The 144,179-nt window shown below is 38.4% G+C and overlaps 1 protein-coding gene across 3 annotated transcripts; it reads left to right on the top strand.

Moving 5' to 3' along the window:
• The first annotated feature begins 51,140 nt into the window (after positions 1 to 51,140).
• On the top strand, positions 51,141 to 117,389 carry Ugt8 (UDP glycosyltransferase 8). Of its 3 annotated transcripts, none has more exons than XM_048333534.1 (7): positions 51,141 to 51,382; positions 74,563 to 75,380; positions 95,387 to 95,529; positions 97,967 to 98,043; positions 101,099 to 101,318; positions 106,039 to 106,689; positions 117,337 to 117,389. In XM_048333534.1, exons 2-6 carry the CDS (start codon positions 74,565 to 74,567, stop codon positions 106,400 to 106,402), a joined length of 1,620 nt encoding a protein of 539 aa, XP_048189491.1. In that variant the 5' UTR covers positions 51,141 to 51,382; positions 74,563 to 74,564; the 3' UTR covers positions 106,403 to 106,689; positions 117,337 to 117,389. The 3 variants fall into 3 exon arrangements, with proteins under 3 accessions (XP_048189491.1, XP_048189489.1, XP_048189490.1); XM_048333532.1 differs by lacking the exon at positions 51,141 to 51,382 and adding an exon at positions 52,305 to 52,369 and having other exon boundaries at positions 74,560 to 75,380; XM_048333533.1 differs by lacking the exons at positions 51,141 to 51,382; positions 117,337 to 117,389 and adding an exon at positions 52,305 to 52,369 and having other exon boundaries at positions 74,560 to 75,380; positions 106,039 to 106,691.
• The last annotated feature ends 26,790 nt before the right edge of the window (positions 117,390 to 144,179 follow it).

Raw genomic sequence — 144,179 nt, 5'->3', positions numbered from 1 at the left:
AGATAATATTTAAATGAGTGAAGAGCTTTTAATGTCCATTTCTTATACAGGGAGCTGAATATGTTTTCCTTTATTTCCCACCAGTTTCAACACTCGCTGTTGTGTGTGCATATGTGTATGCAAGTGTTTGTGTATGGGGGTGGATAATTTGAGAGGAGTTGGCTAATTGCCCATGATAAGTGAATTCAGACGTTGTGAGTGGCTTCATTTTATAACCCAACGTCCTTTCACTAAAGAAATTTCTTAATATTTGTCACATGTCATCTTATGGGAGATACACCTTCCTGGAACTCTGATCACTGAGAGGTCACAGATTCCTCACTCATCTATGGAGAAGATGGCTACATGCAATCACCACAACAGGCAGACATACTGGAAAGCCCAGAATTGGTTTTCTCAAGACACTTCTCCATGAAACCTGAAAGAGAATAAGTTCTTCAGAACTTTTCTGCCCTCACTGCAGGACACAGCTGTAATTACCACAGACATACAAATTCCTCTTGATTTTGCAGTATTTTTCCTCCCCCTCCCCCTCCTCCTTCCTCCTCTCTCCTCCTTCCCCTCCCCCTCTTCCCCCTCCCCTCCCCTTCCCCCTCCCCTTTCCCCTCTGTTTTGCTGGGCCTTTTAGCTGTTCTTGAGCTTCTTTTGCTCAAGGCTAGTCGTGCTCTACCACTTGAGTCACAACACACTTCTAGTTCTTTTACTGGATAGTTCATTGTAGATAAGAGTCTCGCAGCCTTTCCTGCTTGGGCTAGCTTTAAACCGCGATCTTCAGATCTCAGTTTTCTGAGTACAGGCGTGAGCCATCAGCACCTGGCTTACAAGTCAGTTCTATTCATGGACAAGTACCTTATTCCAAATACACAGATTGGTTTTCTTGAATTTAAAAGATTTGGAATGAAGTGGTTCCTTTTTTTATTTTCTACTTTTAATCCCTAAGGTAGTAATATTGAATAAATTTTTTTAGTTTCAGAAAATACAGAATTAAAATTATCTCTTGACATCTCCTAATCATTAAACATCTCTAAAATATGTCAGTAAAATATTATTTCCCTTCTTTATTGGTTTGTTTTTCTTTAGCAGTATGAAGACAGACCCTTGCGCTTGCTTAGTCTTGCTTGCTATGCTGGTGCTCTAGTACTTAAGCAATGCCTCCAATACTGCTTTGTGTTGGTTAATTGGTGATAAGAGTCTTGAAATTTTTATTTATTTTTTGCCTGAGCTGACTGCAAATTGTTATCTTCTAGTTTTCAGCCTCCTCAGTTGCTAGGATAATAAGTGTGAGCTGGGGCTGGGAATATGGCCTAGTGGCAAGAATGCTTGCCTTTTATACATGAAGCCCTGGGTTCGATTCCCCAGCACCACATACATAGAAAACAGGCAGAAGTGGCACTGTGGCTCAAGTGGCAGAGTGCTAGCCTTGAGCAAAAAGAAGCCAGGGGCAGTGCTCAGGCCCTGAGTCCAAGCCCAGGACTGGCAAAAAAAAAAAAAAAAAAGTGTGAGCTGCTAGCACCTGAATAATATTTTTAGTGCTCTTAAGAGCATCAATTGAGAGCCCAGAAAATACTGAGGGCACAGAACCTCTTCCCTTTTGTACATATTGTGTTGTACTTTGAGAGCTTTCTAGTCTCACAAACTCTAAGGTCATTTTTGTCTGGTTGTTAAGCTGTTCATTTTATTGCTCTGGCTAAATCAAGAGCTCAAATTTGATCTTGATCTTGCATTTGAATTCCTGGTTCCAATAATTCTTTCCTTCCAATAGCCATGCTGACTTTTACTAGGAAGGAGGGTTTCTAGTCTTCCTTGATTTAGCAGATTTGCCTGATAGTGAATAAATAATATTCATATCTACTATTATACCTTTAATAAGAATTCAATTTTGAGCCCTAGTGTTTCATTGGCTTCCAAGTCAATTCTATTTATTTTGGTATAAATATGTGTTTACACACACACACACACACACACACATATTTAGAACATCAAAATTGACCTTTTTAGACTGCATTCTGAGGGAGAAAAATCTATCCCCAAAGATGTAAAGAATTTGCCCTGTTTTGGATGTGGTTTTTTTTTCTTGATGAATTTGGGGTTTGACTGCCCATGTAGGAGTAGAGAGGTAGTAGAATATTTAAAAGGGACTTATGGATTCTCTTTTCTCATGAATGAGTTAGTCTTTCTCCTGAAAATATATGTGTTCACATGGGAATGAGATAGTTCTTGAGAGAGCAGATTATAACAAAATAAGACCAGCATGCCACTCTCACACATGTATGTGCCCACCTCCCACCCTCACCTTTCTGCAATATGTTAGAACAGCAGGACCCCCTAGCCAGGAGTAACTGACTAACCCTGAGCTTCTCAGTTTTCAGAACCATGACCTGCAATAAACTTCTCTTCTTTATAAGTTACCTGTTCATAGGTATGCTGTCATGTCAAATAGAAAACCAACTAACACAGAATGCTCACCAAACAGACATTAGGAGTCATAACAACAGTAGAAGAAAATCATCTTTGCAGTTCTCCAACAATTTATATTATGGAAACCAATAATGACATTTTCATCACAAATGTTTTTTCATAAATGTTGTTCATGTGTACTTATAGTTCTTTATGTAAATTAGAAATTGGTATTAAGCCACCGTTTATAGTACTTGTAAGAACGTTGTAAGAGTTTTTCCCTAATCCTGGTTACTCACTCTGTAATCCCAGCTGCTCAGGAGGCTGAGATGTGAGGATTAAGGTTGGAAGCCAGCCCAGCAGGAAAGTCCATGAGATTCTGAGCTCCAATGAACCACCAGAAAACTAGAAGTAGAGCTGTGACTCAAGTGGTAGAGAGACAGCCTTGAGCAAAAGAACTCAGGGACAGTATTTAGGCCCTAAATTCAAGCCCTAGGACTGACACACACACACACACACACACACACACAAATGTTCTGACAGTTGAGATGTAAATGGTGGTGAAAGTGACCTTACAAAGTCTATTAGTAAATATTTAATGAAACATAATTCACTGATAAGAGTAAACACATTTAATTGACTAAATCATAATGGTAAAACTAAATGACAACAATAAAACAAGGTTAGGGTCATATAAGACCATTTATTAGGGAAGCTGCACATTCACCTAGTGATAACCAAAGGAAAATATTAACAGAAAATGTGGGCAAGGATTATAGTTTCTGAATGTGGAGATTAGGGAAAAAAACCCTAAAATATCCCACTAAAATATTTCAATGGAAAATTCTGTTTATAAAAAGCTAGTTAGTTGGTGTTCTGCATAAATGAGTACTGATTGATCAACATGCTTTCAACAACAGGCCCCCTGGATGAATACATGAATTGTACATGAATTGCAAATATGGCTTCATCACCAAAACAATATTGGTGGCTCATGCACATAATTCTAGCTACTCAGGAAGCTGAGATCTGAGGACCACGGTTCAAAGCCAGCCCAAGCAGAAAAACACTTGAGATGCTTATCTACCATTAACCACTAAAAAGCTGGAAGTGGAGCTCAAGTAGTAAAGTGTTAGCCTAGAGTGAAAAGTGCTAGGACCTGAATTCAAGCCCCAGTATCAACACACACACACACACACACACACAATCTTCTCTTCTCACATCCTTTAAGATTGCAACTTCTCTTGTTACTAATGATTTCCTCCTGTTTGTATTAATAAAGGCAAAATAAAATGTATTCAATTCAATTGAATTTTGACTCAAACAAAACCAAAGTTGAAAACAATCAATAAAAATGAAAACCTACTTTAAGCAAACGTTAGAGAAATGAATACTTAACACTTGAATCTCTATCTATACATATTTTATCATTAATAAGAAAGTTAAAAGCATAAGAATAGGATAGTTATTATAGTCTATGCACACTATATAAAAACAAAACCTTGTAATTTGAGGGTAGGGGTGGTATGGAGAAAGATGGAAAAAGAGGATGGAATGGGTGACATTGATCAAGACACATTGTTCTCATAATATGGCTTCTGGTATTAAAAATCACTTTGTACAACTGCTTAATATAAAAGTGTAAGTAACAAATTACTTAAGTACATATGTACTTATGTACATGTAAGAAAAGTAAATGAGAAAAAATTTCAACCTTGTGATGTCAAAGGAAATGAAAAAAAAAAACAAAAATAAGATATTTGCTTTGCTTAGTAAAATAGAAAAGAAAGTACCTTAAATGTCCATTGTGATATTTCTCATTGTTGAACAGGAGAATCTATAAAACCATAAGCATTGCTGTCTGACAATTTGTATTTTAATCCTGGGTTTTTTGTTGCATAGTGTCTTTCATAATGTATTAGCCTGTCCGAGTCTCTTTTTCCTCCTCTGCAAAACTGTGGATTAAGAAAATATTTTCCTTTGAGACTATGGAAAAAAGTGAGTGAGATAAGAATTAATGATTTGTTTGTTTTTTTTTCCAGCAGTGAGTACTAGTGTCTGGCAAGTACACTGGCATTCGCACTCAGTGATTGTCAAATGAATTAAGGAAAGATACCACAGACTGAGTGTTCACCAAGCATCCATGTATATTATGTATGTGAAAACACAAGCACGTATGGGTTAAGGTTGAGTGATGCATGTTGGAGGATAAGTGGGTCATACTGACTGAGTGGGATTATATCTCAGACAAAACTGTCCCCAAAGAATTGCCTTGACGCCTTCCTATGAAGATTCAGCCAGAAGGAGACTCTTATGATCTGGGAAATGGGCCTCACCTGCCACAAATCTATTGGGCATCTCCAGACATGAATCCGCGAACACTTAGATCTTTAACTTCTGAGATACCAGTTTATAGTTGTTATAAATTTGTTTAATAGAGTTATTGCTCCTAAATCCATTATTTAGGACTGGCATAATTTTTTTTAAGTTTTTATTATAAAACTGATGTACAGAGAGGTTACACTTTACAGTTTCATACGTTAGGCATTGGATACATTTCTTGTACTGTTTGTTACCTTGTCCCTCATACCCCCCTCCCCCCTCCCCCTTTCCCCCCCTGAGGTGTTCAGTTCACTTACACCAAACAGTTTTGCAATTATTGCTTTTGTTGTTGTTTCTCTTTTTTTACCCTGTGTCTCTCAATTTAGTATTCCCTTTCAATTTCCTAGTTCTAATACTCGTATACACGGTTTCCAATATACTCAGATAAGATTACATCGATAGTGTAGATAGAATCACAAGAAGGTGATACAAGAACATCATCAATAGTAGTAGATACAGATACACATGGGATGTTGAAAGTAGTTACAACTGTGATATAACAATCATTTCCATAAAATGGAGTTCATTTCACTTAGCATCATCTTATGTGATCATTAGGGTATAGCTATTGGGCTCTTGTGTTCCTCTGCTGTGACTTGCCTAAACCTGTGCTAATTATTCCCAATAAGGGAGACCATAGAGTCCCTGTTTCTTTGGGTCTGGCTCACTTCACTTAGTATAATTTTTTCCAAGTCCTTCCATTTCCTTACAAATGGGGCAATGTCATTCTTTCTGATAGAGGCATAAAATTCCATTGTGTATATGTACCACATTTTCCTGATCCATTCGTCTACGGAGGGGCATCTGGGTTGGTTCCAGATTCTCGCTATGACAAATTGCGCTGCAATGAACATTGTTGTGCTGGTGGCTTTACTGTGATTTTGTTTGTGGTTTTTCGGATAGATACCCAAAAGTGGGGTTGCTGGGTCATAGGGGAGTTCTATATTTAGCCTTCTGAGGAGTCTCCATACTGCTTGCCAGAGTGGCTGAACCAGTTTACATTCCCACCAACAATGAAGTAGGGTTCCCTTTTGGCCACATCCCCTCCAACAACTGTTATTGTTAGTTTTCTTGAGATATGACATTCTTACTGGGGTGAGATTGAATCTCAATGTTGTTTTGATTTGCATTTCTTTTATGGCCAGTGATGTAGAGCACTTTTTCATATGTCTCTTGGCCATTCTCATTTCCTCATCAGAGAAGTCTCTTTGTAAGTCTTTAGCCCAATTGATGAGCGGGCTATTGGTTGTTTGCGGTTTTGTTTTGGAAGAAGGTAATATTTTTAGTTCTGCATATATTTTAGATATGAGGCCTTTGTCCGTTGAATGGCTGGTAAAGATCTTCTCCCAGTCTGTGGGCTTTCTGTTTATCTTGAGAGCTATGTCCTTTGCCGTGCAGAAGCTCTGCAGTTTGATGCAGTCCCATTTGTCCAACCTTTCTTTGATTTGTAGCCTTTCTGGGTCTTTGTTAAGGATGTTCCATCCTGCGTCAAGGAGCCCAAGTGTTTCTCCTACTTCTTCCTTTAGTGTTTTCAGGGTGTCTGTTTTGATTTCAAGGTCTTTAATCCATTTGGAATTGATTTTGGTGCAGGGTGATATATAAGGATCTAGTTTTAGTTTGTTGCATGTGTTGAGCCAGTTTTTCCAGCACAATTTGTTAAAGAGGCTATCTTTCTTCCAAACTATTGTTTTAGCCCCTTTATCAAAGATTAAGTAGGCATAGTTCTGTGGGTTCATTCCCAGGTCTTCAATTCTGTTCCATTGGTCTTCAGGCCTGTTCCGGTGCCAATACCAAGCTGTTTTTATTACTATAGCTTTATAATAGGACTGGCATAAATTTAACAGAGTTTAAACCAGTGAATTCTGTCGCCTGTGGTCTAGTTAAAATTTCCTCTTCTCAAAGACAGGCCCTGTTGGGGAGAATTATCATCTGAAAGGTCAGGTGAATGAAGAAGGTGAATGAGGAAGAAGGTGGTCTAAGAGCTTATAGGCATGTATGAAAATAGAACTATTAAACCAAGTAAAACTGTTTATAAGAAGTTGGAAGGGTAAATTGATTAAAGTAATAGAGGGAATGAGGTGGATGGGGGTATGTCGTATGCATATATGGCAACATCACAAGGAAATCCTTTGTATAACTAATAAGTGCTAATAAAATAATTTAAAAAAATCGTTTCCTGTTGAAGTAGATGCTCAGAAATAGCCTAATTGCTTATCTGACTGACCTAAAAAATAACACATTCCCAAGCTGCTGATCAGGATAAAACCTGCAGGTAAACACCATGATCACATCAACAAGATTCTCTGGTCTGTGTTCTTAACCTAGCCAACCTTCAAACTCCATAGAAAAGCCAAAAGGAAATGCCCAAGGACCTTTCTAATGGTGAAGCTCTGAGGCTCCTCCTCACTAAACACCCACTGATTGAGTTCCCTGATGCTTCCAGACTCCCTATGGGCCCAGTACCCTTGACTTTCTTGGCAAAGATCTGTAATAAATTCCTTGTTTTGGAAATTTTGGTTTCACTTCCTCTTTGTGACTCACCTGTGTGACACACCCAAATTTACCTTTCCCCTCCCAGTCATACTTCCAGCGAATGAACCACTATCTTGGTTTATGACTACTCTCATATCTTGGACATCAAAAATATAATTAGAAAGAAACTACACAATACAAATTGCAGTGGTATTTCACTATAGCAGCCAGAACAGATTAAGAACTACAAATAAATGAAGAACAAACATACAAAGAAAAGTGATTGAAAGCAATAGACAAAGAAACACATATTTATCCCCCCTCTCTTTTCTTTGGCTGATGACAGTGTAAATCTGCTCAACTCTTTCAGAAATTAATTTTGTTATACATTTTACAGTGTTATTAACAAAGTAGTTACTCAAACCAACAATCATACCTCTCAAGTAGGACTGAAATTTACCTTAAATAAAAAAATGCTTTAAGCAAAACTATTTACAATATAGTGCTGTGTAACAGTGAAAGATTAAGGCAACTTATATGTACAGCAACTGAGAATTTAATAAGATCTATATATATGTAGTATCTTTTTATAGACAATTTAGAAATAAATAAAAATATTTATATAAAACATTACATAATGCAAATATAATTGATAATTAATGTCTATCTAAAAATCATAAATGGGAGGATATATCTTATTTAAGTACTCACTTGTTTATACTGGTAGAAGCTTTCATATGTTATTGTGTATTAACATTTTTAATTACAAGAATAAAGTAAAAAATAAAGATGTAGGAGCTGAAAGCATTGCTCAGGTAGTAGAACACCAGCCTTTGGGAGAAAGCATCACATATTAAATTCAAATACCTTTCCTGGAAAAATGTTTGTTTTAAATATGTAAACCTAATCTGTAATCCACAAATCTACAAAATTCTCTGATGATATAGGCACTTAAACATTGGGATTTACTTTGGAAGGAAGATAATGGATTCTAGCTAGTGACACACAGTAGCTAGTGATTCACAGTAACATCCCATGGGGGAAAGATTTATTGTTTAGTATCTATGCACTTGTAACACAGCAAAGAAAGGTATTGGTGAAAATACACTATGCACTGACATAACTTATTGTCATCTGTTATTGCCAAGGAGTGGATATCATTCATGAAGTTCAAAGGTCTGTTCAGAAATGGCTTTCCTGCCTGATGCATCTCAAGGGGGTAATTAGGATTTCTTGACCTGCCTTTCAAGGGAGCCTTCCTTCTCCTTTTGTTCTGTATAGAGATCACCATTCCTGTATGCCCAGTTCTCTATCTAATAGCATGGTGGGGGCACCCTAAGTCCTCTGTTGATTAACAGAAACTTGGTTCACTGCTTTCCCCTTAGCGGAGTTCAGGTTCCAAGTATGTGTGTGTGTAAGAGGGGGATTTATTCTTTTTGCTCTTCAACTTTTGTGTGTATGTGTGTGTGTGTGTGTGAGAGAGAGAGAGAGACAGAGACAGAGTGAGACAGTGAGACAGAGAGAGAGTCTTGGAGCTTGAACTCAGAGCCTGGATATAGCCCCATGTGCTTGTTTTACTCAAAGGGTTAGGACTCTACCACTTGAGCCACAGCTACACTTCTGGTTTTACGGTGAAGAAGACAAAAGTCTCTTGGATTTTCCTGCCTAGGGTGGCTTCAAACAATGACCCTTAGATCTCAGTCTCCTGAGCAGAATTACTAGCATGAGTCACTGGCACAGGGCTCTCTCTCAACTTTTTAAAACTCCAACCTAGCACATCTTCCTATAACTCTATCCATATTTACTTAAACATTAGTTTGCAAATTATTCAATAACTCTGTGTATATGTGTGTGTATGTGTGTGTGTGTGTGTGTGTGTCCCAGGGCATGAAATCAGGGCCTGTGCACTTTCCCTGAGCTTTTGTGCTCAAGGCTAGTAGTGCTTTACCACTTGAGCCAGACATCCAATGCTGGTTTTTGGTAGTTAATTACAGATAAGAATAGCTCGCAAGATAAACAGAAAGCCCACAGATTGGGAAAAGATCTTTACTGGCCATACAACAGACAAAGGCCTCATATCCAAAATATATGCAGGATTAAAAAAATTACATTCTTCCAAAACAAAACCGCAAAGAACCAATAGCCCCCTCAAAAAGTGGGCTAGAATTTGGAACCAACCCAGATGCCCCTCAGTAGATGAATGGATCAGGAAAATGTGGTACATATACACAATGGAATTTTATGCCTCTATCAGAAAGAATGACATTGCCCCATTTGTAAGGAAATGGAAGGACTTGGAAAAAGTTATACTAAGTGAAGTGAGCCAGACCCAAAGAAACAGGGACTCTATGGTCTCCCTCATAGGGAATAATTAGCACAGGTTTAGGCTAGTCACAACAGAAGATCACAAGAGCCCAATAGCTATACCCTTATGAACACAAAAGATGATGCTAAGTGAAATGAACTCCATGTTATGGAAATGAGTGTTATATCACTGTTGTAATTACTTTCAACATGCGATGTGAAACCGTAGCTTCTATTGTTGATGATCCTCTTGTATCCCCTTTCTATGGTTGTATCTGCACTATCTCTGTATCTTATCTAAGTACATTGGAAACCGTGTATACAGGTATTAGAATAGGAAACTGAAAGGGAATACCAAAATTGAGAGACACAGGGTAAAAAAGACAAACGATGACAACAGCAATACTTGCAAAACTGTTTACTGTAAATCTACTGAACAACTCATGGGGGGAAAGGAAAAAGGAAAAGGGAAGGGGGGAGGGGGGAATGAGGGAGGAGGTAACAAACAGTACAAGAAATGTATCCAAAGCCTAGCGTATGAAACTGTAACTGCTCTATATAACAGTTGACAATAAAAAAATAAAAATTTTTTAAAAAGAATCTCTTTCCTGATTGTGCTGTCTTTCAACCACAATCCTCGAATCTCAGCCTCTTGAGTAGCTAGGATTACAGGTATGAGCTACTTGTGCCAGGAAACAAGCTGATATTTTAAATTGGTTTTGCCATGTCTTTGAAAATGACAAATCAATTTGAATTTTATAGGTGGGAGAGAAGAAATAATCAAATGAATTCAATATTGGATTACCAATGTTTGATTATTTCTTAATTGTAGTTGTATTCTTTGATGAATAAGTTCAGATGAAAAAAATTAATATTATTTTTCAAAAAATAATTCCAAAATTCCATTAAGCTTAAAAATATCATCCGGGTATTGATGGCTCACACCTTTAGTCCTAGTAACTCTGGATGCTGAGATTTGAGGATCTGGGTTCAAAGCCAGCCTAGGCAGGAAAATCCATGAGACTCTTATCTCCAATTTACTATCAGGAAACTGGAAGAGGAGCTGTGACTCAAAGTGGTAGAGAACTAGCCTTGAATAAAAAAAGCTCAGAGACAACACTCAGGCCTTGAATTCAAGCACCAAGATTGACAATAAAAAAAAAAAGTACACACCCAGATACCCACCATCACCCTCATTACGAGTGATGTGACCACTCAGTCAGGTGTGTTAATAGCTTCAAGGCAAATACTTAGGGTGCACAAGCCATTTCCATTTTCCTGTTTTTACCAACTTTTTGCTTTGTCCATCCCTAATCCTCAGAAATAATTTTACTTAAAACTTTAAGTTATTTCATGAGAAAACCAAATCTACTTTAAAGCCTACAATTTCTAAGTAGACTCAGAACAAATGATTTCATTACTAAAAATATATAATAAGAAAAAAGGATGAAATCGGAATAAAATAATCAGGAAAGTAGATTGAATGGAAATTTTTGAAGAAAAATTCCTTTGAATTTGACTGTGTGTGGAGGGTGGATGACTGGGAAAGTGACATAGTCACGTTTCTAAAACCATATTTCTAAACAATTGCAAGTTGGGATTCCAATGCCACTGTTGACTAATTCTTTTACATTTCTCAATAGGAAAGATGATGACGAGAACCATCCTAGCATGGAATTTTGAGCATGTTTGTAGATGTAGAGGTGATCTAATGTCATGACACAGCACCACAACTGTGCATTTGAATTTGACTTGCATAAGGAGAAAAACTATATATACAAACCCACACAAGGCTCCAAACTGGGCCCATGAGTTAAGTGTTCCTGCCTAGCAAGTGTGAGGTACTGAGTTCAAATTTCAGTACTACTACTACTAATGTTATGTATATGAACACAAAGACATACACATATACACACAGTTACATATTTTTCATAGTATTTTAGCACTATAATTTACTCATATAAAATCATGACAAAATAAATGGCTATCTTGTTATGGAATGGTAGGAAGTTGTTCTGTTTTGCAGTCCAAAAACTTGATGACAATTAAAAAATTTTAAATTAGAGCTGGGCACTGGTAGTTCCCATAGGTCATCCTAGCTATTCAGGGGGCTTGAGGTCTGAGGATTGAGGTTTGAAGGCAGCTGCATCTGAAAAACTGATGCAAGGAACAATTCAATGTCTGTAGTGTGGAGGTCACAGGCAACGCTGTGAGGTTAATGAAAATTCAGGTGATCCATGAGCCTCACTCAAGCTGAATGGCACAAGTGGTTTAATACTGTACCATAAGAGGTCTCTGTCCCCCTTTTGTTAATTTATTTAGTTAATTATTTATTTTGGTTTCCTTATAATCTGATTTAAAATACCCACATTGAAATTGATTAATTTTAGTTATGTACCCACCTGCCCTGATGGAGTTTAAAAACAATTGAAAGGAATTTTGTCTATAGTTTGACTCACTTAGAAATTTTATTTTTTTCATGTTAATATTATATGTCATATAATATTATATAACATAATATTATATATTATTTATGCAAAAGTTAATGTAATTGGTCACTGGTAGCTCATGCCTGTAATCCAAGCTACACAAGGGCCTGGGTACAAGGATGGCAGTTCAAAGCCAGTATGGTGGAGAATATTTGTGAGACTTTTATTTCCAATTGACTAGCAAAAAGCCAGAAGTAGAGGAGTGGCTCAAGTAGTAGAGAACCAGCTTTGAGAAAAACAAAAAAAGAAAGAAAACAACCAAAAACTCCCAGGACTTGAGTTCGAGCCCCAGTACAGGCGCACACACACACACACACACACACACACACACACACACACACACGTTAATAAGATACTTTCCCAAAAGAAAATTATTTTTTGATTGTTTGGTATTTATTCTCTTTTTTTTTTTGGCCAGTCCTGGGCCTTGGACTCAGGGCCTGAGCACTGTCCCTGGCTTCTTCCCGCTCAAGGCTAGCACTCTGCCACTTGAGCCACAGCGCCGCTTCTGGCCGTTTTCTGTATATGTGGTGCTGGGGAATCGAACCTAGGGCCTCGTGTATATGAGGCAGGCACTCTTGCCACTAGGCTATATCCCCAGCCCGGTATTTATTCTCTTAAATAAGAATGCAACATTTAAAAAAATAACTTAAAGCACAACACTTTGGTTTTACAGTAACGGCAAAAACAAAGTTATACAATTAAATAAAAAACTCACAAAGAAACACACCAAAAACTCACAACAGCACAGGTTAAAAACAAGGGCAAAAAATAAAAGCATTAGGGAAGGTTAGAGTGGACAGGTTAAGTGTCCCTTGGCACAGTGAATCCTCCCTCACTCTGGCTTCTTTGTACCGTAGCTACAGTTACACTTGCTATCTTCCCCTGCCTGCCCGTACCCAAGTGAATGGCTCAGAGGAAGAGGTGAACCCCTTAATTCACTGGCCAGATCTCCAAGGGCATGGTGCAGCCACAGCAAAGAGGGCCTAAGGATGTCCCATTGTCCTACAAAAGACAGCCCAAATACAGTAAATACCAATGAGCCTGGATAGCAAAAATAATGAACTCAGGAAAGCCAGTAGGAAGCATCAAAGCAAATTGGAGGGAAAGTGAGCTATTCCATTTTTCTGTGTGTGGACCATGGGCGCCCCCCTGCCCCAGGCAGACTCCTGCTTTCCTTGTCTGCTCTTTAAGCAGTTGCCTGAGGATGGGTATACTGATAATTTTCTGTGAGACTCAACCCCCAAAGTTTGCACCTCCACACTGTGCTCTCTTGAAATCTTGACAGGAACATGGAGGTAGGCCTCAGCAAGTTTCCAGGAAAAAAAGCCCCCATGGTTTTCAGACCAGCAAGAAGCTTTGCCTCTTGAAAAATACAATTAACCATACATGTGAAATGAAACCTATACACATATAGGTATGTGTATTATATAGGTATGTATGACTATATAAACATTCACACATTATCACCAACCCGACTATGACTTTTAGATAGGGTTGGGGATATAAACTAGACTGCAGAAATTTCTCTGCTTCACTTTCCATAAATGACAGTAAGAGGAGAAGCGTTGTAAAGCAGTAAAAAGATTTCCTCACTTCCCTTCATTGGAAAAGAGCCCCAAGTTACAAGACATTCCTTGTACCATGTGGCCATTCTAGCTGGTGTGGGCAATGCCTGTGTTTCCTAACAGCCAGTTCATGACCCAAACTATGGAAGGAATAGGAACCATGAACAAGGTGTCTAGAAACTGGGAGCCAGAAACTGCTATTTAAATTTGAAGCTTCTTCAAGGAAGACACTTTTTTCCACAGACAATAAACAACTAGTATGCTCCTCCCACCTGCTCTGCGTCTTTTTACTGCGAAAGTTCTCCAATGCTGAGCTTGGGAAAATAGCTCTTTGTTACCTTCCTGTAACACTCCAGAGCCTTGTTCTTTATTTTTGGTTGTCTGCTACAGGAGGTAAAAATGGACAAATAGAATACACAACACTTGCAACCAAGGGCTTCCTATCTAGGTAATCCCACAGGGGATTTTTCTTCCTCTGCCTGTTGTCTAAGCTTTTCCTGAACTCAGGGCAGGTACTATGAGGCCAGGGTAAGGAAATCTGTGCCAGGTTCACTAATCCACAGCAATGAGCCGAAGAGGCTTGGAAACAAAGCATTTACAGGTTTGAGAACAGAAAAGGTTTTCTATATTAAAAGCACATTACAAACAAATACTGTAAGCAGTGTTCCCCAAACACTAGATTAGACAGCACTTACAGGTTTCATCACTAGAAAAATACAACACTTTAAACCAGGCCTACACTGAGTTCTTTTAACTTGTGGATAATTCTGGTCTTTTTGTCTTGTTTTGTTTGATTTTTGGGTTTCTTTTGGCAACAACAGTTTACAATGGGGAAAGAACAGGAGGGAGAAGAGCAAAACAGCACAGAGTAAATCGAAGCACAGAGCCAAGGCCTGTAGGGTCAGTGGCTCTACAGTCCTGCCTCTTCCTCCTGCTCCTGTGATGTGGCTCTAGACAGCACTGTTTGTCACACACAACACAATCAGGTTCATTCACTCAGGCCCTTTACTGGCCTCAGGTGCAATTGTGGGAACTAGACAGGATCTGTCTAGTGGTGACCACTCTGAAACCTGAGTTTTCTGAAGCTTTTCTCGAAGAAATTCTAGTCAAGCAATCTAAGCTTTGGTTTGGAATTTTAAAAAGGAACTCTCTAGCAAATGAGAAAAAGAAACTGGTTTCATGATAGCTACAAAGTATCACTACAATTTTGTTCTTTTCTATAGCTACTACCAAAAGTTAGCTCACAGAGAGAAGTATTAGGGCTTTGGGGGTGTATTCAGGGGGTGTATTAGTCTCATCCTTTTAGGTTACATATCTGAAAATGGGTAGAAAGAGGTATAGTCAGCCTCTGCATCAGCAAAATATTTATTTTAGATTCTATCCATTTCCTATGCTTTCATTCTAATACTTTCTACTGTGTGAAGTACAACATAATATTAATGGTTGCTGGGTTGTTTCCATCTTTAGAATAAATAACTTACCTTCCATTTCACTTCTCTAAAGTCTGTTAAAGCCATGAAGTTTCTATTCAGCTTCCTCTTCAGCTAAACAACTTCTCCTCATGATGTTCTTCATATGCGACCTAATCATATATATATATTCATATATAGATAGATTATATATGTATATGTATATATTATCTGTATGGGGTATATAAAAATTTAAAATATCCTAAATGTCTCTCAAAGAACTTTTTCTTGAAGAGAAAATGAAGCACAGTTCCTTTGGACTAGAACACAGTAGAAGGCCAAGCTTTTCCTGGACTGGCAGAACTTCTGAATTTCTAATATCTCTCAACTAAAGATCTGTATTTGATGGCCAAGGACCTGTATAAAACTTTTGCAGTGAATTTGCATAACTTGGTTCTACTCTAAGATGTTCTAGAAACCCTGGGAAAACAGCTATTCCTAAGTGAAATTTCAAAGTGACAAGAGTCTAATACACTTTGTGACTTCCTCTTCTTCTTCATCCTCTCTCTCATCATATGGCCCTCATTTAATACTGAACCACCGCAGAGCTGTCAAAGTGTGAAAGCAATTACATGTGCTTTCTGAAAAGCCAGTGTAATGAGTGAAGATTACTTGCTTCACTCAAAACGATAAAACTTAGAAGCAAGCTTTTAGACAGGAAAAGCTGGAATTACAAGTATGTAAAGATACATTTCAAAGTAGGAATCTTTTCCCTCTTCAAAGTAGGAATCTTTTCCCTCATCCCTAAACCTAACCAGAAAGAAACTGACTTCAGCTCAGCATGCATTTGCCTCTACTGCTGGGAGAGCTCATGACTTGTTACAGGTGTGCTGGATGATTTATGTCTTGAGTTATCTAGATTAAGCAAGCTACTGGAGCATCAGGGGGCCATTTGCCTTGGAGATTTCTTCAAGGAAATCTTGTTGCTAGAGAGTAAGTCTGCTTAGGGTGACATTGAAATGGGAAGTTGCCAAGAGAGATAAAACAAAAGGACAAGCCATGAATCATTCTGTCTTGTAATTCAGCTAGTGGGTGGATATGAGATGTGTATTTCGACACTACTACTATTGGAAGAGAAATACTTTGCGGGAGAGAAGGATGGAGAGGAAATCAAGGGAAGGTTTTTGTCCTGGTTGTAATTATGGTAGAGAAGGTATTCATTAAGAACGTTAAGAAATTCAGAGATTCATGGGCTTAGCCAAGAAAATGGTCTGGAGTAAGCATTCTTTTACCAAACCAGACACCCTTATCACTAAGGGGACATTTTATATGAAATTGAAGACATTGTCATTATATAGTAAGTTCATTTTGCTTATCTTCATCTGGTGAGATAGAATAATCATACAAATTACACACAGCAACTCCGCTACCTCTAGAGAGGCAACGGGGACAATAGATACCTGAGATTTCCTAGGAGCCAGTTTTGCAAAGCTTTAGAAAGCTGTCAAGGCCAAATGGAGTTGTATCGATGTGTGCTCTGCCTGTGCTATAGCTGATTTACCCTGGAAAAGACACTACCACAGGTTTATACTCTGGGGTCCTAGGGAATATCGTACTGAAAAGCATTAAGGGTTTCTGTTCGTAAGGAAAGAGAGAATACAGCCTACTCTGTTCCAGTCTATTCCTATCTCAGGATGTTACATCAGTCACATGTTTTATCATTAATCCTGAGATTTTTATTTGTTTGATTGCTTCAACTCAGGAGTGCTGTCCCTTAGCTTTGTTAGGTAAAGCTGATGTAATTAACATTTAATCCACAGTTCTCTTGCTGACTTTTGTTGGTTAATTGGAAATTAGAGTCTCACAGACTTTCCATCCTGGGCTAGTCTTGAACCTTGGTCCTCAGATCTCATCCTCCTAAGTAGCTAGGATTACAAGTGTGGCTGACCAGTGCCACGAATGAGAAAGAGAGGAAACTTAGGCCAGTTCAAGGACACTCAGATCTTTCTTCTGTCATTTTACCTGAGATTAAAATATGTTGAGATATCGTACATATAATAATGTGATGCAAAGTCCTACGGAAGCTGGGAACTAGTGGCTTATACCTGTAATCCAAGCTACAATAGGAAGCTGAAACTGGCAGGCATGAATGCTAATACCATTATCACATTATCACATTATCATAGTACAAGTTATTGACTTGAAAGTCCTGTCTTCGTTCTTTAGTGAAGTATCCCAACTCAGGAACCTTCTAATAGTTTAGTATGTGTATTTCATTTAATTTTCTAAGTTACTAAAAATATTTGTCTGATAATATTTCTTAAAATTGTGCACTTGAAAGAAGCCATTGTTTTAGATGGTACTGATATTTGAATTCATATTAGCTAGGCAGGCACTTTATCATTATGTCCATAGATTTTTTTTGTGTGGGTTAATTTTTCAGACAGAGCCTCTTGCTTTTTAACTAGGCACATTATGAATCATGATCCTACATAGCAAGGATCTTATGTATGAATCAGTCATCTACTTTGTTGGTTGAGATGAAGGGCTCACTCAGCTTCAGCCTGGGATTTCCTGAAACCAATCTCTAGTTCTCTGGCAGCTGGGGTTATAGGAGTAAGCCACTGTGGCCAACTATAAAGCTTAAATTTAAACCCTTTTATTTATTGATGACCAATTGGAACCCCCAAAGAATTGAGACTACACATCATAGTCCCACAAATATTTTCTATCTAGTATTTTTACCAAATACACTAAAGATTTGGTGGTTTCATTAATTTCTTCTTTTCACATAATATTTCATCTGTTTCTTGTCTGCTTTAGATTTGTTTGTTGGTTTGTTTTGTGCCAGTTCTAGGGCTTGAACTCAGGTTCTGGGCACTGTCCATAATTTCTTTTTGCTTAAGGCTAGCACTCTACCACTTGATCCACAGCTCTATTTTGGCTTTTTAGTAGTTTACTTGAGATAAGAGTTTTGTGGATGTTCCTGCCCTGGCTGGCTTTGAACTGTGATCTTCAGATCTTAGCCTCCTGGAAAGCTAGGATTACGGAAGTGAACTCCCTGCACCCAGGTCTCTATTTTTATTTTCCTTTTAAATCTGCTACCTGTTTTGTTGTCCTTGACTAGTGTTCTATTACCTAAGTCTCCCCTCCAGCATTGTCTTCTTGTTTCTTATTCTGTGGTATGGGGGGAAGAAATAATAACATCTCTGGATTGTTTCTTCTAATAGATAAACTACTAGAGTTAAAGAAGGTAGAATGATTCCAACATCATGGTAAATTGAAGAAAGTTTGGAGCCTGGAAAGCTTCTAAATAGAACATAATTCATTTTATGCATAAATCATTTAGGTTATCAGTGAAAGAAAATTACCTCCTAGGCTAAAACATACTTTTTATTTAAGTCAATTCTGCCTGAAACCATGTTTTACACAAGCTGTACAAAAGATACTGCTGAGATAAGCCAGTTTCAACCTGCCATCATTTTTCACTGCAACCCTCTCTAATAGAGAAGGTTGCTAACCTATACCTTGCCAATAGTAAAACAACAACCTGAAAGAGACAAAACATTAAATGAGATAGCTAATCATTCATGTATGTTTCAATACATGTGTAGAGTGCCTAACATGCCCCTAGAATAGCCATAGGCACTAGAATAAAATATTCGATATAAGCAAATGTCATAAGTAAATAAAACATAAACAGCCATGGGCACATATAAATAAAATATTCTCCTTAAAACAGTAATGTATCATCCCTTTTGTGTGCGTATGCTGTTCTGGACTGGGCACTGTCCCTGAGCTTTTTTAGCTTAAGGATAGCATTCTATCACTTGAGCCACAACTCCATTTCCAGCTTTTTGATGGTTAACTGGATAGAAGAGTCTCAAGGACTTTCCTGCCCAGTCTGGCTTTGAACCTTGATCCTCAGATTTTAGCCTTCTGAGTATCTAAGGTGACAGGAGAAAGACACTAGTGCCTCAAAGTTTATCATCTTAAAAAAACAAACAAACAGAATCTATTCTCCATGAAAAAAGATAACCCTGGCAAGACCCAAGTTCAATTAAGAACCTTTACCACCACAGTAATGATAACAGTAGCAGCAGCAGTAGTAGTAGTATACAGAATATAGATGCTGGTGACTCATGCCTAGGGTCGTAGCTACCCTGAGAAAGAGATCTAGGAAACAAGGTTTCAAGTGAGCCTTGGCAGACAAATCCACGAGACTCTTACTAACTAGCAAAAAGTTTGAGGTAGAGGTGTGGTGCCAGTGATAGAGCACCAGCCAGGAGCAAAATAGCCAAGTAAGAGGGTGAGGTTCTGAGTTCAAGCCCTAGTATTGGCGATGCTGCTGCTGCTATTGATGACAGTGGTGATACAACAGAGGAGCCACTAGCAGCACAGTGGAAGAATATGGAGAAGAACCATGTAGAAAGGATCCCTCAGGAGATCTGCATACCTGAGACATCTGAGGATAACTAATCACAAAGATAGTTGATCCTGTCAGTATCAATTAGCCATGGAGTAGGGTCCACCACACACACACCTGCTCTGCAGAGGACAGTGGCAGCTTTTACCACTGTAGTAAATAATGCCCTTGCTGCCATGGACTGATGGAATGGAGAATGCAGCTTCACTGCCCCATTCACTAAAAGGCATGGCCGCTGTGCTCTGTGAGCTGGGGTTACCACGTTCTGCACACCATATATACCCCAGACCTGGACTGCGCATTCGGATTCCTGCTCAGTATATAAAGGCATCTTTCCTCCTCTTAGACCCCAGAGCCATCACTGCTATAGACTTGGCCTCTCCCCAGACTTGGACAAGCGGGTTTCTCTGTATGAGCTCAAGTAACTCTTATTGTATATGCCCTGTATAGGGTGTACTTATACAAGGACTCCACAAGCACTCATATTTCACATACTTTTACCAATGCAGCAGTATGGGTATTTTCACCCAGGCAACACAAATGTGTTACCGTGTTAAGTTACTAAAACATCTAGTATAGCTCACTAAGGTTTTTTTTGTTGTTTCTTGTTTTGCCAGTCTTGGACCTGGGTGCTGTCCCTGAGTCTTTTGGGCTCAAGGCTAGTGCTTTACCACTTGGGCCACAGTGCTGCTTTTGGCTTTTTTCTGAGTAGCTTTTTGGAGATAAGAATCTGGGCTGGCTTCAAACTGTGATACTCAGATCTCAGCCTCCTGAGTAGCTCGGATTACACGCATGAGCCATTGGTGCCTGGCTCTCACTAAGTCTTAAAGAAAGTACTTATTATAATAATACTGTAAGAATAGAAATGTGCACAATTATATAAATCAAAGGAAGATTAATTTCCCAACACAATCAATCTTCACAGAATTTTATTTCTGATAAGGTAAAGGATGGTCAGGAATCAGCCAGGAAGAAAAAGTGATAACAGTCTGAGAATAAGAAAACAGAGCATGGGCAGGCAATCATGCATTCTGTGGCTCCATCTATCCCAGTAGATGTTTTATAGTGTGCTACAGCTTAAGGAACATAGAATGAGGACTAAGGATTCTGAGTCCTTATTAGTGGTCCATAGATCCAGAGGTTGGTCACAAAATCTGGAAAAATAAATCAGTAAAGCCAAAACCCCATCTCCTACTCAGTATTGGGCATCTTCCCTCACCTGTCTGTGCCATCCTTCCTTCCCTCCAGCTCCTGGACCTCAAGCTACATGGCTCTTTCCATAGGCGAGTCCGTCCTTGTAGTCTATCTGCCTTTATAACTCTCAGTGACACATGGAATCAACTCTGACTATGCAAAGAACCCGAGCTAAAATCAGGGGTTACATAAATCCTCAAAGTTGCATCTTCTGCACTGTGCCATTCTTTATAAACACATGGTTCTTTCCCATTATGTTGGAAATGTGAGCCCATTCTAATGAAAGTCCTATTTAGTATTATTTAGCATTTGGTTTAATCTCTCTAAATACTAATTGTCCATGAAGGAAAATGAGGAGCTGTAAGAACAAGGAAGTAAAAGAGAACCAAATTGCTTGTGGCTGTGTTACAGAAATAAGGGAGAAAAAAAAAACCCGAATGCTTATCATTGAAATTAAAAACCAAAAAAATATTTCCATGGCTACTTAACATACTTGCAGAATTTTGAACCTAAATGAAAGCACACAACAACAACAAAGTAGCCTTCAGATGTCTTTTACTTTGTCACCAAAGATATAAAATATGTTTCACTTGCAAATTGGGTTCTTAACTATTTCTCTATGATTATGTTAAACCATGAAACTTTACTCCCATTCTTTGATAGGATTTTTTAGTCAGGTAATGAATGGAATGTGGTACTGAAAAAGTTATATATGTATATATACATATATGTACTTTTTGTGATTTTTGCTTTTCTGAAGCTTCATTGTTTATTTCCTCCTGCTTCACTGAAACTCCTTGCACTGAACGCCTCTGATTGCATTCCACTCCATACAAAGGCATAGTTTAGAGATGTACCTCTCACAAAGAGGTATTGATGGGCCAGGAATCAGATTTTAGACAAATGGACATTTCATTATAACACAGCGTAATTGTTAAAGCTCTTCTTCTTGAAAGAATAAAAATTTCATTAGTCATCACAGTAGCACAAACTCCTCCTTTTCCCCACAGTACAAAGAAAGAAGGGCAGTTTAAAACTACCATTTGAAACCTTTTGTTCTTGGTGCGTTCAGAAGTATTTTAGTAACAACTACAAAATAATGATCATTATAATTGTAAATAAAAATGTATGGCATTCTTTTTTTATGGTTCAGCTGTCACAGGCAAATATAGCACAAGTTAAGAACAGTCTGAAGAGCTGGCTCTGACTTATTGGAGACTTTGAATCATTCTGTGAAACGAATCAGGATTTATGAGGACAGCAGGTTTTATCAGGGACAAAAACAACAGTGCTTCACAAATTGTGAAGTTTCCACAGATTTAAAGTGATAAAATTTGTACTGATAAATCTGACTGTCACAACAACTTTTGATTTTAATATCCTCTATCCTATAAAAAGTGAAATGCAACAGTGGCTCACACTCATAATCCTAGCTACTCAGGAGGTTGAGAATAAAAAGCCAGTCTGAATAGACAAACCTGAAGAGATTCTTTGTCTCCAAATATCCAGCAAAAAGCTAAAAGTAGAGTGTGGCTCAAGTGGTAGAACACCAACTGTGAGTAAGCTAAATGAGAGCTAGAGGCCCAGAGTCAAAAGAAAACATATCCAATTCTAAAAGGTCAAGTGTCAAGATACAATTCAATCACCAAATCTTGAGATTAGTTAGATGATGATGGCAAATAAATCTGTCAAACATTTATTGTACTAGAATTGTGAAAAGGTCACGATAGGACAAGATGATCCTGCAACCTTTACACTTGTGCAGGCATTGTTAGCTTTCACAAAATTATTTCTGATGATAACAGTGCTCACTTTTAAAATATTTGCCAACATACCAGTCAATCAAATTTAGCTGAGTTTAGATATATTTAATAGATAGAGCCTATTCCTTATATATAGTGCCTTATTACTGTAGACCCCAATGACAGAAGAGATGAAAAAGCCAGGGAGTTTTGCCCTCATTCATTCACCTTTGCAGAGTAATTGTTACCCCATGGTTCTTAGTAGCATCACCTTGAATTTTAAAATGAATATGAATTATGGAAGAACACATACACTGAAACCAAAGTACCATTTCTTGGGAGAAAGAAGTTCTATATTTAGGGAAGTACCTGTACAAATTACTGTAGGAGAAAACAAACCCAACTTGTCCAATCATGATTCAGCAGTCCAATCAGAGAAAAGGGGGAAGAGAAGAATGATCTAAGTCTATTCTCAACTTGAATGTCAAGTTGCAAGGTCCTCAGTATAAGAGAAAATTACAGAGAATACTTTCATTTCTAAATGCAAAGTTTTAACTCAAGATTCTGGAAAACTTGAAGTGACCTATTCTACCTAACTATATGATCAACAAATGTTAAACAACACTAAGAACAAAACCTCATGAAATATAATCCATGGGAAAGTTCACAAGTTAGAGTTCTGATGAAAGCAGAGGGGAGAAAGGATGGGTAGGACGTTCCTTCTCAGCTTTCCTCATAGCCATGCTGGATTACCTGCTTAGGAATAATGTGTAGCTGAGAACGAGTAAGAACATCTACTATTGAAAGGAGAAAGAGTAAGAGAAAGAGTAAGGACATCTACTATTGAGTGGAGAAAGAGTAAGAACAAGAGTAAAAACATCTACCATTGAGCTCCCCAAAGATTCAGGGACTTCTGGGTTATGAGTCATAGCTCTGCTTGGTATCCACTTAGCTCTGGTAAAGCAAGAAGTGATGTAAAAGAAATAGGAGACATAAATTCTAGGACTTCCCTTATCAGGAATAATTAGTACACATCTAGGATAATCCTAGCAGAGGATCACAATAGCTCTATAGCTATGTACATATGAACACATAAGATGATGCTAAGCAAAATAATCTCTAAGTTATGGAAACAAGTGGTTTATCATTGTTGTTATTATTTTCAACATACTATATGAAATTATGCCTTTTTCTTTTGTCTTTCTTTCCCATAGTTTTATCCAAGGTATCACTGTAACTGATTTTGGTACCCAGAATATTGTATATATGTGTATTAGAAACTAGGGGAGGAAAGTGGAATATCAAGGTGGAGAGACAAAGGATAAAAGACAAACCAATGCATCAACAACACTTTCCAAACTATATGGTGTAAACCAAATATACAACTCATGGAGGGGAGGGGAATGGGGAGGGGGGAAGGGGGGAAATGAGGGAGGAGGTAACCAATTGGATAAGAAATGTACTCACTGCCTTACATATGAAATTATAACCCCTCTGCACATCACTTTGACAATAAAGAAATAAATTTTTAAAAGAAAAAAAAGAAATAAAAAGGACTTAATTTTATCACTCAAAAATTTCCTTTAGAAAAAAATGGCTTTACTTATAGGCTGTTTTATGAAAGAGCCCTCATAAATCTTACACCCAGTCTCCATTAAGCCTCTGTTCACAAATGTGGCTTCACAGAGTGACCTAGGTGTTTATTTTGTAATATAACAAGGTTTAGTTATGGTAGTTTCTGCTTATTAATGTGAGATCAGACAAGTTATAAGGACATAAATTGCTGATGCCTCATAGGCAGTGTAGGGTTGGAGATAAATTCTAGGTAATGGAATTGCTCAAGACAGCAAGATTATCTTTATAATACAGACACAATGTCTTATCTTTTAAAGTAAATCCTCCTACCTATTTAAACAACTTGTAATCTATCATTTTGCAAATGTCAAGCAGAAAGAATGTCTAGTCATATAATTAATCAAAGAACACGAATAGGAAGGATTGGGTGAACATGTTTGAAAGTTTTTAAGATTTAATCTCTAGGGGTCAGTATTAAGGTGACAGTGTTACCATGAAGATTAGTTGATTAAATTTTTCTTTGATTTTTGTCAATGGCAAGAGTATGAATCCAGTTATTGATCAAGTAATGTTTATTGATGTCCTTCTATGCTGTAAGTTAAGGATCTAATAGAATAAACAACATAGAATTCCTGCACCTCTGTATTGTCAGAAAGTAACCAATAATGAGGAAATCTCCAATGATAAACTAAATTTCAAGGGACTGAGGGGAATCGAACCAGCTTTGAACTTTGGGAGATGGCTGTCTATAAGAAATTCTCGAGACTCGGGGGAGAAGACGGCAGAGGAGCAGCAGAGCCCTAGGTGAGCTCCCTCCAACTTCACAGTTTTCCCACCCCAGAGAAACTTTTACCCCTAGATAGACTGCCCAAATAAGTTCTAACAGTACAGGGATTCCGGCCAGGAAGGAAAAATCAACTTTGCTGGTCTGAAAACACAGATTTGAGCTCTGGGCTGCATCCCGCCGCCACACAAGTGCTAGCACCAACACAGCACTGCGCACTCCATGCAGCTCAACAGAGACCAGGGAGAAATTCTCCAGACGGCAGCTTACAGACAGATCGCAGGCTGAGCACAGACAGGCTGAAATCGCAGCGACAGCATGAGTACTCCCACAAAAGACAGTCTCACTCACGCCCACAGAGCAACTCCTTCCCCAACACCGAGAGCAAAGCATCATCTTTGACACTGGCAAAGGGTCAGACCAGACTGGAGCTAATGCCCGCCTGGGGAAAGTGAGGACAAAGCCGCCATCTTTGAGAAGGGCAAGAGGGACCAATCAGTGAGAGCCAGCTCCACCCAGGAGAACGCCCCCTGCCGAGGTGGGAGGCTTGTCCCGGGCCTTGGCTCGGCTAGAGGTACCCGCCCTGCCCACTGGAATTCCTAAATTAAAAGCAAAAACGGCAAGCAGCTATCAGCGGCACAGAACAGCAACACTGGAAAACAAGCTTCCTGAGACAGGTAAATGGCCCCATTTGGAAGCCCAATTCCCAGCCCGAAACTTAGCTGAATTCCATACCCAGCTCTGCCCAGAAGGCCGCCCCGCCCAGGAGGGAGGAACCTCCCCCAGGCAAGCAACTCTCAGTCTGCTTTGGGTCTTAAACGGTGCTCACAGGTGCTTGTAGATTGGCATTCCCAATCCAAATGGGCAGAAGAAACACAAGAAAGATGGCAAACAATGAAGTATTATCTCCCACTCAAAACAAGAAGGAAGCAGAGCAGTCAATCAAAGACATAGAAGAGAACCCCCAAAATGCTCTACAAAGTCTATTGATAAACATGATAAATGAAAAGTCTGAATCTCTTCAGTCAATTATTCTAGAGCGTGAGGAGGCAAAACAAAAATTAATGGAGAATTTCATGCCCTCCACAAATAGAAAGATAAATGAACTTCAAGAGTCAAATGAAAAGTTAGCTACCCAGATAAAAGATTTGAGAGACAACACTCAAAACCAAATTAATGAAGTTAATGAAGTAAAGAAGTCCATACAGGACCTAAGAGATGACATGGAAATCATCAGGAAAGACCAGTCAGAAGGAAAAGAGATTCGAAATCAAGTAGCTAGCCTACAGTCCCGACTAACTGAAGCAGAGGATCGAATCTCAGGCGCTGAAGATTCCCTAGAATCTATGGAGAAAGATCAAAAATTAATATAGAACCAATCCAATCGACAAAACAGATCACTCCAGGAGATTCAAGATGCAATCAGAAAGCACAATTTAAGGATAATAGGTATTGAGGAAAACCTGGAGAAGGAAGGTAATGGAATAGGCAACCTATTTAACAGAATATTAGCCGAGAACTTCCCAAATATCCAGAAGGAAAGGCCTATACCGATACAAGAAGCATTTAGAACCACTAAATGACCAGACCAGAATAGCACATCCCACCGACACATTGTGATCAAAACAGGATCAGTAGAGTCCTAGGAAAGAAACCCTGAAGCTGTTAGGGAGAAGAAAAAATCACATATAAAGGAAAAGCAATCAGAATTACCCCAGACTTCTCAGCAGAGACCATGAAAGCAAGGAGAGCCTGGAATGAGGTATGCCAAACCCTAAATAAAAATAACTACCAAGCAAGAATAGTGTACCCAGCTAAACTCTCATTCATAGCCGAAGGTCAAATAAAAGTCTTCCACAGTAAGGAAAAACTGAAACAATATATCTCCATCAAACCAGCTTTACAAAAAATACTCAAAGATGTACTATACAGAGAAAATAATCAAGATCCCAATGCAGACAGAGAAATGAACCCTAAATAGTAAACCAGAATAACAGATCAACAAATGAGAACTCAGCCTTTAACAAGATAGGGATAATGAAAGGAACAAATGATGAGCTCTCAATCCTAACTCTCAACATTAATGGACTTAATTCGCCAATCAAACGACATAGGCTCTTAAGTTGGATCAAAAATCAAGATCCATCTTTCTGCTGCCTCCAAGAGACTCATCTATCCAGCAAAAGTAAACATCTTCTAAAAGTGAAAGGCTGTAATCAAATCTACCAAGCAAATGGCCCCCATAAGCAGGCCGGAGTTACAATCCTAGTATCAGACAAAATTGACTTCAAATTAAAAAAGGTAAGAAGAAACAAAGAAGGTTACTACATACTAAAAAAGGGATGTCTCCTACAGGAAGATATAACCATCCTAAATATCTACACCCCAAATAGAGGAGCACCCAAATTCATCAAACAAACACTACTGTCTCAAAAAACACTCATAGACCCAAACAAATTGAAAATTGGGGACTTTAACACTCCACTGTCACCTCTGGACAGATCAACATGCCAAAATCTGAACAAAGAAACCACAGAACTAAACAATTGCATAGACTAACTAGACTTAACAGACATCTACAAAATATTCCACCCAGCAACAACAGAATACACATTCTTCTCAGCAGCACATGGAACATTCTCCAAAATAGATCACATCTTAGGGCACAAAGAAAATCTGTACAAATTCAGAAGTATCAAAACCATTCCCTGCATCCTCTCAGACCACAATGGAATAAAATTAGAGGTCAGCTCAAACAGCCACCACAGAAAATCCTACAGTTCATGGAGACTAAACAACACACTGCTGAACCATCAGTGGGTCATTGAAGAAATTAAATCGGAAATTCAAATGTTTATGGAACTCAACCAAAATGAGGACACAAAGTACCAGCTCCTTTGGGACACAGCAAAGGCAGTACTCAGAGGAAAATTTATATCTCTGAGTACATACACCAACAAACTGGAGAATCAGCAACTCAATAATTTAAGGAAGCACCTTAATTTCCTTGAAAGAGGAAAACATAAAATACCTAGGAATAACCTTAACCAAAGAAGTGAAAGACCTCTACAATGAGAACTTTAAAAACATAAAAAATGAAATTAAGGCAGAACTAAGGAAATGGAAAATCCTCCCATGCTCCTGAATGGCAATATTGCCAAAGGTGATCTACAAATTCAATGCAATACCCATCAATATCCCAACACCATTTTTTAATGAAATAGAGGAAGCAATCCTATATTCATATGGAAAAATAAAAGACCTAGAATAGCAAAAACAATTCTAAGCAGAAAGAACGGTGCTGGAGGAATAACAATACCCAAATTGAATCTGTATTATACAGCTATAGTAATAAAAACAGCTTGGTATTCGCACCAGAACAGGCCTGAAGACCAATGGAACAGTATTGAAGACCCAGAAATGAACCCACAGAACTATGCCTACTTAATCTTTGATAAAGTAGCTAAAACTATAGTCTGGAAGAAAGATAGCCTCTTTAACAAGTGGTGCTGGCAAAACTGGTTCAACACATGCAACAAACTAAAACTAGATCCTTATATATCGCCCTGCACCAAAATCAATTCCAAATGGATCAAAGATCTTGATATCAAAACAGACACCCTGAAAACACTAAAGGAAGGAGAAGGAAAAACACTTGGGCTCCTTGGCACTGGACGGAACTTCCTCAACAAAGACCCAGAAAGGTTCCAAATCAAACAAAGGTTGGACAAAGGGGACCACATCAAACTACAGAGCTTCTGCAGGGCAAAGGACATAGCTCGCAAGATAAACAGAAAGCCCACAGATTGGGAGAAGATCTTTACCGGCCATTCAACAGACAAAGGCCTTATATATAAAATATATGCAGAACTAAAAAAATTACCTTCATCCAAAACAAAACCGCAAATAACCAATAGCCCCTCATCAAGTGAGCTAGAGACTTAAAAAGAGACTTCTCTGATGAGAAAATGAGAATAGCGAAGAGACATATGAAAAAGTGCTCTATATCACTGGCCATAAAAGAAATGCAAATCAAAACAACATTGAGATTCCACCTTACCCCAGTAAGAATGTCCTATATCAAGAAAACTAAAAATCATAATTGTTGGAGGGGATGTGGCCAAAAGGGAACCCTACTTCATTTGTTGGTGGGAATGTGTATCTATCCAAAAGACCACAAACAAAATCACAGTAATGACACCAGCACAACAATGTTCATCGCAGCACAATTTGTCATAGCGAGAATCTGGAACCAACCCAGATGCCCCTCAGTAGACAAATGGATCAGGAAAATGTGGTACATATACATAATGGAAATTTATGCCTCTATCAGAAAAAATGACATTGCCCCATTTATAAGGAAATGGAAGGACTTGGAAAAAATTATACTAAGTGAAGTGAGCCAGACCCAAAGAAACATAGACAATATGGTCTCCCTTATAGGGAATAATTAGCACAGGTTTAGGCTAGTCACAGCAGAGGATCATAGGAGCTCAATAGCTATACCCTTATGAACACATAAGATAATGCTAAGTGAAATGAACTCCATGTTATGAAAACGATTGTTATATCACAGTTGTAAATACTTTCAATGTGCCATAGGTAACTGTAGCCTCTATTATTGATGATATTCCTGTATCACCTTCCTGTGGTTGTACCTACACTATCTCTGTATCTTATCTGAGTATATTGGAAACCGTGTATACTGGTATTAGAACCAGGAAATTGGAAGGGAAAACCAAAATTGAGAGACACAGGGTAAAAAATGATAAACAACTACAAAAGCAACACTTAACAAACTGTTTGATGAAAATGAACTGAACAACTGACAACTCGTCGGGGGGGAGGGGGAAGGGAAAGAGGGAGGGGAGGGGGGGAATGAGGGACGAGGTAACAGTACAAGATATGTATCCAATGCCTAATGTATGAAACTGTAATCTCTCTGTAATTCAATTTGATAATAAAAATATATTAAAAAAAAGAAAGTAAGAGAGAGAGACAGAGAGATAGAAGGAGAGAGAGACAGAAGATGCCAGCAGTAAAATTCAGTAGAAATGAAAATTTAAAAAATTTAAGATTTATTAATTTAAATTCTGTTTGGTGGATAATATTTGGATTTATGTTACAATATTTATGCTACATACCCATGTTACAATGTGATGTACAATGTAATGTATTGATAACAGTCAATTCAGAGTAATTAGCATATTTTGCACTGGAAACTTTTATTGTTGATTTATAAAAAGTACATTTTTTTAAAAATCCTCTATTCCAGCTGCTTGCCATAGCTCATACCTATAATCCCATTATTTTGGAGGCTGAAATAAGAGAATTATTAGTTCAAGAACAGCCTAGATTACAAAGTAAGCGCTTGTCTTAATCTTTTCACCATCATCCCCCCCAAATCCTCTCTTTCTAAATTCTACTTGGATAGTTCTGCATGAAGAACATATAATGCTATACCCTTTCCTTCCTGAATTTCTGCCATATAATCACTCATTAAAATGCCAGTTCCCTTAAAAAAAAAAAGAAATTCTATATAGTTGAGCCATGGATGAATTGGTAATAGTGAACTTATGGAGAAGGGAGAATCTCTATGGTATAAGAATACAATTCTAGTTGTAGAGTGCTAGCCTTAAGCAAAAAAAAGAAGCCAGGGACAGTGCTCATATCCTGAGTTCAAACCTGAGGACTGGCAAAAAAAAACAGAAAAAGAATATAATTCTGAATTTGTACAGATTTTCTTTGTGCAAAATATATGGGGAACTAAAAAAATTAAATTCTTCCAAAACGAAGCTTCAAAGAACCAATAGCACCCTCAAAAAGTTGGCTAAAGACTTGAAAGAGACTTCTCTGATGAGGAAATGAGAATGGCCACGAGACATATGAAAAAGTGCTCGACATCACTGGCCATAAAAGAAATGCAAATCAAAACAACATTGAGATTCCATCTCACCCCAGTAAGAATGTCCTATATCAAGAAAACTAACGGGCTGGGGATATAGCCTAGTGGCAAGAGTGCCTGCCTCGGATACACGAGGCCCTAGGTTCGATTCCCCAGCACCACATATACAGAAAACAGCCAGAAGCGGCGCTGTGGCTCAAGTGGCAGAGTGCTAGCCTTGAGCGGGAAGAAGCCAGGGACAGTGCTCAGGCCCTGAGTCCAAGGCCCAGGACTGGCCAAAAAAAAAAAAAAAAAGAAAAGAAGACTAACAATAACAATTGTTGGAGGGGATGTGGCCAAAAGGGAACCCTAGTTTATTGTTGGTGGGAATGTAAACTGGTTCAGCCACTCTGGCAAGCGGTATGGAGATTCCTCAGAAGGCTAAATATAGAGCTCCCCTATGACCCAGCAGCCCCACTTTTGGGCATCTACCCAAAACACCACAAACAAGAACACACTAAAGCCACCAGCACAACAATGTTCATCGCAGCACAATTTGTCATAGCTAGAATTTGGAACCAACCCAGATGCCCTTCAGTAGACGAATGGATCAGGAAAATGTGGTACATATGCACAATGGAATTTTATACCTCTATCAGAAAGAATGACATCGCTCCATTTGTAAGGGAATAGAAGGACTTGGAAAAAATTATACTAAGTGAAGTGAGCCAGACCCAAAGAAACAGGGACTCTATGGTCTCCCTCATAGGGAATAATTAGCACAGGTTTAGGGTAGTCACAGCAGAGGATCACAAGAGCCTAATAGCTATGCCCTTATGAATGCATAAGATGATGCTAAGTGAAATGAACTCCATGTTATGGAAATGAGTGTTATATCACTGTTGTAATTACTTTCAACAGGCAATGTGAAACCGTAGCTTCTATTGTTGATGATCCTCTTGTATCCCTTTCCTGTGGTTGTACCTGCAATATCACTGTATCTTATCTGAGTACATTGGAAACTCTATATACTGGTATTAGAACTAGGAAAGTGAAGAGGAATATCAAAATTGAGAGACACAGTGTAAAAAAGACAAACGACTCCAAAAGCAATACTTGCAAAACCATTTGGTGTAAAGCAACTGAACAACTCATCCATGAGGAAAAGTGGGAGGCGGAGGGGGGAATGAGGGAGGAGGTAACAAACAGTACAAGAAATGTACCCAAGGCCTAACATATGAAACTGTAACCTCTCTGTACATCACTTTGACAATAAGGAAAAAAACAGAATACAATTCTATCTAAAAAATTAGCACAGGATTAGGCAAGCCACAGCAGAGGATCACAAGAGCCCAATAGCTCTACCCTTATGATCACATAAGATGATGCTAAGTGAAATGAACTCAATTTTATGGAAATGATTGTTATATCACAGTTGTAACTACTTTCAATATCCCATGTGTATCTGTAGTTTATACTGTTGATGATGTTCTTGTATCTCCCTCTTGGATTGTATTTACACTATCTCTGTAATCTTATCTGAGTATATTGGAAACCGTGTATACTGGTATTAGAATTAGGAAATTGAGAGGGAATACCAAAATTGAGAGACAAAGGGTAAATTAAGAGAAACAACAACAAAAGCAATACTTGCAAAACTGTGTGGTGTAAGCGAACTGAACACCTCAGGGGGGGAAAGGGGGAGGGGGGCGGGGGGTATGAGGGACAGGGTAACAAACAGTACAAGAAATGTATCCAATGCCTAAAGTATGAAACTGTAACCTCTCTGCACATCAGTTTTATAATAAAAACTTAAAAAAAAAAGAACTGCTTTGAAGGATCAAGACTGGGAACTCTGCAGAATCACCTGAAATCATACTATTCATACTCTTTCAACCCAGCCTCTACTTCCCTACAAAATACTGACATAACACAATATTTAGGAAAATTTACAAATTCTATTTATTTCCTGTTTTGTCCACTATCCTTTTGAGCACATACTAGGCACTCCATGTTTATTCCATTAATGGAAAACAAATGGCTTGCAGGTGAAGAAAGGAACAGCATGAAAGACTCCAGTAAGTCAGGGCACAAATAAAACAGAGAATTCTCAGCCCCTGGATGGAGCTCTAATTCTCTGGCATATTCAGGGGATCTTCATTCCATTCTATTATTAACAGGAAATTGAGAACATCCTAAAAGGTACAGCATTCATTGTGGGAGGATAGCTTTGGATACAATGTAAAGAATGGATTGGAAATGCCAGGAATCAACCTATCAGTTAACCCAGTGAACTAGGATTATACCATTTGAGAAAGGTGAGAGATACTTCAGAAGAGAAATCATTAAGTCTTACTGATTGGTCAAATAAACAGTGGGAGAATGAATTTCACAAAATGAAACAAATGAAATACTCTTCATCTGCTGTTGGTAAAGCCATTTCAATGGTTGGTAGTACTTGATGCAAATACTATCAATGTACAGATCAAAGGATGTGGTAGAAAGCAGGGAAAAGGCCAAAGTAACCACAGCCAATGCAACCCTGCACAGGAGTGGACAGAACTTGTTTAGCATGGATGGAACCATCAACATGAATGGCAGCAATTCCTTTCTTGGATACATCAGCGAACACTGTAGGTAGAGGGCAGAGGAGAGGAGGGGAAAGAATAATTCTGGGTAAAAATAAAGGGTGTAACCTTAAAAACTTGCAACAGTTTATCAGGAGAATAATGAGAAGTCCACCAGGGCCATGTGCCAAGGCTGTGAGGAATCATAAGGCCATTGTATCTGCAATGAGTATGAAGATGAGTAATGAGGTCAAGATTGTCTCCCACCAGTTGACTCAATCTCCATGGGCCCTTCACAATGAGCTTAAGTAAATAATGATAGGGTGAAAGGTAATAGGAGTTCCAGATGCAGGAAGAGACAACCACTCTATTGCCCTTTTTGGTTGTTAAAGAAGTTCAATGGGAGTATAATCTGTGGGTAAAACAATTGGATAAATAGCTATGATCAATGTGAGTTAAATGAGCACTGTGACCTTCTGGTGTCATCTCCCTGGGAGAAGCAGGATCAGAAGGTCCCTGGAGAATGTCAAACTATGGCTTAAGGTCACCAGTGGTTAATTTTAGACTGGGTCTAATCCAATTTCTGCCTCTCAACAATTTTTTGAAAATTACTTAAGGTTCTTAAATGATTCATTTTAAATACAGGTATCTGAGGGCAAATTGTCTTTTCAGTTATAATATGACCCAAATAACAAAAGGAAAATGAAACAAGTTTTTCTGTTAGCAATACATAGACACACAAAGCAAAGATGTTGCTTTAGACGGAAACAAACCCTGTGATCATTCTGGATTAGGATGAATCAGGAGAATATTATTCATGTAATGCAAAATATATGCATCAAGAGAGGCATCTGAAAAAGGCTAACTTAGCACAGCAGCTATTAATTTTTGACACAAAGTCGGGCTATTGGTCATGCCCCGAGGCAAGACTTTCCAGTGATATTACTGCATGGGTACTTGTAAATTCACGGAAGAAAACACTAAAAGCATATTGAGGGAAATCCTTAGGGTAAAGAGGAATAGTAAAGACAAACAAAAAACAAGAAAAACCCAATTCAAGGGAATAGCAGTTGGAGATGGCAAACCAGGCTGTAAGGGACCCACAACTTCCATTTGTAGCATTAATTGCTCTAAGATCCTTTAAAAGTCTCCGCTTACCAGATTTATTTTTTATTACAAAAATAGGAGTATTCTATGGGCTAGCAGTAGGTTCATTACGGTCTGCTTTTAGCTGATCTTGATCTAATTCATGGGCTGCTTGTAATTTTTCCCGAGTAAAGGGCCACTGACTCCTCCGGACACAGACACACACACACACACACACACACACACACACACACACACACACAGTGCTTAGAAATCCAAGTAAAAGGACTGGCAATCACAGGTTTGATGGCAGGAAACATCAGGGCTCCTCCTGAAATTTTTCAAAGCAGAATCCCAATCTATTGGTCTTTTGAGCCAGAATAATAGGACATTTTCTTCCTTGGGCTCCTTTCCCCAATCCTTGTTCTGCTTTGACATCATATTTTTGACAACATCATTGGGGCTTATAAATAGGACTTCCATTTCCTTCAGAATGTCCTTAGTCCAGAGATTAACAGGCAAGCCAGGAGAACATAATTTCTCTGTTTGGGTGCCATTTTCCAACTACCAGTCCAGAACCTGAAAGATACTGGTAAGAGATGAAAGAAAAGAAAGACAGACAAAAGATGGGGTTGAAAGGACCAAGTAGGCTGATGACCTAAATGATCATAATCTTTGTAGCATAGTATTCTACCCACACAAGCAGAATATTGGCTTAGCTTCCACAGAAAGCACCAAAGGCCAGTTACAGCTAAAGATAAATTGTAGCCAGTGGTTTTCCTGGGTACAAGCACATTTCACAACCATGCTTAGAACAAAAAGTTTGCTTTGTTGGTCCAAAGCACAGCAGCCAGCAACAGAGTATGCTGAATGAGGAAGATGAGAGAAGGTGAGCAACACCAAGAGTTGGCTTCTGACGATCCTCAGCAGCTGCCAGATTCTGTCTGCATCTTCAGCAGCTCCCAGTAAGGTTACTTCTCTATGCCTATTACACTCAGAAGGAATATACACTGTATTCCAGTGAGAAGACTTCTATAAGGCACGGTAATCCCTCTTTCTCTTAGGAACAAGTTGTTCCACATTGAATTTTAATAGACTTGGTGAAGACAAAGTTTAAACCAGGAAAAGCAATTTTAACCCCACACCCTAAATACCATCTGAAAGACAAGCAGTAGTTTACTACATTACTAAAGTGACAATAAATCTTACTATGATAAGTAGTCATTTGTGCATGTATTCCTTATTTCACAATGCAAGGGTGCTAATGCTCTATGTACTTACAGATGATTAATTTTATGTGTAGATTTAAATGGGCTTAGAGATGGCCAGATACCTAAAAAATACTCTTTTGTGATGTGTTTGTTGTGAGGGTGTATTGGTGTTTGAATGATGACTGAGTAAAGAAGATAGCCCTTCCTGTGTGGATGGGCGTTACTCAATCAGTTGAGGGCTCAAAAAGAACAAAAGGCAGAGGAAAAAAGGAGAGGAAAGGTGAATGTATTCTTTCTGCTTTAGCCAAGTCATCCACCTTCTCCATTTCAGACATCAGCATTATTGTTCCCCAGCCTATGAACATAGGCAGAACTTACACATTGACCCCTAATTCTCATCTTTGAACTCTGATTAAATATACTATCAGCTTTCTTGGTTCTTTAGTTTGCAATGATCAGTGCATGGTATTTCTTGACCTCCATAACCACATGAGTCAATTCCTGCAATATATCTCCAGTTAGGTATAATGTGCATATATCTTACGAATTTGATTTCTATGGAGAAACCTCAGAAACACATACACCTGTACACTCTTAGTATTCACAGGTCTATGGTTCCAAGGAGAACTTCATTGAGGAAAACCCACACATTTATGTGTATAGTTCATTGCTAAACTATGGATGCTTAATCATTTTGTTCACAACACTCCCCAACTTCCACTGAAGACATGTTGCCTTTCCACAAAACTCAAATATTCACTTTATTACTTCAATTAAACACATTCAATTTATCTTAACTTGGGGACAGCATTTCCTCTGGAAGGGGGTGGGACATATTTCCTGGGGAAGAGAAATAACTACAAGATCATCCAAGGTTTTAACAGAATCAATGACAATCCAAAACTGACTCAGATCTCTACATCAACCATGCTGCATAATGTACACCTGGGAATTTAAATGTTTGTTTTTGAAATATATTTTGTTATTACTTATATTTGTTATTTTTTATTGAACTCGGTCAAAATCATATGAAATAAAGCCTGACAATAAGGCAGGCTAACTGTACATGTATGACTTACTGTATAAATATACACATATACAAACGTATGTCCATATACATACATGTGTATATGTATATCTATATGTATATCTACTTATAGGTATGTATGTCAATATATATGTATGTGTATATATGTCTATCATCTATCTTTCTGTCTATATGTGTTTGGATAGATACTCAATATAGCTCATCTGAAATCACAGAAACCAACCTTATTAAAGTAATCAAACATGGATAGCTGCTTCTTGAAATAGTTTGAAATATTTATCCAACTGAATCACATCCAAACTTCCTGTTTGTAGAAGCTACCTGGACCTTTAACTGATGTTTTTAATTGCCACACCTAACTTTGGGCTTGGATCTCTTTTTTTACTTTTAGTTTTTTTTTCTTATTTATTGTCAAAGTACAGAGAGGTTACAGTTTCATACGTTAGGCCTTGGGTGCATTTGGATCTCTTAACACAGTGGTTCAAAAGCTTTGATACACTTTGAAACCCTGAGAACCTTTGAACATTACTTCTGCCTGGGCTAAGGCCCAGTAATATTGATTCACTCTGCTCTGTAGCTTGAATATCTATATTTTAAAAATATATCCCAGGCAGATAAAGGTAGGAACCTCCATTCTAGGCAACTAGATCAAATAAATGTGGAGAAAAATGTTGCATTAAATACCTGGGGATTTATATTGAATATCCTTCGACCATCTATCTGTCTATCTCCTGGTTCACACTCACTCTGATATATCTAGATAATCTTCAAAACAGTAATTCTGTTGCATCAGAACTGTAGTTCCTTTTACAAATTCAGATTCTTGAGCTAATCCCTCGATTTTATGTGTAATTATCCCTGAAGGTGGAGCTTGTGTTTTTAAGAAACTTCCTGAATAATTATTGGGTATACTCAAGTTCAAACTGCAACTTTATCAGCCACCTGGAATGTAGAACAAGAGGAAATAAATGGATTACTTAGACCAAGAAGTAGATCTTTACATCCTGCTATTATTTCCTCACAGTCATACCACCTTTCAAAACATGAAAGTAAGCCATTCAATAGGAACCCTAAAGAAAACTTTTCACAGGGATTGGTGTGCGATTGTGAAAACCCTATGTAGGAAATATGGGTATGATTCACAAGTCAATGTAATTGCATTCTGTTACAGAACAGATCCAATTTACTATGTTCCTGGGGGATAATTATAAACCCTGGCTAGGTAGCCCTGGAGAGGAGACTGGGACTAATTCCAACATGATGCCACAGCCCAGAATGCCCCTCTTGTTCCCATCAGGCCACATGGGCTCAGGGCCTTTGTTGCATGGGTCTTGCCTGAGCTGTGGTGATCTCCATCTTCCCTGATTGTGGAAGCATCCCTTCTACACTTGTGATCTAAGCTGGGGGTCCCAATCAAAAGGAAACTTCACTCATGCATGATGAGACACCCCTTCCCCCAACTGGTGGTTCAAATAAACAAAAACAAAAAAATAGGCTCCTCTGATGGAATAATGGTGGCATTATTGAAACATTTTTCCGTCTTTTTAGTTTTTTCCTTGGTGGAGAAAACTTACATGACCCTACACAAAATAATTCAGACACTCAAGATCTATGTGTGTAAGGGTGAGGAGTCCTAAAATTAGTGAAGTTATGGTTACCAACACATAGCCACTTTGTAATTCTGTGGTCTAAGAGTTTCCATGTAACTCAAGAATTGGAGATCATGAATTCATTTACTAGAACAACAAATCTAAGGGTTTTGATTGGTATATTTAATTGTAAATTAAAAGGAATATTTTTATTCCCACCAAAAATGAAACAAAAAAATCCCTTAAATAACCCAAAGCTGAATACACTATGTAAAATACCCACTTATTTACTGTTGTCTGCACTGCTAGAAAGGAACTGTTTCAATCCATTCAAGCAGCTTTGAATTTTCTTACCATCTCAAAGAATGATGATATAGATCTTCCCCTTATGTTTTCTATTCTCTCTTTTTTTTAGTTTACTTTTTAAAACTTTTTTTCTACTCTTGAGAAGGAGGTGGGACAAACAGAGCTTGCTGCTCTGTCCTCACTTCATTTTTGGTTTAGATTTCTGGGTCTGGACCTTTTATTATGTATAACATCTTACATAGTGTTACATTTTAAATATATAATGCATTACATTTGTGTTTAATATTTTATTTTTATTTTCTGTAACCTTATCTGTCTTGTCTCAAAATGAAGCCCATACCTACCAAACACTAACAATTCTGCAAATATGAAACTGTGAAAATTTTCTGCTAATATGTGTAGTCAAAATACATGGGGAATAATTATAGTCATGGCAGCATCTTCAACATCTAGTCAGTTTAAATGTGTAAATATAAAATAAACTCACATTTATTTATGTTTATTCTAGACAAGGAGTACACATGCACCAGTTATCCATTTTATTTTTAATTTCATTTATTTTGTGCCTGTACTACAGCTTGAACTAAGAGCCGAAGCCAGTGTGTTCTCTCCTACCATTTTTGCTCAAGACTGGTCACTTGGTCCACAGCTCCACTTTAGAGCTTTTTGCTGATTAATTGGAGATGAGATGACATGTCTGCTTGGGATGGCTTCAAAATTTGATCCTCAGGTCTCAGCCTCCCGTGTAGCTAGGATTACAGGAGTGAGACACTAAGTGCCTAGCAGATTTATTCATTATAAATTTGAGAAGTTATTTTCCTGATACCTCACCAATACCGCGAAGACCAAAGGGTAAATATCTACCTAGATGTGCTTCCGGTATATGGAGAGTCCCAGATATCTCTTCAGTACTTGCATATAACAAGTAAAATTAGGATACTGCTCTAGGTCCAGCAGAAGTGCTTGAATAGAGAGGAGTACTTCAAAGGAGTTAGGTAGGTGGTTGGATAAGGTCATTTATGGGAGTTACTGGGAACTAATTAGGATTTTGTCCTATGAGGTAAGTTTATGAATGGCCTGGAACTGAGGTGTTCTCCAGGTTGATTGGCAAATACACATGGGCTGCTTAGATTTGGGAAGTCATATCGTGTTTATTTGTGCTCTTTTGTCTTTCAGGTTTAACTTTGGCATGGGAAAAAGGTCATACATAGATAATATAGATATGATTTCTTAATCATCAGTACAAGTTGTGCTCATGCTCATTATTGGTTAGGATAATATTAGGGCAATTGTTATTCCATTAGTGCTTTATTGTTCTGTCTTTAGGAGAAGTGGTTGTGAGTATTTTCTCATATTCCTTTCTACAGGCTAACAGATATTACATCTCTTTCTCTGTCTATGGATATATATTAGCTACTTTATCTATCTGTCTGTCTATCCATCTACCAACTGAAAAGATTAAAGAAGGCCATATCATGACTGAACGCAAATGTAACATTCATAGTTTATAAGCTTTAAGCTTTTGTTTCTGTTAATTTTTTTCTGTTCTACTTCCCATCACAATCATTTATTTAGAAAAAATGTAAGCACAATGATGAGAGTATTTCACAGTACATAAGAGCCATGATCCAATTCCAATTTCTAACGTTAGATCTATTATATAACCTTATATGGGGGTCATAGTCCAGAAGACTTATAGAAGAGGGGCTGTTTCTATGTATGAAGTTGATATTAGGTCACTAAAAGTGAGACATACATCTCACAAAGGAAACAACTGAAGGAAACAACCTCCATCCCCAATATGGGAGGAAAAATAATATGGAATTATTGAGGACTTAGTGGGAGGCCAGTAACCTGTGAGTCCTAGCACTTTCAGTACATGCTCTTGATGAACCTGAATTTTTGATGGTCTGGCAGTTGCCAATTGAGTTCTCTTGCAACCAGAGGAAATGTTACTGCTCTTGGGAAGAGGCACTGGGTAGATCCATTGAATTGCTTATAGGAAGCAATGCCCATAGGACTCCTGCAGAAGCCCACAGAAAGAAGCCAAGAAAATTCACCTTCTCCGAAATTCTTGCAGCATCTCATGGAAATGGCTAGAGAAACCTGAATGTGGCTGTCTTGCTTCAGAATTCCAAAGCAGAAGCGAGAAAGACAGCTTGAATCTAAGAGATAAATGAGTAACTGGTGCAGAGGGCATATTGATGTGAATTACCCATGGTGTTTAGAGGTGAAGATTAGAATGACAGTAGTTGGAAGCTAGCCTGAACAAAAAAACTTGAGAAGGTCCTTTCCTTCTTAACCAATAAAAAGCCTGGCATCAAAATATGTCATCCTAGTTATCCTAGGCAAAATAAATGAGAGGATAATATTCTATGCTGGTCCAGGAATAAATGTTACTCTATTTTAAAAAAAAATAACAAAATTATAAAGCCTGTAGAGAGGAAAATAATACAACCACGTCTCCTAATGACAGAACAATAAAGCACTAATGGAGTAACTAACAATTGGACTAATATTACCGTAACAATGAACATGATCACAACTTGTGTAGCTTAAGCAGTAGATCACTAGCATAAAGCCCTAATTTCCAACACCAATACTGTTTTTTTAAAATAATTGTCTATGGTAGACAAAATCTATGGTTGGTAAATTACTTCTTGGCCATATCATTTCATAGCTGTGTACCATGAAATTACTTACACCTAATAAATACCAATTATCAGGGGTATCAAACAGGAAACTGGGTAATATAACACAGTACTGTAAAAAGGCTACTTGGTAAGATGTTATACTATTTAATATATGCCTCAATTTATGGAAGAAATATGTGATTAATGTTAACTTGCATATCTTTAACTAACATGATGCAGCAAGGTAGTTCCTTGGTTTTTTGTTTTTAAGAAAGAATTTCTATGTTATTCTCTACTGTTTATGAGCCTGCAATTCTTGAGATGACTGAGACATGTGGTAATATGAGTGAGTTTTAATATACATATTTCACACAATAAAATTAAGAAACTGAATCTATGATCAAGTGCTCATAGACCATTTGATTAATTAATTTTCATTAATTCATCATTTTTCCATCATATACAATGTCCCTATCATAGAACATAGAGTTTAGATGAACATACAGATCATTGAAAATCTGCAGTAAAGGGCTCCATACATTCTTTTCTATTAGCATCAGTTTTAGAGTGAGGGAAGTTCATTGTGAAATTTCCAGTAACTATTCATAAGGTCACAGTGTTCATTAATTTTCCGTGTATTTATGTCCTGTTTTAAATACCTTGCATCACTCTCATAATTCTCCATATCAGTTCTCTTTCATAGCATGAACACTGATATCAAGAGAAAGAGCTCCCCCTTTAAGATATGGGTATATGAAGGGAGATACGGTAACTGGAAATAGCTCTCAATGGAACAGAAATGTCTGAGATAGGACATATTGGTCAACCCATCAAGGTATGTGCATATGTGCTGTGGGGAATTTAAGTAGAAGGAATAAATGTACCCTCTTTTCCCTCACCTTTGGACTATTTCGTAAATTCTTGTGTTTTTAAAATTTTTCCAATTGAAAAATTTGGAGTAACGCTTATTAATTTATTTGAAATTTTAATAACACTAATGCACAGAAATAAAATTAGCTGATTGGAGGCTGAAGGCATGGTTCAATTGCCTGCCTTGGGAGACAAGTTCAAATATCCAGTACTGTCAAAATAAGAAGCAAAGAGAAGGAGGAAGTGGAGGAGGAGCAGCAGCAGAAGAAGGAGGAGGAGGAAGTGGAGGAAGAGGAAAGGGAGGAGGAAGATCTGAAGGAGAACAAAGAAGGAGGAGGAGGAGGAGGAGGAGGAGGAGGAGGAGGAGGAAGAAGAAGAAGAAGAAGAAGAAGAAGAAGAAGAAGAAGAAGAAGAAGAAGAAGAAGAAGAAGAAGAAGAGAGAAGAAGAAGAAGCAGTAGAGAATGGAGAAGATGAAGAAGAAGAGGAAGGAGAAGAGGAATGAAAGAGAAGAGGAAGAAAAGAAAAAAGAAGATAAAAAGAAAAGGAAGGAAATGAGGAAGAAGGAGAAGATAGAGGAGAGGATGGAGAAAAGAGTAGGTAGGATAAGAAAGAAGAGAAGGAGTAGGAAGAGGAGTGAAGGAGGAGGAAGAAGAGAAGAAAGAGGAGGAACAAATAAAAGGAGGAAGAGGAGGAGGAGAGGAACAGGAAGAAGAGGAAGTGGAGGAGGAGGGAAGGAAGGAAGGAAGGAAAAAGAAAGGAAGGAAAGAAAGAAGGGAGGAAAGGAAGAAGGGAGGGAGAGAGGAGAAGAAGAAGGAGGCAAATTAAACAAGTGTTGCAAGTAGCTACTCAGGAGGCTGATATCTTGGGGGATTGCAGTTTGTACCTAGCTTGAATAGAAAAGTAAAAAGTCTATCTCCAAAGTAACCAGCAAAAGCCAGGAATTAGTGTCTCATACATGCAATCCTAGCAGCTCAGGTGGGTGAGATCTGAGGACTGCATTTCAAAACCAGCCTGCAGACAAATCCTTTTGACTCTTATCGCCAGTAAAAAAAAAAATTCATAAGCCACAGTGACAATGAAAATACATCACAAAGAAACCTATGGGACACAGCTGAGGCAGTACTGAGGGGCAAGATCATCGCCCTCAGCATTCACATTAAAAGAATGGAAACAGAGCAGGTGAATAACCTCATGATGAAACTAAAACAACTGGAGAAACAAGAAATGATCAAATCTAAAATGACTAGGAGGAGAGTGATCACAAAAGAGATCAAATTAAAGAAGAGATAAATCTGATTGAAAATAGAAAGACCATTCAACAAATAAATAAGACTAAAAGCTGGTTCTTTGAGAAAATAAATAAAATTGAGGGGCTGGGGATATAGCCTAGTGGCAAGAGTGCCTGCCTCGGATACACGAGGCCCTAGGTTCGATTCCCCAGCACCACATATACAGAAAACGGCCAGAAGTGGCACTGTGGCTCAAGTGGCAGAGTGCTAGCCTTGAGCGGGAAGAAGCCAGGGACAGTGCTCAGGCCCTGAGTCCAAGGCCCAGGACTGGCCAAAAAAAATAAAATAAATAAATAAATAAATAAATAAAATTGACAGACCCCTCGCAAGACTTACAAAAAAAAAAGAGAAGAGACTCATATACGTAAAATCAGGGACTCCACCGGAAAAATAACAACAAGTACACACGATATTCAAACCATCATAAGAAACTATTTCCAGAACCTCTACTCACTAAAAAACAATAATTTTACAGAAATGAGCCAATTCTTAGAGAAGTATAAACTGCCCAAACTGAGCCAAGAAGAAATAAATCAACTAAATAAACCAATAACTTACAGTGAGATACAGGGGGTAATCAAGAACCTCCCAACAAAGAAAAGCCCAGGCCCAGATGGATTCACCAATGAATTCTATAAAACCTTTAGTGAGGAGCTAATACCAATACTCCTCAAACTCTTCCGTGAAATAGAAACAGAGGGAGAAATCCCAAACTCATTCTATGAAGCTAATATCATACTCATTCTCAAACCAGGCAAAGACCCAACAAAAAAAGAGAACTACAGACCAATATCACTAATGAACACAGACGCAAAGCTCCTCAATAAAATATTAGCTAACAAGATCCAGAAACTGATCAAGAAAATCATACATCATGACCAAGTAGGCTTCATCCCACAGTCACAAGGATGGTTCAACATCCGTAAATCAATCAATGTAATTCACCACATCAACAGAACTAAAATCAAGAATCACATTGTTATCTCAGTCGATGCCCAGAAAGCCTTTGACAAAATACAACATCCATACTTATTAAAAGCTCTGGAGAGAACAGGAATAGATGGAACATTCCTCAAAATAATAAAGGCATATACAACAGACCAACGGCTAATATCGCATTAAATGGGGAGAAACTAAAATCATTCCTCCTAAACTTAGGAACAAGACAAGGATGCCCACTCTCCCCACTTCTTTTTAACATAGTGCTGGAATCCCTAGCCATAGCAATAAGGCAAGAGGAGGACATCAAAGGGATCCACATCAGCAAGGAAGAAATCAAGCTATCCCTTTTTGCAGATGACATGATCGTATATCTGAAGGACCCAAAAAGCTCAGTCCCCAAACTCCTACACCTAATAAACCATTTTGGCAAAGTAGCAGGATACAAAATCAATCCACAAAAGTCAGCAGCTTTTCTGTACACCAGCAATGTACAAGCAGAAAAGGAAATTATGGAAACAATTCCATTTACAGTAGCCAAAAAAAAAAAAAAAGTACCTAGGGATCAACCCTAACCAAGGAAGTGATGGTCCTATTTAATGAGAACTATAAAAATCTAATAAGGGAAATCAAAGAAGACACAAGGGGATGGAAAGACCTCCCATGCTCATGGGTAGGCAGAATCAATATAGTAAAAATGGCAATATTGCCCAAATTGTTATACAAATTCAATGCAATCCCTATCAAAATTCCAGTCACATTCTTCACTGAAATAGAGAAAGCAATCCATAAATTCATATGGAACAGCAAAAGACCTAGAATAGCCAAAGCAATTCTAGGCAAAAAAAGCAGTGCAGGAGGTATCACAATACCAGACTTCAAGCACTACTATAGGGCCATCATAACAAAAACATCCTGGTATTGGTATAAAAAAAGACCGGAAGACCAATGGATCAGAATTGAAGATCCAGAAATAAAACCGCATTCTTACAGTCAGCTGATATTCGAGAAAGGAGCTAAAGATATACAATGGAATAAACATAGCCTCTTCAACTACTGGTGCTGGGAGAACTGGGCAGCCATATGCAGAAAACTCAAAGTAGACCCAAGCCTATCACCATGCACCAAGATCAACTCAAAATGGATCAAGGACCTCAATATCAGACATGAATCCTTGAAACGACTGAAGGACAGAGTAGGAAAGACTCTAGAACTTATAGGCACAGGAAGGAACTTCCTGAATGTAGTCCTAGGGACACAACAAATAGGGGAGAGACTTGAGAAATGGGACTACTACAAATTAAAAGTTTCTTCACAGCTAAGGACATAGCCACCAAAATAGAAAGACAGCCAACCACATGGGAAAGGATCTTTACCAGCACAGCAACAGACAAAGGCCTAACATCTGTCATCTACAGAGAACTCAAAAAACTAAGCCCCTCCAAGCACAGTAAACCAATTAGGAAATGGGCAAAGGAGCTAAAGAGAGACTTAACAAGAGAAGAGATAAAAATGACAAAGAAACATATGAGGAAATGTTCAACATCCCTGGTAGTAAAGGAAATGCAAAGAAAAACAACCCTGAGATACCACCTCACTCCAGTTAGAATGGCCTATACTCTGATCTCAGGCAACAACAAATGCTGGAGGGGGTGCAGGGAAAGAGGAACCCTTCTCCATTGTTGGTGGGAGTGCAAATTAGTACAACCACTTTGGAGAACAGTATGGAGGTTTCTCAAAAAGCTCAATATAGGCCTACCCTATGACCCAGCCATACCACTCCTAGGCATCTATCCTGAACAGCAGGTCCCAAGATATCAAAAAGACATTTGCACTTCCATGTTTATCGCTGCATAATTCACAATAGCCAAAATATGGAATCGACCCAGATGCCCCTCCACAGATGAATGGATCCAAAAAATATGGTACCTATACACAATGGAATACTACATAGCGATTAGGAATGGTAAAGTATTGTTAATCGCAGGGAAATGGTCAGAACTTGAACAAATAATGTTGAGCAAGACAAGCCTAGAACATAGAAAACAAAGGGGCATAATCTCCCTGATAAATGACTGTTAAGATGGGGTAACGGAGAGACAGTAGAGACCAGGTCTGTGAAACCAAAAACTGCTTGTCAGCGGACCCAACAATATGTAACTAAAACCAAACAACTACTCAACATAAAAGGTCAAAAATTGACCTCTCAGTGGAATACAATAGCTCAAAGCCTATGTATGTACGTTCATATACGACTACTGTCAACATATTGTCTAATGTCGACTACATTTAAAGCCCTAGGCAAATTTTCTTTGGCGTAGGCCACGTGGCTACTGTATATGTTCTTGGTACATTGTGTATTGTATATACGTCTACCTGACCTAGGGAAGGGAAAGAAAAACAGGGTGTAAGATATCACAAGAAATGTACACACTGCCCTACTATGTAACTGTACCCTTTTTGCAGAACACCTTGTCAAAAAAATTTTGTTTAATTAATAAATAAATTACAAGAAAAAGAATCCAGTCTAGCAGTGGCCATGTGGCAAGTGGCTGGCATGTATGTATGTGCCACATATGTATGTGACATTTCCGCCTTTCTTCTCTCTACCCATTTACCCACCCACCTTCTCTTAATCTCAATTTCTGCATACATCACATGTTCCAGCTATATATTACTTTTTGTCCGAAGATAATGTCTGTGTTGTTTCTACTTGAAAAGGTAAAAAGAAATTTTATCAGAGAATACACAAGAATCCATGGCAAATGTATGAAAGTGACTATGGACAAAAATGGATGAACTTAATACAAAAGGGAAATATATATCACTGAATAATTTCCTCTGCTCACATTGTCCTCTTTTATTGAATTATCCATCCTTCAAACCATAGTCTAAACCATCAATTCTTTGTGAAATCTTCCTAGATTTTTTTTTTTTTTTTTTTTTGCCAGTCATGGGGCTTTAACTCAAGGCCTGGTCATTGTCCCTGAGCTTTATCACTCAAGACTAGTACTCTACCACTCTGAGGTACAGCACCACTTTGGGTGTTCTGGTGGTTAATTAGAGATAAGAATCTCACAGACTTTCCTTCCCAGGCTGGCTTCAAACCGTGACCTTCAGATCTCAGCCTCCTGAGTAGCTAGGATTACAGATGTGAGCCAATAGCCCTGGCTTTCTTAGACTTCCTTACACAGAATTAGCTTTATCTTCTATTACTTCTGTTCTTTCATTGCATTTCAGTGGCTTCATGTGCAATTTAGTCTTTGCCAAAATTCTGAGTTCCTTAAGAGGTAAAGGATCTCATTTCATCTGAGCTTGTGGCTTGACTCTCTAGCAGATTGTCTGAGCCCATAGGTCCTCAATTGTCTTTTTGGTTGAGGTTGAAACATTAGAAAGTAAAAGAAAGTACAGCAATAGATTTCAAGTTTAAAATATAAAAGACACCTTTTATACTTTTCAGTACTTTAAGGTAGCTTTACTAGTTCTGTTCAGGATGAATTAGTAACAGGGCATTTTATTCTCACAGTACCCTTTAATTCCTGAAGAATCAAAACTCTTTTCTTCAGGGCTGGGGATATAGCCTAGTGGCAAGAGTGCCTGCCTCGGATACACGAGGCCCTAGGTTCGATTCCCTAGCACCACATATACAGAAAACGGCCAGAAGCGGCGCTGTGGCTCAAGTGGCAGAGCGCTAGCCTTGAGCGGGAAGAAGCCAGGGACAGTGCTCAGGCCCTGAGTCCAAGGCCCAGGACTGGCCAAAAAAAAAAAAAAAAAAACTCTTTTCTTCAGGCCCTAAGTAGAATTATTTCCAATATTCATTTTGCCTAGCTAATATTAATCTCTTTTTCTTCTTCTGCTCCCTGAGGAATTAACTTAGGGCCTTGTGCTTTAGGCAAACATTTATTATTTGAGCCATACCTCTAGCCTCTTTCCTTCACTTTTATTGCCACTTGATTACATTTAAGAAAATTATGATTTTATGTTCATACATTTTTCTAAGTGTGCAGTATTGGTTCACCCAGCTAAGAGCAGGATCTATAAAATAATTTTGTCAGATCCTAGTGGGACATTGTTTCTATAGTGCTTATTAAGCTGAGCATAATAGCAATATAAAAATAATTCATCGTACTTAAAAGAAAAACAGCATAAACAGGTGCTTGACCAATAAATAAACGTATTTTTATGGTAAAAGATACAAAACTAGAAGACTTGGATCTTACCACAGCATTGCCTGAAAAATAATTTCTGGGATCAAGGAAGGTAGCAAAAGACCTAAAACAGATTTTTAAAATATGATATGTGGCCATCAGTAATAAAATATCTTTAACCCATTTTTCAACAAATGTAACAACCCTAGCAAAACTCATATAATTTTCCCATTATCAGAAGTAAAGACAGATAAAATTAGCATTTGTTAAATATTCACTGAGCACCAAGAGCTAAGTACTGTGTAATTCATGTTTTAATTATTGTAATTTTATGTAGTAGGTACTATTTTTATATTCATTTTATAGGCAAAAAATCAAAGACACAGAGAAGTTAGGTATTATGACAAAGCTCACACAGGAAACAAAGGGTGACTTTGAAGTTAGACTCTTGGGACTCAGTTCAAAAGTTAATGATTGCCAGGCTAAACCATTATCTCTCATCTGGCTATTGCTATATCTCAGGAAAAGCATATAAGCTAGAGACTCTGAAGAATTATAACAAACATTTAATATATAATAACAAATTGAATAAATGCATGTAGTTTCCAGAAGTAAAGAGGAAATTTTATTCCATATTGGTTGTAGCTTCTTTATGTATATGCTGTCCAATTCAACATTCTACAGACAAAAGCTGACAGGATTGGAATCTTGAGAATGAAGAAAATATGAAAAATATGTAAATCCTTAAAGAGTATCAAACGCTGTCATTCATTTTATCCAGCCATTCTTCAATAATGTTTTTAGTGCAGGTGCTGGATTTCAAAAATGAGGGACGTGTGTATTTTACTGATTTCTTGGTCTTACAGTTTCTAAATCCAAAATGTAAATTCATTTGTAGTACATACCAAGACCAACTAAATTTAAAGAATGGGACACCCTTCAGTATAGAGTTGCAAACAATTCATTATTATATATAAACCAGGGAGAAGAATAAGGAATCCACAGGTGCAATAAAATGGGCATATACACACATAATGTGTACCAATGCCATCTACAGCCATCTATTGCTGAGAGCACCTATGCTTAATACATTTGAATAAGAAATAAATACACGGTATGATATGTTTCTCAGGTTAGACACGTAGATTCCTAATCTGTAGAGAAGTGCTTTTTCTTATTTGAAAATGGAATGTGAAAATCCCTCTATCAGTAATGAATATCCATGAATATGTAGATGTTAGGTCTGGCACTTTGTGTGTGTATGTATGTGTGGGTGGGAGAGAGAGAGAGAGAGAGAGAGAGAGAATGAATGAATATGAGTGTACTGGGGTTTGAACTCAGGACCTGGGGTACTGTCCCTTAGCTTTATCAACTGAGGCCAGTGCTCTACCACTTGAGCCACAGCCCCACTTGGATTTTCTGAGTAGTTTATTGGAGATGAGTCTCAAGGAGTTTCCTGTTTGGGGTGGCTTTGAACCTTGATCTTCATATCTCAGCCTCCTGAGTAGCTAGGATTACAGGCTTGCGCCACTGGTGCCTGGCTAAATTCGTTTGTTTTTGAATCTTGGTTTCGTCAACTAAGAACAATTTTACTTGGCAAGTTTTCATTCTTTTTTAAATCCCCAAACTTTAAACACAATGTTTTAATGAAATACTGAAATTTATGGCTGGCCATTTCTAAACGTTGCTATGACATGCATGTATGGCTAGAAGGCAATGCCATGACTATGTGGGAAAGCAAACACTATTATGCTTTTGTGGTTCTCTTGAAGCTTGCAATGTACTATCTGGTAGCTTAAAAGTGCTTGGCCTCTCCAGGCTGAGGTATCACAGGAAGAATACTCATGCAGCCTTGTGTAAAGTTGCTTCCTGACCGAGAACGCCAATTTGGCAGAGCTATGCTGCTGGCACACAAGGACTAGACAGAATAAAGTAGCCACAGACTCAACCCAGCAAAGCATAAGCGGCTCTTTCAGGATGGGCCCCAACTGAAGCATGTTATTGAACCCAGCCAACCCAATTGATTTTTCCCAAGGTCCCCAAAGTAGTGAGCGCTTTCTAAAGCTTTCCATTTCCTGTGACTCACAAGTGAAGTCTGGGGTTAGCTATTTTGCACATGCACAAGATGAAGGGGTGGGGGGTGGCCAGGCACTTAGGAGTTTCCCACTTATTCTTACCTTATCTCTCCCATCTACTTGTCCTTGATCAATTTTAGACTGGAACTAGGAATAGCAATGGGCCAATGTGCGTGCTCCGCACACAACCAACTTATAGGCTTGTGATAAAAAATTTAAAAATAATAAGAGAAAGAAAGAAAAGAAAGAGAGAAGGAAGAAAGGAAAGAAAGAAAGAAAAGAAAAGAAAAGAAAGGCTCTTTGGCTCAAAGTAAAGCAGCATTAGCCTTGAGCAAAAGAGCTCAAGGCCATCGTCAGGGCGCTGAGTTCAAGCCCCACTCAAAAAGAAGAAATTTCAAAAGTAGGGCCCTGGGAGCTGGGTGGGTGATGAACCCCCAAGCCCAGGGCCAGGCTGCCTGCAGGGGGAACTGGAGGCCAAGAGAGCACAGAGCAGAGCGCATCCCCGGGGTTCTCCAGCAAATCGTCCCTCCCCTCCCACTCCATGAGCGAGGGGCTCCGGGTTCCTGACGCCCCGCCGAGCTTCGCTGAGCCCGAGAGCGCGGCACCGGGCGGGCGCGTGTGCATCGCCTCCCCGGCCGCAGTGGGAGGCGGGGGCCGCCGGGTCGGCTGAGGTGCGGCCGAGCGCTTGGCGCGGCGGCGGGCGGGCGGGGCGGGGCGTGCGCGGCGAGCGGTGTGGCTGGTGTGGTGAGTGGGGTGTGTAGTGTGTGCGGGAGGCGCGCCGCGGACCCGAGGAAAGACACCACCGAAGCCCTGGCACCCTTCCCCGAAGCACGGACTCCGCAGCTCCGCTCACGCCCCCGCCCCCTCCAAGTCACTTAAAGGCAGCGATACCTGATCCCGGCGCGCTCCTCCGGGTCCCCGCCGGCCCGATACCCCTGCGCGGCGGAGGCGCGCGCAAACTCACGCGCGGAGACTCAGCGGGAGACCAGGCGAGGTGAGCGGGCAAGGCCGGGAGAGTGGGAGCGGGACGGGGCGTCCCAGGCGGCGCGAGGCGAGGGCGTCGTGGGCTTCGGAGGTGAGGCCGGCAGGGGCTGCGGTCCCGGGCGGGGGCGGCGGGAAGTGTAGACGGCGGCGGCGGCCTGAGGGAGTTGGTGGAGGTCTTGGTGGTAGCGGGGCGTGGGGAGAGACTCTCTTCAGGGTGCTCCTCAGAACCGAGCCCGTCCGGCTGCAGGACTTTGTACTTGATCCTGGAGGAATGGGCACGGCGGGGCTGCGGTGCGGGACTGGGGACCAGGGGACTAGGGGTGCGGGACGCATTAGGGGCCCAGGACTTGGAGGAGGCGCGGGACTCGGAGGGGCCCAGGGATGCGGAGGGGGCGCCAGGCGCGGTGGAGGAGCGGGACCCGGACGGGGCGCGGGGCAGGGGGCGCGGTGGGGACCCGGGACGCGGAGGGGGTGCGGGACCAATGGGGACCCGGAACTGGGAGGGGGCGCGGGGCTTGGAGTGGGGCCAGGGGCTTGGAGTGGGGCGGGGGTCGAGACTTCAACGAACTCGCTTCAGTCTTCCCGCTGAGAGGTGGCGGGCTGGAGGGCGCATGGCGGGGGGTGCGGGGGGGGCGGGGGGAGCCTCGGCGGGACCCCCCCCCCACCCACGCGCCAGGACTTTTCATCGCGCATGCCCACGAGACCCGTCCCACACCCGGGTGTTGCTCGGACCGCAGGGCGCGCGGTGCCTAGGCATTTGTGCAGCCAGTGAGGGGAAGCGCGGCGCGCGCGCGTGCGGGTGGGCTTGCGGGCGGGTGGCTAGCGGGCAGAGGGTGCCTTCCCAGGCCTGGCGGACTGGGCCCAGGCGGCCCCCGGGGAGCTGTGGGTTTGGGGTTACTCCAGGGTCACCGTGTCGCCAAGGGCGAGCATCTGTCGGTGTGGCGCATGGGGAGAAAGGACGCTAGGAGGTGGCCTGGGCAGGTACTACATTTGTTTGTGCAAATGGGATGGGCTCTTGGGGAGAGGGCTTTGCAAAGTGGGGTGCAGGGAGGGCTGTGAGCTAGACTTTTTCCAGGAAAGTGTCCTTCTCCCTCTACCTGGGTGTCACAGGCCAGCAACACCTTCCAGCCCTAGGGAGGTCAGGGCAGAACATGGAAAACTCCCAGAAGTGCAGAAACTGACCCAGAGGCCAGATTGCAGGAACTTGGCCTTGCAAGCCAGGGAGGAAAGGGGATGGAGTTCGCAAAGCAGGCCTTGTGTGGGACAGTAACCTCGGTAGGGCTACAGGTTACCACTGGGGACCCAGCCATTTGTTCTGCAGGATTTGCTTTGGAAGCACTAGACATTTTCAGTCACCTTGTACAACAGACGTTTTCAAGATTAATGGCAGCACGTGTAGTGTTCGGCTACTACAGGTTTGCTGGGGCTAAAGTCCCAGCACAATAATCATAAAAGAAAAAAGAACAGAGGGTAGAAAGTATTACCATCTGTGAAAAGTATATAAAATATTTTTCAGGAAGTGTTTTAAGAGCATTAGGTATAATGGCATTCGAGTGCTGGGAGATATTTCTAGTAATTAAAAAGTCAGTGTGTCTCATTTGTGTTTATTGGGTTAAACCTGACCCCACAGCTTCTTTTTCTCCTTCTTGTAGGTGCTAACTTGGTCTTATTGTTTCATAAGTGTGTCTCTGTGAAGACAGTGCTAAAGTGAAATGTTCCAGGGTAGTTTGATTTACATGCTCACAGCAAGGTGACGTTGCCACCTCATGTGAGGTGACCCTGTGTGTTTATAGGAGTGTTTTAAAGCTATCAGGGTTGGTGTGTTCAGCTTGAATGGACGAGGGGCTTGGCGATAATAGCTTCCACTGTAGTCATCCACACTTTCCAAATCTGAAATACCACAGGTTTGGGTTGAGCTGTATAATTCATGCATGCCATTTGTTAGAATAAACACAGTAAATTATATTGATTACAAAGTGTATTATTTTATTTTGTTTTATTTTTTGCAAGTCCTAGAGCTTAGACTCAGGGCCTGAGCACTGTCCCTGGCTTCTTTTTGCTCACGGCTAGTACTCTGCCACTTGAGCCACAGCACCACTTCTGGCCTTTTCTATATATGTGGTTCTGAGGAATCAAACTCAGGTCTTCATGTATACAAGGCAAGCACTCTTGCCACTAGGCCATATTTCCAGGCCCTTGAAGTGTATTTTTTTAAATTGAAATATGGTGACTATTTTTATTTCTATTATTTTATGTTTATTATTGTGCTTAAGTTGCACAAAGGGGTTTTGATTCAACATGTCCGTTTGTGAGGACTTCATCTTGACGAATGTTACCCCATTAATTAATGAATGTCCAAACATTTTGGCATTCCATTTGCCATTAAAATTTTGCCATTAAAATTTACTATTAAGCAGTTTTCTCTTTTAAAGTCTTGGTCTGTCCTTGGAGGGTATTGGATATAAGTTACTCCTTGTTGTTGCCCTGTGTTTGTGAGCACGGATCCCTTACCAACTCAATAGTTCTATTTGCTGAAGTGTAGAGAGCTGTTTTGTTTATAGTAGATAGTCCCACCCTTCTGGGTTGAAATGCTAGAACAGAGACAGAAGTTCCATTCTTCTTACACTTTTTCTGGTTATTTCTGTTATCAGCTATCATTTCCTCTGCTATTGGGCAGTGAGTAGGCCCTGCATTATACTATGATGTGTTGGTTCCTCCCCCCACTCCCCCACCCATGAAATGATGTGGACTCTGGATAAAGCCTGTGGACTTTGTGACAAGTGCTTTCTATTCAAATGCTTTATTTCTGGGCTGGATTGTAAACTGAATGCTTGTGGTTGTTACGAGTAGCCTTTCTACATCAACTTTTCATGTTTACTTGTAGAATCTCTAGTAGGTGATATTTTTACAAACATATTGTATTTTTTCCAGTTAAGTCTTCTATAAAAAAATTGCCTGCCTGCATTCTCCCTCCCTCCCTCCCTCTTTCCCTCCTATCCTTCCTCTTTTCCTCTTTTTCATTCTTCTTGCGCTTTCTCCCCTTCTCTTTTCTCTCTGTTTCTGTCTCTCTCCCTCTTCCTCTCTTCCTCCCTCCCTCCCTTCTTTCCTGTCTGTCTGTCTCTCTGTCGGTATTCTTCATCTATCTGTGTCAATACTGGTCCTCAGGCTTGAATTCAGGGTCTGGGTACTGTTCCTGAAATTTTATTGTTCATGGCTAGTGCCCTACTGCTTGACTCCAGGGCTCCACTTCTGACTTTATTTTTGGTAGCTCCTTGGTGATAATATTCTCATAGACTTTCCTGCCTAGACTGGCAGCTTTGAACCATGATCCTCAGATCTCAGCTTCTTGAGTATTTAGGATTACAGGTGTGAGCCATGGATGCCTGGTCAATATTTGCTTTTCTAAGAAATTGAAGCAGTCCTGAAAAGAAAAGTTTGTTTTAAAAAATGGAGTGTGTAGATTGCTTTTCTTTAGGAATTTATATGCTCTGATTATATACTGTTTTCTGCCACTGAAATTCATTGATCTTATGTAGTGATGTTCATATTTTTCCACCCTGGGGCTAGGAGGAAGCTGGGTGACTTGATAATCTTGCTAGCCATACTGGAGGTTTGGCCAATTAGGAAAACATTATTTTGCATACTTACCTAAGAAAGAGCTATGTGATCAAACCAGTTTGAATAAAGTAGTTTATTTTGTTTTGTCTCGAAAAGCTTTCTCTGGGACAGTTTCTGTGCTTTAAGGATGTGAAGATAATTAAGATCTAGTAAGGCTGTGAGCTTACAGGTAGAGACAAGAAAGATAGAGGGAGAGCCTGGAGAGCTCTTTGCCATTTCCAATGGTGAGAAGCCTGGTCTCATCATAGTCTAGAAGGATGGCTAAGAGCAATGTGAGGCAGGGCTGGCCACTTACAAGGTATTGAGGTGATTGTGGTTAAAACCAAATGGTAGCAATGGGGTGATGATGAGATAGGACATGAAATTGTTCAGGTGGTAGAGTTTTTAGGATAGGGTGATTAATTAGAGGGTGAGTGGTACAGGAGGATTCAATAGTTCTGACCAGAGAGGTATTGGGCCAGATAGTAGGTGGATAGATGGATGGGTGGATGGATGCATGGGTGACTGAAGTCACACATACGCTGATGAGAAGTGCAGGTTGGTACATTTTCCAGGATAAATGTTAAGTAGGGACTTAGGGAAATCTGAAAATATGAGAAATAGGAAGGAGCCACAAATGAGACAGTACAGACCAGGAGAAAGGAATAATGTTGAGGGAAACAGATGTGTGTGTGTGTGTGCGCGTACGCGCACGCGTGCGCCAACAGTGAAGCTTGAACTGAAGGCCCCACACTTACACTTATCTTTTTCATTTAAGACTGGTACTCTACCACTGGAGCCACACTTTCTCTTCATTTTTTTCTTTTTTCTGGTTAATTTCAAGTAAGAGTCTTGTGGGCTTTTCTGCCTGGGGCTGGCTTTGAATCGTGACCCTCAGAGCTTAGCCTCCTGAGTAGTGGGGATTATAGGCATGAGCCACTGGTGCCTGGCTAGACAATGGAGTTTTCGTAGCTAATGGAGGGGAAAATTTCAAGTCATGAGGGAGCAGGCACTAAAATGAGGAGTGTGGGATAGTCCTGATTCTCTTGCCACCAGTCCTGTCACCTTGGGCTCACAATTTAGTTCGTTGCATTGACAAAATAGGGATCCAAGCATTCCTTTCATGGGGCTTCCCTGAGAATCAAGCCTGGGAGCCTATGAGGGCCTGGAAGCTACAGAGCTGATCTACTGAAAAAACAAACTTGGAGGGGTGGTTAGCGGACATGTGGTGTGAAGGGCAGCTTAGGAAGAGTGACTTAAAACATCTGTTTTAAGGTGAAAACTTTATTCTGTTTTTGGCCACTGGGTTAGAAGCCAATTGAAAAAAATTGAAGGGAGCAAAGAAGCCAAGTGAAGAAGAACTTGAAAAAATGATGGGAGGGAGTTGCCTCCAGACCCCTGGGAGACACTAGGTTTTCAGGAGAAGCCTTCTCCCCAGCCTGGAGGCCCTAGCGGCTTAGGCACTGTGATTAAAAGGTATCTGGTCATTTAGGAACATTAACTCACACCTGTAATCCTAGCTGCTCAGGAGGTAGAGATAGTTATGATCCTGCTTTGAGGATAGTCTGGAAAAAAACAAAAACATTCAGGAGACCCCCCATCACAGCCAGTTTAAATTGCCATCCAGCTGAGTAGGGAGCATAAATAGGTGGATTGCAGTGGAGAATTGTCTTGGTGTAGAAAGATAATGATAGCAATAGGGCTGGAGTCCTGGCTCAAGTGGTAGAGTGCCTGCCTTAAGTTCAAACTTAAGAAAGAGAAAGAAAGAAAGAAAAGGAGACAAACAGACCGACCATCCTCTGGAGACTCCCCAAACCCCTCACCCTGGTATGTAGATTTGAGCAAAGAGTTTTGGTCCTGCTTTTGCTCTGCTACTTGATCTGTGTCTCCAGCTTGGGTTTTGTTGCTTGTTACTTTCTAGTTAGAGCCTCACAGGCTGTTTTTGCCTGTGCTGGCTTTGAACCTCAGTTCTCTGGATATTAGCCTCTTAAGTAGTCATGATTACTGATGTGAGCTACCAGGACCTGGACACACACACACACACACACACACACACACACACACACACGTACATATACATATACATAAATGTTTTGGTTGGTTGTATATATATACACACATATATGTGTATATATACACAGACATATACATATATATGGGTGGAGGTGGGGGGGTGGGGGGGGGCTTGAACTCAGGGCATGGGCATCATCCTTGAGTATCTTTGTGCTCAGGGTGAGCACTCTACCACATAAGCCACAGTACCACTTCCAGTGTTTTGAGTGGTTAATTGGAGATAAGAATATCATAGGGACTTTTCCGGCCATGCTGGTTTCAAACTACAATCCTAAGATCTCAGCCTCCTGAGTAGCTAGGATTACAGGTGTGAGCCACCAGTGTTCCACTTAGAGTAAACAGTTTAAAATACATGTTCAAAGTATTTTGGTATGCTTTAGGGCTTTAATCTAATAAAGATATTGTTTATTCATTTTAACAGAACCTGAAAACAAAGCCAGAGGACAACTGGCATGAAAAGTTAACAAATTATAATTTAATATTTAATGACTCAGAAGGCATTGCCAAGTCTGATAAGCTATTAAAAGTCAGCATTTTGAAACATAATGACAAGTGTGGGTAATAGCAAAGGGACTGATTCCTAAAGGTTTGTGAGTTCTCCTATTTTTTGTTTACTATTCTACTACCTATATACACTTCCTTTTTCTTTTAGGATTTCAGCTATGTAGATAAATTCATGCTTGTTGTAAGTGATAGATATTTCAAATTAGATTTCTACTCCAATATGTTCAGGAATATTATACCACAATTAAGTGGGTTTGGTTTTTTTTTTTTGGCCAGTCCTGGGCCTTGGAATCAGGGTCTGAGCACTGTCCCTGGCTTCTTTTTGCTCAAGGCTAGCACTCTGCCGCTTGAGCCACAGCGCCACTTCTGGCCGTTTTCTGTATATGTGGTGCTGGGGAATTGAACCCAGGGCCTCATGTATACGAGGCAAGCACTCTTGCCACTAGGCCATATCCCCAGCCCCCAATTAGTGGGTATTTTGAGAAAAAAATTAATCATGAGAACTACTTTGACAAGAAGTCAACAATTGAACATAGTGAATATTGTTTATAAATTGTTTGGGAGGTATAATAGAGATTAATTGGCTAAAGTGGGAGGCCAGGAAAGTGTCTCATGTCTGCCATTCTAGGAGAATCAGAGCTCAGTGACAACATGGGTGGAAAAGCCCAAGAGATCCACCTCTGAAATACAACAAAAAGCCACGCTGGAAGCATAACTCAAGTGGTAGAGTACCAGACAAACAAGCAAGCTGAGCAGGTGCTGAGACCAAATTTGACTCTGATGAGGAATAGAAAGGGAAGTAGGGAGAGAAGGAGGGAAGAGAAGGGGGGTATTAATTGGTTATGTGCTCTTTCTTTCTTAGTTAAAATCACTATGTACTTTGGTGCCATTTCTCTGTACTGCTGACTACTTACCATTTGTACAGAACTGAGTGTCATACTTAGTACTCAGGGTTCCCAGGTATTGGAATTGGATGTTCTACATCTTCAAGTAGAAAGGCAGTCTGTTATTTAGAGAGCCTTTGTATTCTATTGCATTCTTCACCTGATTGTCCTTGGCTACACATTTCATTATCAGTACCTGTCACCACTGGAGTTGAGTTTTGGTGCTTTTGATCCACTGTGCCTACTGCTTACAGGGTGTGGTCCTTCCTGTTACCTGGGAAGCATAGTGTTCCCTGCAGGCGATTTTCAGTTTAGGTTTCTCCCACTCCCATCCTGAGTGTGTACCACTCCATTTTCCACTTTGTAGTCTTGTACCAAATTTGTTGACAGAGATCACAGATGTCAAGATGAAATTTGTTTAGACAGGAGTGCTGCCCTTAAGTAAGCATTTAGGAATTCAAAGCCCAAGCCAGCTTTTGGACTGATGAATGGCAGAGGACCAAGGACAACCTAAGACAATCCCTATTCTCAGATGGAAATGCGTGTGTGTTTTAATTAAAGCATTTGGATTGGATAGGACGAATGTGTAGTAAAGTTGTCTTAAACAGCTTGCTTATCACTCTGTGATATTTTAATTGTTAATAACCAGCATAATTCTTAATAGCCAGTATAATCAGTGTCCATTGAGTTCATATATCTATAATAGAAACACATCTGCCAGTACTTCATTTTCCTAAAGAAAGTTACATTTGCAACTGCTTTGCTAAATTTTTGCATAGTTTGGGAATATTACAAAGTAAAATAGGTGTAAAATCATTTTATACTTTCCATTTCTGTTTTGAGGACATTTAATACTTTAAGTATTTTTAAGGTTCTAAGTCCTAATTTTGTAGCTGTTTCGCTAACAATAACATACTTTATTAAAGAGCTAATTTTCCTCCAAGTTAAATAAATTTAAATAATTTCTGCCAAAGTGCATTAGAATCATATACACAAATAGACAACATTTTTAGTAGTAGAATATTCCTGAAAAGCTGTATAAATTGAATCATTTCTGTGGGATTTAAAATTTTCAAAACACCTAAAGAAAGTTGAGTGTCAGTGGCTCATGTTTACAATTCTGGCAACAGCAGTTCAAGGTCAGCCTTGGCTGAAAAGTGCTTGAGACTCATATGTTCAATTAACACCAAAAGGCCCATAAAGTAGAGGTATGGTTCAAGTGTCAGAGTGCCACCTTAAACAAAAACCTAAGTGACAATACCTGGTCCCTGAGTTCAAGCCCCAATATCCCCCCACCCAAACACAATCATCATCATCATCATCATCATCACCATCATCATCATCATCGAAAATAAAACATCTGAAGAGTCCTGCACCAGTGGTGCACACCTGTAATTCTAACTACTCCAAAGGCTCATATCTGAGGATCATGGTTCAAACTCAACGTGGGTCAGAAAGTCCACGAAACTATTATCTCCAATTAACTACCGAAAAGTTTAAAGTAGAGCTACGGTGTAAGTGGCAGAACACTAGCCTTTACCAGAACAGTTCAAGGATATATCCCAGGTCCTGAGTTCAAGTCCTAGCACTGGCACAAATATCAATCAAACCCAAACAACACAAAAGAAAGATACAAAAAACGAAAAACACCCAAAGAAAATAAGGAATACATATAATAATTTTGAGTTACAATTAATGGACTTACATGTATTTGCATACTAGAATTTTATATATTAATAAAATACTTTTAAATATAGTAGAAACATTTTTCCAGTAAATAATATGAGACAGTTTCAAAGCACGCCATATTTTTAATATACCAACAGACTTTTCTATTTAGAGCAGTAAGTCTTCCATAGAAAAATCCATCTTTTTGTAAATTCCAATTTTCCCTTCCCTTAGTTCCTCTCCCTCCTCCCCCCTCCCCGCCTCTTTTTTTTTTTTTTTTGCCCTGGGCTCCAACTTTTTTATTCTTGTAAGTAAACATATAAAAAGAGACACCAAGAAGAAACTTGGGCACATGTTTATAACCATATTTTGATACAACCGATCCTTTAGAATTAAAAATAAAATTTTTCTCTTGAGATATGCTTTCTATGTGGCCCAGGATAACCTTGAACTCATGATTCTCATGTCTCTGCCTCCCAAGTGCTGGTATTACAAGAATGCCCCCACCAAATCTGGTTTCATCAGACTTGAGTTAAAATAAGAGATTTTTTTTCTTCTCACCAGTATTAGAGTATCAGCAAAAACATTTTTCTTTTCTAGCAAAGGCCTGAGAGATTGTGTGAAGCAGTTAGTTAGTGTGAGACCTTCCCTTATGAATAAATAACTCCCCTGTGCTTTCCATAGCTTTGCATTTGTGCTGGGCTGCCTGCTTTCTGGTTGTTCTCCCCAGCCAATCCAGAGATCAGGGCTGGGAAGAAACTAGCCCAACAGGTTTGCCTGTCCATTCAATTTTAGGGAAAAAAGCCCAAGTTATGGATTTGGACAAGGGTGAAACTATTTTAAGAAATATTAATGCTTATCCCCAATTCTGTGGGGTTTTTTCCTGGCTTTGAAAATATTCTGGGGCATTGTGAAGTAGGGAGATTGGGTCTAGCCAGCACCATCTTGGCCACATAGTGGATGGTAGGGTCTGACTTCTTGTCTTCGTGGTTGCCAAAGGTGATGGGTGTGCCTGAATCCCTGCAGGCAGGGGAGGGCACTTGACTGATAGGGTTACTAAACTGGTCAGTCTGGTGCCTGGGACTCAAGTTTCCTGTGATCCTGCCCCCTGAGGCTTGAACCTATTTAGGTCCAGACTAGCTCAGGTGCTTTTATGACATGCCACTTATCTCCATGTTTTTGTCCCAGCTCCTGTCTACTGGCTGTTCTCTAGTCACCATGGTATCCCACTTCAGCTCTCCATTGAAGCTGAATTGGTTTGTTGGTATTGTTTTTGCCCTTTCTTTCCTCTCTGACCTTCATGACTCAGTTTCCTAACAGTGTTAAGTGTATTTGCTGGCTGCTGGTCTTTGAGACAGGAGTCTACCATGCAGCCGCCGCTGGCCTTTTAATAAAGACTCCAAATTCAACCTCCCAAAATGTAGCTTCTCTGCTTTCTCACTGTACAAAAGTTGGTGGTGACTATGTTTGCAAGAAGATAAAGTGGGCAGGGAAACAAGACAAGCAGAAAGGAAGTGGTGACAAAGAAGAAGGTGTGGTTAAGGAAAATAGTGGCACACTCACATACAGAAAAGGACAGCCTTTCTGTTTTACTATTATATGTAGGCTTTGTATAAATTGGGTATATCATATTAAGAAACTGAGTATATATCTGGGGAATGACTATAGTGAAAACAAATGCATGATCATGGTATTCAGCATCTAAAATAGAGCTTTATTTAGGTCAAGGATGAGGAATGCTAAGGATAGCTATCAGTGGTACATTGACATTAGTCTTTTCTTTGAAATACAAGCAAACCAATTTCTCTCTAAGTAATAAGATATTCTAATCATCTAGCTTAGCTTTTTTTTTTTTTTTCTGGTCATGGGGCTTGAACTCAGCGCCTGGGTGCTGTCCCAGACCTCTTTGTGCTAAAGACTAATTCTCTGCCACTTGAGCCACAGCTCCACTTCTGGCTTTTTCTGGATATTTTATTGGAGTTAAAAGTTTCATGGACTTTTCCTGCTCTGGCTGGCTTCAAACCACAATCTTCAGACTTCAGCCTCCTGAGTTAGGATTACAGGTTTGAGCCATTTCATTAAACTCAACTAATTTTTCTTCTTTTTTAATTTTTTGTGGCAGCACCGGGGTTTGAATTCAGGACTTTGTGCATATTAAGTAGTAACACGAGAGCTTGAGCAACACTCCAACCAACTTATTTTTCTAATAGAATTTTCTAATAGAATTTTCTAATAGAGTTCTCGTGTTTATTCTGTAGATTGTCCTGAACCATAATCCACTGATTGAGGATTTGATATCAGAGCTGGAATGCTCTCCTTTGACTTGTTTGCTTATAGCAGTCCCTCTACCACTGAGTCACTCCTCTAGCCTAGTTTTTTGCTGGTTATTTTGGAGATAAAGTCTGTAGGACTTTTGTGCCTAGACTGGACATGAACTGAGATCCTCTGGATTTCAGATTGCTGAGTAGCTGGGATTCCAGGTGTGAGCCCAACCTTTGCGGCTCATGGACTGGAGTTTTACACATAAATAGATGGTCTTTAACTCTGGCTCCTGTTTCTTAACCTATTCTCTCCAAAGCAGAATAGAAACCCAAATTCAGATCTCACATCACCATTTGCATTACTCACGTGATAGACATTGGTGTTATTTTCAAGTGTACCTTTGCCTTAGTTACCCTTAGATGTAATCTGGCCCTAATTTGATTAAGGGTTTCTTGAAGGCTTCCTCTTTTGCTTGACATTTTTCCCACTCAGCTTATACTGTTTGTGTAGTCCCTTGTCAATTTGACCTTGACTGCATTGATGCCTCTCTCTCAGTCTTCCTTTGGCTTTGAAACCCTTTCCACCCCCATCTCCTGCTTTTCAGTGTCATTTGACATTCCTTTCACTTTCACTGGAGGCTCCAAGGAGAACAAAGCAAGGACAGAAGGGAAGGATCCTCAGTATAGTGGTGCCTTTCCTAACTCCCTTTGTTTGTTTTCTTGTCTTCCTCCCAGTTGCATTGGTCAACTGGAAACTCATCCTCTTTTTTGTTTTTAAATGATTCTAACAGAAGCAACATGTTTTCTAGACCACTGCTTGATGTTGTCTCTATGAACAAGGTCATACCATAGTGCCATAGAGTTGTGTGTGTGTGTGTGTGTGTGTGTGTGTGTGTGACAGAAAGAGAGAGAGAGAAAGAGAGAGAGAGAGAGAGAGAGAGAGAGAGAGAGCGAGAGAGAGAGAGCGAGCACGCATGCACTGGTAGTAGGGCTTGAACTCAAGGCCTGAACTTAAGGCCTGGGTACTGTTGCGTTCGATTGTTTTGTTCAAGGCTGGTGCTCTGCCACTTGAGCCACACATCTACTTTTGTGATTTTTGGTGGTTACTGGAGGTAAGACTCTCAAGTACTTTCCAACCAGGGCTGGCTTTGAACTGGGATCCTCAGCTCTCATCCTTCATAGTAATTAGGATTATATATGTGTGAGGTACTTGTGCCTAGCCTATTCTACAGACTCTTAAAATTATAATAGCTTAAAGTTTTTTTTTCCGTTTTTTTTTTGGCCAGTCCTGGGGCTTGGACTCAGGGCCTGAGCACTGTCCCTGGCTTCTTTTTGCTCAAGGCTAGCACTCTGCCACTTGAGCCACAGCGCCACTTCTGGCCGTTTTCTGTATATATGTGGTGCTGAGGAATTGAACCTAGGGCCTCATGTATAGGAGGCAAGCACTCTTGCTACTAGGCCATATCCCCAGCACCGTTGTCCTTATTTTTTAAATTTTTCTTGCAGCTCCTAATAGCTGGAAGTACATTCAGCTATTACTTACAGCTAATTCTGTTTAAAGCCATGATGTGACAGTCCTAATTCAGTATATTCCTCTGCTGCTTTGTATTTACATTGGAATGTGAGTAGGCCTGGTGTCATGAATTAAAGGCTGAGGAAAGAGCCTGACCAATTAACTCCTTTTCTCCATTGAAGTTTTTATGCCAATTCATTCAAAGCTGTGGCCCAGCAGACTGAAATTTCCAACCAGTTAAGTATTTATTTATATGTGTGTGTGTGCTTGTTTGTTTATTTGTGTATGTGCTAGTCTCGGGGTCTCACCTCAGGACTTAGGCTCTGTTCATGAGGTTTTTGATCAAAGCTAGCACTCTACCACTAGAACCATAGCTTCACTTGTGGCTTTTTTAGTGCTTAACTGGAGATAAGTGTCTTATGAACTTTCCTGCCTGGCTTCAAACTCTGGTCCTCACAGGAAGCCTGCTGAGTAGCTGGGATTACAGGTGTAAACCATCCGCACCTGTCTTGCTTATCCCACTTTTACAGTTCTTTCCTTAGTGATAGCTAAAATTCTTCTGGTTCAAATTGGTGAACCTTCTTTCTCTTTCTGGGCTAGGCAGTAGGTGTAAGAATGCATTTTAAGCAAGGAATTGGTGGCTCATGCCTATAATCTTCTTAGCTACTCAAAAGTCTGTGATCTGAGGATCATATTTCAAAGCTAGCCCTGGAGGCTGTGACTATTAACTCCAACAAAGTGCCACCCCGAAATCAGGATTTGAGCTATGACTCAAGTGGTAGAGCACCAGCCTTGAGCCAAAGAAGCTCAGGGACAGCATTCAAGCTTCATGTTCAAGCCCTGGAATAGGCACGTGTGTGCACACACATGCACACATGCACACATACAATTTGAGAAATATCGTTAGCAATTCTTTTAAAATCATTAATAAAAGGAAAAGCAGAGTAAAGAGAAGCAAGAACTGAAATGATATGTGAAGACTATTGATAAAAAGTGATGTTTGTTATGGCCAATTTTCAATCTCTTAAAGCCTCTCAGAAGTAATTGTGTTATTTTAGATCAGCTAGACTATCTGGGCTATGATTTGGGGATATAGTTTGTCTTCTGTAATGCTGGACTCACAGAAACAAGCTCTCTGGCTTGCTGTCTTACCCTTTACACCTGTGTGCTGAGTGGGAGATAATGTGTAACTGAGGCATTTTAGAGACCAGATGCTAGTAATGGGTGTCTAGGATTTAATAATGATTGAATGAAGCTCTGTTTGTGTTTCTACCCCAGCTGCTCTGACACAAAGGGGTTAGAAGAAGAGACATTTTGAGCCAGACTTGTGGATTTCCCAGAGGGTAGTCTATACAATGAGTGTGTGTAACAATTAAAGACTAGGTCAGCCATTTTTTGTATGAACAATATACTATATAAAAGTACTCTTCTGCTTTGGAAATGAAAGAGGATTTTTTTTTAAACAGTGAAGAGATTTAAGGTTTTGTTGTTTGTTTGCTTTTTTTTTTTTTTAATAAGAAAGTCATCCCTAAAGTGTTTCCGAGTTTTGTATATCTCAGAATTCCAGGAAAAGTTGACTGGGTGCCTGGCATATGGCAGTGAGCCTCAGAGTCTTTTCATGGTGAAGGTAAAAGATACAGGATGAGGACCCAGGAAACCTGAGTGCCATTTTCGAGTCTGCCAATGAGTAACTATGGCCTACCTCTGGGATGCTAGGCAACCACTCCCTAGAGACTTTGTCCCTTTCTCTACCAATGATACTCTTTAGATTCAGTGTTTAAAATGGAACTCTTGATTTATTTTTTAAATGAAATACATGGTTCTTGTTAATACAGCTTTTAAAAAATCATTTTAACACATATTGTCTCAGACAATTTCAATTGGATAACCTAGGGAACTGTTCTCAGTTCTTTAAGGATGTGATCAGAGTCAAAATAGAATTTCCATGTTTTCTGGGTGACCACATGACTCAGATAACACGACATAATTAGTGAGTGACGGAATTGCAGAGAAAAAAACCCACACTTTACCCTATGGGCACCTACACTAATCTCTGTCTGTCTGTCTGTCTGTCTGTCTCTCTCTCTCTCTCTCTCTCTCTCTCTGTCTCTGTGTGTCTGTGTGTCTGTCTGTCTCTCTCTCTCTCTCACTCTTTTTCTCTCTCGGTCTCTATCTCTCCCGTACGCACTCTCTCATGTCTCCATCTCCATCATCAATCATCAGTACTTTCACTTCTGACTTGTTCCTGCTTGATTGGAGATAAGAGTCTCACAGACTTTCCTGTGTGAGCCACTAGCACCCAGACTTAATGGTAGTTTTAAACTGATGTTGACAATATTTTACTCACATAGCCATATTTAACTGACACAAGTCATTCAAATTATTTAAAATTGGTGCAGTTAGTTAGATAGCTGTGGGGAAATTGAATATTAAACTAAATGAGGGGGAAAGGCACTACCATGCTGTTTACTACTTATAAAATACCAAGGCTCTATATACATGCTCTGTGAAGATAGTAGTTGTTTTTTCTTTGACAAGAAATTTAAAAAATATTTTGTAGGAATTTATTTAGATACCTTTTCTATGTTCTTTCAGATCTAGATAGTCCTAGAACAATTGAGCTTTCACTCAGATCTTGCTGAATCTTTCTATTGGGTCACCTGTATTTCTCTTACCACATCCAACTGTTAACTACTAGTTCCTTATCAGTCAGTTTGCTGAAAACTGCCCAGAAATCTCCAGCTGCTTTTTTGTTTCAGGACATTGGAGTAGGTGGGTATCAGTCCTAGGGCTTGAAGTCAGGGTGATGTCCTTGAGCTTTTGTGCTCAAGGATGGACTCTACCATTTGGGCTCCAGTGGTTCATTGGACATATGATTCTCATGGGCTTTCTTGCTCTGGCTAGCTTTGAATTTCAGTCCTCAAATCTCAGCCTCCTGAGTAGCTAGGATTATAGATGTGAGCCACGGGCACCGAGCCATGAAGCCTGTACTTTTATGAAGCTCCTCCAATGAGTCTTATGGAGCCTAAAGTTTGAGAATTGTTTTATTCCTCTGAGTCTATGTGAGTATTTAAAATAGTTTAACTTAACTACCATCATCAAAAATTAATTGGATGCAAGGCATGAGTGCCATGTTGATGGATAGCTGTATTGCCTTATTTTCTTCTCCTTTCCCTAAACTTCCACCTGAGGCTGGTGGAGAATCTCGCCAGAGGGATCAGATCTCACTATCACTGATAAGCGAATAGAGTTGAGTTTCTCATTACAGCTTTGCCACCTGTACTGCAGATGTCAGAAAGAAGATAGATAACTGCAGGAAGTTAGTTATAGCAAGGAGAGATGGTAAGTGCAGCTGGCTAGGGTGCTAAAGAAGCCTACGGACTTCATCATGTCTCCTCCAACAGTCAGATCTGCTGCCACTGAGCATTCAGCAGCAGCCCAGGGTCAAACTGCATTGTGTGTGTGTGTGTGTGTGTGTGTGTGTGTGTGTGTGTGTGTGTGTACATGCCAGTTCTGTGGCTTGACCTCAGGGCCTCAGCACCTGAACTTTTTTTTTTTTATTCTTTTCTCAAGGCTGGCTTTGAACCACAATTGTCAGATCTCAGCCTCTTGAGTAGCTAGGATTATAGGATTATAGTCATGAGCCACTGACCTTTTTTTTTTTAAGGTGGGATTAAACGTGGCTTTAATTTTCTAAATTGTCTCCTCTATCTCTCTGTCTCTCTCTGTCTCTCTCTCTCTGTCTCTCAAATTGAACTTCCATTCTATAAGATTTTTTGGGTTATTACTCTCAGAAATTTACATACAAAGAGCTAGTCATAATTAACTTTAGAACATCAGATATGGCCTAGTTAGGACAGGTGAGTATTTGAAAACTGGGCTGTTTAACAACTGTATAGCAATAAAGATGAGCCCCTCCTACTAGTTACCTATAGTGGCTTTATTATATTTACTACTATTATTATTCCCTTTCTTCACAAAGTAGAATAAAAGAGGATTAGTTTACTATGTACTAGGTCATTATCAAGTTTTCATATTCTCAGTGTTTTCAGTAACTGGGATCCACTGTTCTTGCTTTTGATCTCACTGTATGAATGAAATCATACTTATCAAGTTTGTACTGCAGATAAATTACAGACTTGGTCAGAGCTATAGCATGGGGTTTTGCCCAGTTTTAGCATAGAAAGCCCTATATCCTAAGAACTTTGCTAGACATGGGAGGATAGCAGTAGGCAGAGACTTAAAGTTCAGTGGCTTAGAAAAGACAATGTGGTGGCCTCACAAATAAAAGTCTTCAGCATGAACATAAGGAGGACTTTTACTTTGGCTCCCAGTGACTTTGTGGTTCTAGCTTTCCTGGTTTATGCTTCTCCCAGCCTGGTCTGGGATGTTAATCATTAGCGGGCTTTCCTTTCAACTTGCAGCTAAAGAGTAAGGGAGAGGTAGGGCAACCTGTTGGGGCATAAATTAGAAACTGCTCTTTTCCTGCTTCATTCTCATGAAGTGGAACTGTCTGCTGTAGAAGCTCAAAACTCACCTTTCATTATTCTGGCAAAGTAAAATAGAGGATTCTGTTCCTGTGAGGAGGAGCAAAGAAGCAAGCCTCAGCCTTTCTCTTTCTTATGTGTCTCCCTGTGGCATCCAGCACACATTGTGGTTTCCTTTTGTGCTGTTATGCTGGCTGTCATTGAATAATTGTCACCAGTAATTTTCTCATCCACATTTAGCGCTGCTGTTAATGTGGGAGTTAAGCTAACCAGATGTAAAACATCAATCAGCCCCCCTCCCCAGACTGAACGAAAAGCTGTTGTGAGATCTGCACTTGTATTGCTTGCTTTCTTCTTCTACAGGCAAGACCCTATTTTCCAACAAGCCTTTCTCTGTATTCCAAGTATGCAATTCACTTCAGTGCCTCAGGCTAAAGCTTTTGGTTTATTAGCATTTTATTTCAAAATAATACATTTGAGATAAGAAGGCTTAATGGACTCCCCAACAGTTATAATCCCAGCTACATAGGAATCACAGATATGAAGGACTGAAGTTTAAGGCCAGGCCAGGCCAACCAAAAGTTAGTAAGACCCTTGTCCCATCTCAACAAATAAGCCTCATGTGGTGAAACATACTAGGAGGGCCTCATTAGAGAGAGAGAGAGAGCCTATCTGAAAAATATCTAAAGCAGACAAGATGTGAAAAATGAGACTCAAGTGGTAGGAGACCTTTCTAGCAAGCACAAGGGTCTGATGTCAAATTCCAAGAGGACAAACAAAGAAATGTTGTGCCAAGTCGCGAGACGACCACCAAGAATTCCACCTAGACTCAGACGTTCCAAAATGCAAAAGCAAGGCAAGGCTTTATTCAAGCGAGCTGCAACTCGGGCCACGTCCTACCCACGAGACACAGCGGAGGTTAGGAGGGAGCCTCGAGCTGTGATTACACAGGGCTTATAAAGGCAAAAAACAAAGTTACAACAATCAGGTGTTCAAGCAAGCAAGATTAGGACACAGGTACAAATCTGATTGGCTCAGGGCTCAAGGCATTCTAGGGGCGGTTAGAGTTAAGCATTCCCAGTGGTTAGAGTTCTTGACCGACTGGGCCCTAATAAGCTTGTCTTGGGTTTGCTCACAGGGCCTGCTTATCTCAGGTTCACGTGGCAAAGTGGGGTTCACGTGGTAAAGTGGGGCCTGACTTCAAAGTCTGGCACTTCACAAAAAGGATAAAGAAAGGAAGGGAAAAAAGATATCTTTACTTAAAGTTAAAGGAAAAAACTATGGGTTTCATCATGGAGGTATATTTGGCCTATTTATAGTTCAAAATCATGGTTATACCTGTTTAGTCACAATTGTGCCTATTAGCATAGTTAAAAGTAGAATAAAGGACTAGGAATGTGGCTTAGTGGTAGAGTGCTTGCCTAGCATGCATGAAGCCCTGGGTTCTATTTCTCGGTACCACATAAACAGAAAAAGTCAGAAGTGGTGCTGTGGTAGAGCACTAGCCTTGAGCACAAAGAAGCTCAGGGACAGAGCCCAGGTGCTGAGTTCAAGCCCCAGGACTGGCAAAAAAAAAAAAAGAAGAAGAAAATACCTAATAAATTTTAATAATGGCCCTACACTTAAGGAACATAACTTTTACTCTGAGAAAATGGAAAAATAGGGTTCCCTTTTGGCCACAACCCCTCCAACAATTGTTATTATTAGTTTTCTTGATATATGACATTCTTGCTGGGGTGAGATGGAATCTCAATGTTGTTTTGATTTGCATTTCCTTTATGGCCAGTGATGTAGAGCATTTTTTCATATGTCTTATGGCCATTCTCATTTCCTCATCAGAGAAGTTTGTAAGTCTTTAGCCCACTTGATGAGGGGGCTATTAGTTCTTTGTGGTTTTGTTTTGGAAGAAGGTAATTTTTTTAGTTCTGCATATATTTTAGAGATGAGGCCTTTGTCAGTTGAATGTCCAGTAAAGATCTTCTCCCAGTCTGTGGGCTTTCTGTTTATCTTGCGAACTATGTCCTTTGCCGTGCAGAAGCTCTGCAGTTTGGTGCAGTCCCATTTGTCCAACCTTTCTTTGATTTGTAGCCTTTCTGGGTCTTTGTTAAGGATGTTCAGTCCTGCGCCAAGGAGCCCATTGTTGGTGGGAATGTAAACTGGTTCAGCCACTCTGGCAAGCAGTATGGAGATTCCTCAGAAGGCTAAATATAGAACTGCCCTATGACCCAGCAGCCCCACTTTTGGGTATCTATCCAAAAGACCACAAACAAAATCACAGTAATGCCACCAGCAAAACAATGTTCATCGCAGCACAATTTGTCATAGCTAGAATCTGGAACCAACCCAGATGCCCCTCAGTAGACGAATGGATCAGGAAAATGTGGTACATACACACAATGGAATTTTATGCCTCTATCAGAAAGAATGACATTGTTCCATTTGTAAGGAAATGGAAGGACTTGGAAAAAGTTATACTAAGTGAAGTGAGCCAGACCCAAAGAAACATGGACTCTATGGTCTCCCTTATTGGGAATAATTAGTACAGGTTTAGGCAAGTCATAGCAGAGCATCACAAGGCCCAATAGCTATACCCTTATGAACACATAAGATGATGCTAAGTGAAATGAACTCCATGTTATGGAAACAATTGTTATATCACATTTGTAACTACTTTCAACGTCCTATGTGTATCTGTAGCTTCTATTATTGATGATGTTCTTGTATCACATTCCTGTGGTTGTACCTACACTATCTCTGTAATCTTATTTGAATATATTGGAAACCGTGTTTACTGGTATTGGAAGTAGGAAATTCAAAGGGAATACCAAATTTGAGAGACACAGGGTAAAAAAAGAGAAACAACTACAAAAGCAATACTTGCAAAACTGTTTGGTGTAAGTGAACTGAACACCTGGGGGGGGGAGGGAAAGGTTGGGGAGGGAGGGGGGTATGAGGGACAAGGTAACAAACAGTACAAGAAATGTATCCAATGCCTAACGTATGAAACTGTGATCTCTCTGTACATCAGTTTGATAATAAAAATTTGGAAAAAAAAAAGAAAATGGAAAAATAGATTACTAAAAGAAAAGTTATGTTTATTTAAATGCACTAGTATGGATGCAAAATTGATATTTATTTCATTCCTTATGCTAAGTGGCCTTTGCCAAGACTTAATTCTAGAGGGGCCTTTGAAGAGAGATGAAATGTTCCTAACATTTCTTTTAGTGCCATTGGTTTTTGATCTCTGTTAACAATTAAAATTAGTAAATTTGTTTTCTTACTACTATCTATACAATATTAAATGCCAAAGAAACATAAGTATATTGAACATCTTAGCTGTTTAACTACTTTGACTCTATAATATGTTTTAGACCAAATCCTTAACTTAAAAAATGTCCAAATTCACATTTATTTGAAGTGCATTTATTTATCTTATCCATGCTTTGAACTCAGGGCCTTGCACAAACTCAGCTTGCTTACTTGGAACATGCTTTAACAATTAGGTTATACCTCCAGCCGACATTTTTGCTATTATTTTGAACTTTTATCCTCCAGATCTCAGCCAATGTGTAGCTAGTATTACAGACATAAGATACCAATGCCTAAATTATTTTTATTATGTTTTTCCAATGTTCTTTTTAATACAAATAATACTATAGGCAACTATAATAACATTCTAAAATATAAAGGAATTATTTGATATAATTATATAAATGTAAAAATATAGTTATATCAACTATACATATAAATATTATGGTCCTCACTATTTTTCCATTTTATTGCTTTCTTGTTTGTTTTTGCCATTTCATTTGTTCAAATAGATTCAGGAAATCATTTTTATTACATCTGAGGAAATCTAGTACTGAGATTAGGATATTTGTAAGTATATACTGTTTCTTGATAATTTATTTTCTTTATGTTACACGAAATTCACATTTAGTCATTTTCTTTTATATTTCCCAGCTCTTTTATAGTTTTCTTACATAATATATTTTAAATAAGTTTGAAATGAGTATAATACTCATATGCTGTTTGTTCTGAACAAAAAGGTGAACTTTAGGTGCAAAACACAGGTAAACAGTTGTTAAAAGTTCAAAAGCTCTATCTGATTTTTAAAATATCAAAACAAGTCTTACTAAAGATGAAAACAATTCTTCATAATGATAAAAAATGATCTACCCAAGTGCTCAGATTCTAAACATAGTTCTATGAAAATCAAAGAGTAAGACTTGTTTTTTTGTTTTTGTTTTTGTTTTTTTGGCCAGTCCTGGGGCTTGGACTCAGGGCCAGGCACTATCTTCAAGCATTTTTTGCTCAAGGATAGCACTCTACCACTTGAGCCAGAGCTCCACTTCCAACTTATTGGTGATTTATTGGGGATAAGAGTCTCATGGACTTTCCTGTCCAGGCTGGCTTTGAACTGTGCTTCTTAGATCTCATCCCCCTGAGTAGCTGGGATTACAGACATGAGTCACTGGTACCCAGCTTTCAATTTCTTTTTTTAGTGTTTCCTGTGCTAATAATATTTTACAAATGATAATGAGTAAAACTATGAGCCCCCACCCCCGCCCATCAAATTAATTAAGGAGAAGAAAAGTTAGCAATTGGAGCAGTCTGCAATAAGTTCCTACTCACTCAAAGGAACAGAGGTCCTAAGATAAGCACCCCATATAGCTAAAAGTTGTGCAGGGCTAAGTTGTGCAACAGGGGACATTACTAACTCTAGTGCAATGATCGCTACAAACCCACAGTTTCCAAAATGTGTACTGACTTTAAAATCGTGGTAACAAAGCTAAAACTTGAGGTAATAGTCTGCTAGCTTAACTGCAAAAATTCCATTTCTGTATGTCTGCTTTCTTGCTTAAACACAACTTGGCTGACCACCTGCCTGTGATTTTTGCCTTTAAAAACTCAGCCCTACTGAAGCTCAGGGCTGTTCTCCACCAGCCCTATGGTGGGGGACAGACACTGCTAGCTATAATAAAGACTCCTAGCCTGATTGACTGAGTGCTCGTGACTTTATTGTTGTGGGTTCAAATCTCACTGGGGTGACTGGTATACCAGACTGTGGGTTCGAGGCCCACCTGGGTAGCCAATATACTACAAAACTTGATGCCTGTTTGGTGATATATTTATAAATCTGTTTTGAGTTGTTTCTTAAAAAGAAAATACTCATTTTGTGTGCATACTTGTTTAGACCTTATCTGTACAGTGAGTCTAACTTTGTGTCTAAGTGCTAGTTATAATGCATAGGATAGAATGATTTGCATTTGGTGTGTCTCTTACATGTAGAGTGTTTATTTCTAACAGACAATGGAGATGACTGCATATAACCTGTGACTATGAAAGGGGAGGAGAAATCTTAGCCTTGAGGGCTAGAGAAACCCTCTCACTTGTCACTGTCACCCAAGTTAAAGTGGGGTGCAGAAAGCATGATCTGGGACATGGTCATTTATTAGTTCCTTTTTCATTATAGTCCCTCTTGAAATTTTCTTTTAAGATGTCTTTTTTGTGATAACGTATGGAAATCATCAGCAAAATGACATACACATATGTAAATTCAGACTCACAGTTTACTTCGGGTATTTAGTAAAGATGAAATGTGTGTGTTTTTGTGTGTGTGTGAGTATGTGGGTATGTGTATACTATCGATCATTATTCCTGTGTTAAATTATTTTCTGTAGAATGACAGAACTACTGCCAAACTATTACATATTTCTAGAATGTACTATCCTCAGTGGTCATAATTGGGAATGTTACTGCTAAAGTAAAATGACTCAGGTAAGAGACATATGTGTTGATATAGCTGAAAGTAATAAAAAAACAACTTATCTCTGCTTGTTGGAATTAATAGTTATGCTAACATAGAAGAGAGGTAAATATTTCGTGTTATTTCCTAGATATTGTTGGAAGAAATAATACTACTTGTCATTAAACCTTACATACAACTCATTTCACATTTGAAGAAATCTGGTTCACTGAGACAATTACATGCTGTCCCATTTTTCATAGATATCCTTACTTCTAGTTATATACTTAAGCAATTTATCTTTCAAAAAATAAAAGATTTATTAGGACAAATGGGAGGGTGATTTCAAACTGACTCAGTTCAGCAGGTATCTTGAACAAATACCAATTTGGGGATTGGTTTGAATGGTTGACCCTGTATGCCGTTTCAAGTAGTCTTCTGCTTGTCTTTCCAGCTATGAAGTCTTACACTCCATATTTCATACTCCTGGCTGTTGGGATGGTGCGGGCTGCCAAAATCATCATCGTGCCGCCAATTATGTTTGAAAGCCATATGTATATTTTCAAGACGCTTGCCTCAGCCTTGCACGAGAGAGGCCACCACACAGTGTTCCTGCTCTCAGAAGGCAGAGACATAGCCCCGTCACATCATTACAGCCTCCAGCGCTACCCAGGGATCTTCAACAGTACCACCTCGGATGCATTCCTGCAGTCCAAAATGCGGAATATTTTCTCGGGGAGATTGACAGCACTTGAGCTATTTGACATATTAGATCATTATACTAAGAACTGTGATATGATGGTTGGCAACCAAGACCTAATCCAGGATCTGAAAAAAGAAAAGTTTGACCTGCTGTTGGTGGACCCAAACGATATGTGTGGATTTGTGATAGCTCATCTTTTAGGGGTTCAATATGCTGTATTTTCCACTGGCCTTTGGTATCCTGCCGAAGTGGGTGCTCCTGCTCCATTAGCCTACGTCCCTGAGTTTAACTCACTCCTCACAGATCGCATGAACTTGCTACAAAGGATGAAAAATACCGGTGTTTACCTCATTTCCAGATTAGGGGTCAGCTTTCTGGTCCTTCCCAAATACGAAAGGATAATGCAGAAGTACAACCTGCTACAAGAGAAGTCCATGTACGACCTGGTTCATGGGTCCAGCCTGTGGATGCTTTGTACAGACGTGGCCCTGGAGTTTCCCAGACCTACTCTGCCCAATGTTGTGTATGTGGGAGGAATTCTCACCAAGCCGGCCAACCCATTACCAGAAGTAAGGTTTGCTGAAATCCTTGCTGATTTGTTTTGAAATGTAAAGGTCAATGTTAATTTCTGGAAGAGATAGAATTAATTAGGGTTTTATAACTAAGGCTGCTGTCACAATCAGTGAGAATGCAGGTAGTCTAGAAGCCTTCTGAGCTTCTTGTGTTTGTGGGTTCATCCGTTTTCCAGAGTGCAGGCCTCTCGTAGCACTGCTATAATACCAAAAATTTGCTCTGTAATAGGACTGGTTGGGAAATAGACTTTCAGTTGAGTAGTAACTGTACTATGTGAGTAGAATATATCTAGGTGGTTAGTCTCATTGAGTATAATCAATTTTGCTTCTAATTAGACACAGAGTCTTTTCTATTCTCCCCAAACAGTACAATCACAGGTTACTTATTTAGTAAACCCAAACTAAGTGAATAAAATTTCCTTCTTGAGAAGTCATAACTACTAGAAAGTCTATGTCCAACAGTAGAAATGAAACAGTAAATATATCAAACTAACGTGGTAACTGCTTTTAGGAAATCATGCCCTAGAAAAATTTCATTTCAATGATGGAATTAATATCACTTCAAGATAGATCTGTCTGATTGTTGTCAAAGCTAAATAATTAGAACTTCAGTTCTTTTTTGCTGGTCACCCTATTGACAATTCATTTGATGTTCTGATGTTCAGATCTGCAAACTACATTTGTTTTCTTGTTGTTGCAGAAATCAGGACTTTATAATTATTAGAGAGGTGCAGTACCTCTGAGCCACACCTCCAGTTCCAGTTCTGCTGGTTACTTTGAGAGTATGTTTTATTTTCTACCCAGGAGCATGGCTGGCCTGTCATCTACCTACTTTAGGCATGGCATATTTGCTGGAATCACAGGCGTACAATCCTCCCAAGTAGGTGAGAGGAGAAGCTTGAGACAGAGCACACATGAGTGCTACTCTGTTTTTAATTATTAAGACAAATAGAAACCATATATATATACATATATATGTATATATATATACATATATATTGTAGTTGATTTTCTAATTTCAGACGAACTTAACATTTAATGCCACTAACCAAGAAACTTAGGCCTTATTCCATAATTGCATTTATTGAAGCCATTTCTATTCTATTTCTAGCTGAAAATAGCTATACCCAATAACTCTGCTAAATTGTTTCCCTATTTGAGCAGTATGTACAAACAAGTCTGTCAGAGTCTTGATGAGCAAACTCATATTTTCACCTATGGATGTCAGATAAGGAAAATCATTGTGCAGATTTTTTTTCCATAGGATTGTAAAGTGATTGGAATATATGACCTTTGGACTTTTTAGTACAATCATAACTTAGACTTATGACTAAATATCATGTGATCAGCACATAGCTCAGTGAAAGAGCAGCTGTCTAGCATGCAAAAGGCTGTGGGTGCCTCAGCACCACACAATCACACAATCAGCGCAGTTATATCCTCTCATTTACTCATTCATTCATTCATCCTCTCTCTTTTTTCTCATAAAGATATACACACACAGAACTTCTTTTACATATTACATGTAACACTGAAACATAGAAATGTCCATCTCCACAGCTCATACAATGCTAACACTTTAAATCACTAGTTAACAGGGTACATTTGTGTTCTCTGAATGGGGATTAACCTGTTTATCTCAGCCACTCATGATTGTATCAGAGTCCAATTTGAAGTCCTCAGTATTCTCTGCCAGAGTCACCTTGTGAAATGTTGCTTTCCTGCATAAAGGTAGGTAAAAACCAGATTACAGAAGCAGTTCCAGAAACATTTAGTAAGCAAATCTGCCTTTTTCTTAACTAAGTCACTTAAATGTCAGACAAATCAACCTTTCCTGTGTAATTTTTTATCTTTGCTGAGTGATACTTCTCTGTGGCAGCTCACTTTGGTTTTGGATGTGCAGTATCTTTTTTCTTCATTCACTGACTACAGAAGAAACTTACATGAAGAAGAATATTCTGATTCCTCTGTTTCCCCTTCAGATACTCTTCTTATTTCATTTATTTTGTTAGCTTTGTTTTGCTTTGGTTTTTACTTTTGTGCCAATGCTGGGGCTTGAACTCAGGTCTTCATGTTCTTGCTTGGCTTTTTCACTCAAGGATGATGCTCTACTACTTGAGCCACACTTCCAGTTCCAACTTGTTTCTTGAATGGTAGCCACTTGAATGATACAGTGTAAGTGTGGACTGGTACCTCAGGCTCTCTTATACTTTATTCTGCATTAAGATGCGTAGCACATGGGAGTATACTCCAGAAATACCTTTCCAGTAATGTTTTTTTTTTCTTTTGAGCCGCACACAGGGAAGTATTCAAATGTCTTGATTTACCCTAATTTCTTACTTGACACTGGCTTGACCTGCCTTGTAGGGCTTCCCTGTCCTTCTAGACTTTGTATAGTGATTCTCTTGAAAGTACACTTGTTATTTGCACCAATTGCTCTGGTCTTCTTAGTTTGGTCTCATAGACTAACACATCCAGCATGAGTATGTGTCATATGTGATGCGATGGTTAGAGATAGCTATGATCAATAGGGGAGTTTTGGGGTTCTAAGTATTATGGACTATTTTCTTGTCATTGTACAATCTGTAGTTCTTGGTTAGGGAGTATTTTGAAAGATGTTATGTCTCTCTTTCTTCTAGGTATTCTTTACTCTTTCGAGGTTTACTTTACTAGTTTTGTCTAAGATAATAAATGCTGGGGCTTTCAATGAAAAAGTTTCTCAAATGCTTATGCTTAGTCGTTACAACCACTAAATCAAGAGGGTCCAGATGTTGCTGAGAATACATCGATGACTAGTAATAGCCTAATTATTCATTGCTTTGGTGTTTTACACAGGGAGTAGATTAAGTTTTCTAGATGTCTAGAAATGATTTGATAGTGGGATTTGAATTTCACAACCTAGGAAGCCTTTCTAAAAGCCTTTTTTTTTTTTAGGACCTTTTATAATGTTTGAGTCCAAAGAAATTCTAGAAGAGCCAAAGTCTGCTGCATTCATTTTAATTTTTCTCTTCTGAAAATATATAGATAGACAAAAGAGTAGTCCATTTGCTTATTATATGGGGCCTATAAGGAGTCTGAGGAGCTTACACAATGCCTGATAGATAATTTATGGCAAGCCAAGAGAAGTGTGCGTTGTTTTGCTGGTGATTAGCTTGTCAAGCTACCTGTACATTTTGTCACTCATATTAATCATTTACCCATAAATGATTATGTACAAGACAATACAAAAGACAGTAGTTTCTCTAATCTTATTTATTTCATATCAATGTTTGTGCAGGCTTATAGTATGAGTATCCAAAGAAATTATTCATACTTTTGCTCTTATGTGAATTGGTAGAGATCAATTGAGTTCAAGTCTTTTATTTAAATTTTAATCATTTAAAATTATCTTTAAGTAGTTGTACAGAAGGATTTCAATTCAAGCTGTCTATGTAATGAGAGAGTGCATCTTGGTCTACATCAACCCTTTTGCCATTCATTTCATATATTCTAAGAGGTATGAAGCCAAGGAACAAAACTGCAGCTTTTCATATATAGTATCGAGTATTGATATACTAAGTGGAATTATTTACTTTTACTGATGATGATCGAAAGTTGATCTCACCATTAATGAATGAAGTATCTAGTCTGAGACATGAGGATCCTTTGGATCAAAGGCTTGTTCCAGGCCATTTTAATAACATGTTACATTTCTAAGTTATGCTATCTCATGAGATTTAAAGCTGATAGTGGGATTCTAATGAAACTAATATAGCATATAAATTAAAACGTGTGTGTGTGTGTGTGTGTGTGTGTTAGAGTACTGGGTCTTGAACTCAGGGCCTGGACGTAAGGCTGGTGCTTTATCACTTGAGCAGGAGCTCCACTTCTGTCTGCATGCCAGTTAACTGGAGATAAGAGTCTCACGGACTTCCTACCTAGACTGATATTGAACTTTGATCCTCACATCTCAGCTTCCTGAGTACCTAGGATTTAGGAGTAAACTGACACCTGGCTAAATGAGCTTTTCAAGAGAATAATGCTGTTCAAATGGAAGAAGGATGAAAAATGCCATAGAGATTATTTCCTTGTGTTAGCTTCTTTTTTTTTTTTGGCCAGTCCTGGGGCTTGGACTCAGGGCCTGAGCACCTTCCCTGGCTTCTTCCCGCTCAAGGCTAGCACTCTGCCACCTGAGCCACAGCGCCACTTCTGGCCGTTTTCCATATATGTGGTGCTGGGGAATCGAACCTAGAGCTTCATGTGTAGGAGGCAAACACTCTTGCCACTAGGCCATATTCCCAGCCCCGTGTTAGCTTCTTCTTTTTGTTAAAATATCAAAAATCACAACATAATATATAAATCAACTAGTCAAAGTAAGTTGGCCTGACTTTATGCTTCATTGAGTATAGAAGCTGCTTAATAAATAGCTGTGGAATTGGATTCTTTTTTACTCAATTAAATATAGAGAAAAGGCCTTTTTATAGTAGTTGGAAAAAACTTTAGTTTACAAAGATCTTTAAGAAAAAACGCGAAGTTCTAATTTAATCTTTCAATAAGGATAATGGAGGAAATATAAGTCTTTAAAAGCTGACATATCTTTTACATCTCAAACACCTTTGTTTATTTGTTTTGTTTTTGTTGCCAGTCCTGGGGTGTGGACTCAGGTTCTGAGCACCTGTCCCTGGCTTCTTTTTGCTCAAGGCTAGCACTCTACCTCTTGAACCACAGCACCACTTCTGGCTTTTTTCTATATATGTGGTGCTGAGGAATCGAACCCAGGGCTTCATGTATACGAGGCAAGCACTTTACCACTAGGCCATATTCCCAGCCCCCCAAAACACCTTGTACTGCAGTATTTTGCTCAGTGGGCCTTAATACTTACATTTAGGATTAATGAAACTTCAAGTTGTAAATGGCAAATCAGTTGCTCAATTTGCTTTGCAAGTTGGGACAAATATTACACCATTTAAGCAAATGAAACATTATCTTTGGAAAGCAATCCAAATGGCTTGATAAATATTATTAAAACTTTGAAACTAAATTCCCTAAAAAGAGGAACAGCCAAAGTGGTTTGATATTCACATTTACAGTACAAAATCCTTTTAGATCATTTCCATATGTCTGACAGTGAGAGGGTTTTGTAAACCACAAAGGGATGACTACACAAAAAAAAGGGTGGGCAGACATTTCTAACTGAATTCAGTGGGGATTTCTTATGTCTCAGTATATGCCAAACACAGAGGTAACAACATTAAATACAAAGTAAAGTTTCCCTGTCCATGCTGCTTCTGCTTTGCTCTGTGCTCTCTCTTTCTCTCTCTGTGTGTATTATAGTGTGAAAAAGATGTAAACAAATTAATAAAATGCATCAATTGAAGTACTACGTAAAAAACCCATAGGATTCGGTAGTAGAAAACAAGGTGGTCCATGTAGTGGAGGGAAGGTGGACTCAACCAGTGGAGAGACTGTTCCCCCAGCCAGAGTGTGGGAGACATCTAGCATTTTGAAGACTGGGAAAGATCAAGGAGCTGAAAAGATAGCATAGGGTTAGAGGAGCAGTATGGTTGAAGTGTTTGGAGAGATGAGTAGACATTGTATCAGGTAAGGCCTTGACTCTTGGAAAGGCTTTGTATTTCATTTTGAGGCTTTACTTGGCCTTGCACGCAGTTCAATACAGTGTGTGTGTGTGTGTGTGTGTGTGTGTGTGTGTGTGTGTGTGTATAATATGACATAAGTTCAAAAATACATGGGGGGGGGGGCTGAGAATGTGGCCTAATGGTAGAGTGCTTGAGTTGTATACATGAAGTCCTGGGTTCAATTCCTCAGCACCACACATAAAGAAAAAGCTAGGAGTGGCACTGTGGCTCAAATGGTAGAGTGCTAGCCTTGAGCAAAAAGAAGCCAGGAACAGTGCTCAGGACCTGAGTTCAAGCCCCAGGACTGGCAAAAAAAAATACATAGAGATTATTTTTTTGGTATTACTTTAAGTTGTTTCTCACAGCACAACAGATCTGACAAATACAAAAAGTAGTTGCAGGAAAGTGGGGATGTGGCTGACTTTACCCTCTCATAAGATTCTTAAACCTCTGGAGAATTTTGTTTTGTTTTGTTTTTGAAACTTACTTGTTTTTTTAAATTAGGTCATTTCCTTGGACTTTTTTTTTAGACATGCATACTTTATTTTTAAAACTTAGGCAAAACGTAATTTATGTGGGGCATAATAAAGATGTTAAATAGTGAGACAATATGACTTAAATATAGCATGTTCCCTTAGGGAGTGATTTTTGAAAAGAATTCCATTTACAATCAATCAGTTTATAAATACTTCAAGATTATAAAGTGATAATGCATCTCTTAAAGAGTTATGAGGATTGAGACATTATATATAGTATAGAGCCCTCATCCTAAATCGAATTCTGATAACAATGTCTTACTGTATGTAGTACAGTTTATTCTTCTAGTAATTCTAGTTTATTCTTCTTGCTTTCTAATAAGGTATTTAAAAATGATGATAGTGGAAATCACATGTAATATATTCTGCATGTCATTTCAGCTGAACACACTACTTAGGTTGAGTCTTTTTCTACCTGGTTCATAGTTAACTTCTCAACAGAGATGACAGTTACTACCCAGAAACTGGCTTTATTTACATACTGTGTGTAATCAGTACTTATATTGATAACCTTACTCAATAGGACCTCCAAGTTTTATCCCCAGGATTTGAGTACTTTTATTATTCTCTTTAAAAAGGCAGTATTAGGCACTACTGGTTACTACCAGCCGAGGCCTAACACAGCTGTGTACTTAGCATTTAATCATGCAAAGAATTGCTAATTAGAAAGTTAGAGCAGACAAAGCATACCCAGTGATAATGATACAATACCATTTTTGTTTGAGAAACATAAGTAAGTGATCTTTACGCATTAGAGGTTTCATTAATAAGCATTTGTACTGAATAGGAAAAGCAGACAATCTTCCACAAAACATTAACCCAGTAGGAATAATTTACCAACATCTTCCTTTCATAAAAATTCCTTAAAAATGCAACCAGCTTCAGTCAAAATTGCTAAGTGTGTGTTTGGCCTTTCAATTTCCTTAAATTTCCCCCCCCCCTCTATTCTACTCCCTTTCAATAGCCTTCTTTCCTCCATGTACACAAACTTCCTTAGTTTCCCTCCTCTGCTTTCTTAGCCCTGAATCCTATTGTAGCATCCTCTGGCTCAGAATCTTACTATGGCATCCTTAGTTAACCTCAGTTCAGGCTGCCTAATGCTCCAATATTCTTTTCTTTCATTAAAAACACAGTTTCTTTTTCAGCCTTATTTGTTGATAGCTGCCAACAGTGTATCATAATGCCTTTCTAGAAGTCGCAAATATTTTTATCCTCAAATTGGAGGTCAGAAAATCTTAAGTTACAAGAATCAATACAAACTCTGTGATTCATCATCAATATAATCGCCAATAAGATGATAGTTTTGAAAATTGCAGACATGCTCTGGGTGTCCTTAGTTCTTGTGACCTACTCTCATGGAAGGTTGTACTGAAAAAGCTTGAACTTATTTGTAGCCCCTCATATCTCAGAGAAACTGTGAGTTCAGAGGGAATAGCAAATTTCCATGTGCTTGCCACTGTGCTGATGTAATGAGTATTCAACAGTTCCTGGAGATTTAATTTTGGGTTTTACATTTGAGAAGAATACAGGCCAGGCACCTGCCACATTGAGAAGGTAAGGTGTGCAGGAAATACCTTCATATATTAAAAATATTTAAGTGTATAGATGTGTTTGAAAATGTGTCCTTGTTTAGAAATTATGCATTTTGGGAAGTAGCATAATACTGATTTTTTGAAATTGAGCAAGTCCATATCTTCTGGCCTTAGTCTATCTCTGCTTTGCCAATTCCTATTTTCCAACCTATGTCCTTTCAGGACCAGAAGAATCTAAGCTCAAGAGCTGTGAGTTCAGGTCTCAACTTTGCCATCAACAGCTTTGTCTTCATGGAAGTTACTTAGCACATAGACTTTCCAGATGTAGTTTTCTTATTTGTAAAAGAAGAGAAACACTAGTTTTGTTTCCATCAAAATCATTCAGCTAGGCACTGGTGGCTCACACCTATAATCCTAACTACTCAGGAGGCTTAGATCTGAGGATCTAAGTTCAAAGCCAATTCAGAAAGTCACACTTGAGAGACTCATCTCCAATTAAAAAGACAAAATTGGAGGCATGGCTTAAGTGGTAGAGCACCAGCAATGAGTGAGAGGGCAATAGAGCTTGAGGCCCTGAGTTTAAGCCCTAAGATACACCCTCTCCCTCTCTGTTTCTCTCTCTTTCTCTTCATTTCCCTTCCCCACAACAGATTAGATGAAATATTTGTAGCTACAAATTAAAAGATTATTTATAAAAATGAAAAATTATTTTAGCTTTAGATGGAACAATACATTGAGTAAATAATGCATCATATACATATAGATGCACAAATACATATACCTTACAATGTCCACTATGATAAACTGCATTTTTTAATTGTCAAAGTGAAGTACAGAGGGGTTACAGTTTCATATGTAAAGCTAGTACATTTCTTATTCAACTTGTTACCTCCTCCCTCATTTTCCCCCGCCTCTCTCCTCCCCTAAACTGTATTTTTAAAGGGACTTTTAGTTAAGAAACAAATACCTGGAATTTCAGTGCCATTTTCCTTAATAAATGCAATAGCAAACAAGCTTTCATTTATCCAAATGACAGTCAAGAGATAGAAACTAAAAAGCTATTTGAGGGGCTAAAATAAATGTGAAATACCCATGGATTAAAGTTCATTCAATTAACGTGCAACAGCCACTCTTAGGAATTAATTGGTTCCAGTTTTATATCTTCTAAAATGCCTGGTTGTTTTATTTCCAAACCTTTGGAACAGTAAAAGAGCAAATAAAATTTTAAAGTGAGCATGCTGAAAGCAGTTAGAATAGATAACGTTATTGTGGTTGGAATTGTTTTATTGTGAGAGAATAAGGAATCACTATAAGAATAAGGAATCACTATACAAGAATAACCCAAAAGGTATAGGTATCTGTTTTGGGGCCATTTATTGTCACAACACTTTATCACAGTGGCACAGATAGTAATTAAGTTCATGTGTTAAACGTGCTCTGTGCATCATCAAGGACAAACAAGAGGAGCTCCTTTCATAGAAGTCGGTAGTGGCCTTGGTTCTCAGGCATAGGTAAAATTCCAGAATGAGGCAGCTCCAAGAGGCTTCAGATAACTGTATTTGTACTTAGGAGACCCAGAACAACTATATCAAGATAGCCTCAGGTTATTCATTTACAAAGCTAAAGATTTGGGCTGAATTAACTTTAAGAATTACAGTCTAAGATGTGTAACCTTATACAAACTTTCTACCAGATTCATATTATCAGATTACATATATTCAAATGCTGACAGATTTCTTGAAATCAGCTTTAGTGTACTCTATACCGGCTTTTCTTACTTCAAAACAGCCCCCCTCCCCCACCACGGCTGATGCTCTTTTTAGCATTGTAATCAGACCAGGAAATAACACTTAGAAAAATTAGCTCCCTCAGGCATTTGTTTAATAACAGTACATTGAGAATTTCTGGCATCCAGAGAGTCTGCTAGCTCCTAGGAGCATAGGATTTATCAAAATAGATTTGATTTGTACCCATGGGGGGTGGTTTAAATGTTATGAGAGACAAACATTGAATTACTAATCATTAATTTATTTAAAATAGACAAAGAACATAAGCAACAGGTTGTGAGGGCAGATGAGTCACATGGCAGAAAGGAACAGGGATTATGTCAGCTGAGCTATGAATATAAGGGTCCTGGGATGTTCATAGTCATTTCTTTGGTTCTTGCTTTGTGCTTTGGAAACACTCCCTAGGTTTGACCCCCACTTATGATATAAATCTTTGGGGGAACCACTAACTAAAGTACCTTGAAAGCAGTGGTGCAAAAAACTCTAGCCTATACAAATTTTAGGGGGCATTCCTCTGTCTTCTACCCCTCATTCTGTTTACTTTCCTTTTCCCTTTTCTGTAGTAATTCATTGATGGTCACTATATGCAAAACAATCCACTCTCAGTCATTTTTAAGGTAAGCCTTCTGAGGGCTTTTTGTGCTTAAAACTAATATGGCTAACGTCATCTTTGCTCCTTATGAATAGTCTAGTAATATTAGAAAGTAAATCCCTCCCAGGAGCTGCTTGTTTGAATGGTGAATGTTCTATGACATGTTGTGATTTCTGTATGTTTTCTAGTTTGGCTATTGTCCACCTGTGCTCAGAGCCAATTGCTCTTCCGCATTCCACGTAGTATAGATCTTCCAACTTTCTGTCTATCTTCCCTATAAATTTCCAAGGCCTCACAAACTTCCCAGAGCTGATGGACATCTTGGCTGATGTTATTGCATCATTCTTTCAAAATAAGATGCCCAGTCCTTTATACCTATATCTTGACATATTCTGTCACTTATTGAACAGCTCATATTGAGGACATACTATGTGAAAGGGACTCTGCTAGGTGTTGGGTATATGTAATCCAATTCATAGTGCTTTAAATTCTCAAGGATCTGGCATGCATTATGTGTTTTTTTTTTGTTTTTTTTTTACCCTCTGGGATTCCAGGGTTGGTTTCACCTGCAAAGGTAAACCCCAAGAAAAAGCAAGGAGAACAGTCTATAGATTCCTACCACTTTCTTCTTGCTCTTTTTTCTTGGGGTGTGGGGGGGGAGGGGGTTGGTCATGGGGCTTGAACTCAGGGCGTGGGCTCCTGAGCTCTTTTGCTCAAGGCTAGTGCTGGACCACATTGAGCCACAGCTTCACTCCTAGTTTTCTGGTAATTCATTGGACTCAGGGACTTTTCTCAGGGACAGTCCTCAGGGACTTTTCTGCCCAGGCTGGCTTTCCAAAGGATCCTCAGATCTCAGCCTGTTTAGTAGTTAGAATTATAGGGGTGAGCCACTGGCCCTGGCTTCTGCCACCTTCTTTACCAGATTCTATTCACTCATTCACTCAGCAAACACATATTCAGGTGTCAGGGCTGAGTGATGATGCACTAACCATACCCTTCTGTAAAGATAGAGGAAAAGCTTCCACCTTCAAGATTGACCTTGCAAACCCTCCTATGTCCCTGGCTCTCTTGTTCTTATTCCCATTAAGCCTAGATACCGCTTTAGCAAAGAGCTGAGGAGAGATTATATATCCTGAGAATGATGTCAGGGCTTGAGTTAATTTGGAATGAATCTCTATCTTATAATATAATATCTTCTTTTGTGTTTTGAGATAAAATCTCACTAACTGCCTGAACTGACCTCAAACTCATAATTCTTCCAGTGTCCACTTTCGAAAGCAGCTGCAGTTACAGATGGGCAAATCCGTACTCATCTGTGTCCTTTGACTTGTTCTATAATACCATAGTATAGTTTCTTTCTTTCTTTCTTTTTTAAACTACCTTGTCTGAATTGACTAAAAGGCTGCTTGGCACTGAAAGGGGCATAATCTTTTTATTTATTTATTTTTTTGGCGAGTCCTGGGGCTTGAATTCAGGGCCTGAGCACTGTACCTGGGCTTCTTTTTGTTCAAGTCTAGCACTCTAGCCCTTAAGCCACAGCGCCACTTCAGCATTTTCTGTACATATGGTACTGAGGAATAGAACTGAGGGCTTCATGTATATGAGACAAACACTCCACCACTAGGACATATTCCCAGCCCAAGGGGCATGATCTTTGACACAATGCTGACCTGAGTTTTAATGATAGCTTCACTATTACTATTGCTAGTCTTTGGGTCTTTGGGCAAGTTGTTTAATTTCTTTGAACCTTCAACTTCTTTATTTAGGAAATGAGAAATATAATCCTGTTGCAAAAATGAACAAGGTAAATTGTGTTGAGTATCTGGCACACAGTGGACTCACTGTCTTATTGTTGACTGGCAGTGTCTTTAGAAACAGCCTGGTGGAAAGGGTGTGGTTTGGAAGTCATGGACTGGAGTGGAGATGGTAGATGCAACTGGGCATAGGAAACAGCAATGATTGCCTTCAACCAAGTGTGCTATTGCTGTATTTTTCTTCTCAATAATCTCTAAGATGGGAAATATTCATGAAAAGGTATATTAAAAGATGAAAAGGTATATTAGAAGATGTAATGTTTTTCAAGAGTAATGAAGTATAGCTATTGACTCAATGGACCCTAGCTGTCAATCAAAGTAAGTAAGAAATATTTTAAAGTGTTTAAAGTTAAAAAAATACTTGATTTAATGTTCCTTGATAGGTTGCTGAACTTTAATTCAAATATCTGTATCCAATAAAACAATAATAAAAGGACAGGATGGGCCATCTTCAATGGAAAGCCTTGATTTTTTTCCCCCCAACATTTTGACTGATACTGGTATTAAGAAGTAATTTCTTGTGGAGAAATTCTGCTAGACTTTAGAAAGTTGCTGTGTAGAATCTGACCTGAAAAATCTAAAATGAATAGCAAAGTCCATATTCTTGGGTAGAAGTTGAAAATATTTGCAATGTGTCTTTGTCAATTAGTAATTGGTTGGTAACAAAAGAATCACGAAGAGTTGCTCTTGGTATCATTGCTAGCTTCACAAAGGGTGTTACCATAAATACAACACATACTCCTTCCCTCCCCTTCATTCTGTCAGAGTGTTCTCCTGGCTGATTCTCACTTTGTTTCTGTTCCCACAAGCAAAACAATACTTGAAGTTGGGTTGTATCAATATGAGCCCAATGACTGCCCTGAATCACCCAGTCATAGAGTCTTATTTACAGAAAGCATGAGGAAATTATTTGATAATTTAAAAAAGCTAGACCTAGAAAACATTCATGCTAACTTAAAAGGAAGAAAAAGAATTTATGGTGTTTACAAATCCCATTGTATCTTAGAAACAAGTGTCTTTTTATAGTTTTATCTGACTAAAGTTATGGTGATACTAAGACCAACTTGCTGATATTTACTGGTTCATTAAATGAGAGATTCATCATTGGAATAAAGTCATTATAGTGACTAATTATAGCAAGCCCCTGAAGAATGGTATGTGAAATGAGAGAGGAAGCTGAAGAAGAAAAGTTTATTAGGCTTTTGGAATCTTAAACGGACACAGTAAATCCTGAAGTGATTACTAGGTTTAAATTTCTCTGTAGCCTGGATTAGTCTTCTCATCTTCTTTAGAAAAAAAATTATACATTTCTATCCATTGTGCGCTGAAATATACTATTAATATGGTTGAAAATTTTTAATTTAAATTTTTATTAGTTTGTGTTAGTTACGCAAGAGGAGTCTCATTGTGCTATTTCTACACAGGTATGCAGCACATCCCTACCCAAATCACCCACTGTAACTCTTCCCTTCCGACTCCTTTTCCTTAAAGCAATTTCAACAGGTTTTATTGTTCTATTTTTATGCATGCAACTTAATTACTTTGAACATATTCATCCTCATTCACTTTCCTCATCAGCCCTTCCCTGTCTAATCAAGACCCATCCCCATCAAAACCTGTTGCATTTTAGATGCACATATATTACATTTAGCTCAGAACAACTATCACAATTGCTTTCTCTTCCTCCCACAAATCCCTATTGATCAACAGCTTTCACTGAGGTTCCTTATGCCATCTTCATACATAGTTGAATTGTATCCTGGAATTATTCTCCCTCCATTTTTCATTTTTGACTGATAGCTTTAAGCATGAATTTGAGATGTTAGAACAAGAAATTTCATAGTTTTGAAGAAAGAGGGCTTGCTTAGTATTCTTGTAAGGAAGTGGAATTGGTGCTACCTGGGTCCTGAGCAACAGTCTTCTTTTATAAGTTTTATTAACAGGAGTCTCATGGATTTAATAGAATTGCAAGGGCAGATGTACCAATGTCTGGTTGAAGGAGGCTTTCAACTCAAATTAACCTTTGCTGATTATTTTTTCAGACATTTATATCTCAGAGCAATTAGCTCCTCTTTCGGAATGCCAGAAAATGATTTCCTACTAAGAAGAAAATCTAACAATGTTCTTAGTGTAATTGTTTCTAACGTTGCTCTGACTGAATGGGGATAGTGATCAGAAATCACTTAGGTTTTGTGAGAGATCTGTAGATAGTAGCTTAGAAAATAAAAGCACCCTCTTTTGCATCAACAGAATTCACAAATATAGGCTATTATTAAATATATATCCATCTCATTATGATCCTATGGTAGGTCCCTTTAAGAGCCTTCTTAAAGCAACATATGCTTGCTGAAATAAATATATCCACCAACGGAAAGTTAAACAACGAACTTAAATCCAGTTGTTCACCAACTAAAACAGGCATGAAGGAGAAAGGTGAAATAAATAAAATGAAGTTTTGTTTACTGAAGTGAGGAGTGCTGGTTTATTCAGCTGTCTATTCTGGGTGACTCCATATGTGGTTGTTTATTTAAGGGAAACTATAGGAGTAGAACTCTAAAAGCAAAATATGCACAGCCCAAAAGTCACATAAAAGAACAGGAGTATCAGAACAGTCTCATGCTAGAAAGAACACATTTGTACAATCCTAATTAAAGAAAACAATAAAATCCACATTCATCCTGTTAAATGCTAATTGACTGAGTGCCTAGTTTGTGCTGTCTGTGGAATTAAATAAGATGTTGTATTCATTCATTCAATTCTTGTTCTTTCAGCTCTAAAAGTATAACCAGGACACTGATGATCTTTAAAAGATGAATGCAAAGCCTTCTTTTTGTGTGTGTGTTTTAGTGGTATTTTAGTTTTTGCAATTATGTTTAAGACCCAGGGAAAAACAGAAAAGACAGAGCCAGGACTTAAGAGACGCAGCCTCTTCTCTCTGTGTTACTATTGGCTGTTATTAAAGGCAAACTGTGTATGGGTGAAATACATTCCTTTATCCAGACCATTAGGCCTTTGGATTTAGGAAGATAGAAGGCAATAGTGAAATTGACATAGAATTGAATTGAAATTTTAGTAGTTATACAGGTGTGCAATAGGAAAACAATTAAGTCACATGAATTATAGTTGGAGCAGTAATCAGGAATGTCTTTGAAAAACAGGGCTGAGTGAGCCCCAGGGTCGCAAGGGGAAGTAGTTCCTGTGATTTGTGGCTTATATTTCTTTCTTACCTTCACAAGTACCCCTTTATCACATTTTCCTGAGGGTGGTTGATAATATTCCGGAGTCCTTTGGTAGCCTAGTGCCCTGGTATGGAATTAAAAGAGCATGAGTGTAACTTCATCTATTATGCTTTACCAGATGTAGCCAAGAATACCCTGGGAAAATGCAAGTAGATTGCAGGAGAGATAATTTGGGAATGAAATTATTTAAAAGTTGAGGGTGTTTTATATAGGCATATGAAAAAATAATGAAATTTAGTTATTAAACAAGCAACAAAAGCCAGACACCGGTGGCTCATGCCTGTAATCCTACCTACTGAGGAGGCTGAGATCTGAGAGATCTGGGCTCAAATCCAACCCAGGCAGGAAAGCCCGTTAGACTCTTATCTCCAATGAACCACCAGAAATCCAAAAGTGGCGCTATGGATCAAGTGGTAGAGCACTAGCCTTGATCTAAAGAGATCAGGGACAGTGCCCAGGCCAAGTTCAAGCCCCATGACTGACAAAAAAAAAAAATAGAAAAGCAACAAAAATTGAAGATATCAATGAATATCTATTGAATAATTGAAAAAAATATATATATACATATGTGTGTGTTATGAACAATATATACTGTTTGGGGTGTCTTGAAATCAGTTCCTAAAGGAACTGACATGTATATATGCAGTGGGGTGGCAAGTTAAACATGAACACTGCCATAAAGGACATTCAAAGAAGAGAGGTGAAGAATTAGTTTTAAATATAGCAAAATAAGACAAGGGTTGATATAGTAAGTGACATGTGAGCATTGACCTAGAAGATCTGTTGGATTTGGGTAAATGGAATTACCATCATTTGTGGGGAATCAGAGTGACCAAAATCACCAAAGTAGTCAAGGATAGGGTAAGCTAGATGCATGTAAACTGTAGTTTAGAGGATTCAAAGTCTGTGGTAGGAACACAGTGATTATTTACATTCATAGAAAGCATGATGTAGAATAGAATAAAAACAAAGAATCCAAATTTTGGTTTTATTGAACTGCCTCCATTAGTACACAATGAGATTAAAATCTGTTCTGGCCACAGTGGTTCCTAGAGAGGATCCTGAGAGGCTGTGCTTAATATCTGTTGTGTACTCATTTATATAGTCCTTACTGGATCCACTAGGAAACTAGGATTTCTCTTTGTATCCTGATCATATTGTGTTCCCACACAGAGTGTGAGATTTATTTTTAAGCTGACTTTCTACAGTATAGTACAGCAGAGAGCATGTGGGCTATCAGGCTGTTTCTGGCTGAGGTACAGATGTTTTCCCTGAGGTAACCAATATTTTTTATCCCAGGACCAATGCACCATGGCCCATACCCTTCTGGGTCAGTGAGACAGTGAGACTTCCTTATGGAATGTCAACCAGCCATTCATGACACCAGTTTTCTGTATCATTGCCAGGAGCACAACTGTCCATTCCTCCCATCTTCCTGATACAATGTCAGTTTAAAAGTCCTAAGTAGGGCTGGGAATATGGACTAGTGGCAAGAGTCCTTGCCTCCTATACATGAAGCCCTGGATTCAATTCCTCAGCACCACACATATAGAAAATGGCCAGAAGTGGCACTGTGGCTCAAGTGGCAGAGTGCTAGCCTTGAGCAAAAAGAAGCCAGGGACAGTGCTCAGGCCCTGAGTACAAGGCCCAGGACTGGCCAAACAAAACAAAACAAAAAAAAACAAAACTGCCATTGGTGACATTTAAGTAACTTTTTTTTTTTTAAATCTAGGTAGAGGTGAAGAATACTGATAGAAAACAGGAAAATCATTTTTGAACTCTGGTCAGATGCTTCAGCTCAGAGACTCTAGAGCTTGATGCTGAGGGCCATTATTGGGTTAATTCATTCACATGCTTGGTGGGTGAGACTCAGGCTGGCTATTTGCTAGATTATTTATTTCTGTTCTCTCCATGTGGCCTACATCTGCTGATAGCATGGTGATTGGATAGCAAGGGTGGATATCCCAAGTGCAAGAAGAAGAAGTAGCATCTATATCCTTTTCAATGAGTTTTTTTAGAAAATATATTGCAATATTTTTGCCACACTCAGAGAAGTCACCAGCTTGTCTCAGTGTGGACAGAGCCCTTGTCTCTAGAGGGAGGTTCTGAAAACACAGGGAATATCAGTATTACCTTAGCCATTTGGAGGAAAAATAGTTGGCTACACCAGATCATTCTTGTGTTTTTTACTATCATTTTGTAATATTCAGGTGATAATGAATTGTCTTCTACATTGCTTTTTACCAAATGGATACATTACTAAATCCCTTTATCTAGGATAAAGAGTTAAGTTTACTAATCATAGGTTGAAACTGAAGGAGTGACTTTAAATTTAAATGTAAAAAAATAGAATTTTGGCTTTCACAGTGAAATGAAATCATCAATTTTATCAGCATCCAGTATCCTGGGTTATTTGTGTTTTGAACCATTTTTAACATGTAAGACTGTCAAGTTGAGAGCTATACATATTTATTTTCTTTTGTAGTATAGCATCCTGAAAATGTTATATTTCTTAAACAACATGAAATTTGCAAGCAAAATATTTCAAAGTTTTAGGTTTTAAAAAAAACAGAACCATTCTAATTTGCCTACATGGTACCCTAAACATATTAGTGGACATCTAATATGCACAGGATAGTCTCATCTGTGATTGCAATAGAAAGCATAAAAACAATGAAATTAACGGTGACAGATCACTCGCAGCTAATTCATACACCTCAGTGAGGTTTTGCCAGATTCCTTTATAAGGAAAGAACTCAGTTTAGAATCATATATTGCTTTTAGTAGCTATGTATATTTAGGTTCTTCTTGATCATTTAAAATTTTTATTTATTTTTATCTACAAAGGGAGTTTTGAACATTTATTCAAGTTTCTTTAACTCCATAGTTGTGACAGTTTTGAATAATATACCCCAGTTCTTTGATAGAATGCCCTTATTTTGGGTTTATCTTCCACTGCTCATAGTTGAATTCGAGTTGTGCATTCTTGGCAGGGGCCTCACAGAAGGAATACCCTGGACTTTGTGTGCTATATCTGATCACATGGTGAATAGCTGGGCCTCTTTATTAGTGAAGATATCTCCTTAGACTATTTGACTAAGGTGTTGTGATACAAGGCTTCTTCTCTCTTGAGTTAGAAATTTTGCTGTGGTAATCCCTCAGAACTGGAAGCTTTACCAATATTCTTCCTCCATCTCTTTGTCTCTGGAGTATAACACTGATAGGAGGAAGAAGAAAATGTTAGCTGCACAGTTGTGGCTCGTGTCCATAATCCTAGCTACTCAAGGAGGCTGAGATTTGAGGATCTGAGGATTGAGGTTCCAAGCCTGCTGATGCAGGAAATTACATGAGACTCTAATTGTCAAGTACATACCAGAAAACCAGAAGTAGAGCTGTGGCTCGAGTGGTAGCAGACTAGTCGTGAGAACAAAGCTGAGGGAGAGTGCCTAGGCCTTTAGTTCTAGTCTCATGGATTTGCCTGCTGGGCTGACTTTGAACTGCTATCCTCTAATCTCACCTGCCACTGGTTCCTGCCTACATTTTTTAAATGAAGTTTTAAGTCATGTTTCCAAGTTCTGTCACTTGGAGAGTCTTCTGAGAAATCATTTAATTTGCTTTTATCAAATGTGACATCCTTATAAAAATAATATTGTTTCCTTTTCAGGTATCGGTTACAGCTCTTCATTTGCCTTCGTTCCTTTCCTGTTCTTTGTTAAAGTTTTCATTTTTACTTCACCTGTTCTTCTTAGGTATTTCGAGACATTGTTGAGAATATAAGTGGGTGAATTTTGAATTCAGTTTTTAAATTTCCATTTTCCTACAGGAATCTCATAACATACTTTTATTTAGTAGTGTTCAGTTTCTGAAATTAAGATTTTTTTTTTCACATTAAATACGCTTACTCTGAAGTTGTCTTGTGGTATTTTGAAGTCATGCCTCATGGTTACAAAGGAGGGCAACTCTACCACTTGAAACATGACCCCAACTTCTTTCTTTGCTCTTAGGTTTTTTGGGGGTAGGATTTCATATTTTCAGTATTTTTGCCTGGGGATAGCTTTAGACTATGATCCTCCTACCTATAGTCTCCTGTAAAGCTGAGATTGTAGTAATATGCCACGAATTCTAGCTTTCTTGTTATTCAGATGAGTTCTTACTAGCTCCTTGTATGAGCTGATCTCAAATTTTCATCCTCCCAATCCGTGCCTCCTGAGTGTTTGGGATTAGGGCTACATGCCACCCCATTTAGCTCCCAGAAGTTGTTTTATGTTTGTTTGTTTGTTTTTAAGAGCTATAGAGCTATTACTAAATTAAATTTTACTCCATAATTGATAAGTTCTTAAATTCCAGGAAATTCCATTTGTGTCTATGTACATAGGAGAGATACTATTAAATTCGTTTTATTTTTTTTTAAAAACATGATCATGCATTTCAAGTAGGACAAGTGCATGGCACCATGACCAGTGTTTTTGCTGATTAAGGTGAGAGCCTCACTAATTTTTTTCCCGCCAAGCTGATCTTCAATTTTGACCCTTCCTATCTCTGCTTCCTGAGTGAAAATTTCATCCTGAGCCACTGCCAGCAAATCATTGCTAATTTTTGCTTACATATTTAGATTCATCTCTGACAATGTTTGAATTATCTATCCTTTAGGATCACAGACTATTAGCTACTTATATTCTGGTAATCATTGTTTATATTGAAAAAATATGCCCTCTATTTCAGTTAGCATTGTCAGGTGAAGTATTTTTTTTAAGTTACTTAGCGGAAACTACTGTATGCTCTTTGTGTTTTAAGAAAACGTATGAAGAATGTTTCTCAAAAACTTGGATGTTGAAGATACTCAGTGTGAACTGTATCATAAAATTAATTGCCATGTTTCCATTTGCAGGATCTCCAAAGATGGGTAAATAGTGCTGATGAACATGGCTTTGTCTTGGTATCTTTTGGTGCTGGAGTTAAGTATCTGTCAGAAGAAATTGCTAACAAACTGGCAGGAGCTCTGGGAAGATTGCCTCAAAAAGTGATTTGGAGGTAAGGCAATATTAATAATATAAATCAACCCCTTGCTGTTGATTTTCAGTATCCCTTTGTATCAGAGATACCGTATAGCTCTAGGTGTATACACACACACACACACACACGCACACGCACACGCACACACACACACACACACACAGATAGTTGATATCACTATCAGCCACAGGTCCCAGTGAAGTGCAGACAAGATGCTAACAAGTGCTAACAAGATCAGTGGATTGCCCTTGAGGCTTCACTTTATTTCTCAGCGCACTGAAATGTAAAAATTAGTTTATGACATCTGTGAGAGATGGAAATCTCTGGCTTTTAGTGTAGAAAATGTTAGAATGATGTACCCTGTGTTGCATTTTTCATGTTTCCTTCAGATTTCTACCCTCATATACTCTTCTGATTTAAAAAAAAAATAGTTATATGGTGGTTTATGTCTGCTATCCTAACTCCTGAAGAGGCAGAACCAGTGGATCAGAGTTTGAGGTCACTTTGAGCAGAAAAGTCTATGAGACTCTGTAAAATTACCAACAAAAAGCCAGGCAGAAAGCACGGCTCAAATGGTAGAGTGCCAGTCAAGCAAACAGGCTAATCAAGAACATAAAGCCTTGTTTTGAAACCTTAGTACTGCTCCCCTCCCCCCAGTAAAATAGTTCAGTATAATGTTAGGATTTTCTAAGTCAGTTTTGGAACAAGATAGGACACGATGAATAAATAGTTAAGATATTTAGCTATTTGTTTCCTTAGCAAATGTCTTTATTGCTTTTTCTAAGAGATTAGCCCATTATCTATCATGTAACCCTGATTAAGACTGATTCCTAAGTCAACTCTTGCTCCCTTTGGAGACACTGTTAAGCACTGGACTTTCCAACCCAATATTTCAAAAACAGAATTAAACACTATACTTTTTATTAGGTATTTATTTAGTATATGCCACCACTGTTGGAAGTGGCAGTAGCAGATCTTCTTCCTAGATACAAGAAGTTGTCACTAAAGCCATTCTCAGTACTCAGACATTTAGAGTTTTCCATTTCCAGCTGGGCCAGGCAGTGGGTGTTATAGTGTTTCTAACTGTCCAGGGATTTTTTGCTTGAGATTCTTGTCTCACAGACCTTTCTCTACTCAGATAACCCAGCAGTCACCTTTCTGCTTTATTTTGATAGTTATATCTGTTTGGTTCACACTTTTGCCACTCTATGACTAGTTTGGCAGCTTTGAGGTTTATCTTTTCGTTCAGGCAGAGAACAACCCAACGATGTCCTTTGTTCTCCACTCTCCAGGGCTAAGGTAAAGATTGGTACTTTCTGCTTTCTTCCAAAACTTGTGCCTTCCCTTGGGCTCTGGATGACCAGGGTTAGAGTTGGTGACTGCCTTGGGACCTTCCCTGTTCCAATTACAGACACCATTGTAGAATGACTTCTGGCATCCCTCCCACCCCACTCTCTCTAAATAGGTGAAAATAAACAGTAGAGAATAGAGCTTAATACAAAGATATGATTCCCCCATCCATGGATTTTTAATTAAATTATCTGTATAAAGGGGTTTTGATTCATCATGATAGTTTATGAGCACAATTCATCTTGATCAGTGTCACCTCTTCCATCATTCTTCCCCCATCTCTCCCAACCCCATCAATCCCCTCAAGTTACCTGGTTCCATTTGCATATATGTACATTGAATTTTTAAATTTAATTTTTTTTTGTTGGCACTGAGGCTTGAACTCGGGGCCTGGGCACTGTCCCTGAACCTCTTTGTGCTCAAGGCTTGCGCTCTACCACATGAGCCACAGTGCCACTTCTGGCTTTTTCTGAATAGTTTATTGGAGATAAAAGAATCTCCGGATTTTCCTGCCACTCTCCTCAGATAGATCTCAGCCTCCTAAGTGCTATGATTACACGTGTGGGCCACCAGCACCTAGCTACATTGACTATTATGAGTGTATTCACCTCCCTTCCCTCTACTCATCTGACCACCCCCCCCCCTTCTTTAAGCTCTACCCCTCAGACCAAAAACAAATGTTACAAGCCAGGCATAGGTCACTCATAACTGTAGGCCTAGCTACTCAAGCTTCTGAGATGTAAAGATTGAGGTTTGAAGTCAACCCTGGGCAGAAAAATCTGAGAGACTCTTATCTTCAGTTAGTCAGCAAAAAGCTGCAAGTGGCAGTGTGGTTCAAGTGGTAGCATGCCAGCCTAAAGCAAAAGAACAAAACAAGCAAAAGTGTGAAACCCTGAATTCAAGCTACAGTATACTAGCATAAAATAAATATGTGTTACAAAGAATCTCAATCATATTTTTGTAGCTACCACAGCATGATGTCATTCTTGAGAATATCAACAATGTGATCAGATAATACCTGTGAATCAACCAATTTAACCAAAGAACTTATACTGTGAGTGACATTTGATTTCTGAACTGTTTATTGCCTGATATCCATGTGTAGGTTTTCTGGAGCCAAACCAAAGAATCTAGGAAACAACACCAAGCTCATAGAGTGGTTACCCCAAAATGACCTGCTGGGTAAGTCAGATACACATGTGATTACTTACTAAGCTATTAGAGTTTAATTGTGTAGACATAATTTTTATACTTGAATGTTCCACAAAATATTTATGATGGACTCATTGTGTTCTCATCTAGACTTAAGTTCTCAAATTTCACACCAATATTGTAAATCTTTACTTGAAACTCCTTTATAAAATATCATAATTGGGCCTATAATTAAAAATGTTATGTTAGTCCCTAATTTTTAATCATCTAGAAAATAATACATAGCAAATCACCTAAATTAGCAGTGAATAAATATATGCATGGTTAGGCAAGTTGAGTAAAAGTAGTAAAATTAAAAACAATGAAAATGCAAATTTATGTCATAATTTCATTACAGTTGTGTCAGAGAAATCAAAGACTCCTAATTTTCACTGAAACAAAAGAGAATGTAGAAAGCTTGGGTAGATTTATTTTTAACATCAGTTGTGTGATCTGCCTGAATTTCTCCCTAAATTACTAGGCATTTTTGTAGCAATTTAATTTTTGTAACTACTTTATTTGTTATTTAATTACTTTAGTTGTCTGATCTTCAACTCAAAATGAAAATAACAGTTTATCACATGCATATGTTTTGTGTATATTTGAATCAAAACAATTTTAGCTATGTTCAATAAGCACAGACATTAAAAATGAAATTTCTTTTTTCATTTACTAGGAAAGCAAAATACAGTATTATCCTCCCCATACTGAGTAAGGCAATTATAACAAAGTTATTAGGCTTTAACAATATTGACCATTGAATATTCTTTGAGTAATGCTTTTACCTAACATTAAAAATAACTAATTATAAAAATTTTAGTCTTATAATTTTAGTCTTAAAAATAAAAGGGACATTTAAAATTATTATTTTACGTTAAGACAGTTTTCAGAAGCTTCTGTTATTCACCTAATAGCAACTTGAATTGTGTGACTAACCAACTGTAAAGAGTTGTGTATATAATTCCTTTTCACCTTCATAAATATTACCCTGTTGATGATAAATTGGAGCAAAATGAGCACAAGACCCTTCCCTTTTGTGATACCTGGGTTGTTTTTTAAAAATCTTTTTCTATTATCTTTACAACTATGACTTTGGAGTCTTTAAAAAGTAGGAAGGAAGAAGGAAACCTGAGTTAGAACTTGAAGATCAGCTTTTTCAGAGCAACGGTGCGATACGAATATGCATGCCTGGGAGAGTAGTCGACATGTGCATCATATTTGGCCCCTGCAAGGCAGAATTACCCAGGGGTCCATGCTGGAAGGCCTCAACTCCATGGACTCACGCAGATCCTCCACACTAGGGTCCAGCAGCAGGTCCTTTCTAAACTGCAGGCATGGCCTTTGCAGATCTTCTCATGACACCTGTGACCCAAGAATCCCCCAGGAAGAGAAGTGACACCCAAATCATTGTCCTTCCTTTCTACTCACCCATTACTATTACTTTCCTTCTTTCCATCCCATCTCTGCTTTCTTCTTTACTGTTGAGCTTAGTGACATGGTTTTATTCAAAAGAAGGATTTTGCTGCTGGGAAGAAAGTTCAAAGTTAGTGGTGGCCTATACCTGTAATTCTTCGCTACTCAAAAGGCTGAGATCTCAGGATTTTGATTCAAAGTCTGCCCAAGCAGGAAAGTCTGTGAGATTTTAGTCTCCAATTAACCAGCAAAAGGTCAAAAGTGGAGATGTGGCTCAAGTGGTAGAGCACAAGTCTTGAATGGAAAAGCTTCAGTATTCAGACTCTGGATTCAGTCCCTATCTAATAACAGGACACACATAAACACAGGCACACATTCACATGTGCACACCACACAGTGTTCAAAGTTCATTTCTACTGATGTTCTTTAGTAAGGGCTAAGAGTCATTTCAGATAGGGAGACATTGACTCACTAGTCCCATTGCACAGGAATGGTCTAGAAGACTAATTGGCACCATGATCACTTGCATCATTTTCCAACCTATTAGTAAACTGTTGTTTCTGTAAGCCATACTTTTTGATTAGTCAATAATGCATTTCCTAAGTGCTATATTTAGTTTTCTTGTGATTTTTGTTCAAATCTTTAATCTGAATTGAAAGATGTTAAATCTATACCATGAGATGTAGGTTGTTTATTAAGAGAATATACTTGAGTTTTGCACCTAATTTATACAAAAACTAAATACCTGTCTTTTTGTCTGTGTGCTTAAAAGAAAAACAGATAGAACTTTTATAGTGATTGCCATATTCCATGAATACTATATGCAAAATGTGTAATATCCTTCTTAAGTGAGCCTTTGACTTCATTGACTTCTGAGATTAGCCTTACATTTTTACATGTTTTTATAACCTGTGTTTGACCTTAGTATAGGTAAATGATGCTTTGTAACCTGAAACTAGAGGTCTAATTTGGGTAAAATGCAGTTAAACTTGGTATTATTTATTTCTTATTTTCTTTGGCTTCCTATTCACTTCTGAACATGTAAGTATATATTATTAGTCAAATCGTATTTCAAGGACATTGTAATATACTTCTTTTCTAATGCCATACATTTCAGTTACTTCAAATAACTTTTATTTGTATATACAGTAAGGCAATTATATATGTAATAAGCATTGTATGTATGTTTCATACACTGGTATAGACAAAGTATTGGTAAAATTATGTCTTTAAAACCCACACATGTGGTCAGGAGCTGGTGGGTCACGCTTGTAGTCCTGTCCACTAAAGAGGCTGATATCTGAGGATTGTGGTTCAAAGCCAGCCTGAACAGGAAAGTCCATGAGACTACTGTCTCTAACCCCCCAAAAGCCAGAGGTGGAACTGTGGCTCAAGTAATGCAGTGAAAAAACTCAGGTATAGCACCCAAGGCATTGGGTTCAAGCCACACTTCTGGAATAAAATTAATAAATAATGTATGAAATATGATTACTGTAGTCTTAATTTTTGAAGAAGTAATGAAAATAAAATATATATGAAATGTATCGTTACAATCATACTGATTGTTAAAGAAGTCTCTGGAAAAATCTAAGTAATTATATTTCACATTGTTTTTCTTTTTCTTTTTATTTAGGGCATCCAAATATCAAAGCCTTCCTGAGTCATGGTGGTTTGAACAGTATTTTTGAAACTATGTATCATGGTGTACCAGTAGTGGGAATCCCACTCTTTGGAGACCATTATGATACCATGACCCGAGTACAGGCAAAAGGTATGGGGCTCTTGCTGGAATGGAAGACAGTTACTGAAGGAGAGCTGTATAAAGCACTGGTGAACGTTATCAATAATCCCAGGTAAGGCTGCAATTAATATGAAATCAAACCATATATATAATATGTATCATATCTCACATATCTATGTGTATACGATGTATAGCATATGGCATATGATGTATGTGGTCTGTAATATATATGACCTATGATATATATTACATAGATCACAGTTATATCTATTATAATGTAATGTTCATCTTACATATTACATATGTGTGATATATGATTTGTAATATATATGATTGTATATGTACAGACACATAGTATATATGTGTTTGTATACAGAATAGTATATACAAAAATGATTGTGATGTATGTATTTATGTATGTATGTATTGTCAGTAGCCAGTTATCAGTCAATATTCAGTAAACTCATTACAGAATTATTCTTTAGGCTTCTCTGCTAATGATTTATACTTATTTCCGATAATCTGAAAACTCAGGGAAAACTACTATTTAGTGTCTGCAGTGTATCAAATGTGTCTTATTTTATTGTAGCATGCATCAGAAACTTACGACATTGTTTTTATTATCCACATTGTAATCTTGAAGCTCTTGAAATTTTAGAGAGCTTTAGTAATTAGTCTGTAGTCACACAGTCTTAGAGAAAAAAATTGAAGCCAAAACTGATTGCCAAAGCAGAGCCATTTGTATGACATGGACAGGGTGGTGCGGCTCGCTCTCTGGAGCACTGAGTGTTGCTGATGCGCATGCCAATTCAGAACCTCTGTATGTGTTTTGCCTTTGGGTCCTTGATGTAGCCTGAGTTCACCCTCTTCACAATGAGTCCCACAGGGTAGACAGCAGGTCTGTGTAGCTTTAAAATAGACAACCATTTCCCCCATTTTAAGAGGTAATGTTTAATGTATCATGCATTTCAAGTGGCATTGAAGATTTAGAGAGAGTTGCTTTGGTTTATACCTGGGACACACAAATTAAGCCTGAGTTGAGAAACGGTGCTCTATTCTAAGAGATACCAACCATAAGAAAAATGATTTCATACAAAAAAGATACAGTGTGCATATAAAAGTCTAGATCCCACTGAAGATCATTATGTTACCTTTATGTGAGTTCAGGATGGGTCTCATCCTTGGATGTTGAAAGGACTCTAGGTTTTGCTTTACAGCTCTGGAATTTAGGGAAATATGTTCTATGATCCAAGGTGCCCTACTATAATCTTTAATTTTCCTCTCAGTGTCTAATGCTAACTCAAAGTATGGTGTTCTTAGAATATATACATGCATAATATATACATATGTGTAACATATGTATACATATGTATATTACATGCACATGTATGATATACATATATGTGTATGCACATACACACATTTATGTGCATGTGTGCTAGTCACATGTGGAATATATAATCTATTAGGTGCATTACAGTATATAATACACACGTACTTTTGCTTATTTGCTTTTCTTGTGATGTTGGGTATTGAACCCAGGGCCTTGCCCATACTAGGCAAGTGCTCCACCACTGAACTACACTCCCAGATCAGCCCAGCTGAGATCTCCATGGTATGAGAAGTCTGAACCAGAGAGACTGGACTGCAATGTTGGATGGTAGCTACTGAATCTTGAAGCATATGTACAAGGAAAGATTTTGCTCAATGTAAAACTGACAGTAATTTTTGTAGTATGCCTTGTCTAAACTTTATTCTATAAACTGAAGTCATGTGTTTCCCATTGTAACATCACTACACATTCAATATACAATAATTATTAAGGATTCATTTAATTATATATCCAAGGTACTTTAGTCTAAGCAAAATAACTAACAATGCTAGGAAGTATTTCTTATTTTTATTTTTTAATTTAGTTTTATGGTCAAGGTGATGTAAGAAAGGTTACAGTTACATATGTAAGGTAGTGACATTTCTTGTCATACTTATTACTTCCTCCCTCATTTTTCTCCCACTTTCCCTTCCCCCCGTCCCTGCCCCCCAAGTTGTACAGTTAATTTTCAACATATTGTCTTGTGAGTTTATATAACTTAAATAATAGTAATAAAAATCTATTCTTGAGAGAATTCTTTGTGTGTGTGCCAGTCCCGAGGCTTGAACTCACTGTCCGAGGCTGGTGCTCTACCACTTGAGTCACTGCCCCACTTCCATTGCTTTGCTAGTTAGTTGGCGATAAGAATTTCATGGACTTTCCAGAGTGAGCTAGTTTTGAACTGTGATCCTCACTTTTCAGCTGCCTGACTTGCTAAGATTACAGCCACAAACTATAGGCACTGAGCTGAAGAACCGGCAAGTAAAGGAACTAGCTTGCCCTTTCCCTCAGGCCTCACACCCCTCTGTTCACTACATTTCAGCTTTGCTGTTGCATTTATCAAAAGCTTAATGTATAGGGCTAGAACTGCATTATAAAAAGGGTCATCAGGTATGTGAGTGATTTGTCATGAACCCTGTAATCACATAGGTCTAACTTACTATTGGCAGCTACCTGCTAGAGCCTTCCTTTAATTATATCTCAAAGTTCCAACATTTCCCCAAGGATGGCTTAGGATCTGTTTGTCTATATCTTGTTATTCACCTTACTATGTGAGTCATCTAAGTTAGAATATGAGGTGCAGTTAATTTGACTGCTTTTTGTCCTTGACATTTAATCCAGGATCCCAGAAACTCCTACCAACTCATCCACAGTTTTCCCATCTCACTAATACCACTACCATTTTTGGCCATTAGTGTTGTCTTCTATACAGTCATTCCATCACCTCCTCCTCCTCTTCTTTTTCTCCTCCTCCTCCTCTTCCTCTTCTTCTTCCTCCTCCTCTTCTTTTTCTCCTCCTCCTCCTCCTCCTCCTCCTCCTCCTCCTCCTCCTCCTCCTCCTCCTCCTCCTCCTCCTCCTCCTCTTCTTCTCCCTCTTCTCCTTCCTCTCCTTCCTCTCCTTCCTCTCCTCCTTCTCCTTTTCCTCTACCTCCTCCTTCCTATTATTATTATTACCCTTAAGTAGTTGTATAAAGGGGTTTCAGTTCAACATACTAATTTATAAGTATCATGCATCTTGATCAGTGTCATTCCTTCATTATCTCCCCATCAGTAATTATTTTTAATTAACATGGAGCCACTGACTTAATGGCTGTTTTGGCCCCACTATGGAAGCTACGTATTCTTCATTCAGAAAGCCTTTAAGCTGAGAATGTGGTTTAGCGCTAGAGTGCTTGCCTTGCATGCATGAAGCCCTGGGCTCGATTCCTCAGCACCACATGAACAGAAAGAGCTGGAAGTGGTGCTGTGGCTCAAGTGGTAGAGTGCTATCCTTGAGCAAAAAGAAGCCAGGGACAGTGCTCAGGCCCTGATTCCAAGCCCCAAGACTGGCAAAAAAAAAAAAAAAAAGCTCATAAAAAACTTTAAGCAAGACTCTCCTACCTCCAAACATTTCTCATCCCTCATATGTTTTCCAAAGAAATATGTCCTGGTTATACTCTTGCTCTTCTGCCTTTGTGACCCACTTCACATTGTTCTTTTGCCTGATCTATGTGTATATCCAAACTTTTGATCCCTGTTAATTACCTGTCCTCTATGACATAATCTCTCTACATAGAATGTAGGACTTTTTGGGGTATGTATGCTAATACTAAGACTTGATCTCAAGGTCTCAAATTTTTGCTCATCTCTTTCTTGCATAGCTGGTGCTCTACACTTGAACCAACACACCTCCAGCTCTGGCTTGGTGCTGGTTATTGGAATTAAGAGTCTCTCCGATCTGTCTGTAGCCACTAGCTTAGAGCACTGACCATCAGATCTCAGCCTCCCAATTAGCTTGGACCATAGGCCTGAGCTTCCAGTATCCAGCCTAGAATTTGTTTCTTATCTTGAAACATTGTAAAACTTTAATCAGGGAACTACGGTCTGAGGGCAGTAGCCATTTGTCAAAGATTGTCCCACAAATGTGCAGGTACATAGTTTTAAATTAAATGTCCATGCTATAATTATTACTTCAGTTGGTAATAATTAAAATAATTTAAAAAATATTTTCCTTTAGAATGTTTTTCATTATCTTTTAGTAATTGAACAAGGGGGTTTCAGTATATGTCAGTTTATAAGTACAATGTATTTTGGTTGTCACCTGTTCCATCATGGTGCTTCATCTCTCCCAAGCCATTCTCTCAAGTTTTAGTTGGATTTTAAAATTAATCATCAAATACTTTGTTTTCATTTTCTCTTTGGGTAGTACTGGCGTTTGAACACTTGTCCTCAGGGTTGCTAGGGCAGGCAATCTACTACTGAGTTGGGTCTCACTAGAAGATCTTTTCTTTAGATCCATGTACATACTTCTGTGCATCAAGATATATGCTATTATCTATTTAGTAGTGTTTGCCAACTCCCTTCATCTACTTAATACAATATCATCATACCATCCTTTAATGTTACTTTAAATTAAAACAAATGTTAAAGTTACTTCCTGGGTAAGTGTCATCATATGTGCAATAAAGTAGGTAAAGAATACAGAACTTAGAAAAACACGAATCTGAATCTCACCTTTGTAATTATTCAGGGTTCTTATCATCTCTGGTCTTGTTTCTACTTACTAGTTTCACATGTATTACATTAGGCTAACAGAAGAGAGTGCGTTGAAAGCATTTATTCCTAGGTACAGAATAAAAGGTGGTTATTGTTACTGTGTTTTGTTTTGTTTTTTTTTTTTGGTCCATTTTCAAGTTGAGTGGTCCATGCTTACAGAGCCTTATACACACATGATTATTCTGTATTTTCCCCCACTCCATAGCTACCGGCAGAGGGCTCAGAAGCTGTCAGAAATTCACAAGGATCAACCCGGCCATCCTGTCGATCGGACTCTCTATTGGATAGATTACATCCTTCGCCACAAGGGAGCCCACCACCTCCGGGCCACTGTCTATGAGATCTCTTTCTGTCAGTATTTTCTACTGGATATTGCCTTTGTGCTTTTGTTTGGTGCTGCATTGTTTTACTTCCTCCTGACCCACGTGACAACATTTATTTACAGAAAACTCGCAAGTCTGTGGTCTAGAAATAAGCAGAGTGCTGTTAATGGACATTATCACAATGGATTCCTCAATGGTAAATACAAAAGGAATGGCCATATTAAACATGAAAAGAAAGTGAAATGAGCCAGCAGCCCAGGGGATGGAAACAAATTGATCCAGCCACTGAGTTCATAATTTAGTCTAACAGTTACTAAAAGTAAAATGTCAATAAACAAGTCTAACCCTCCCTTATCAGATATTACTAATGAAATTGTAGGGATTTACAATGGCTATACAAGAAAGCACAAACCTAAAATGCAAAAATGTATTTTATTCCAATACCGATGTAGAGTTGGCCCTGAACCTTTAGAAGCCTTAACTATTTAAATGAATTTAAGACAATTGGTCAGACCTTAGTTTTAAATGTTGATGTGTATGTGTGTCTGTGTCACAGATAAGGAATGGTTTCTTTTTCCTTAATAAGGATGTGTGTGTGTGTGTATGTGTGTGTGTGTATCCCACTTGAGAGAAATTTCCCTAGCTGCTTATTATATTTGTGAGAATGGATTGGAGAGCGAGAAAGACACTCAGGATCCAACTGCCCCTCTTCTAGAAGTTAACATAGAATGGTACCATATAAGAGAAATAGTTCTCTCAAACTGAATGCAGAGGAAAACATATGAAAAAAATAAGTAGCATCAGTTTTATACCCTTCATGAGTTTTGTTATCTTGTGTTCTTGTTTTCCTTGTTTGATTCATGGTGAACACTTCTAGAGAAACATGGAATTAAGAACATGTATGAATTTGTTATCACAGCTCACTTCTATTTCCTTCTTACCAATAGTTTTCTTCTGGGGAAAAAATTCATACCTTTTTCCTAGTTTAATGAGTGACATTTTGTTAAATGCATAGTTTAAAGCAACAAAGCTCTGCATTTGCTCAAAGTACTGAAGGTGATTGTTTATGTGGCTGACTGTTAATGTCATTTTTTCTTGGCTTTTCCATCCTGTATGTTTTGAATGTTCAGATGTTACAGTCATTGTGTTATTGTCATTGTGAAATCTCCGGCTTCCTCCCTCCCACCCTCTGGATCACACAATCTATAGTACATAGGTGCCAATGTTCAATTCTTTTCAATTGAACGTTCATGGTTCTTGCTATTGGTACCTGTTTTGTCAGCAGAGGGCTGAGGTTTCATTAACAAATCAGACTTTCCATGATACACAGAAGTTAGAGGATTGGCCCACCTGTTTGAACAAATGAGTTCCTGTGCCCCTCCTTGGTCCTTCAGCTGTCTTTTCCAGTCATGGTGGACAACAGGGACCAAGGACCACAGGAATTTCCAATGATGAAGTCACAGTCCTCATAAGAAATGAAGACGTCGCTGGTGAACCATTCTCTATACATTTATTCCTTGTCTTTCTGTTTACTTCTTATTTGCACTACACATGTTGAGTGTATTTTATTTATTTGTCATTAGAAATCCTATGTGTATGAGTAGATTAACCCAACATTAACTTAACATCATTCACATGTGTGGAAGAGTTGCTAAAATTCTAGAATGCTGTAAATTCTTGTCACACACAATGACATACATTTCCATTCCTCCCACCAGGAGCCACTGTGCTACACTTAGAAACATTGTCACAAGTAATTCTCTGATGTACAATGCAGACAAATGCACTGCCTGCTCAATACTTGAAGAAATGGTATTACACATATAAGTGTATCAGTCATATCTTTTCACAATTGTACCACAGCATTACCATTAAAGGTGCCCGAAGCAGGGGGGGAGGGGGAGGGGGGAAACACAGGCCATGAATGGTGGGCTGGTAATGAGACTTAGAGTGTATGAATGAGTTGATGTTACATTTTTTGGAATTTGATGAAATTGAAAGTAGGCACTGACTGGATTCAAAAGTTAATCTCCACTGTAATTTAAAAAGAAAAAAATTAATAAACACGATTTAAAATGAAGAAATGTTGCTGGGATAAAATTTTTATTCAGATTTTATTTCATAATATATGACCAATATGTTTCTAAGAGAGATCTTCCAACATTGTGTATGTGTGAGAGAAAGAAAGAGAGAGAGAGAGAGAGTTTGAAAGCAAGGTATTTAATGTGAGAATGGATTTTTTAAATTATCAAATAGAGGGATTTTCCCTATCAAGAACACCACACAGAACTTAAAATGCTGTCGCAATATTAAGGAAGTCAAGTGTAGGTATTTAATGACCATGATTGGTTGATTGGTTTTAGAGAGCTTATTGTTAGCTAGTTTTAATAAATAGTGATTTAATTTTTTCCACACTTAGGCTATATTCCCTAATAAAGCTAAGAAGAAATGTATTGATTTGTTTATATTTTTGTAGACACAATCTGTATAACTATTTCAGTAGTTTCATGGCTAATTATATCAGACATTAAGATATTCTTGTAGAGTAGTAATGTCTATCCCTTGAAGGACAGATGGACGGTTTGAGTATCTAGACTTAGAGCCCATGTCTGGGATAAAGCAGTGCTTTATGATTGTACTAGGAGGAAGTTAGGTGTTCTCTTCAAAACCCAGATTCTTGCTAAATCCCCAAATGCTACTAAAATTGAATGATTCTCCTTTGAAAATGCAAGGTATAGACAGCAGATATCCACGAAGCTTAGCAGTATTGTCTATCATGGAGACCTGAGATTCATACCAAACATCTTTCTCATCTCATCTTACCCACAAAAGAAGAGCCTAAACAATCTGAAAAACAATGTCAAGAGATAATTCAGTGATATTTATTGAAAATGTAATTTGATTTTGTAAATTCTTGCTTCTAAGTAATTCAAGTAGTTTGTAAAGATAAAATTACATTTGAGACGATTTAATGACAATCGGTGTCATCAACTAAGGCAGATTAGATAGAAGTAGGAAATGTTTCAATCTTCAGTGATAATGTTTGGGAATTACATGAAGGAACCTCTTCAGAATATGAGTTAGAGAGGTTCTTTTCCCACTTTTGAGGTGTCTGCAAGAGTTTTGGCTAATTTTTATTTATTTGTTTGTTTTGTCAGTCGTGGGGCTTGAACTCGGGGACTGGGTGCTGTACCTAAGCTCTTTAGCTTAAGGCTAGTGCTCTACCACTTGATCCAGAGCACTACCTGTATTGGCTAATTTTTAGAAAAATGTGTTTGGTGCAGAAGTGCTATTGGTATTTTTAGTAGATAGCAACATTTTTCTCCTGATAGAGTTTAGTCACAAATGTGCACAATTAAAACATTCACCATGTCATTTTCTGCAAGTCCTAGAATCCAGGCAGTGCTGGAGGCCCCCCATTACTTTGGTGTCTCAGTTGCTGAGGTGGGGGTACCAGCAGGATTTTGGGCTATTGGTACTCTGTAGATGATCACACTGAAGAAAGTAGGGTGCATGCACAGGTGCAGGCTTCCATGGAGTTACCCCTTTGACCAGTTAACGGATCATTTAACAAAATGGATATCAAGAAACTGGAATAATTGTCTGAGAGGACTAGAGGTAAAATGGAGGGAGGCAGAAACAAATGGAAAAGTGGTGGGTGAATACAGTCATAATGTTCAATGTACAAGTGTGAAAATGGAATTAGAAAACAAGGGGATAATTAGAGTTGGGATAAAGGAGGGGAGAATGATGAAGTGACACGGATCAAGATACACTGTACATAAATGGATATGTTAAACAGAAACCTCTTGGTACCACAATTTAAAGATAACACATGATTTTTTTCAAAGAATATAATCCAAAATAAGATTCAAAAATCAGAACCACATATAAAAGTATATTAAATTATTCAAATAAAACAATTATAATTATTCAAAAACCAAACACTAATGTTAATCTCAGGTGTATTACAGTCATTAATGAAAAATTTCTGTTTAATTACCAATAAAACCTGAATTTCTCACTGAATTTTGTAGAAGTAAAGGTATTATAGTCTTAGCTTCCACAATTAACTTTTCACTTTTTCAGTAATCCTACTTTGTTTAATAAGTGGCCCTTCCTTATTTCAAAAGAGTTCATTATAACTAATTGTACTGAATCAGTATAGTTAAACACACTATCAAAAGATAACTTCTGCCAATCCGTGATCCTTAGTCCTAATAACAGGATCAGATTTCCTTTTAACTAGAAAAAGAACAAAAAATAAACTTCAATCATGGACCACTTTCTTACTGACATCCTTCATACAAAGTATGCTTAATTAAGGAATCTATTCCTTTTTTAGTAATGACTTTCATTAGAGTAATATAGTTGTAAAGGTACAATTTGTATTTATATGAAATTCTACTTGTTACACTAATAGGCCTTTGACTGAAGCCTGACCTTTAGTAGAAATGGGAATTTTAAATAGAAACACATGGGTAAATTGCATATGATCTAAAATTTCAGGCTAATTAAGATATGTGCTACTATATCTCTGTGTGGCATGTATATTTTGTTCAGAGATCTGAACAAATGACAACTAAAAGAACTTAGCATGCTGGAAATCTTGAAAAGTGTCAATTTTGCCTCCCACCCTGATTCTAGTCAATGGTTATAGCAGGAATTTTAATATGAATGAAAAGGCAATACTTTGTGTTAAAATTCAGATGTATGCCTAGCTAGACACGGTGACTTGGCCTTGTAATCTTCCCAGTAAAGGGCTTGAGGACATTAAATCCAGCCTTGGTTACTTAGTGAGATTCTGTCAAACATTCCAGAAAAAGAAAAAAAGAAATAGTGTGAAAGATTCATTAGATTTCATCAGGGAAAGCACAATGCCTATCAAAACCACATGTGGAAATGGAAAATGTGAGACAAACTAGAAAAAAAATGAGAGAAAAACTATCACATCATTTGCCTTTATTTCTATGTATGAATAGAATTTAAATTATAAACTCAGTTCATTAGAATTATACTTTGAAAAATAAAGCCAAAAGGCTAATTCTTTTTCTTGAAGCATGAGAGAAATTTTAAAAAGTTGCTTCAAGAAACAAAATGTTTCTTTGAAACTGAACATGATTCAAAAGAAGTTCATTTTAGCAGGGAGTCAGTGGCTCACGCCTGTCATCCTATACTCAAGAGGCTGAGATCTGAGGATCTCAGTTCAACACCAACCTGAACAGGGAAGTGCTTGAGACTCTGGCTCCCATTAAACACAAAAAGCCAGAAGTGGAGCTGTGGCTCAAGTGGGGTGAACGCTAGCCTTGAGCAAAAGAGCTCAAAGACAGTGTCCAGTCCCTGACTTCAAGCCCCAGTACCAGCAAAATGAAGGAAGGAAGGAAAAGAAAGAAGAAAAGAAAGAGAAAAAGAAGGAAGGATGGATGGAAAGAAGGAAAGAATCTACTTTTAAAGTATAGATCATAGGACCTTCTTTGAGGAAATAGATTGAAAATATTCTTGAAATAAAACCAAACCATTGTTTTCAGTGTTTTTTTTCTTTCTTGTATTTCCATCTTCTTCGTTACTGTACAATAAAAAAATAGTTTTAGATTTAGAAATTTAAATGACACATAGATTCTAAACAGATATAAAATTTGTCACATAATGAATCTAACTCATAATCCCAGTTTCTTATGTGGGGCTTGGTCTTCAAGAAGAAATTGGCTTGGGTACCTTTACGTAAATCTTCATCCATCCAGGAGGAGACATTTCCTCTGTGAAACTTGTTTTGAGTTTAAATATGTCAGTCTATTTTCCACTTGTGCTGATAGGATATGTTGTTACTTTCCTACCCTGTCTCTTCTCTCCCATCTTCCTCCTTTCAAGCTTTCTCCTAACCCTTTTGTTTTTCTTTTACTTGCATTATTTCATCTAATATAGGGTGTCTCCTAAGTTGTTTCCATTTACCTAATGCTTTTTTTAATGTAGAATGTGGAAACACCACTCCAAGCACCCAAAGTACAAAACAGAGAAAATGTCCAACTGTTAAGAAAATAAAAAAGTTACCTATGCTATCTGAAAGTGAGGTAAGATATAAGGTTCATCAGAAAGAATGAATGCTTATTTCCCTTGGGCACTGGGAGGAATGCAACCAGTGAGCAAGCAATGCTTTCCCTGGGGGCTCCTCTCAGTATGTGGCAGCGCATGAATGATTTGGGCCATAGCTCAGTGATCTCCCAACTGTCAACCACGTGTGCCTCTTTTTACCCCCTACTTGGCCAGTTAACATTCCTGTACAACTAGTTTGTATAAACAGAGACTTTGCCTTTGCCCTGCTCTGTGTTTCATTGTTGGTGCTCCTGACAGAGCCTCCGTGCAAAGAGATGCATTTATCCCTGATTCTGTCACCCTTCATGCAGCATCACACACACACAGAACCAGATAGATGCTGGTGGCTCACACCTGTGATTCTAGCCACTCGGGACTATTTGAAGATTGTGATTCAAAGCTAACTTTCATGGGATTCATCTCACTCATCTCAGTGGAATTGTGACAATGTAAGTGGTAGGGTGGTGGCTTTGAGCAGAAAAGGCTCAGGGGCAGTGCCCAGGCCCTGCATTCAAGCCCCAGCACACACACACACACACACACACACACACACACACACACACACACACACCTGGAAATGCAGACCATCCTCTGATAGAAAACAAATTATCATTCCTGTAGCAATGCTAGTACATGCAAGAAGAGGCAGGAGCAAGAGGTTTCATAGCAAAAATCAGAATGACTCGCATCTTTCTTTTGTGCACCAGGGTCAAAGTGGAAGGAAGCAAAATCAAGCATCAGCTAAATGAATATAGAATTCAGAGAGGTCAAAGGGTTTTTCCAAAAGCAAACATTCGGCAACATCCACACAACTACAGGAGGCATATAGGACGTATTATGTAATCGTTGTCTTAGTAGAAGCAGCTTGCAATATAAATAATTTTGACCTGAGAATGTAGTGACACTCGGGAACAGTAGATAAAATCAACTCATGTTTGTGAATGGCAAGACCAAACAGGAATAATCAGTCTCTCATTGGCTATCACTTATTTTCCAAAGCTAGAGAGAAATGACACCAATTTAATAAATATATCTTCTCCAATTTTCAAAGGAAATAATTTTACTATTTGCTTACATGGCATGTTTTTTGTTTCATGCAAAGTACATTCTATTATTCTGCCAGCTCTTGACTACTACAGTATGTCTGCTGTTCAATTTGGTAGGTACAAACCAACTAGTAAAGAAGCAGAGGAGGGAAATGGGTTGATTTCAGAGGACACTTCAAGTTCTTTAAGAGGGCATGCCATTTATTTTGCTTAAACTTCCTAGGAAACAAATAGTAGCTTTCTGTTTTCTTTCCTTTTTTTTTTTTTTTTTACTGGTCGTGGGGCTTGAACTCAGGGCCTGGGCACTGTCCCTAAGCTCTTTTTGCTGAAAGCCAGCACACTACCACTTTGAACCACAGCTCCACTTCCTCTACTTTCTTATATATTCACTTTATAGTACCCAAACTTGACAGTTTTGCTGTAATCTACTAAAATCCTTATAGCAGTACAGACTAAAAAGTAATATCCAGACCAAAAATTGGAAGTCTTTGGGTTCCTTGCTAATTTTGAACTGTAATACAGATCGATCATATTTCGTAGGTATCATCTGACCATTCTTCATGTCCCAGCCCTAATGTCCTTCAGTTAATCCAAGTGCTCTAATTAATTTAAAATAGCGGTACATTTGGTTGTGATCAACATCATATGGCTCCAGTTGTTCTAGTTCCAGTGTCTGTTCTCCCAGAAGACCCTCTATTTCTTTGTAGGGTAAATATCCATTTGCATTATTGTCTGCACTGTAGAAAAAATATTTGAAGATCTATGGAAATGATAAATATCGAAGTTGGAATGCCACTGCAAACAGTTACACATTTTTAGAGCAGCATTTTGTTCTTCAGGGGCTGATAATTCTGCTTCTCAGACACAACAAGGTCAGGTTGCTTACCACTTAGGCTTTTGCCATCTGTCTTGACCAACATTGGAGATTTCTCATTGTTTTATCTTAGATCGGGTTATCTGATTGTTTAGTATTTAACCTTTCTAGTATCTATAGTCTCATGGAGTTTTAACATTAAACCATAAATGAGCTGGGTAAAGGTGGCTCACACTTGTCAAGATAGCTACTCAGGAGAGTACAATCTGAGGATCACAGTTCATAGCCAGTTTGGGCAGAAAAGTATTGTTATACCCAATTAACAAGCAGGTAGCTTCAAATAGAGCTATGGCTCAGGTGGTAGAACACTAGCCTTGATCAAAAAAGCTAAGCAGAGGCCAAGTTCAAGCTTGATTGAGTACTGGAATAAAAAATAAATAAATAAATAATCAACCAAATAGTGTTTGTATTTTCACTTTGCTTTACTTAATATACATATTTAATGGGATTGTCTCCTTATAGTTTTTGGTATGCTCATCAAATATACATACATATATATGTACATAAATACATACACACACTGTATATGTATACAGCATACACACATAGCCACATTGCAACTATTTTGCAATGTTTTAAAGTTACACACAAGTTAACTTGCATGTTATCTTTCCCTTTGTCTAGCTTAGCTTGAATGTAAAGCCTTTACCTGGTGTGACACAAGAATCTTGACACCAACAGCCCTTAAGCAGTATGATTATATGAGCAGATGTTGGACACAAGTACATTAAATAGGCATCCTTCTCTTGTAATGTTGGGTAGAGAAGTGTACGTGATATTTTCATCCTCAGTTCTTAACTTGACTTGCATTCACTTCCTCACTCTTGTTTTTCTAGCAGGTCTTCATTTTACTTTAAAATGTCCCTGCACACTTGGGCTAGCAATGCTGAAACACTGACATCTTGTGCTTCTAAATTGGATGTCATCTGTAAAATTTGTTTTAGTTCACATATAACCAAATATTGTGTCTTCGTTCAGAATACCACTAAATAAAACCCCTTTGTCAATATTCTTACTAGCCTCTTGATCTCACTGCTGTAAGTACTGCCTTTATGAAAGTACAAATGAACATTGTGTTCTGGGTTTCTAAAGTGCCAGGCACTGTGTGTGATTCTGGGAAATGGAGGGTGGGGGACGTCATCGTCCCTGACTTCCAGGGGACAAAGCCAGAGAGCAAGTCACTTCAGTGAGCAATGTCTGCTGTAATATGGATGTAAGGCAACATGCCATTGAAACAGAGCAGGTGCAGGAAGTTTCCACCTGACGATTGTTTGCATTGACTCATGAAGACTGAGTGGAAATTCACTGGGCTGAGGAGTGGATGGAGACAATCTTTGGATGTGTTCCCCTGTGGTTAGAGGCAGTGAATAGAGTGCATGATACAGTAAAGATAACCACTGTACTAAGAAAAAAAAAGTCTTCTTTCTGACCACCATCAGTGTTCCTTTGGCCCCTTGATTTATCACTCTTTATTTCCATCTGCCTTGGATTAGCTAATCAATTACATTCCTATGATGCCAGTTTCTGTACCTGTGTCCAGTACTTGGTCTTATATATGATGTATATTGCTTTAAAGATTAGCCTTAGGATAACTTTAAGGCTTTTCACCCAAGCCACATTATAAACAGACAAAAGAAGAGTAAGTCAACTTACTTGTGCTTAGCCTAGAAGACTGTGAAACAGTTTCATGTGCCGTATCTTCCTATGTGAAGAACAATGAGGGTTAAGAGTGTCTTAAAATACACAAGTGTATATTGTGGTAAGGAAAGGATTCCGCAAAACAGCAGTGTATATACCATTTTAAAACTTAAATCTGTGATGAAAAATAAATACCTGGGAGTCCTGACTGACAGGGTTTACAGTTAAGGTTATTTAGATACAGATTCTAGAACCAAGACACAAGTATACTGGATTTCTGGCTGATTCTCAAATGTGAATTCAAAATATTGCACATACAAACAATTCATACAGCTCTGCTATGTAAGTTTTAAAATGCATGCTGTCTGTAATTATTCAACAACATTTTATTTAATAAAACACAAATGTATATATGTTACTTTAATATATACATGGGAAAGTAAATCAGTGACCCATAGCACTGTGAAAGTCAGCGAATGCATGTTCCCTTAAGCTCCTTAATGAACATTTTCCTATCCTGCAAGGCCTTTTTATCTTTTCATGAATTAATATTATCATGTTGCTAATAAATGTTCAAAAATGTATAATTTACCAGACATTCTTATTACAGGTAAACTTTTATGAGTCTTGGTTTTATGCCTCCAGAAATTGGAGACTAATCACTTAAGTGTGTATTATTTCTCCTTTCCTTTATCCAATAAACTGTACATAGCAGCACTGTAAGACCAAATGAGGAAAATTATCTTTTCAATCAAGGGGCTATAGTTTATAGAGTTAAATATCTAAAAATATATTGAATGGTTTGGCAACAGAAAAAAAATCACATATACATATTTTATGTATATTCATATATATATATACATACATACATGTATTTCAACTAAATATAGACATATACACCCATTTTAGATAGATGTGTATGAATATAGATATACACACATAGAAGAATAATTTGGTTAGTGTAGAGACATGTTTTGAACTCAGAGCCATGAGCTTGCTGGTTATTTTGTAGATGGAAACTTGCAGAGTTTTCTGCCTGGGCTAGCTTTGAAACCTCGTCCTCCACATCTCAGTCTCCTGAGTCACAATGATTACAAGCATGAGCCAAAGACACCCAGACAACTTGTCACCTCTTGGATCATTCTCAAATTCAAGAGGAAACAGATTCAATCTTTGCATTAAATTGCAAAACTAACCTGTAAGATTTTTTATGAATGAAACGATTATCTTGGGTTTCTCTTTTGATATTTCAGCCTGTATTAAATCTGTAGGATCTTGTGAGGTTGATTCTGGAACAGCTTTTAATTAAGAGAACAAAAGCGATCAGTGACTTGGTGTAAAGACCTGAGAAAATGATCTTGTATAGTGTGTGTCAAGTCACACAAATTGTAGTGTAAATGATTATCTTCACCCTAAAACCATTTCACTGAGTATTCTGAAACTTAAGGTTTATTTCCCAGTTATAAACACAGCAAAATCTCTACCTGTCTTTTCACAGGCTAATATTCATTTCCTTCACCCTTTTTGCTGAGGGGTGTGTGTGTGTGTGTGTGTGTGTGTGTGTGTGTGTGTGTGTGTGTATGTGTGTGTGTATGTATGTGCACACACTATTTAGACTCCTTGGCAGAGTAATTTACTTATGGTTCATTCAATAAATCTTCATTGAGCACTCACTCCATCGTGGGCCTAGCACTAAGCATTGTGGGAAGCATGTGGAAGAAGACATTACCTTTAACACATTCTACTTTCTACTGATACATTCAACAACATATGTGTAGAAAATGTCCAGGTTGAGATTTTCAGTTCAATATAACATCTTCAAAACCCGTTTTATACTCACAAACTAATAACAGTGGTAATGAAAAAATAAGTAAAAAAAAAAAAAGAATGGCTATTTTAAAATGTCTTAAAAACATATAACTAATAAATTTTAACTAAGGATAAGTTGCCAGATTAAATGAGTAGAAATAATTCCATTAGGAAGCAAGAATGGAAGAAACCTAGAAATTAGGAGAGGCTTTTAGAGAATTAGAAAGGGCAATTTGCTGTGATCTTTTTGTTTGTTTGTTTGTGTGTTTTTTGGCCAGTCTTGGAGTTTGGACTCAGGGTCTGGGCATTGTCCCTGGCTTCTTTTTGCTCAAGGCTAGCACTCTACCTCTTTTGCCACTTCTGGCTTTTTCTACTTATGTGGTACTGAGGAATTGAACCTAGGTCTTCATGCATGCATGGCAAGCACTTTACTGCTAAGCTACATTCCCAGCCCCAATGTGATTTATATTTTTTAAAACCCACTGAATGCTTCTGAGTTACATTTGGAAATCTCAAATTTATTAAACTCAACACTGCCCTAGCAGTGGACTCAGAATCACAGCACCCTAACCATCAGGCATACCAAATGGAAGTTCTCTTACTCAGCATCAGGGAGTAAGTAGAGAAGAGCATTCCATTTTAGTTATTTTAGCTGGGTAAAGGCACACTTCTGGGCACTGTATACTGAGTGAACTCGGTGCCAACTTCTGGGTGTGGATGTTCAGTGAACTCAAATGGGAAAACCCAGCTCTACTTACCTATTTGCCTGCACAGTGTCACCAAAGCAGGTGAGTATGGATAGGGAAGCCACGAGCTGGCAGTATCTTCAGCACCACTTGCCCTCTGCCCGTGTATAGGTTTATTATTTTAACCTTTTCTTTCATTCATCTTCCTATAATCCCTCTTCTTCAGGCTCAATGACAATTCTATGCTATACTTTTTGGGGAAGAGAAGAACAATCACAAATTTTGCCGTATCCTCGCTGTTGAATCCAGCTTTTGTTCCTGTTTTTTTTTTTTAATTAATCTTCATATGTTTTTTTTTCCTTTCCTTTTTTTGGCTTCAGTTTATGCTAACTGCATGATTTCTTGGCACTCACCCTAAGTCTCTACACTTGAAATATGCATCCTAGCCTGGGTTTTCAAAGTTTTGCTACAGCAATTAATCTCAATCAGTCCCACGCAATAATTTCTCTTCAGATGCAAGATAATGTTCAGCAGAATAAAAAGCAATTATTTTAAATATGAGAGATAGAAAGATAGGGCAGGGAGGATGACATATACCTATAATTACTACTATGTCAAAGTTAAACTTTGCTTCAGCCAATTCAGCCAAAGTGTTAAGAAGAAACCATCTCAACAAATAAACTGGACATCAAAGTACAGCCTGCAATCCCAGACTTGTTGGAGGCACAGGCAAGAAGACTGTGGCCCCAGGACAGCCCCAAGGCAAAAGCAGGTGCTCTCACCTGAAACTAATGCACAAAAGTACTGGGATAAGAGTCATGGATGTTCCTACCCTGGCTGGCTTTGAACCACAATCCTCAGATCTCCAATTAACCACCAGAAAACCAGAAGTGACACTGTGGCTCAAATTAGTAGAGCACTAGCCTTGAGTGGAAAAGTTCAGGGATAGCACCCACACTGTGAGTTCAAGCCCCACAACCTACAAAAACTAATTTTAAAAAATCTCTGCCTAATTGCAAAGGTGATTTCCAGTATGGAAACATTGGCTATTTAAAGGTTGCCAGTATCTCATGAATATTATTATTGTAGGTAGTGTCTGGATTCTTACACAAGTAGGGATTCGTATAGATAAAGCCAAGTTCTCTTCTGCCATTATTTCTTCATGCAGCATTTATACATTGCTTCAACAAACTTATACCCAGCATTTGTGTGCCAGTGAACACAATAATGAGCAAAAATGTTCTTATGATGATCTGGTTAATTGTAACAAAATTATCAGCTCAATAATTGTAATTATCAGTATAAATCAAGGATGACATACAAGAAATATCATAATTTTGACTAGACAATATATATGGTGGTTCTGAAGAAGAGAACTCCATTAGTTCTTCTTGGAATGGTTGGGTTGGTAACTGAGAAAGTGAATTTAAATGTTCCATCCTGGTTATAGTAATTGTATTCTCCAAAATGTAGAGATTACCTTTAAGTTGAGAGAGCTGCACAGAAATTCCATTCAAGTCCTGGAGAAGAAAAAAAATATTACTAAGTATTTAAATGAAAACTAAGTATGTTCAACCAAAAACGTTTCTAATTATAGCTAGGTAACTGTGGTTTATGCCTGTATTCCTAGCTAATCAGGAGACTTGAGATCTGATCCTCTCATTCCAAACCATTTTCAAACAAATCTCCAATTAACCAGCAAAAAGCCAGAAGTAGAGGCCTGGCTCATATAGCAGAGCACCATTGAAAATCCTAAGCAAGAGTTCAAGAGCCAGTACTGGCACACAAAAAAGTTCCAGTTCTATCACATTAAACTTTGAAAACAGATACTACAAAGCACATTCACAAAACCAATTTAATGCACAAGGTAATATTTGATCAAAATTGTGAAGATGAAATCCCATATTAAGACATTTGTTCATTATTGAAAGTATGTCATTTTCTTTCCCTTTCCGCCATGTTAAGGATGCCAGTTCAGGTGAAACTCATCCTAGTTATTCTATACAAGGAAAATAGATGAATTAGATTATCCCAAATGAAATTAGACATGTGGCATGGGAAATTGATCTGAACAAAGAATTTTACTATAGGGGAATATGAAGGAAAATATTTCATTACCATTTTCTGTGGACATTAATATAATCATATGTTCAGATAATGTAAGCCAATTTAAACCTGTAAAATTAATTATAAATATCTGCATTGGGGAGGTCATAATAATCTTCATTATGATATGTAACTTTCAACTATTAATAATGTTAATATTTTCTTTGTATTATTATTATATATATTTATTTATTTTCAAATTTTTATTATCAAACTGATGCACAGAGAGGTTACAGTTTCATACGTTAGGCAATGGATACATTTCTTGTACTGTTTGTTACCTTGTCCCTCATACCCCACTCCCTCCTCCCCCTTTCCCTCCCCACCCCAGAGGTGTTCAGTTCACTTACACCAAACAGTTTTGCAAATATTGCTTTTGTAGTTGTTTCTCTTTTTTTACCCTGTGTCTCTCAAATTTGGTATTCCCTTTGAATTTCCTACTTCCAATACCAGTAAACACAGTTTCTAATATATTCAGATAAGATTACAGAGATAGTGTAGGTACAACCACAGGAAGGTGATACAAGAACATCATCAATAATAGAAGCTACAGATACACATAGGATGGTGAATGTAGTTACAACTGTGATATAACAATTGTGTCCATAAAATGCAGTTCATTTCACTTAGCATCATCTTATGTGTTCATAAGGGTATAGCTATTGGGCCTTGTGATGCTCTGCTATGACATGCCTAAACCTGTACTAATTATTCCCAATAAGGGAGACCATAGAGTCCATGTTTCTTTGGGTCTGGCTCACTTCACTTAGTATAATTTTTTCCAAGTCCTTCCATTTCCTTACAAATGGAACAATGTCATTCTTTCTGATAGAGGCATAAAATTCCATTGTGTATATGTACCACATTTTCCTGATCCATTCGTCTACTGAGGGGCATCTGGGTTGGTTCCAGATTCTAGCTATGACAAATTGTGCTGCGATGAACATTGTTGTGCTGGTGGCATTACTGTGATTTTGTGTGTGGTCTATTGGATAGATACCCAACAGTGGGGCTGCTGGGTCATAGGGGAGTTCTATATTGAGCCTTCTGAGGAATCTCCATACTGCTTGCCAGAGTGGCTGAACCAGTTTACATTCCCACCAACAATGAAGTAGGGTTCCCTTTTGGCCACATCCCCTCCAACAATTGTTATTGTAAGTTTTCTTGATATATGACATTCTTACTGGGGTGAGATGGAATCTCAATGTTGTTTTGATTTGCATTTCTTATATGGCCAGTGACGTAGAGCATTTTATCATGTCTCTTGGCCATTCTCATTTCCTCATCAGAGAAGTCTCTTTGTAAGTCTTTAGCCCACTTGATGAGGGGGCTATTGGTTCTTTGCGGATTTGTTTTGGAAGAAGGTAATATTTTTAGTTCTGCATATATTTTAGAGATGAGGCCTTTGTCAGTTGAATGTCCGGAAAAGATCTTCTCCCAGTCTGTGGGCTTTCTGTTTATCTTGCGAGCTATGTCCTTTGCAGAAGCTCTGCAGTTTGATGCAGTCCCATTTGTCCAACCTTTCTTTGATTTGTAGCCTTTCTGGGTCTTTGTTAAGGAAGTTCTGTCCTGCGCCAAGGAGCCCAAGTGTTTCTCCTATTCCTTCCTTTAGTGTTTTCAGGGTGTCTGTTTTGATTTTGAGGTCTTTAATCCATTTGGAATTGATTTTGGTGCAGGGTGATGTATAAGGATGTAGTTTTAGTTTGTTGCATGTGTTGAACCAGTTTCGCCAGCACCATTTGTTAAAGAGGCTATCTTTCTTCCAAACTATTGTTTTAGCTCCTTTATCAAAGATTAAGTAGGCATTGTTCTGTGGGTTCATTTCTGGGTCTTCAATACTGTTCCATTGGTCTTCAGGCCTGTTCCGGTGCCAATACCAAGCTGTTTTATTACTATAGCTTTATAATACGGCTTGAAGTTGGGTATTAAAATTCCTCCAGCACTGTTCTTTCTGCTTAGGATTGTTTTTGCTATTCTAGGTCTTTTATTGTTACATATGAATTTTAGGATTGCTTCTTCTATTTCATTAAAAAATGGTGTTGGGATATTGATGGGTATTGCATTGAATTTGTAGCCTTTGGCAATATTGCCATTTTGTTTATATAAATCCTCCCAATCCAGGAGCATGGGAGGATTTTCCATTTCCTTAGTTCTGCCTTAATTTCATTTTTTATGTTTTTAAAGTTCTCATCGTAGAGGTCTTTCACTTCTTTGGTTAAGGTTATTCCTAGGTATTTTATGTTTTTTGACGCTACTGCAAAATGAGTTGCTTTCCTGATTTCAGTCTCGGTCTTTGGGTCGTTAGCATAGAGAAAGGCCGTTGATTTTTGAGGGTTTATTTTATATCCTGCAACTTTGCCAAAGTTTTGGATCAGCTCTGGTAGCTTGGGGGTAGAGTCAATGGGATTCTTTAGGTATAGGATTATGTCATCTGCGAAGAGAGAAAGTTTAACTTCATCTTTTCCTATTTGGATCCCCTTTATATTTTCTTCTTGCCTAATTGCTCTGGCTAGGAATTCTAGTACTATGTTGAAGAGCAGGGGAGAGAGTGGACATCCTGCCATGTTCCTGATTTTAAAGGGAATGGCTTTCGTTTTTTCCCCATTTAGAGTTATGCTTGCTGTTGGTTTGTCATAAACTGCCTTGATTATATTCAGGAATGTTCCCTGGAATCCCAGTTTTTCCAGGGCTTCTAGCATAAATGGGTGCTGGATTTTATCAAACGCTTTTTCCGCATCCAGAGATAAAACCATGTGGTTCTTTACCTTGCTCAGGTTGATGTGGTGCATTACATTAATTAACTTGCATATATTAAACCAACTTTGCATCCCTGGGATGAATCCAGTTTGATCGTGGTGTATGATTTTTTTGATGACCTGTTGAAGTCGATTGGCCAGAATTTTGGTGAGAATTTTTGCGTCTATGTTCATCAGGGACCTCGGTCTGTAGTCCTCTTTCCGTGATGAGTCCCTTCCTGGTTTTGGGATGAGGGTTATACTGGCTTCATAGAATGAGTCTGGTAGTGAACGTTCTCTTTCAATTTCATTGAAGAGTTTGAGAAATATTGGTGTGAGTTCTGTTTTGAAGGCCTTGTAGAATTCTGCAGTGAATCCGTCTGTACCTGGGCTTTCCTTGGATGGGAGATCATTTATTGCTGTTTCATTTCAATACTGGATATGGGTCTGTTTAGAAGTTTTAAATCTTCATGGGTGAGTTTGGGGATATCAATTTTTTTCTAGGAAATTATCCATTTCTTCCAAGTTCTCGAATTTGTTGGCATAAAGGTTTGCAAAATAGTTATTATTTTCTGAATTTTGGTAATTTCTATGGTGATGTTACCTGTTTCATCTCTTATCTTGTTTATTTGAGACTGCTGCCTTCGTTTCTTGGTCAGGTTTGCCAGTGGTCTGTCTATCTTCTTGATTTTTACAAAGAACCAACTCTTTGTTTTGTTGATTCTTTCGATGGTTTTTTTCGTCTCTAATTGATTTAATTCTGATTTGATTTTAATTATTTGCTTCCATCTATTGACTTGGGGTTTGGCTTGCTGTTCTCTCTCCAGAAAATTAAGGTGCTTCCTTAAACTACTGAGTTTCTGATTCTCCAGTTTGTTGATGTATGTACTCAGAGATATAAATTTTCCTCTGAGTATTGCCTTTCCTGTGTCCCAATGGAGCTGGTACTTTGTGTCCTCAACTTGGTTGAATTCCATAAACATTTGAATTTCCGTTTTAATTTCTTCAATGACCCACTGATGGTTCAGCAGTGTGTTGTTTAGTCTCCATGAATTGTAGCATTTTCTGTGGTGGCTGTTTGAGTTGAGCTCTAATTTTATTCCATTGTGGTCTGAGAGAATGCAGGGAATGGTTTTGATACTTCTGAATTTGTACAGATTTTCTTTGTGCCCTAAGTTTTGGTCTATTTTGGATAATGTTCCATGTGCTGCGGAGAAGAATGTGTATTCTGTTGTTGCTGGGTGGAATATTCTGTAGATATCGGTTAAGTCTAGTTGGTCTATGCAATTATTAAGATCTGTGGTTGCTTATTCAGTTTTTGGCGTGTTGATCTGTCCAGAGGTGATAGTGGAGTGTTAAAATTCCCAACTATCAATGTGTTTGCGTTCTATGAGTGTTTTTAGAGTCAGTAGTGTTTGTTTGATGAAGTTGGGTGCTCCTTCATTTGGTGTGTAGATATTTAGAATGGTTATATCTTCCTGGAGGAGAGATCCCTTTACTAGTATGTAGTAACCTTCTTTGTCTCTTCTTACGTTTTTTAATTTGAAGTCAATTTTGTCTGATACTAGGATATCAACTCCAGCCTGCTTATGGGGGCCATTTGCTTGATAGATTTGATTCCAGCCTTTCACTTTTAGAAGATGTTTACTTTTGCTGGATAGATGTGTCTCTTGGAGGCAGCAGAAAGATGGATCTTGATTTTTGATCCAACTTATGAGCCTATGTCATTTGATTGGAGAATTAAGTCCATTAATGTTGAGAGTTAGGATTGAGAGATGATCGTTTGTTCCTTTCATTATCACTACCTTGTTAAAAGCTGTGTCTTCCCATTTCTTGATCTGATGTTTACTATTTAGGGTTCATTTCTCTGTCTGTATTGGGATCTTGATTATTTTCCCTGTATAGTACATCTTTAAGGATTTTCTTTAAAGCTAGTTTGGTGGAGATATATTGTTTCAGTTTTTCCTTACTGTGGAAGACTTTTATTTGACCTTCGGCTATGAATGAGAGTTTGGCTGGGTACAGAATTCTTGGTTGGTAGTTATTTTTATTTAGTGTTTGGTATACTTCATTCCAGGCTCTCCTTGCTTTCATGGTCTCTGCTGAGAAGTCTGGGGTAATTCTGATTGCTTTTCTTTTATATGTGATTGTTTTCTCTCCCTAACAGCTTTAAGGATTCTTTCCTTGTACTGTACTGATCCTGTTTTGATCACAATGTGTTGGTGGGATGTCCTATTCTGGTCCGGTCGTTTAGGGGTTCTAAATGCTTTTTATATCTGTATAGGTCTTTCCTTCTGGATATTTGGGAAGTTCTCAGCTAATATTCTGTTAAATTGCTTGCCTATCCCATTAACTTCTTTCTCCATGTTTTCCTCAATACCTATTATCCTTAAATTGGGCTTCCTGATCGTGTCTTGAATCTCCTGTAGCGATCTGTTTTGTTGCTTGGACTGTATTTGTATTGATTTTTGATCTTTCTCCATAGAATCTAAGAAATCTTCAGCTCCTGAGATTCGATCCTCTGCTTCAGTTATTCGGGACTGTAGGCTAGCTACTTGATTTCGCATCTCTTTTCCTTCTGACTGGTCTTTTCTGATGATTTCCATGTCCTTTCTTAGGTGTTGTATGGACTTCTTTACTTCATTAACTTCATTACTTTGGTTTGGAGTGTTGTCTCTGAAATCTTTAAGCTGGGTAGCTATCTTTTCATTTGACTCTTGAAGTTCATTTATCTTTCTATTTGTGGATGCCATGAAATTCTCCATTAATTTTTGCTTTGCCTCCTCACGCTCTAGAATAATTGACTGAAGAGCTTCAAACTTTCCATTCATCATGTTTATCAGTAGACTTTGTAGGGCATTTTGGGGGCTCTCTTCTATATCTTTGATTGACTGCTCTGATTCCTGCTTGTTTTGATTGGGGGATAAGACTTCATTGTTTGCCATCTTTCTTGTGTTCCTTCTGCCCATTTGAATTGGGAATGCCTGTCTACCAGCACCTGTGAGCACCGTTTAAGACCCAAAGAAGCCCTTACTATGCACTGTTGTGTAAATCTTACAAGTTCACAATTATATACAGTTACCTTGTATACCTGTGTATAAAATTAGATTTGGTGTTCCTAAAGAATACAATTTCAATATAACAACCGATCCTGGGCCCTGTATTCAGTAGTTACTTATTTACAGTTACAACCCTATATGCAATTCTTGTTTTCATATTAAGTTCTTTTTGGACTGGCTTTCTCTATGAACCCCTTTGATTCACTCAGATTAAGCTGGGACACCCTCTATCCAATAACCAGGTGTCAATGGAACCTGGAGGTCCAGGCAGTAAGTCAGGCGGGTAAGTTGGAGGTAATAAAGAGAATAGAGTAAAATGTATTGGGGGGGTGGTGATTTTGGTGTAGTTTCAGTGACGTGGAAATGTGGAGAAGAGTAGAATCAGTAGAAATAACAAGGTTAAAATGACAGACAATGTAGAGTTAGCAGAAAAGAGTGGAGGTGTTATTCATAGGAAAGTAATTTTTAAAGAAAGAGAATGCAAAGAGAAAAATAAAGTAAAAATAGTGGAAGACAGATGCACAAAACAAAGAAAAATTATTTAAAAAAGAAAAAAAAGAAAAAGAAAAAAAAACAGAAAAGGACCAACACAAACAGACAAACAAACAAATAAAAATCTTGATAAAACAAACCAGTAAAAATGGAAAACAAACAAACAAAAAAAAAACCAACGACGTTTCAGAAGTGAAAAAATTAAAAAGAAATTTTTTTTAAAAAAAGTTTAACAAATGTTTGAACAGAAAAAAAAAAAAATGGAGTCCTCCTTGTTTGGGTGGTCTTTCCCCAGTCTCTGGTTTCCTTGCAATGGTCTGCAGTCTATTTTCCTGATTGGCTGGTTTGACTTGATTTCAGTTTGCAAGGGGTGGATCTGTTCTGACCCTTCTCCCCTGTTGGTGCAATCCTGGTTCTCTGTGGTTCGCACAGCTTGCAGGTAGGCCTTGGCGTCCTCTGTAGATGGGGACATGAGCAGTCTCGGCAACTGTGGCTCCTCTGTCTGCTGTGGGGCCGCTGCCTTTGATGCCTGGCTTTGAATAGGCTGTGGACTCAGCAAGGCGGGGCGCCTCTGGCCTGTTTTACATGGGTGAGAGTTGCTTGCCTGGGGGAGGCGGCCTCCTTGGCGGAGGTGGCTATGGAATGCAGCTCCATTTCAGGCTGGGAATTGGACTTCCTCTGTGACGGGACCATTTAGCTGTCCCAGGAACTGTTTGGTCCCCCGTCTGGTGTTTCTGTGCCCCTGGTAGCTGCTTGCAGCTTTCGCTTTAAATTTAGAAATTCCGGCAGGCAGGACAGGGCACCTCAGGCTAAGCCAAGGCCCAGGACTCGCCTCCCGCCTGGGCATGGGGCGTTCTCCTGGGCAGAGCTGGCTTTCACTGTTCAGTCCCTCTTGCTCTTTTCAAAGATGGCTACTTTGAACTCGCTTTTTCCAGGCCTGCTTTAGTTCCAATCTGGGCTGACCCTATGCCAGTGGCAAAGATGGCGCTTTGCTCTGGCGATGGGGGAAGGGCTGCCTTCCAGAAGCTGCTCTGTGGGCGCAAGTGAGAATATCTTTCGTGGGGTACTCACGCTTTCTCTGCGATTTCAGGTCGTCCGTGCTCAGCTGCTGTCTGGGGTATTTCTCGCTGTTCTACACTGTGTGCTTTAGCCGCGTGTAGTGTGGGTTGCTGTGCCGGGCGCTGTGCCAGCACCAGCACTGGCGCGGCAGCGGGATGCTGCCCGGAGCTCAAATCTGTGTTTTCAGACGAGCAAAGTCGATTTTTCCTTCCTGGCCAGAATCCCTGTACTGTTAGGACTTACTCTGGCTGTCTTTCTAGGAGTAAAAATTTCTATGGGATGAGAAAACTGCCATGTCGGAGGGAGCTCAGCTAGGGCTCTGTTGCTCCTCTGCCGTCTTCCTGGAAGTCTCTGTATTATTTTTTTGTACCAGCCCTGGGGCTTGAACTCAGGGCTTCGTCTCTGTTCCTGAGCATTTGTGCTTAAAGCTAGTGTTCTACTACTTGTACCTCACCTCTGCTTCTGGATTTTTGCTGGTTATTTGGAGATAATAGTCTCATAGGCATCCCTGTGTTAGCTGACTGAACTGAACTTCTCAGACCTTAGCCTCCTGAGTAGCTAGGAATACAGGAGTGAGCCATTGGTGCCTGCCTATTTCCATTTTACTCATGAATAGAAGAAGCTAACATATGTTTACTTCCTAGTGGAAACGTCAGATAAGTAATATGTGTACATATGCTTGTTATGCATATGTATTTACTATGAAATCACTCTTAAGGTCGCAACATTTGTCATCTGAGTCTGTAAGGAATCTTAAAATGATGACTTCTCCATTAGTGTATAATTATATGGCATATTTTAAGATATTATACATGCAAGTATATTATTAACACATTGAAGTATTGGATATTGTGAAGAATACTTCACTATAGTCATAATTTCCCAATTATGTAAAAAAACAGAACAAAGTATTAAAAGCTTATGTGGCTAGTGTTATGATGAGCTAGTCTTTGGTGACATCTAGTGGTTAAATTTAGATTGACTTACACAGTTTTTTTTGACTCATACATTTTTAAAAATGGTGTCTATATATTGTTTTTAACCTTGAGAGCTTTTGAGATAAATTGAAGATTTGAATCAAATGGAGAAATTCAGTAAATCTCTTTTTTGCCATTCCTGGGGCTTGAACTCAGGGCCTGGGCACTGTTCCTGGCTTCTTCTTGTTCAAGGTGCCACTTGAGCCACAGAGCCACTTCAGGCTTTTTCTGTTTATGTGGTGCTGAGGAATTGGACCCAGGGCTTTATGCATGCTGGGCAAGCATGCTACCACCAAGCCACAGTCCCAGCCCCCAGTAAATCTCCTTTACTAAGCAATAATACCTTAAAGGAAAAATACAAAAGGAAAAATCAGAAGATGGAAGGAACATTTAATGAATATTTTTACTTTTTTTCTGTCTTTGTCTCTGTCTTTGTCTCTGTCTCTGCCTATCTGTCATCCATCCATCCATCCCTCCCTCCCTCCCTCCCTCCCTATCTGTCCAAGAGTTTGAAACTCAGGTCCTCACACTTTGTAGGCAGGCATTTGGCCACTCTTCCAGTCCAGAGTTTTATATTTTATTATGCAAATTTTGTTTGTAAAACAAAGTTTAGACTAGTTTTTTTCACACAGGCTTATCCTACAAATAACATTATTTCTGCAGTTGCCTTTTTTTTTTTTTTTTTGTCTTTTGTAGTTTTGTGTGTTTTTTTTCCGGAGCTGGGGACCGAACCCTGGGCCTCACGCTCGCCAGGCAGGCGCTCTTCCGCTGAGCCAGATCCCCAGCCCCATAACATTATTTCTGCACTGTGTTTACTTTTGTAGATATGCTTCAGTATGGGGCAGAAGGGGCACAATTACTTGCTGAAATGCACATTTCAGTCATGTGCACTTCTAAGAGAATTTGATGAGAGCCAGGTAGTTGCTCCTTTCCCCATAAGCTCTCATTATTCTCTTATAACTAATGGCAGCAAGCTTTGTTAAATAAGCTTTGCTTATTTAATATGTGTTTTAAGGAAAATAATGTGGCAAAAGTAAAATCTTTGCTTTTACTAGACTGCAGGGCAAAAATTATCTATATATAATCCATATACCTACATATTATTATTAATATACAGATTTTGTTATGTAGCTATACATACATGTATATTTATTTTATTTCACTTCTAGGACTCAAACTCAAGGCCTTGTGCTTTCTCCCTGCATATCTCACTTATAACTGGTACTCTACAATGTAAATCACATCTCCAGTAGAATACATTTGCTTGTTAGTTGAAGATCAAATGTCTTGGATTTGACTTCCTGGTCTGGCCTTGAACTAGGATCCCCATATCACACACAGCCACCTGAATACCTTGGATTCCTGGCATTAGCTACCAGTATCCACCCAAAATCATCTATTTTTGTTAAATCCACTCACTTGGACCAAGAATTTGCATGATACAATAGCAGAAATGCTGCTAGAGAAGTTCAGAGCCCATTTTCAGATATGCATCTACTATACAGAATTAGGGTAAATTATTTAGTATTGTTAAGACTCAAAATTAATTTCTGAAAATTGCAATAGATAATCTCTAAAAAAACAGGGAAGGAATGAAGGTGAATGGAGAGAATAAAGACAGGCCATACAGCTATTATATCCGATGTACATATGTGAAAAGGGAACCTCATAATTTGGGGAGATTGGTGGGGTTGGGAGAGAAGGGGAGAGTGATGTAAGGAGTGGATTGATCCAGATGCACACTTGAACTCCCTTTGTACAACTACTGAAAATTAAATATATATGTATATATGTAAGTGTCCGATGAAATGGTCTGAGTAGATGACAAATCTGGGAGAGAAAGTATAACTTGTTCTGCTTTGTCCATTGACCTCTCTCTTCTGGAATAAAATAGAAATGATTTTAAATATATATTGGTTGGTTGTAGGGCTTGAACTCAGGGCCAGGATGCTGCCCCCTTGATCAAAGCTAGCACTCTACCACTTGAGCCATGGCGCCACTTCAGTTTTTCAGTAGTTAATTGGATATTAGAGTCTCAGGGGGACTTTTCTGCCCACGCTGGCTTCGAACTGCAATCCTTGGATCCCAGCCTCTGGAGTAGCTAAGACTACAGGTATGAGCCACCACTGCCCAGCTGGTGCTTTTTATCCTTTTTATGCTTTTATGCTACCTCACAGGGTTACGGACAAATACAAGCCATTTAGGGGAGCAAGTTTGTTGCTGTTCCTATTTTTCCCTCTCTCTGGGATTTGAACTCTTGATCTGACATTTTCCCTCCTTGTCAGACTCTCTACTTATTGAGCCATGCCTCTAACCCCTGTTGTTGTCTTAGAACACAAAAGAACAATAGACCCTGGTTTTTTAGTATTTTTATCTTGAACATATATTTGGTATTCAGAGTCTTAAAGCTGAATTGGACAATTGAAAAGTAAAGTAGGAAAGACACGTGAATGCAAACTTGCTTATAAAGATGATTCGTATCATTAAACATGTTTGAAAAATGTTTGAAAACATAAAATGTTTGAAAACATTCCCCGGATATAAGCAGTGATTTATTTTGTTTGGGGAGATAGACATGGAAATTCTCCCTCCTTCTCACTGAACAATATAATTTGAATTCTTCATGTTCAGTAAATTCTAAGCACTGGGGAATACATTTTCCTTCCTATGATTCAATGTGGTTTGCATTAGTTCTTAATAAATATATTATGATTTGCTATATACCTCCGCTTGCAGCTTCAGAAATCTTTGTGAGATTTCCTGCCAGCTACCTCCAAACTGAACAAATAGGTTACTGCACACAAGGTGAGTGTGTAGTTTTTAAAAATTAAATTATTACCCTTTTAAAAATTAATCACCCTCACTTGGGAAACTCAGCCTACTAACCTCGTAGAGGCGATTTTGAAGGTTATTCAAAGTGGTAGTGACATTTTCAAGCCGTTTTTCAAATGCCCTCATTTTTGAACCAACAGGACTCTGGAGCGGCTGAAACAGAAATATCATAAAGTCAAAGACAATGATATTATTAGTTCGGCTCTGGGTAACACTACGTGGAGCTTGTAAGTTTCTCTACAAATTGTCAAGTCCTTTGGTTTTTTTTTTTTTTCAAGGTAAAGATGCCAGTATTTTAATAGTATAAAACTGAAATCCAATGGGGGAGATGAGCTCAACCTTGGTATTCCTTTTGAAGAGTCAGGAGAAAATCCTTCCTGATATTTCTAAGAAATCTTCCAGATTGAAAGATTTAAAGTCATTAAAGTCATGTAACTTCAGATCTCTCCATTGTCCCTTTAAAATATTGCATCTGTAGGCCAGTGGCTCTTGCCTATAACCCTAGCTACTCAGGAGGCTGATATCTGAGGATCATGGTTTGAAGCCAGCATGAGGAAGGGATGTTCATGAGATTCTTACCTTCAATTTACCAAAATAAACGCTCAAAGTGGAGCTGTGGCTCAAGTGGTAGAGCACTAGCCTTCAGCAAAAATACTACGGTAGTACACCCAGATCCTGAATTCAAGCCTCAATATAGATACGAGCTCTCTCTCTCTCTCTCTCTCTCTCTCTCATATAGTCACACACAAATACATGTTAGTATGATATGGTTGTTTAAATCTGTCCCAAAGTTTTCATTTAACAAGTTTTTGCTCTGGTTGATTATTAGCAATTTGCTACAAGCAAATATTTGCTTTTTTGTTCATCTGGCAATTATCATTAAGTTAATAAATCTCATTTGCTTATAGATAATAATGCTCACGACATTAAAATGAACCTAAAAGTTTTTGTTCATAGTAAAGAGAGCCAGCTAGTGTGGATTCCTCCCCCCCCCACCCCCCTGGTAATTTGGTAGGGTCAGTGTGGGGTTGATTTCCTGGTACTGCATAATTAGATGTGTTTTTAACAATTAAAAGAATAAAAGAGAGCCATTAATGCTGGCCTAGGAAATCAGAGCCCGTATATATGAATGTTTTTAAAAAGCTACTAAGGACTGGAGGAATGGCTCAAGTATTAGAGTACCTCTCTAATCAATGTGGGGGCCTAAGTTCAAACTCCAGTACCATGACTCCTAAAGCAAGCAAGCAAACAAAGGAAAAAGCTACTCAACTTCCCTCAGCAGAAATCAGAACTTCAAAGCAGTAGCTTTGCCATGCAATACAGGGCATTTTTACTGAGCACTGAGGAGATACGTTGAACAACATTGGGAACTGCAGTCCTGATGGATGTGTGTGTATGTGTGTGATTGTGCGTGTGCATGCTCACATGTGTTTCTCTCGTTAACATTTTATTATGCTTCATTGTGGGCTTCTGTGTGGTGGGGTGGGAAGATTCTTCCTTCCCATACTGGGATGTGAACGTGACTGGTGCCTGCTCCCTCCAAGGGACCTGGCTCCTATCAGTTGTATGACTTAGTCTCTGTTGGTATAATAAAGTTACCTTAGAATAAGATTATAATAGTTCTTATTGTCCTTGTTATTTTTGCTTTTATTTTCATCAATCTGATAGATGTAGTGCACTGCATACTATTATGTTAACGAATTATAATCTGTTACTTTATAGCCATAGATAGATGCTACTGGAAAATTCAGTTCTCTAGTTCACAGTTATTTCATAAAGAGTTCTGGTTGAAGATAAAAATGACACTGATTTTCAAGTATTCATGTGGCTAAGTGATAGCATTAATAAAATATTAAAATGCAAGAAATCCATGCACAAGAGCTAGGATCAATGAAACAAAAATGAAAATAATAAAAAACATTAAAACCAAAAGTCACCAGATTATCAATATAGTAGAATCTATCAAGGATTTTTTACTAGTCAATTCACTGATTTTGTACAAATCACTTTCTGACAGTGTGCTTTTTCTTGTATATTTGACAAAGTTATTGAACTGCATAACAATGCTAAGTTGCATTGGAGTCCTGACCACCATTGCTGGTGTTGAGATTATAATTACCAGCATGTTCTGTCCAAAGATAAGAAAAATAGAAAAATGAGAACAGATGGAAAAGAAAACAGGAACAAGCATGTAACTGAGAACAAAAATATGTGGACAATGTCCAAGACACCAATACTCTGTTTTATTTATATAGAAATATCTAGAATGTGGATAATTAGATAAACTGCACTTTCTTATTGGTTTATTCAATAGTGTAGTTAATCAACACATAGTTATTGAAATTTTTATTACTGTGTGCTAGACATTGAGCAATACTTTAAATTATTTTAAAGGATATAAAAATATGAATATTAGGCTACTCAAGATTGGAGCAAATGAAGGGAGTGAGTGGCGTTAAGTATCATTTTAATTAACATTTCACAGCCACTGGTCTGTATTTAAATTTAATTTTAAATTGAGGCATAGGAAAAAAAAGCTAAGAAGATGGGCTAAATGTGATGGCACAAAAATAGAGGATTATGGTCTGAGACTGGCTCCAGGGGAAAAGTGTGAGACTCTTTCTAAGAAATAAAGTAAAATTAAAAAGGAAGATGGGTTGGTTCAAGTGGCATAATGATTACCTGAATAAAGGAAGTTTCTGACTTCAATCTTCAGTGCCACCAAAATGTAAATAATAAAGAAATACAAGGTACATCCAGGTTGTATTACTGTCATTCAAAGAGTACTGCAAACTCTTCAGTAACTGAAAGACTTTTTCCCTTTGACTGCCATAGCAGATCAAATTCATTGTAATCATTCAAATTCATTTTGTTTTATTTTATTTGCTCAGTGCCACAAGAAATTAGAAATTTCAGGTTTATCATCAGCTTTTGATAAAGGTGAGGCCACTGAAAAATCTAATAGATTAACAGAGTAATGAGAAAGAAAACTTAGAAGAGTCATTCAGTGTCTAATTATAGTAAAAATCTACACATTCGTAATTTATTTTAGGTATATCCAGGATGGAAGATAGAAAAGGAGGTATGTTATTCCAATATAAGTTTGAGGAAGCTGTTGAAACTCAGATAAAAATCCAAACAAGAGTGATTTAATTTTCTCAGTACCAACAACTCCTATGATGCTGTTGCCTGTGGTTTCATTGAATCTCAGTAGCTCAGCTGAAATAATCAGATCTAGTAGCATGTCCTGTATTAGGGGAAGGATATGGTTGAGGTGTTTTGGGGTTTTGACTAGGGATTTTTCATAACTGTTTTTACTTTGTCATGAGTTTGCTATTTGATATAACTGAATGTAGACCATCCCGTATTTCTGAAAGTTTTTTTTTAATTTTTGCAAGAATGAATCAATTATGATTCCAACTAAAAATGTTATTTTTCTTGTCTTGTGTATTGGGATTCCAGGCCAATATTCTATATGAATTATACCTGTATTATTCACAGATATTCCAGGGCTAACCACTGTGATATTTTTTATATAACTTTATCATCCTACTTTTTCATATTTATAGTTTTGGTAATCCAAGCCTTCTCAGATGCTTTCTCAGCCTTAATGTTGTGGATAGGGAGTATGAATATATCACGCTTATATTAACTAGCTATCAATGTACAATTTTCAATGCAATACTACTGCAGAAATCAAAGACAAAGACAATCTAGTCCTAATGATAGCACTGATATAGAAGTGAAGGCTTTTCAGGAGAAGGAAAAAAAAAAGGAATAAGCTCTTCTCAGTTTTTCCTCATCTCAATGTTCTCTATAAATATTTTATATCTCTAGATGAATATTCATTCCCCTACTACAGACAATTGAAAGATTAGCATTCTCTTGTATGAAAATGAATTAATTTTATTAACAGGAGCTTCATAGAGGGCTTCATAGAGGGCTTTATAGAGGAAATAGCTCCAATTATGTAATTCCTCACAGAAAAGAGGGATGCCAATACAATATTCACAAATGGAAGGTATTGTTGGCAAGGGAAACTTGTTTTTGTTTACAGCTTTTAGCATACAGTAGTTGGAATAAGCAGTGGTACCTTGTGCCTGGCATGGCTTATTGGACATTTCTCTATGATTTAAGTGAGAGGCAGGAGTAAAGGTTGGAATTGTGTGGCTTTCTTGCTCTCTAAGAGCGCACCAAGAATGGCTATCTGCTGTCTGTGGTAGCCACTGACATTATCTGGTTCCCCTTATACCAGAGGAGGTCAATGGCCTCTAGTAGGTATTCATCCTTTTCAGAATTCTTCTTTTCTACAAGACTATGTCAGCTTGATCCAGCACATGGTCTATTGAAGCACACATAGTAGACTGACTTCCAAATCCAAGTGACTCAAGGTGCTTTCCTAGAGTGTCTACTCAGCCCCAATGGCTTCCAAAAGCTTGGCTCTAATATGTAATTGTGCTGGAGTACTTCATTTCGATTTTATTATGTATTCTGCCAACTAGGCCTGAAATCTTCAAACTTGTGTCTTGTGTCTAGAGCCCTTTTATCTAGCAGAATGCATTTAAACATCTCCAATAGATCAAATGGATTAAAAGAAGAGTGCACCTTAGGATTCCCATTTAATTGAAATGTCTTCAATGAAACCCACAGATGAGTGATGATGAGTCAAAAGAATCACCTTGTGATGGGAGTTGCAAGCCCAAATGATTTTAGAGAATTACCCAGATAAAGATAATGAGGCTACGTCATATACTTATATCAATTTTAGTGCCTCTCTACTTATTGATAATTACTAAGAATATGTACAGCCAGTCACCAGTGGCTCACATTAGTAATCTTAGCTACTCAAGAGGCCAAGAATTGAAGATCATAGTTGGAATACAGCCCAGAAAGATAAATCTAAGAGACCCTTTTCCCCAACTAACCAGCAACCCCCGCCCTGAAAAAAAAAAGCCCAAAACAACAACAACAAAAAACAGAAATGAAAGTGTGGCTCAAGTGGTAATGCACCAACCTTGATTGGAAAAGCTAAGCAAAGGTGTGTGGTTCTGGGTTGAAACCTCAGAACTGACCAAAATAAAGCATTCATAGCTCCCAAAGCTATTTTTCAAATGTGATTTGCATGTAAAATATTGTGATCGTCTCAACAAACAACATGTGCCTTGAGCTTGTTTTGCAATCTAGATATTCTGAGAGCTATCTATAGCCACACTATCAAAAATTCATGAAAATGCACCATATTAGTACCATGTATAATTGATCTTGCTTAATTGCATTTGGCATATTATCATACATATCACATGTCACATACATATCACATGACTTATAGGAAAATAGATCATGCGTTTAACATCAAGAAAGCTAGACTATCATACATATCACATACATATCACATACATATCACATGACTTTATAGGAAAATAGATCATGCGTTTAACATCAAGAAAGCTAGACTAATGTTCCTAGAAGGCTGATTAAAAAAAAGAAATCTCTAAAATGCATATTTCTTGGCCTATCACAGATTTACTGAGACACAGTGCCTAGAAGTGACACTCAGGACTCCATTAAAACTACATGATAACATATAAAGAAAATATTAAATGCATATTACTAAATAAAAGAAGCCAAAGTAAAAATGGATACACACTGCAAAATTCTAACTCTTTGATATTCTGGAGGAGGTAAATCTGTGCAGATAGTGAAAAATTGGTTATTTCTAGCAGTTAGATTAGATGAGTTGAGAAAGTAATGTGGCATTGAAATTACTTTTTACAATACTATAATGGCCATACACGTTACTTTATATTTGTCAAAATCTACTCAATGTGCAGTGAGTGACACCAGTGTAATGTGTGGGCACTGTTAGTATGTAGGGTCATCTAAAACATCCAGATGTTTGTCTCATTAGGCTAAGGGATATTTTTAATTCAATATTTTTATTGTTATTATAAAGGCGATGTACAGAGGGGTTGCTGTCTCATAAGTCAGGTAATGTGTACATTTCTTTTGGGACAAGGTCACCCCTTCCTTCATTCTCTTCCAGTTTTGCCCTCCTGTCCCAGCCCATAAGTTGTATAGTTCATTTTCAACATAGTGTCTAGTGAGTACCACTGCTGCATTTGTTCACCCTTTCTCCTCCATTTCTATTTCCCCCCCGTGACCCTACCAAAGACAAATAAACAAATAAGACAAAAAGAAAAAATCAAAACAACAAAGAACTTCTTGTCTCCATTTCCTTGAGTTCATTTTGATAAATATTATTTTATATGATCAGAGACACAGAGGCATCACACCTCTGTGTTCCTCCAAGCTAAGGAATATTTTAGCATAGTAGAAACTATTCTCTTCACAGGTGTTAGAAAAATACTAATAATTATACTTTTACCAATAAATAACTTAAACTCTTTGGTAATGGGGTAACTTTTGTAATTAGTAGTGAGTACTTCTTTGGGTGGACTGATGACACACTCTGACTTAAATTTATGTTTTCATTTTATTTTGCAAGTGTATACCACTTCAAGTCCTGCATTCATCTGTTAAGCTCAGACCTAGTCCCAATTTTCTTTTCTATTTCCAAAGTTTCTTCATTTGACCTTTTTCAGCTATTTTAATTTTTCTTATCTTGATACACATTTTTGCTTCTTTGTAAGACATTTTAGATACTGTCCTAATGAACAGTAACTGATTGCTCTATAAAGCTAAGCCATTATTTAATCTCTCTAAAAATTACTCACATTTAAAGGAGGAATACAAATAAACCCAGGTTTATTGAATAACTAAATTAGATTATATATGGAATACTTAGAATAATATGGCAATTGAGCAACATTCAGAAACTCTTGCTTAGTAATAACTAGATTCTAACTAGAATAATATATGCCAATATAAGAGTTAATAAAGATGATTAACTATATTTTGAAAGCTGATCAGTTAATTTTCACCCTAATTACTTCCTATATTATTTGCAGAGCTACTGCAAAAAGAAGTAATGAACATCATGTTTCATCTCTCAATACTTTCAATGTGAATACTTACACACATTAGAACAAATATAGTGAAAATAACATTACCACATCTGGAAATAATAATTCTTCATGTCACCCAGTATACTCACTCCTCTCTCAAATGTTGACAGTTATCCACAAAATGTCTTTTATAATTTGTTAATTAATAACCTGTTAAGATAAACTGTTAAATAAATAAATAAACTATTTCAAATGGGAAGCAATTATGGGATTGCTTTCAATATGATCTAAGCATCACTTGGCCATTTCTCAGCAATTAATTTTGCACCATTTGGCCAGCAAAGGAGGATAAATATTAAGCAAATGGAAGGGTGAAGAAAAGACTGCAGCCAGAGAGGCTGCTACATATGAGCTGCCGGCTGGAGCATGCTGTTCATAGCAATTGTATTTCTGCAGTTGGATGCTAATGGCACAGGATAGGCACTCGTGCCTTTAGCCTTTATTTCAGAAAGTAATAAAGCAGTGAACAATAATACAAACCTGAGAATTGACAGTATCAGACAGAGAATTCACAACAGTTTCCATAGAAAGAAACTGCGCTGATAAATTATGCATCCGGTTGTGAAAATGGAGGACTTTGATTTTCATTTCTAGAAGTTCCATTGTAGTGGACGTATTCAGCCTGTGAGCATATACAAATAGCCACGACGCTTCCTGTGATGGGGAAAAAAAAATCAAAGAGCATTTTAAAAAGGGAACTTATTTCATGGAAGGGCAGTTTACTAATATTTTCTGTGGAATGTTTCAGTTAAAAATCAAACCAAAAAAAGTATTGGGAACAACTTGTAAAAAGGAATGAGATTTTAGTAATGGTAAATGGTGATATCTATGTATTTATGTATGTATGTATGTATGTATGTATGTATGTATGTATGTATGTATCTATCTATCTATCTATCTATCTATCTATCTATCTATCTATCTATCTATTTATCTATCTATCTCCAGTCCTAGGGCTTGATCTCAGGGCTTGGGCTCCTTCCCTGAATTTCTTTTACTCAATGCTAGCACTCTACCATACTATGTGAGCAATGGCATCCGTTGAGTAGTTTATTGGAGCTAAGTCTCAGGGATTTTCCTGCTTGGCTGGCTTTGAATTATGATCCTCAGATCTTAGCCTCCTGAATAGCTAAGATTGCTGGCTTGAGCCACCAGCAGTAGGTTTATAGTTGTTTGAATTTTCACTTATGACCTATCTTATTATTGCTTATATTTTTGTATTTTGTGTGAGATTCACAGTATCCAGAGAGAAGATAAAGCAAAAATAAAACTGAGTCATTGTTTTTTATTTACTTTAACCAGAGGTTTCCAAACTATATACTTGTGTACCAACTGGAACAAATTCCAAAACCTGTATGACCTTTGAAGGTGAGATTTAATTAATTTGTATAATCTCTTTCCATTTCCATAACTGCCATGTATGCAGTCCTTAGAAAATATTTTTACAACAAATATGAACTTTAAGAATCATTGGGTTGATTTGTGTTATCATACAAAACAAGTGGCTTATTGAGAAGCTGGAACCAAATGACATAACAACTATTTCTTTTTCAGAGTGTTTCTTTGTCTCCACTGGATAGTGTTTTCTAGTTCTAAACAATCAGGGTGACACTATACATTGTTTCAGGCATGTTAGGTTTTCCTAAACATAAGTTTACTAAGTAAAATTGATCCAATACTATAAACATTTTCTTAAGCCTAAGAATATAGTAATAAATTAGGTAGATGAATACATCTGTCATCGTGAAGCTTGGATTTTAAACAGATGAGGGAGGATAAGCAAAATAAAAAGTGTGATGGATAATGGTACAGAAAGCAATCAGAAAGACTTCAGGTGAGAAAGAAGTGGAAAAAGAAGTCACAGTCATCAGGAGGATGGATTAAATTTTATACACGGGTGAGGGTCTCCAATGGAGTTGCAGTCACTAAGGAAAAAAGAATGGTTTACAATATCTGGCCCAAAAGATGAGATGGGTAACAAGTTGGATAAGAAATGTACTCACTGCCTTACATTATGAAACTATAATCCCTCTGTACTTCACTTTGGCAATAAAGAAAAATAAAGATCATATAGGTTAAGACTGACTTCAGAAAGCAATGAAAAGATATTCTGTTGACTCTGACTTTCACTCTTCAGCATAATGTCATGAGAGATTGTGATAAATACAGAAAGGAGAAGTCTTCAGATTCTGAACATAGGTTTACACTAAGACCAGTAGAATGTAGGTATTATATACAGAGATGTGTTTATAATGCAATAAAAAGTTACTGGACTGAGAAAACAAAATGATGATTGAGGAATGATGTGTAAAAAATTGAAAAGGAGGGGTGGGAATATGGCCTAGTGGTAAAGTGCTCACCTCGTATAAATGAAGCCCTGGGTTCGATTCCTCAGCACCGCATATATAGAAAAAGCCGCAAGTGGCGGGCGCTGTGGCTCAAGTGGCAGAGTACTAGCCTTGAGCAAAAAAGAAGCCAGGGACAGTGCTCAGGCCCTGAGTCCAAGGCCCAGGACTGGCAAAAAAAAAAAAAAAAAAGAGGTAACCTAGTAAGCTGTCTTCAGATCATTTAGGGTGTGATGGTAGGACTCCACCCATTCCTCTTCTTGTTATTTGTATGGTGGGCAGGTTTTTTTGTGACATGAGATTCTCCCTTATCCCAGGCAGAAAAGCAGGGAGACCACCCAGTCATCCTCTGCTCAGTCCAGGATATTGAAGGTTGTAACAGAAATATTGGGAGAAGCTGGAAAGACTGTATAAAGAGAAACAAACTGTAGAGAATGGGAAACTTGAAATTCTTATTTGATAGTGAAAGTATGTAGAAATTAAGTATTAAAATAAGCCAACTTCTATGCAAGACAATAGCCTAAAGAACAGATCAATCAGATTGTTGAAATAGTCATGTATGTGGGGTGTGTGTGTGTGTGTGTGTGTGTGTGTGTGTGTGTTGTATGCTGGTCCTGAAGTTTGAACTTAGGACCTGAGTGCTATTCCTAAGCTTTACCACTAACACTCTATCACAGCTTCACATCCAGCTTTTTGGGGTGGTTAATTAGAGATAAGAGTTGCATGGCTTTCCTACCTGGACTGACTTTGAACCAAGATCCTCAGATCTCAGCCTCTGCTTCCTGAGTAGTTAGGATTACAGGAGAGAACCACCTTGCCCAGCTTGAAAGGATAACTTCTATAGAGTTATCAACATTAACCCAAATCCACTCAAAATAGCACCTTAGGATGCCTGAAGTAAACTGTGCTAATCAAGAAGGGTACTGTATGTAAGATCCTTCCTTGGAGGGCTACATGCAGATACCCCCACCTGATTAAGTCTCCACCTGGTTACCTAGGTAACCCACATACCTGGAGGTGGTTGCCTCCCCCTTCCCTGAGGTCACATCCTAGCCACACCTCCCCATCCCTGCCCTATCTAAGGCATCCCCCTGGGGTGACTCGCTCTCTTGCCCACCTCCTGCACCTTGAACTTGGGAGCAGGTCAGCAGAATAAACTTTCCTCTCCTGCCTGAATACCGCGTGGCATTCTCCTTTACTGGCTACCTACTTTAAAAAACACTGTATATATCCATATATATATGTATGTATGTATATATATAAACACACATACATGCTTATATCTTTACAGCTAACTTCCACATATGAGGCAAAACATGTTCTTTGTGTCTTTGAGCCTAATTTACTTCATTTAATGTAATTATTACAGGTCTTCCTATTTCCCTGCAAAAGATATGATATCAACCTTCCTGACAGATAAGTAAAATTCCATTGTATGAATGAACACACACACTCACACACACACACACACACACACACACACACACACCTAATTTTCTTGATCTAGCTAGCCACTAAAAGAAATCTATACTGTTTCCATAACTTGGATATAGTGAATAGTGTAATAATGAACATAGTTGTGTATATATATATACATATATATATTCATACACAAACATATTAACTTAAATGTGATATGTCCAAGGGTGCCAGTTTTCTGTGTGTGTGTGTGTGTGTGTGTGTGTGTGTGTGTGTGTGTGTGTGTGTGTGTGTGTGCCAGTCCTGGGCCTTGAACTCAGGCCTAGTCACTATCCCTGAGCTTCTTTTTCTTGAGGTTAGCATTCTACCACTTGAGCCACAGCACCATATCTGGCTTTTTCTGTTTATGTGGTATTGAGAAATTGATCCCAAGGGTTAACGCATGCTAGGCAAGCACTCTCTCACTAAGCTACATTTCTAGCCCTGTGCAAGGGTAGATATGTAAAATGGAACTAGGTAAATTGAGATAATGGGTGGAATTGGGAGAATAGGGGGAAATGATGAAAGAGGTAACATTGATCAAGATGTATTATACTCACATGTTAAATTATAAAGCCCTTGGTAAAAACTACTTAAGAGTAATTTTTAAAGGAAGCTAGTAACCTACTGTTGTAGATTTTATTCTTGGTTAGCAAGTATGAACCTGTGACTGGCTTTGGCTTTGGCCAGTGGAATGTCTAGATAAATAAAGGTGTGTGATTTGTGGACAGAAGTTTCAAGTGGCACTGTGAGTTTAAAATTGTCTTCTGTAAGTCTCTTGGTACCTGGTAATCTCTCCTGTGAGCCAAGATGATGGCAAATCATGTAGCCTGAGTTCTTGAACAGGAAGACACATGGAGCACATCTATGAGGAATCTACAAACTCAGCCTAAGAGAAGGCAAAGGAAGCTCAGAGCAGTCCAGATAATCAACGCACAAACATGTGCCTGAAAAATAGCTGATTATTCATATGAAATCATTGATTGTTGTGGCCGATTGTAATATGGCATTATGCAGCCAATGTTGACTAATACATTTGGCAAGCACTCTTGCCACTAGGCCATATCCCCAGCCCTGACTAATACATTTGGGAACAGTAGATGAGAGTAGTAGTTGGTCCCATGGTGGGTTGTCCTGAAGGCATAGAATGTAAAGTCTTCTAATCCTTTTCAGGAAAGAAGGAAGGAAATGATGTAAAATCCATGATGAAAAGCAAGGATATTTTGCTCCACTTATAAAGCCAGGAGTATAAGAGTGATGGCAAGGCAATCAGTTTCCATAGAAGAAGAAACAAGGTTCCATAAGGCCATTTTCATCAGAGCACAAAGGTGAAAGGAGAGTTTGGAGGAAAGTTGAGAAAATGGGGAAATTTGCTAATAATGCAGCATTAGTTCCACAGCAGAGTGAAAAGATCTCTGCTTTGATCTCTTTCTTATTCTCAGATCTTCTTTTCCATTACCCAGTGTGCACCTCAGTAGGATGAATCCTGGCATCTCAAGATCAAAATAACCCACACAGGGCTCAGCACTAAACATTCTGATGCAATAGCTTTCATTTCTCCCAAACTGGAGGCTCACTTTAATAGATGTCCAGGTGCTATCTCATTTTATTTCAAGGTGTTTCCCAAATGTTTTTCCTCCTCATAACTCTCTACATACATACCTATGCCTTGCATAAGATATTGAAATAAATTTTTTAAAGGACTCAGTATCTTTAGTATGACCTCCAATGAATCTACTTTTGGGGTGTGGGGGTGATGAACATGTATTCCTAAGTCAGTTTCTGTATCGGC

The sequence above is a fragment of the Perognathus longimembris genome, chromosome 24, assembly GCF_023159225.1.
Source record: "Perognathus longimembris pacificus isolate PPM17 chromosome 24, ASM2315922v1, whole genome shotgun sequence".
Lineage (NCBI taxonomy): Eukaryota > Metazoa > Chordata > Mammalia > Rodentia > Heteromyidae > Perognathus > Perognathus longimembris.
This window is presented reverse-complemented; position numbering and strand designations above follow the sequence as displayed.

Coding starts and splice junctions, on each gene's coding strand:
- Ugt8 (XM_048333532.1), top strand. CDS start 52,318: ATGGGGAGAAAGGACGCTAGGAGGTGGCCTGGGCAGGTACTACATTTG. Junction 75,381..95,386: donor CGGCCAACCCATTACCAGAA/GTAAGGTTTGCT, acceptor TTCCATTTGCAG/GATCTCCAAAGATGGGTAAA. Junction 101,319..106,038: donor AACGTTATCAATAATCCCAG/GTAAGGCTGCAA, acceptor CCCACTCCATAG/CTACCGGCAGAGGGCTCAGA.